This window comes from Rattus norvegicus, chromosome 9, assembly GCF_021556685.1.
Source record: "Rattus norvegicus strain SHRSP/BbbUtx chromosome 9, alternate assembly SHRSP_T2T, whole genome shotgun sequence".
NCBI classification, from domain to species: Eukaryota; Metazoa; Chordata; class Mammalia; order Rodentia; family Muridae; genus Rattus; species Rattus norvegicus.
The window spans coordinates 111,083,014-111,227,192 of NC_141542.1; the positions used below are offsets into that span (position 1 = coordinate 111,083,014).

Below are 144,179 nucleotides of genomic sequence, written 5' to 3' on the forward strand. Positions count from 1 at the left end.
TGCAGCTTATATCTCTAAACTATCCCTAGAGTTGTAAAGCCAACAGACAAATCACTGATAAAAATTGAGTTTGGACAACAGGATAGGAGAAGAGAAATGCTGATTCTGGAATTGAGGTACAATTAACATTCTTTGTTGACCAGATAATGTGCTGTGAGTGGGTATCTGGAAGTGAGTTCTAACTGAAAGAAATTAACCAAAAGCAATAGAAAAATTGTGGCACATTCAAGGCCTTAAAATAGTGAACCAGGGCCAGATGTGATAAAATTCGCAGCATGGTACCATGGAGCATTGAGAAAATATCAGAAGCAGGAAAGTCTCCCCTGGCCTTCCTCCTTGAAGCAGATCATAAAATTATAAGGAGGCCAAATGTTCAGTTCTCTCGAGAAGCAGGCCATGAGATCCTCATTCAGAGGTTACCTTTTCTACTCCCAGAGGAAGACACATCTTCTCTTCAAAAAATTTATGACAAATAAAATAATCTGGGAAAGTGGTCTATATTAAGTTTCTCCTGGGCTCTTCATACTTACTGGTCAAGGCTTCCCTGTGATGGAATACTGGTCACCAAAACTAAGCATGAAATTGGTTTTTCTCTATTTCTCTGAGTCATCATTTCTAAAGGCTACTGTGTTGCATGTCACATATATTAAACTTATTTGTGCCTTTGTTGCAAGGTTCTTAGTTATACACTCATGGGCAACAAAAAGTAGTTATTACCTTATAGTTTATAAAATTTAAGCACCGTGAAACACAAAGAGACCAAAAGAAGTCTCTGAAAAAAGTGATGGGCACAGAGTATCATGAAACCACATTTAGATCTATAATAGCTATCATTTAATACAGTCAGGGTCCTTGTCACCTGCATGCATTTTCTCCTTAAGATAGCCTGTTTCCTTTGGAGCAAATACATTTAAATGCTTGCAGTGAGGAAAAATGCTTACCTTAGAGAACCAACCTATAATTAACAGAGCGTTTTTTACTCAAGAGATGCAGGTGTGCATTGGGAGCACATTTTGACCCATGCAGAGAGACTGGTGTCACATCTGGAAAACCGGGAAGAGGATGTCACCAGAGAAGCATTTTCTTTTTCTTCTCAATCTGAGCATTTCAACAGGAACGTGTTTTGAAAATGTTTGTTCACGGGTTAGAATACCAAACAAAAAAATTTAAAATATAAGTATGTGTGGCACTAGCGCCTGCAAGCAAAATGATAAGAGAAATGTACAATAGTAAATGATGAGTCGTGGTTACACTTTTATTCTTGCTAAACCTCGCATAAGCCACACATAATTGAAAAACAAACGTGAGGTAAATTATCAAGTAAAACGAAGGGATCTAAATTCTAAAGTGATTGAATTGCATGACACTATTGCTACATTTTGTGGGATTTGGGCAGCTAGAGTTTTATATTTTTATACCTTGTCCAATCAGTGCATCATAAAACTTTTCTCAACATTATATTCTATCCATTACTGAATTCTAACTGTGTCAAATATTAGAGTCTCTGACAGCAGTATAACTTTCCACAGTGAACAGGTTAGGCAGTTTGAATAAAGAATTCCCACATTGGTCCGGGCATTTGAACACTTGGTCCCCAGTTGTTGCTCTATGGAGGATATGGAACCTTTAGGAAGTAGCCTTGTTGGAGTTAAGTACTCTTTGGAGAGGTTTGGGGAGTTTCTAGCTTTGATGTGCTTCTAGTTTCCTCTCTCAGCTTCTAGCCTGTCAATGAGTCTTCTTCTCTGGCTGCCTGAGGCAATCTCATCTTTGACATGAACCGTCTGGTAGAACTGTAATCCCAAATCAATACTTCTTTCTATAGGTAGCATTTATTGGGCCATTTTTATCATAAGGAGAGAGGCAATTGACACAACAGGAAAGGTTTTGTAAAAACCTAGAATTTTTTAGCAAATGAGTGAAAAAGACAAATCCATGTCAGATCTGTGGCTTTCCCTCTATCTCTTGTTTATACCCATTCTGGTTATGGATTATTCAAGTCCCCACATGTTAACAAAGAAGGCATTAGCAGTCCTTAAAATGTGCTGCTGCAATCAACTGACATGAATGCACTCCAGAAAAAGTCAGAAATATTTGGGAAGAGATTTCCTTATGTATCGATAGTGATGTTTTTCCCTTCAGGGATTTGATGAAGTGATCTCCAAGTTAGAAAGTTTTGCCATTTTAAAGGACTGTTGCACATCCGGTTCCTGTCAGCCTGCACTTCTCTGGAGGTTCCTCAGAAAATTGGACATTGAACTACCTGAGGACCCAGCAAATATCCACTTATCAATGAGTGCATACCATGTGTGTTTTTCTGTGATTGGGTTACCTCACTCAGGATGATATTTTCCAGTTCCATCCATTTACCTATGAATTTCATAAAGTCATTGTTTTTGATAGCTGAGTAGTATTCCATTGTGTAGATGTACCACATTTTCTGTATCCATTCCTCTGTTGAAGGGCATCTGGGTTCTTTCCAGCTTCTGGCTATTATAAATAAGGCTGCTATGGACATAGTGGAGTACGTGTCTTTGTTATATGTTGGGGCATCTTTTGGGTATTTGCCCAAATGCTTGAATTACCCTAGATGCACAGAACACATGAAACTCAAGAAGGATGACCAAAATGCGAATGCTTCACTCCTTCTTTAAAAGGGGAACAAGAATACCCTTGGGAGAAAATAGGGAGGCAAAGTTTAGAACAGAGGCAGAAGGAACACCCATTCAGAGCCTGCCCCACATGTGGCCCACATGTACAGCCACCAAACTAGATAGTAGATCTCTCCTGAGAGACACAGCCAGAATACAGCAAATACATAGGCGAATGCCATCATTAAACCGCTGAACTGAGAATGGGACCCCCAGTGAAGGAATTAGAGAAAGGACTGAAAGAGCTTGAAGGGGCTCGTGACCCCATATGAACAAAAATGTCAACCAACCAGAGCTTCCAGGGACCAAGCCACTACCTAAAGACTATACATGGACTGACCCTGGACTCTGACCTCATAGGTAGCAATGAATATCCTAGTAAGAGCACCAGTGGAAGGGGAAGCCCTGGGTCCTGCCAAGACTGAACCACCAGCGAAGGCGGTAATGGGAGGAGGATGGGGAGGGGAACACCCATAGAGAAGGGGAAGGGGAAGGGTTAGGGGGAATGTTGGCCTGGAAACCAGGAAAGGGAATAACAATCAAATTGTAAATAAATACCCAAGTTAATAAAGATGAAAAAAAAAAAAAAGGACTGTTCTAGCCTGCTCTCTTGATTTGTAGCTGATTAGCCTGATCCATGCCTTTCTTGCCTTCTCTGTACAGAAGTAGAAGAGTGAGGACTATGTGGATGTACTAATATCTCCCTTCCTACTTTTGGTCACATATTAGCTAGCAATACATTTTAATTAACTTTCTGAACCTATCACATATTTACTTAGCAGTGACGTTTGACCTCCTTATAACTATTTCCTCTGTATTTGTCTCCCTGGGCCATCTGATTCCAGCTAGTTAGTGATGAGGGAATGATGGTATTCATTCTTTCTTCTTTTTTTTTTATTAACTTGAGTATTTCTTATATACATTTCGAGTGTTATTCCCTTTCCCGGTTTCTGGGCAAACATCCCCCTCCCCCCTCCCCTTCTTTATGGGTGTTCCCCTCCCCACCCTCCCCCATTGTCCCCCTCCCCCCAACAGTCTAGTTCACTGGGGGTTCAGTCTTGGCAGGACCAAGGGCTTCCCCTTCCACTGGTGTTCTTACTAGGAAATTCATTGCTACCTATGAGGTCAGAGTCCAGGGTCAGTCCATGTATATTCTTTAGGTAGTGGCTTAGTCCCTGGAAGCTCTGGTTGCTTGGCATTGTTGTACATATGGGGTCTCGAGCCCCTTCAAGCTTTCTTTTTGTAATTATAAGGTACACACGCACACACACACAGCCTGTTCTGTTTATGAGTACTTGTATGTATATTTTCATAGCTGTCTATTTGCCAGATAACAAATTGGTATGCTCTTCCCCAAGGAAGACTATTTCTTCCACTCTTGGATTTCCATAGCTGTCCATGGCTCTTTGTGGAGGATTGAGGCTTTGGGGCTTTACCCAATCTACTGTAGTATGTTTCATATTGTTATTTTTGTTCAACTCAAGTTAGGCAGTCATATTGGTGGGCCTTTATGGGATGTACCTTCTAAAGTTACCAGGAGACATTATCTCACAGCAAACACCCCAATTCTCTCTGGGTCGCTCTTCCAATACTTTTACTCCATCTTGAAGAATTATCTTCAAGCCTTAGGTGCAAGATCTGTTTTGTAGATGTACCCACTGGGACTAGGCTTCACAGCTCGGCATTTTGATTGGTTGTGATTTTTGTAATGATCTCCATCTGTTGAAATGAGAAGTTGCCCTGATGAGGGATGAGGACCACACTAATCCCTGGGTATAGGAACAAATACTTAGAATGTAACGAGGGATGACACGGGTTCATAAAGTGACAGTCATGGGTTCCCCTACATGATCTACAACGTCACTATTTCTGAATAGCTGGCTAGGGTTCCAGTACCAAGAACAGTTATCTTCTTGTTGTGTGGGCCTTATGTTCAATGAGAGTGCAATTTGTTCCCACTAAGGAATGCATGCAGTCCATACTCATAGGGATAATGTACCATGCTCTTTGTTGTGATGATTCATAGTGAAAGACCCCCTCCCAGAAAGGGAATTGTACAAGCCCAAGGCCCTCAACTATAGAAGTAAAAAGTAAGTTTTTAGATATGTGGGACAAGCTGACCCATCATTTAGACGAAACAGACCATAAAAGAAAACAAAATGCAGAAACCAGACTAAATTATGGGCACTACTCCATGGGCCACCTGACAGGAAAAAGAAAAAGTCCCTGACCCCCCGGAAGCCCTGACCACCATGTACTTTTTGCTAACTCACTGTTATGATTATAGCCAAAATAGGTAACATACACGTATGCCTCATTTACTCCACCAATCACATCCCTGTAACCATAGATCTGCTTCTGTAAGCCTGCTTCTGCTCCCCAAAATACTATAAAAAGCCCACCCTGGCTCTGCTAGGGCGCCAGTCTTCCGAATTGACTGGGACGTCCACAGATACCTGTGTATCCTGATCAATAAAAATCCTCTTGCTGATTGCAGCCTGTGGACTCGGTCTGGTCATTGGGCTTGAGGATCTCCCTCCTGAGGGAAGATTCTCTCTGAGAGTCTTACATATGGGGGCTCGTCCGGGATCGGAGATCCTCTGCCTAGAGACCACCGACCACCCTCCGGGAGGTAAGCTGGCCAGTGTTAGTCTTGTCCTGTCTTGTCTTGCTTTGTGACTTGTTCTGTAAATGCTTAGTTACTTGGCTTGGGTCTAGACCGTTTGTATTTGGGCGGGCCAGAGAAGGAGCTGACGAGCTCGGACTTCTCCCCCGCAGCCCTGGAAGACGTTCCAAGGGTGTTTAGAGCCCGGTTTTTTGGGGGCTCAGCCTGTATCGGAAGGATACGTGGTTTTGGGTTGGAGGAGAGAGGAGAGAGCCGGATCCACTGAAGGATCCGGACCCTCGGTGCCTCTGTCTGAATTTTTGGTTTCAGTTTGTCACCGAAGCCGCGCGGTGCGTCTGTCTGTCTGACTGTTGGAATTGTTTGTCTTCTTTGTGTCCTAATTTTCGTTGAACACCTGTGGAAATTGGTTATAGGATTCTTTGTCTTGGTCTTGTTTGTCTGGGTTGTTTTCTGTGGTATTGTCGAGTGTCTTTTTGGCTTTTGTTTCGTTTTTGGACTTTGGACAGACGACTGTGTTTAAAATCTTGGAATGACACTGTGTTTGAAATCATGAAACTGTTTGCTTTGTTTGTCAAGGAGTTTTACTTGATCCTCTTGGTGCTTAACTTGGAAATAATTTGCTTGAGAAAAATTGTTTTCTGCTAGGGAGTTTTATCTTTCTCTCTTAGCCTCCTCCCCAAGGAGAGATGCCCCTCCCTTTGCTCCCCTTGTCCAGTCTAGCTGCTGTTAACAGTTGTGTATGAAGAACTCCAGGTTAGTGAGTGACCCTGTCTGAAGCAGGTATTAACAAGAGCCTGAAAGCTTTACCTTAGATCCTGAAGAAAAATTCTCCCTGTTGCTTAAACATTCACAGCTTCTAAGGAAGGGACAGCACAGAGTAGGACAATATAGGGGCTGAGGGTGACAAGCATGCAGGCCTGCTAGCAAGCTGCAGGCTGCGCGTGGGCAGTGGCGCAGCTCAGGCCAAGTCAGCGTAAGAGGAGTTTCAAGGTGATGAGGCCGGCCGGGGTTGACGCTTTGACAACAATAAGATAATATAGAGTTAGTGGTTGTTTTTATGAGACTTTTGGCCCTGAGAAAAAAAATAATAATTCCAGTTGCTGCTTTCAGTGGCCAGACCTTCAACACTTGCTCACAGAAGGAGAGTGTTCATTAAGAGAAGTTCTTTAAGAGAGCCTGCCTTATCTGCTGGCCCTATTCCAAAAGAGGAGTTGATCTCCAACATTAAGTAACCTTCCCTGTTAGTCATCATTGACATGGAGAGTGCCTTTGATCCTATCCCCACAGCAGCCAGTTCCTACCCCTGTGGTCAAAATGCCCCAGGTTTGGGGGCAGAGAAGCCCCTAAAATAGTTTCAAAAAGAATCTGCAACAAACTGTGAAGAACTTTGTTTTGCCAGTCAAAATTTAGAATTCGGGCTTTGGCTGTGGCCAAGGTCAGGATTAATGTTTTCTTTTCCATGGGCCTTTAGCCCACTGAGACAGTTTGGTAAAGGGCTGCTACTGAGGTCCTGAAAGTCCCAGGTGAACTGGTTACAATTCTTTTGTCAGCCACTTGGCATCTAGCACCCAGGTCCTAACCATCTCTCCATCCTTTTGTTATTAGTTCTTAAGTCCAGAGAGATAGTCGGTAACAGATCAGCTCCCTCTCTGCTTGCCGTTCTGTTTCACAGACACAAAGCTTGTGCTTATTTTTACAACAGCCTTTTTGTCCCAAAAAGTCCTCCTGGTTTAGCTGTGTGACTAAATGCTATTTGTCCTCTTCAGTGGACCTCTATTCTCTAGATTCTCTTCTTGTTTTCTCACCATCCCACTTGAGATGCTTGTTAGTAACTATTATAGGTCTTCTTTACCACCGAGGAAAGACGAAATCCTACTAGAGGCCAGAAAATAAATGTTCCAGACATGGATGGAAGGCCCTCACTCCTGACTGTTGACTTGAATACCCCTGAAGGTAGGGAGTGCTCAGGGTCTGCCGCCAGACTCCAAGGGTGGGTCTCCGAGGGGCTGGAAAATGCCCCACCAATCTGGCTAAGATAAGAAAAAGATATAAAGAGAGAAAGTTACAAAAATTTAAAGGGTTAAGCTAAGTTGCTGAGAGTTAGTGTAAGTTGCAGAGAAAGTAAAGTTGAAGTGTAGTTACATAAGTGGACAGCATCTAATAGCTGTAGAGGAAGATGCAGAAGATATGAGAGAGAGACTGAGGAAGAGAAAGAGGAAAGAAGGTAAAAAGAGCAGGAAGCTAAGGAAGAAAAGAGACAAAAGGAAAAAGAAGCTAGAGAGCTAAAGAGGGATAAAAGACAGGAGAGGAATATATACTGGCCACAGTAGTTAGGGAACCTAGGAAGACAGTACCTGGCAACAGAAGAGAATTCCTAGCTAAAGATCAGTGTGCCTATCGCAAGGAAAAAGGACACTGGGTCAGGGACTGCCCCAGGAAGAACAAGAAGGGCCTCTCCAGCAACCCGGAAGGCAAGCCTCTTGGTCCTAGAGTGCTGGCTATGCGCTAAGATAGAAGGGAAGCCTGCCCAGTTGTTTTGTGAATACGGGGGCCCAACACTCTGTGCTCCTATGCCTAAATGGGCTAGTGTCCAGCAAAAGACCTTGAGTACAGGGGACTACCGACAACAAATGATACTCATGGACTACCCGAAGAACAGTGGACCTTGGCGTGGTCCGGGTATCCCACTTGTTCCTTGTGATCCCAGACTGCCCCTACGAGTCTAAACCCTGCAACCCTGCTCCCGGACCCCGACCTAGACACCCCCCTTCATGACTGTCAACAGGAGCTCACTAAAGCACAGGAGTGGCATAAAGATCGGACTGATCAGCCAACAGAGGGGGTAGATGCCATCTGGTTCATAGATGAGAACAGCTTCTTACAGAAGAAAAAAGATGGGCTGGGACAACAGTGGTAGATAGAAACAGAGTCATTTGGGTTCAGGCCCTACCAGAAGACACCACTACTCAGGGGGTAGAGCTCGCTCCCCTCACCAAAGCCCTTGAGCTGGGAAAGAGACTTAACATTTATGTGGACAACAGGTATGCCTTTGCTACAGCCCATCAGCAGAGGGGCCTGCTGACATCTGAGGGCAAAAAAAGAGATTCTGGCTCTGTTAAGGGCCCTACATGACCCAGCCAGGCCGAGGAAGAGACTCTGGTACACCTCAACGAGAAAGAAGATCCTGCTACAATTTTTACAGGCAGAGGCCATGGTAAAACAAATACATCAATGGACTCACTTAGGGGTAAGCAAACTCATCCAGACGTTTTCAAAAACTAAATATTATGTTACAGGTCTCAAGTATCTCGTGGAACAGATAGTACAGTGATGTATACCATGCCAAAAGGTAACTGTTTTCAGGAAAGTTGACTGTGGTAGGAGGCTCCGTGGGGAACGGCCTGGATACTACTGAGAAGTGGACTTCACAGAGATAAAACCAGGAAAATATGGTTATAAATGTCTCCTAGTGTTTATAGATATCTTTTCAGGAATAGGTAGAAGCTTTCCCCACCAAGCAAGAGACGGCCTCAATAGTCATCAAGAAGATACTGGAAGAAATCTTCCCCCGATTTAGAATGCCCAAGGTAATCTGGTCAGACAACAGCCCTACTTTCATTGCCAAGGTAAGCCAGGGTGTGGCCAAGTATTTAGAGGTCAATTGAAAATTACGTTATATTTACAGACCTCAAAGTTCAGGACAGGTAGAATAAATAAATAAAATTTTAAAAGAGACCCTGACCAAATTAACCATGGAGACTGGCGTAGACTGGGTGACACTCCTTCCCTCTTGTTCTCTTCAGAGCAAGAAATACCCCTTCCAGATTCAGCCTTACCCCTTTGAGATCTTATATGGGGCCTCAGCTCCCCTGACTGTATTAGATGATGTTACTGAACCAACATGTCATAGTAATAATGATTTATATGCCAGGCTAAAAGACCTACAGGTGATACAGAAAGAAATCTGCTCACAGCTGACAGCAGCCTATGCCCCGGGGACCCCTGAGACATGTCATCAGTTCCAGGTTAGAGACTACAGCTACACTGAGCCCAGACACTCGAGCCTCGCTGGAAAGGACCATACCTGGTGCTGCTGACCACCCTGACAGCCATCAAGTCTCAGCCCTCACCAGCAGCGTACTAGCTGTTGGGGCTGAGAGCTGGGACCTAGAGGGACACTCAGATCTTCAAAAAGCTCCCTAGACTTAAGTGATTGGGAGGTTGCTATAATGCTCACTTGAAGAGTGTGTTTTAGAAACAAGAATTTCATATTTGCCTGTTTGCCCTGGGTTCCCTCGGAATAGGTGTAAGGATAGGCTTGATTTTTCTTGCAAATGATGTAACATTACATATGTTAGTACTCCTAACACTTCTTGGGACTGTGCCTCAGGGATCACAACCTATATAAGTTTAGAAGTTCTAAAAGACCTTGGTGTATAGGTTCAGATAGTGTCCAGATTAGAATCCTGATGCTAAAGACTTAATAAGACACAAAAGAGAGTTGAGAATTATTTAAGGCTATCCAGGTGCTACAAGGGCAGCACAAGGACATCTGCTGTTGCCTTACAATGCAAGGCTTATAGAGAATTCAGAACTGCCATTGACTCAGATATAAAAAGAGTAAAAAAGACTTTTTAGCTGACCTCCAAGAATACCTAACCTCCCTCTCAGAGGTAGTCCTTCAAAATAGGAAAAGATTAGACCTGATATTCCTTAAAGAAAGAGTCTGTGTGCTACACTAAAAGAAGAATGTTGTTTCTATGCAGATCAGACAGGAATAATAAGAGATACAGACTTTCAGTCATTCAAACTTTTGTGCTGAGACAACAGTATCAGATGGTGAAACAACAAAAAACAGAGGTACCTTAACCAAGTTGAGTGGAAGATTCCACTCAAGGACAAAAAGAAAATGGGGGAATGAAAGACCCCCTCCCAGAAAGGGAATTGTACAAGCCCAAGGCCCTCAACTATAGAAGTAAAAAGTAAGTTTTTAGATATGTGGGACAAGCTGACCCATCATTTAGACGAAACAGACCATAAAAGAAAACAAAATGCAGAAACCAGACTAAATTATGGGCACTACTCCATGGGCCACCTGACAGGAAAAAGAAAAAGTCCCTGACCCCCCGGAAGCCCTGACCACCATGTACTTTTTGCTAACTCACTGTTATGATTATAGCCAAAATAGGTAACATACACGTATGCCTCATTTACTCCACCAATCACATCCCTGTAACCATGCATCTGCTTCTGTAAGCCTGCTTCTGCTCCCCAAAATACTATAAAAAGCCCACCCTGGCTCTGCTAGGTGCGCCAGTCTTCCGAATTGACTGGGACGCCCACAGATACCTGTGTATCCTGATCAATAAAAATCCTCTTGCTGATTGCAGCCTGTGGACTCGGACTGGTCATTGGGCTTGAGGATCTCCCTCCTGAGGGAAGATTCTCTCTGAGAGTCTTACAATAGGCTTCATGCCTCGGTAGGGCTGTTGGTCAATTCCCCTTTTTGGAACTGTGCACGGTGCCTTCTGATAGGATGAAAGATACTGCTCAGGGATGAAGAATTCATGACTCTTGTTTGCTGTTTATCAGTGACCTCTTGTTCCTGTGCCTGAAGTCCACGGTGCCTTTAGCAGTAGAACCTTACGGTCCACGTCGTATGAGATGGTAAGTAAAGGCAATAGTAATAGTTGTATGCTTTAGTAGTCTTGACAGTTTTGACAGAATAACTTTAAGATGACTTCTGTGTGTTTTGAATCTTGTTAGGTGGTTTGTCTCCTGGAGAGGGTGCTGTTTGGCTGGATGAGAAGATTTCATTTAAACTCTCTATGTATATTTATACGAAGGGTCTAGTGTATTAGAGGATAATTTTAAGGTAGATCATTAGTAGTGGGATTCTTTGAGATGTTTTCCAACATCTTTACTGTCATTTTAGCTCCTTTTCTTCGGAACTGATCTTGATCTTCCCCCATTTCCCTAAAGACCCCAACTTTCCTCATTGCCCAATCAGATCATTTGCACCCCGCTTTCCCCACTCTGTCTCTTTCCCTGCAAACCCTATTCCTGCAAGGGTCTCTCTTAGCCTTCCTGCTTTCTGTTATTACACAAGAATTCGTACTCACATCTGAAGATTTTGAGGCAGGAACCTCCAGTGGGAGAGAGAGCAGGGTACACTGGAGTTTCTGGTCTCTGTTAAAGTGATCAATATTATCTATCCTAGTTCTATCTATTTACCTAAAAATTCATGATAGCATTTTTCCTTATATTTGAATAGTTCTCTAAATCATATGTGTATGTTATACATTCATTGGTGGTGGAACATTTAGGTTATACAATCTATCTATTGTGAATATAGCATCAATGAACATGACTGGGCAAAAAACATTGGAGTAGGATTCCCAGACCTTTGAGTATCCATACATGTATCTATATATCTATATCTATATATCTATATCTATATATCTATATCTATATCTATCTATCTATATTTATATGTTGTATGACCCTGTATACACACACACACACACACACACACACACACACACAGACACACTTCACACTTTTGTTTCTTGGCCATCACGCAGACCTTTACTCTCCTTAAATTTGTTCTCCTTAATTTCATTGAGATATGTGTGTGTGTGTGTGTGTGTGTGTGTGTGTGTGTGTGTGTGTGTGCGCACGTGTATTTTCTTTAAACTCCTTAATTTCTTTTATGAGCAGGTGAATGGAAAGGGTTTTAGACAGACTGACCTGACTTGACCTAAAAGGATAGATAGTATTTGTGTGGATGGAGAGGTTGAATGTGGGAGGGATTTATTATTGATTTGATCAGGCAGGATGAGTTCTTGGGGAAGTCTAGAAGTTCATTTCAGGAGAGGAAAGGGTGAACAAACTAGGCAAAGTGCCCGTGCTAGATCTAGTGAGTTGAGCAGGGTTGTAGACAGCAGGGTTAGGGCACACTCACCAGACTAAGCCTTGGAGAATCAGTGCAGAACTTGGCCACATGGGGACATTTGAATAGGCCATCAGAGGAGCCCATGGATGCGACCTTTTAACAATTCAATTCTAGTTTATATCTAGAGATATTTTTTGCTATACTTATAAAGAGCAATGAAACATATCATCTTCCCTGCCAAATAACACTTATGAATTTTATTTCTCATTTATCTTCAACAGAAACCAAAATCTAGATTCTCTTGAAACATGCACTTTAATAGCAGGGTTAGTTTTATTAGACAATGATGCCAGTGATCTACAAAAGGAACTACAATGACTAGAAAGAAAGACCACTCTTGGTCTGCACCCTGAGCTCTCTGTGCCACAGATCTCTGTACCCAGATCCTGCCAGGAGAGAACTGGTCTCTCAGGAGTGCTGACATACCTGCGAACAAAGGTGAGACAATGATTACTTCTGCTCAGAGGGACCCAGCTGAAGCCATAAAGAAACAGGAACTGGGGAGCAGTTTGGAACAGGACCCTTTCAGTTTGCATCTGTACCCAGAGATGACCCAGAGCCACAGCTCACCAAATCCTGCTGGGAAAGAGCAGGTTTCCCAGGAGAGCTGACACACAGGCTTAGAGAAGAGTCAGTCCACTATCAGACAGCAAGCCAAGCTAACACCAGAGATAAGCAGAGGGCAAAAGGCAAGTGCAAGAGCCTAAGAAACAGAAACCAAGGACACTTGTAATCATCAGTACCCAGTTCTCCCACCAGAGCAAGTCCTGGATACTCCAACACACCAGAAAAGCAAGAATCAGATTTAAAATCACATCTCATGATGATGATAGAGGACTTTAAGAAGGATGTAAATAGCTCCTTTATAGAAATACAGGAGAACACAGGTAAACAAGTAGAAGCCTTTAAAGAGGAAACACAAACATTCCTTAAAGAATTACAGGAAAACATAACCAAACAGGAGAAGGAACTGAACAAAACCATCCAGAATCTAAAAGTTGAAATAGAAACTATAAGGAAACCATGAAGGAAGACAACCCTGGAGATAGAAAACCTAGGAAAGAGATCAGGAGTCAAAGATGCAAGCATCACCAACAGAATACAAGAGATTGAAGAGAGAATCTTAGGGGCAGAAGATATCACAGAAAACATTGACAAAACAGTCAAAGAAAATGCAAAATAGAGAAAGCTCCTAAAATATCCAGGAAATCAGAAAACAATGAGAAGTTCAAACCTATGGATAACAGGTATAGAAGCAAATGAAGATTCCCAAATTACAGGGCCAGTAAATATCTTCAACAAAATTATAGAAGAAAACTTCCTTCACCTAAGATGCCCATAAACATAAAAGAAGCCTACAGAACTCCAAATAGATTGGACCAGAAAAGAAATTCCCACTCTCTCATAATAGTCAAAATACCAAATGCACAAAACAAAGCATATTAAAAACAGTAAGGGGAAAAGGTCAAGTAACATATAAAGGCAGACCTATAGAATTACACCAAACTTCTCAACAGAGACTACAGAAGCTGGATGATCTTGGGCAGATGTCATCCAGACCCGAAGAGAACACAAATGCCAGCCCAAACTACTATATCCAGCCAAACTCACAATTAGTGTAGATGAAGAAACCAAGATATTCAATAACAAAACCAAATTTACACACTATCTTTCCACAAATTCAGCCCTACAAAGGATAATAGAAAATTCCAACACAAGGAAGGAAACTACATCCTACAACAATCAAGAAAGCAACAAACCCAAAAAAGATATCCACACTAACATAATTCCAACTCTAAGAACAAAAGTAATAGGAAATAGCAATCATGGGTCCCTAATATCTCTCGACATCAATGGACTCGATTCCCCAAACTGGATATATAAACAGAACCCAGCATTTGCTGCATACAGGAAACACCTCAGTGAAAAAGACACTTCATCAGAGTAAAAGGCTGGGAAAACTTTTCCAAGCAAATGGTCCCAAGAAACAAGCTGGAGTAGGCATTCTAATATGGGATAAAATAGACTTTTAACCAAAAGTTATTAAAAAAGATAAAGAAGGACACTTCATACTCATCAAAGGAAAAATCCACCAAGATGAACTCTCAATTCTGAATAATTATGCTCCAAATGCAAGGGCACCTACATTCATAAAAGAAACCTTAGTAAAGCTCAAAGCACACATTGCACCTCACACAATAGTGGGAGACTTCACCACCCCACTCTCACCAATGGACAGATCATGGAAACAGAAACTAAACAGAGACACAGAGAAACTAACAGAAGTCATGAACCAAATGGATTAAACAGATACTTAGAGAACATTTCATCCTAAAACGAAAGAATAAGCCTTCTTCTCAACACCTCATTGTACCTTCTCCAAAACTGACCATATAATCTGACAAAAAACAGACCTCAGCAGATACAAGAAGTCAGATCAGATCACCTATCAGATCACCAAGGACTAAGGCTGGTCTTCAATAACAACAAAAATTTCAGAAACCTCACATACACATGGAAGTTGGACAATGCTCTACTCAATGATAACTTGGCCAAGGAAGAAATAAAGAAATTAAAGCCTTTTTTGAATTTAATGAAGGAACACCATACCCACACTTATGGGACACAATGAAAGCAGTGCTAAGAGGAAAACTCATAGCTCTGAGTGCCTCCAAAAAGAAACTGGAAAGAGCATATGCTAGCAGCTTGACAATACACTAGAATGCTCTAGAATAAAAAGAAGCAAGTGCACCCAAGAGGAGTAGATGGGCTGAAATCAACCAGGTAGAAACAAAAATACTGTACAAAAATTCAACAAAACCAGGAGATGGTTCTTTGAGAAAATCAACAAGATAAATAAACCCTTAGCCAGACTAACCAGAGGTCACAGAGGATGTATCCAAATTAACAAACTCAGAAATGAAAAGAGAGACATAACAACAGAATCTGAGGAAATTAAAAAAAAAGTCATCAGATCCTACTATAAATGCCTATATTCAACAAAACTGGAAAATCTGGAGGGAATGGACAAATTTCTGGACAGATACCAGGTACCAATTTCTAGGCTTACCATGTAGGTTGAAGGTACTTACAGATTTATAGATCATTAGAAAAGTGTTCTATATGTCATTTTTTTCCTGAGACAGGTGGACAGTTTCTTAAAAACTAAGAAGAGGCAAGGGGTATGTTAGTGTTACTCTGGGATACATTTCTTCCGCTGTGTACTTCCTCAGCAAAAAGTGTGGTAGCCTAATTAATAGAATAGCATGAAATCTTACCGACTCAGCAGAATGTCAGGTCATGGTCAAAACATTATGCATATTTACAAGGATGTGCTTTTCAGTTTAAATAAGCATTGAATAACAGCCTCCGTGTCTAGCTTCAGTCCTCACAAACAGGACATTCGAGCACCATTAACTCCCCTTCTTGTTACTTTAAATCATTTATTTAGGGAATTTTGTTTCTATTCTGCGTGATCCAAACTCTATTAAATTCGATACCCTGATTTCTTCCCGGGTACACAATAAATATCTCGCTGAAGTTAAAGCTAACACCGCAGCTTCATAAACTGGGTTTTCTCAGGACACTGGGTCAATAGTCAAGGAAGAAGAATTCTCATTCCGGCAGAAGTAACTGACGCTGATGTTAACAAGAAGGTGGTTTATGTGCACAATACATAGAAGGGAGAGAAAGTCTGAAGTGCAGAAGATTCATTGAGTATCTCCTAGTGATTCATTTCTGGAATAAATATTAATCCACAACAGTGCCTGTCAGTGTCTGGGAAATAAAATCCCGGTAAATGCTCAGACTCTTGAAAAACTGTGAGGTCTAACGTGAGTGAGGAAATAAGGATTTGCACAGCAACAGACGAGGTAATTTACAGGGAATGGGATCTTGAGTTTTAACGGACCATCTTTAGCCTTCTGTACTTTGGCAGGCTTGTACCAAATTATAAAACTGGTCTTGGATTAAATTTGGTAGAGAGAACAATCCTAATTAAAAAAATAGACCTTGCATTTATCATCCATGTTCCCAAATACAGCTTCCTTCCCCCTGAAAGATCTGAGATTCAGAAACTGTCCTAACAAACACTAAAAAATGATGGCATATCTTAAGATATACATTTGTGTACCCACAAGTAGGATGTTTAGGGATTTATTTTAAAAAAAAGCCAGGAGAGGTCAGGGTCTGATGAACAATTTATCTATTGTTTTATTTCTCGAATCAGGATCTTCTCACAAAGCCCCTCAATTATTCAGTAAGACTGTACAGAGTCAGTCGATTTATAACACGTCCTTGTATGAACTTTATCTCCCATCCTGTCCTACTTTGCCTGGTTCCTCCCTTCACATTGCAAGGAATATTTGCCAATTAAGCCATCTCCTATCAAAACCCTTTATCCTATGTATTAACTGAAACCTAAAAAATATAATTTGAAAATGGTGGATTTTCAGGTCTTGGTTTTCAGGTCATGGGTCTTAGACAATACTTTAAAGATCAGACTAAAGTGACCAGAAAAATTCATTACATTTTTGTTACTTAGAACCCAGATATTTTCTTTTATGTTGCACTGCTTCAAGTTGCTAACCTAAAATATGTACTAAAATAGTCAAATTGAAACCTCTATAAAGGATAATTTCACAAATATTAATTCATTTTGATGGTAACTCCTTATTTTAAGTTGGACTTTGATTTTTTCATTATTTTTAACTATTTTTATTATTTATTTTATTTATTTACAGTATAAATATTGCTCTCAGTCCCCCCTCTCAGAGTTCTTCACCCAAGTTCCACTCCCCTTTGCCTCTGAGAGGAAGCCCCACCACCTTCTCTCCACCCCTGGCATCCTCCTTTCCTGGGGCCTCAAGTCTCCACAGGTTGGACTGCATCCTCTCCCACTGAGACCAGACAAGGCAGTCCTCTGCTACATATGTACCAGGGAACTCAGATCAGCCTTTGTACGCTCAAAATGATCTTTGGTTGGTAGCTTAGCCTTGGGGAGCTCACAGGTGTCTGAATTAGTTGAAGCTGTTGGCCATTCTAAGGGGTTGCCATCCCCTTCAGCTCCTTCAGTCCTTCCCCTAACTCTTCCACAGGGTCTCTGACCTCAGTCCAATGATTAGCTGTACGTATCTGCATCTGTTTCAGTCAGCTGCTGGTAGAGCCTCTCAGAAGATAGTCAAGCTAGGCTCCTGTCTGCAAGCACAACATACTATCAGTAATAGTGTCAGGGTTTGGGGCTCTCCCATGGGATGGATACCAGATTGAGCCATTCTCTAGACGGCTTTTGATTCGGTCTCTGCTCCATTGTTGTCCCAACATTACTTTTAGACAGGAATGATTATAGATAAAAAATTTTGAAGGTGGAGTGGTGAGCCCATTCCTCTACTGGGGGCCTTCTCTATCAACTAGAGGTTCTCTTCAGGTTTCCCCTCCCCACTGTTGGGTATTTCAGCTAAAGTCACTGCCATTGATTCCTGGGAGCTTCTCACATCCTAGGTCTCTGGGACTTTTTTAGAGGTTCCCCTCACCCTCACCTCCAAGAAACTGCATATTTCTATTCATTCTCCTGGCCCCCTGGGATTCTCTCCTGGCTCCTCACCCCCAATTCCTGTTCTGGCCTCCTTTTCCCTCCCTGTGCCTCTCCCACCCAGATCCCTCCCTTTCTCTAACTTTTATTTTACTTAAAGATAAAATTCAAAAAATGAATCAAGGAAAGTAATGTGAAGATGTAATCTATAATTTTTATAAAGAAGGATTTGAAAGAATTCTAATTCTCTAGGCTAATAGCTATTTCTTTTTATAATTCTACCATTTATAATAATGCAAGAACAATAAAGGGAATAACTATCCCTTGTCTTCTGTGATTTTGTTTTCTTTCTGTCTTTAGGATCTTGAATGGGCACCTCAAACTTCAGAGAACATGTCCTGTTCTATTAATCTTAGCTCACTTCTGAAGGTTCTTTGTTTCATGTCCTGTCAAGCCAACTAAAGATGATCAGCAGTCTATGTTCCTTGTTATTATAACAACTAAAACACAGCTACACACATAAAACTATTACTTACATTTTTATTGTCGTAATCAACAGTTAATGAATGCTTGTGAAATTGACTTAGCAGGAAAGCAGTCACTAGTCAGAAGATATACCTCATGCTTAACAAACTATCTTTCTGATTTATTATCATATGCATGCTGAATAAATAGAACCATTTTATAGATGAAGTGTTTTTAAATTTTTATATCAAATCAAGATTTGCATACATATACATTGAAAACAAGTTGATAAGCTGAGAAGAAATATATGTAAACATAATCTGTAGAATGAATTTATGCCAAGAAAAATACATAGCTCTTTTATATTCTAGGAAAAACAAAAATTAGAGTTATGGATGCAGACAATTGTTAAGACTATCACTGAAAAACGCCAACTTGAACTATACTGCTAACGTAGATATTTTTCTTTCTGTTCTCTCTTTCTAGGATTTATAGTTTCAAAAATGTATCTAAATGAGTTCTTAAAGTTAGCAGAAAGGTTTATTCAAACAATACAGGAACAAAAGACCTCAATCTACCGGGGCACTCTTTATTCATATTCCCACATACCTGTGCCTGACAAAATCTGGTAAATGAACTTACATCAACTCTGTTACTGCTCTGGAAGAGAGAGGCAAGCCATCTATTTGGACAGAAGGACCTATGGCCAAGCATGAAGCTTTAACTAACATAGAAGCCAGAGCTGAGAAGCTCTGATGGTAGTGACCTTTCTTAGAAAACATCTGCTCCCAGCTGAGTGTGTTTACATCTTGGCAACAGCGGCAGATGTGCTTAGATCCAACCCATCTGTGTGGTGTTGGGAGCCTGGGGCAGAGAAGGCAGCGCTGGACAGAAGGTGGGGAGTGAAAGAGCTGCACAGCAGTAAGTTGTAGAGAATGCAAATGAGCGCCTAACCTTCCTGCAATACTGGATGCTTGGTGCACGTGAGGAAGCATGAGGAGTCCTTGAGCACCGTTGCTTAATGCTGGGATTCCTCATACACAGCATTAAGTCGAAGTCAGTTTTTTTCTTTTATTGAAAATAGCTTTTCTCCCCCTCATACAATAAATCCCATTTGTCATTTCCTCCACTTCTACTCCCCCTAGATCCTCCCCTAAACACTCTTCTCCAGATGCATACCTTTTCTCGTTCTCATTAGGAAAGAACAGGCTTCTAAGAGATAACGACTAAATAGGGCAGTCTAAAATATAATACAATGAAAAAGCTACCACGTCAATCGTTGGGCATCGCCACCAAAGTGGAGGAGAGGAGCTCAAGGAGAGTCAGAGAGCAACTTGTTCTCACAGTCAGAAGTAAAAGTACTAAGTGGATAGCTATGAAACATATGCCAAGAACCTGGTGCGGTCAGTCCTGTTTGGGCTTAGAGTCCGTGCTTCAGTCTCGGTGAGTTATATGCACTGTGCTTAGCTGATTCAGAGGGCTGTGTTCTCCATCACCTCTGGATCGTAGACTCGTTCTGTCTCCTCTTCCATGGGATTCCCTAAGTTCTGGGTGGAGGGAATTGGCGAAGACCTCCTACTTAGTCTATCTCTCAGAAAATGTCTCGTTGTGGGTCTCTACATCTGTCCTCATCTGTTGCCGACAGAGGCCCCTCTGATGATGACTGCATAAGACACTGATACAGAAGTATATCATTAGGAATAATATTATTGTTAGACTTTGATTTTTTTTTTAGACCAGTAAAGTTTAATTTCACCCTAAGTTTCTGGGCTATTTAGTCTCTGGTTCTTGGTTACACAAGCAGTGTCAGGCTGGGGTTCCTTCTCATGGAGCGTGCCTTAAGTCAAATTAGACATTAGTTGGATTCTCCCACAAATTATGTGTCACCATTGAACTAATCTATTTTGCAGGCAAGACAGTTTGTACGTCAAAAATGTAGTAGTTTGGTTGGTACCCATATTACAAGATTAGGGTTGATTTTTGGGGACAAGGGGGATTGTTTGTTTGTTCCCAGCTTCTGGGTCTAGCTTGTGAATAGTTAGAACAGAGAAGGAAACTCTAGGCTTATCCCAATTCACATATTCCCACAGCTTGTATTTGGCTCTTATCACTTCACCTGAGGAAATAAAAGCAACATTTACAGGAGACTCTATCTCAAAGGAAGGACATAGTACATGAGAAATCACACCAGGAGTTGTCCTTTGGACCCTACATACATGTGCACACACTAGTACATTAACATGCTGTTAAGGTGTTAAAGCCTGAGAAACTGGGGCCTGTCTAGGCAGGAATTTTGAGCCGTTACTAAAGCTACAAGGAACGTTTCTTTTATTCCGTTACTAGGAAACTTTCTCATGCCCTAGTTGGTGGCATATTCTGTTATGTTCTGTGCTTTGGTGTTCTTGGAAACCAATTACAATAAAGTCAGTTAGAAGTGCTTTCTGTAGTTAGCCACACTAAGCGTGAACCCAAACTTCTCACCCAGCAGCACTTCTCACACCTATGTATAAAGTTTTATGGTTTCTTGCCTTTGAAAGCTGCTCCTGAGAGGGACCCCAACATAGCGAAGACACCCGTGCCAATCTAAAAAGCCATTGGGAGTAACACTTCCATTTTGAGTGTGGGTGGAATAAAGTTTAAATTCCCAAGACCTCTTTGGGAATTGACATCCTACTTGACAAAACGGGACATATACATCTTGGTTGGTAGGTTAAGCCATGACTTTTAGGCAAGGCAAGTCCCAGCCACTGTTGAATACCCCAACCAATGAAAACAGGATAAATGTACAATGACATGTTTCTAAGGAAATCCTCTCTCCCTAAGTCCTGACTGGTGGAGAAGCTTGTCATAGATGTTTGTGTATTTCAGGCTTAACAGCTCTATAGGATTCTAGCTGGGTGACGCAGTTCAGCTCCCAAGTCTGCACTGCCTTCCAGATCAACCAGGCTTGGAGTGTGCAGTGAATAAACCATACCCTTTGTCTGAGATCAGTGTTTGAGTGGTTTGTACAGCAATTACCAGACCCCTACACATACATATAACTGTACACAAAGGAAAACAGGTGCACACATATTTTTGTCTATTTCTCAAATTATAAGAGTGGAACTTATTTATTCTCTGGTTGTATTTTTCTTCTTAAAATTACTTTCAGAGTGTGATGCTACAAAAAGTAATATAAACGTTAATTCAACTTATTTAAAATTATCTGACTTCTGAAATTAGAGAAAAAGCTTCCTATATTGCCAGATATCAGCTCCTTCATTGTGTTAATAAATTTTCTGAATTTTTTTGAGAACTATAATATTGTCATTCATAGAATAGAATTTGGGGAAAATTCATTGATTGTTATACTTCCATATCTTCTTTGGAAATTCAGCATTGGTGATTGTATCAAAAATCAGTAAGCTATAAAAAAAATCTGTAATCTGGAAGTAAAATAAACAACCAACTGTACATATACTGGTATTCAACACTTTCATTGAATTTTCCTTTTGGAATTTCAGGTATTGAACATTTAACCGATTGCTATTGGAAATTTCTAAGAAGTGAAAATAGCCTAGATATCCATCAACTGATGAATGAAAAATCAAATTGATATATTTGCATAATTAAATATTATTAAAGTATTAGTGAAAATAAAATTATGAAATTCAGAGTTAAAGGGATCAAAGTGGAAAGAATGATTCTGAGGGAGGTAGCCCAGAACCAAAGGGATGCATATATATATGTGTATATATATATATATATATATATATTTCTCACTTGTTGATGTCAGCTTTGAGTCTTCAGATATGCTCTCTCATATGGAATCCCCAGAGATATCGGGAAATTAGTAACGAGTCATAGAAGCAAGTGTTTTTCAAGGGATGGAAGATAGAATTCCCTGGTATAAACAAAGCAAAGTATGGAAGGGAAGGTTGAACTGGAATCAGGGAGGGAAGGCAAGCTTACACAGAAAGACAGCATGAGTCGCCTTTCAAAATAGTCAGGGATTAACCTCCTACTGTAGACTCTCCAAAAATATTTATTCAAGGATGGTGTTAGCTCAACTGTTGCTTCCTCTATTGGGGTGATGTGTTCTAAGTATTACAAGCTAGCCAATAAGAACCCAGCACACATGAAGAGGCTCAGTGCCACACACAGGTTACCTCCTCTGAGCTGCTGTCCACTGAGGTCCCATGGACTACGAACATCATGGATTATAGACTTTTGGTCAAATTGTCAGAACTTGACAGTAAGGCCATAACTGTTAAAATTTCTAAATATTTGAGTCATGGAACGGGGAGAGACAAAGCTTGTACTGATATGAGAGCTTCATATGAACCCTCTACTTCCCCATCAACCATAATGTGCTATAATATATAATAAACTAATACTATTATAATATGTAATATTCAGAAATTTATTTGTCTAAAGTGTAGACAATTTAAGCACTGCTAATACAAGATAGGTGAAACACAAGTTAGCTTAATGAATATTGAGGTACTATAAGCATTCGTTCAGTCTGCTTTTACTATAAATATAGTCCCCTGGTATATTAGCTTATTTTCTGCTTAATTTCACCATTCCTCCAAGTCTGTAACATATTATAATGCTTAATTTTTTTTCCTGAGTGAACATCAGAACTGTTTGAGGACATGTCATTTTAGTCCCTTGCAAAGTAATTTAACTGTATTCTAGAAAATGTGATGACACATTCCAGTCACAATTTAGACACGAAATATATTTTAAATTAAAGCACACGTTAAGATGCGTGTATTTGACAGTAAACATAGTTCTTTTTAGCATGAAGTTTCATAGACTGGATTCAACGTCACCAATGCTTACACAAGGTTTTGTGAGCTGCTGCTCACCATCAGGGCTGGGGTACAGCCTGTGAACCGACTATTCCAACAGAAAGAGATAGAATGGACATTATTTCTAGATGCTGAAAAGTAAATGTAGGTACAAAAGCTTAAAGAATAAATTAAAATGGCATATAAGCTCATCAACCATCCCTAATAGTCCCATGATGGTGTCTAGTAGCATTTGACTGAAAATCGTAGAATGTCGAAAGGTACCTCATAAAATTGCTTTTAAAGTGTTTTCCAGAGGTTATGACTGAAAACACAGATCTGTAAGTTATTGAAAGGTCTGGGAAATGATTTAGTAAATAGTCCTCCTAAGTCATCTTCCAGAAGGCAAACAGAAAATGGCAGCAATTTGCAGATGCAGTCTCGTGTTAACAGGCAGCGCTAGGAAATGCTGTGTGTAAAATGTCAGCTGCGCTCTAGCCACAGAGGACAAGTGACTCAGCTTCAGTACTTATTGGAAGCATGAATTAGAAATAAATTGCAGTAACCTTTGTGGTGTATGCCCTAAACTCCAAAGCACAGAGAGAATGTTCCACCCCCGAACTGTGGAGTGCTTCTTGATATTCATGCTGGGGTTGAAATTACTCATACATCAACGAGTGTGTTCAAAATAAATGTTTAGACCAATTGTCAGTCGGCAAGGCCGAAGTTGGAAAAGATTCAAGCCGTAATAGATGCTTCGTAAATGCAGTCACCCAATATGGACAGGTGCCGTGACGTCGGAGGCGTCGGTAGAGAAGATAGGAGAAAAATTGAAAAACAAGGAATTTAATTTATTTTACAATTGTACAAATGATAAAGCAGGAATAGCTCATTGCTATGCACAAACAACAGAAGACATTGTTGACCAGAAAGAACCTACAGAGTGAGCTTCATCCTTCCTTTCTACGGATGGTAGAAGAAAGACACAGCAATTATCCTATGCAGCAAAGCGATCTGTAAACTCTGTTTTGCTTTTCTTCTCCTGGCTATGTACATCTAAAACTCTTGTGCTTTCACCAACACAAACAAAACAGTATTCTGTAAAAGGCGCTACATAAAGGAGAAACACACAGCCTAGACCCACAGTCAGAAAACCGCAATTTAAATACATCGCCAGCTTGAAGGTAATTTTTTTCCCTTTACTTTTGTTTTGAAAGGCTTGAACAGACTAGTTGCTGACTATTTCTCTAGGAAAGAACATATAATTCAGCTACGAAGTGGGTCTTTCTTAAAGCAGAGTAGTAAGTGAAGTTTCAAAAGAACTTCTGTTTTTAAAGTGGTCACGATCTCCAGGGAAGTCCACAGTGCAGACCCTGAAGATGTCAATATCACGCACATCTAGTTGTGCACATATTACAGAATCAGAGTGTACACACAGATATACATATATAACATGGTATATATGCATCACACATGTCTATTTGTACTATATAGATATATTTATAGCACATATATAATATCTATTTCTAGATGGGTTGTATTTGGAGTTTGTTTTTCAAATACAAATAATTACCCTTACTTGTTTTTTTTTTAAATTAAAACCTCTGTATACTGATAACATTTAATGGGGAAACTCTCAAACTTGTAGAGATACCAGCTAACTATACACAACGTTTTCCAGCCCCCTTCCACAACTATAGATAGTCCTTATAATAATCACATGAAGACAACTCTGTGAACCAAATATCACGTAATATGTATCATGACTAATTGGCACAACTATAAATAAATTACTTTGCTTGCCCTTCCTTGAGTAGTAACTGGGTAACTCACTTGGCTGTACACTACTCTTAGTATTTCTTAAATAAAGCATTTCTGTAAGGATATATGTGGAGATTTTCATTAACGATCGATGTGCAGTTCATGTGGTATACATTACATGAGGACATTCGAATGCCCAGCGCCTTCTCCCAGCGAGAAAAACTTCCACAGTGCTTCCATTGTTCCTGTGAGCGCAATCACTAGATTTGCCCTGAAAACCTAGTATTGATTCATATTTTCTTTCAACGACTTGTTGTTGGGTGTCGTTTATGCTGAGTAACAATATTCCCATGAGAATATTCCCATGGTCGGCTCCTGTCAAAAGCACAGTGGCAATCACGTTACCTCAGTGACTGGGATATTTCACAGTCATCTGCCTGGGCACCCCCCAGGTCCATGATTAAATCGTAAAAAAAAAAGAAATAAAACAAGTAAAGTTGCGAGCATACCGTATTAAGGAAAACACAGATAGTTCAAGTATGTACTTGTAATTTGATTTTGTTGTGATCCCTTCATGTTATGCCATCATGCGTGTCAAGTCGTAACTCTGTTCCCTGCTGTCACTCCTCAATTCTCTCCTTGCCTTCTTCCTGTGGGAAGGCCATGACAGGGATTGAGCTCTGATGGCAAATGAAAGCGTGTATGTGTGTGAGAGAGAAAGAAATGGCCTCACACAAGGTTTCTTCTTGGAGCACTAAATGTCTTTAATGGAATTCATTCTTATGTACTCAAAGATCCCTGAGATGAACAAAAGTAGTTGTCTCTCAAATCTGAAGCCCTTAGGATACTGAGCATTTCCCTAACTGGGCAAGTATTTAGAAAACGCAAAGCAGAGGGTGAAGAATCCATGCAGCGATGTTAAAAGGCACTACCCAATGCGTGTAAGAGTTAGACACCAATGCATGAAACAGTGGACGGCTGAGCTGTGCTGGCTGCGGGCAAAGTGTGGTTTTAAACACATTTTTTCCCCTTAAAATTTCAGTCAAAACGGTATGCTGCTGCTTTCAAATACATACTGTGAATGAGTGCCAAGGTAGTATTTACTTATAATAATTTACTTGTGGCTTCTGGATTTCTGTGGAATTCATGTTAGCTGTTGGTGGGAACACTGATCTGCATAGAGTTCAAAATAAGTTTCATATATTACCCAATGTTCACATATCCAGTATATTAGACTCTCAATTAAACATTTATATAACATGTATTTAACACTTTCAATTTTTCAAATAGAAAAGGAATTTGATGGTAAAGGTAGAGTGAGATAATAATTCATTGCCAGTTAGGAAACTCCCATAGGCATTCTCTTTTCCTTTCTGATGGATACATGGATTCTCAGAAAAAAATGTTATTTTTATCCTGAGGTTCAGTCAATTTTTCTAAAAAAATATTGCAACTGTTATTAAAAATTTGGTAACTGTACTGTATGACTATCCTTGTCCATAATGTGAGTACATATATAACATATATGTGTAACTATGCTGTGCTCTTTCTTCATTTTAGATTGCCTGACTTTGAAAAACAAAACGTACACATTTTTCATGCTGTTTCTGCTTTCCTCTGACTTCTCTGAGAAACAGGAAGTCATGTTAAGCTGCTGCAGACAAAAGCAGAAGTGAGAATGTAGTTCTGCTTTCAAAAGAAACAGAAAGCCGGGCCACCAGTCAGTCCAGTCACATAAGTAAGTTAGCAAGTCACTCTATGAGTAAGTTCATGTTCCTTTAAAAATGCTGTAATAACAGAACTGTACTCAACTACCGAAAGATCCATGTCCATTGAATTCATCTGAAACGCACAATGCTGATGTGGTATTGTTAAACTGCTTTGAATCACTCGTCTGTTATGAAAACAAGGCTCCGTTAATCGTGTTATTTGTAGGGAGAAATTTTAAAATAACACTACGAGCGCCATATTGATCTCTGCACCCGGATAGCTGAGATGATTTTACTGAATGGGAAGTCTCATTTCAGCTGCATCAAGCCAACATTAGCTCTTCACAAATATGTGTCTCCACAAAATTATCATGAAATTTCAAAGAAATAAATTAAAACCAGTGTTTGATTTTGAAAATGTTTAACTATGTAGAGCTAAGTTTCATATTAGCAGCATATAGAATCATTCATGCTAAGAATATATTCTTTAAGGACAGTGGCTTACTGTGTAGGAACATGATATAATCTTTGGTACCAAGAGTGAAGTTTTTCTGCTAATTTTACCGTGTTTCAAATCTCACTCCTTCATTAATAGTTTATTACTACCGGGTGGTATAGTTTGGCTGGTACCTGCTACATACACCATTGATCTGTAATCCAGAGATTTAAAGTTGTGCAAAGGAAAACAAACAAGCAAGCAAAAATTTGGTGTGATTGTTGTTTTAAAAAACATAAGAACTTTAAAAAGGACCATTTGATGTTTATTTTTCTCATTCATATGTGTTTCCCATTTCTGTTTCTCAAATGAATTTTTAAGCACCCCAAACCCAAACCCAAACTAAACGTCAGAAGACAAACAAGAATATAAACAAAACGTAAACACGGCCATTCTCGGCGTCCTGACTGAAAGCATTCCCTCACGCTGCTTCCTGTCCTGGATTTCACTGCTTGAACTCTCTTCTTCTTCATTTCTGCTATCAAGGACGTTTTTACTTCCCAAGGGCCGAGTGGTGCTCTTGGGTTCCTCTTCCAGTGTGCTTGGTATTACAGTGGCTGCCCCACAGTGACGAACACGTTTGCTCTGCTAACTGACGATGAGTGCACTGTTGGATCTTGTAAACACGACGGATAATACATTCAAACTGTATTCTTCATGGAAGTGGCACTTGCTAGGACCCTTGAAGTCAGGATATTTTATGGTTAGAGCACTTTGCAGGTTTTTCATCAGCTGGTGGTGGACTCGCACAGACTTCCATTTCAGCGACTCAGTCAAGTGGTGGGTGCTGAAACCCAGCCTCGTTTTGGATCCTGTTTCTAAATCTCCAGAAGCATCTTTAGAAAAAGTTTGTGTTCAGTTTTTATCCTTCCCGCTGCGCCTTATTGCTTCATGCACTTCCCTGTGGTCAGTTTTAGAGCTCCTCTATTGTGCAGCACATTCAATGTTTTGAATTCCAGTGGCATTCTGTGAGGACTTGCGTTGGAAAAGTATCTATATTTCAAGTCATCATAGTAATGATATTTGACAGCTTTTCCGTTCAGATCCTTAGGAAATGGCCAGAATCCATACAGGTGAATTTCGTCACAGAATCTGGTGGCAAGGGTGTACATGAGGAGACCAGTGCTGGGTCTTTTGATAGGAACTTTGTTGGTCAGCCAGTAACTAGAAGAAACGAAAACAAAATTAAAATGGAGAAAGGTCATACTACTATACAACAATACATTCTATAGAAATCATATCACATAGCAAACGCAATGCATAATAATGAAAAAAACTCTTCAGTGAAGACTGGAAATTACATTTATGTAGATGGAAATTTTTATACTTCCACATTTCCTTTAATATTTATTTCCTTATGTATTCATGGTCCCATGAAAACAGTCAGAGAACTTAAAAGCGTAGTTTAATCCTATTCTAGAATAGGCAATTCCAAATTAATTAGGAATAAACATGTGTCTGATATTCAGAGTGGAATCTTCGTATAACGGTGTCATGAAACGTCAGGTAAATGTCACTGAAAATTCACATCGAAGACCCAGATTTGATTATCAGAACTCACTTAACAGCCTTGGTCAGGTATGCAGAGGCAGGGGAATTCTTGATTGTTTCTGGTCACCTTCCCTATAGTAGTAGCATCCAACATTGACCTCCAGCTTCATACCCAGAAACATCCTCAAACACACAAGAAGAGCCCAAGGAAAGCTTAACTCAGATTATGCCAACTGACCTTTTCAACTCCAATCATGAAACCATACTTTAATGGGGAAAATTTAAAGCATTACCTCAACAAAGACAAAAGCAATAACAAAACAAATAAAATCTAATTTTGTGAGTAATGAATTAACGAGTTCACTTTTCACATACTTTGACATTTTAAAGATCTTTATTGGTACCATGTTTCCTGGCAATTTCACACATCTACACTACTTTCTGTTTTCTCTTACTCCACCTTCTTTGCTTCATCCCTCCTATGTCACCTAGTAATCCTCCAATCAGATCCTTTCCCCACATTCCTGCCTTTCCCTTTGATTTGCAACCCTTTCTTTTTTTAACCAGGACCATCTATTGAGACCATGGGTGTCTATTTAAGCGCATAAGATGGATTTCTATTTAAGTATGTATGCTGCAGTCACATGGTGAAACGTATTTCATATTATTAACTTGTAACAATAAAAAAAAACCTTCAAAATGCACAGATCCATCTTACTTGCCAAATTTTGCTGGCCTGAATAGTATAGAAACCCACAGACAATAATCACCTTAGGAAGAAAAAGAGTTCCCAACACCTTTGGGCACATGACATCACATGAAAACAACTAAAAGAGGAAGAGTGTGAATTTCCTGTGACTCTAAATGTGTGTTGTTCAAAAACAGTATACTTAATACTTGTAATTTTAAAATTATTTTTATTGCTTTCACAATCATCTCCAACATCTAGAAATATGCCCTGCCTTCCAAATATGAAGAGGTCATTTTAGGTAGCATACATTGTTTCTTTTAACGTGTTACCTTGTATTTTATGTATGGTTTTCTATTTCTACTTTTTAAATTTTTATTTAATTAAAAATGTTTTATTTTCTGCTTACATGCATATCTAGATGGTAAGCCTCTGTCAGATGTGTAAGTGGTGATTTTTTCCCATTCACTTAATCAATGGTGTCCAGAAAGAATTAATAGAAAAGAAAGGGTTGAAGTGTATGTGGACTTGGAGGTAAAGCCAGTTGAGGAAATATGGGATGGATAAACTAATGCTAAAGGCTTAAGTGGTATGAAAATCCGATATTGCAGAAGATCACTAAAATAAAACATGAAACACATAAAAAAGAGATAACATCCATCATTTTATAATGTGGTGTCATCAACTCCAACAAGACAGAACAGGCTAAGAAATAAAATGCCCAGTGCAAGGAGCCAGTTACACTTTGTTGTTACTGGGGTACTGTGGTCCCTTCAACTCCTAAACCCTACAGGCCGTTGCTATTGCTCTTGATTACCCTCCATAAGTTTACAATAAAATGCTGTTTCCGAAGAGGAGCGATAGAGCATGGAGAAACCAACCTGGTACTACCTTGAAGCTTAGCCCCGCAGGCCAGCATCCATAGTGCTGCACTGAAAGGCGGTCTGCACACTACCAGAAGATAACACTAATGTTCGCCCTACTTAGCTGTCAGCCTTGTGAATCACAATAAGGTCTGCCCTTGGAAGACATGACCAACAGGGCTGTAGTGACACACTTGTCATGGGGTAAAAATCCACACATGGGATCCAGAACGCAAGAGTAGACAGATGGTAGGCCATAGGAAGGAAATTACTATTATTATCCTTCAATGTAGAAATAGTATTAACTATGAGGTGATAAAATGAGACACGCTTGGCAGCTGATAGCACAAATCAGACTCACCTGATTGTTGTCAGTTTGTTTTTTAAAATTTATTTTTTATTTTTTTAGGGTTATTTTTATTGGATAGTTTACATATTTACATTTCAAATGTTATCTCCTTTTTCAGTTACCCCCTCCCCCATCCCCCCTTCCAGTGCTTCTATGAAGATGCTCCCCCTCCTACCCCACCCACTCCCACTTCAACATCCTGGCATTCCTCTACATTGGGGGAAACAAGCCTTCACAGGACTAAGGGCTTTTCTTCCTACTGATGTTGGAAAATGCCATCCTCTGCTACATATGTGGCTGGAGTCATGGGTCCCTCCATGTGTACTCTTTGGTTGCTGGTTTAGTCCCTGGAAGCTCTGGGGGTCTGATTGGTTGATACTGTTTTTCTTCCTATGGGGTTTCAAAGCCCTTCAGCTCCTTCAGTCCTTTAACTCCTCCATTGGGGCCCCTATGCTCAGATGACGAGAGCATCTTAATCTGTATCAGTAAGGCTCTGGCAGAGTGTCTCAAATGGTAAGTGGCTATGAAAAGAGGACATAGAAATAGAGGATTGGAGGAGAGTGATTGAGTAGGCTCAAAACTAAAGGTATAACAACTCAAGGAATAAGAATATCTTTCAACTTTAAACCAGGAGAAACATTTGTATGTTCCTGCATACATAGTTGTTAAGAGTGTAAAATTTGTCAGAAGATTCCACCAACCAGTTATCAAAGTGACTTCAGGCATCTTTCAAAACCAATTTTCTTTCTTTTCCTATCACAAATGGTTGGATGGTCCCTGCCCCTTCAAGACTACAGTCATTCTCTAGCTGTATCAATTCAGAAACCCAAAGAAATCAGTCCATTACCTCTAGTATCACTTTGGGTAGAGAACGGCCACCAGCGATGTTTTACATCCCTAATTTATATCCCTACTCAGTGCCTAGCTCCTCTGTGCTTGTTGCCATACAGGTGATCCTTTTGAATAAGTCACACTGTATGGAACTTCCCACTCCATCATGAATTTAAAGGCTACATAGTATTTTGGTGAATTTCTTAAGATTCACTTGTGGACCACTGTAGTCATCCAGTCCATGATGGCTAAGTCTCTTATTTTTACTGTTTGCTCTCTCTCCGGAAGAAGCCCTTCCTCAGGACTGAACGGATGCCCCCCCAATCCTTTATGGCATTATTCCTGTCTCGGATGTAAAGAACTGTAACTTTCTAATGATCTCCTACGTCAAAGGTGTTTATATATAAAGCTCATTACCTGAGGATCGAGCTTTCTAGAAACAACCAATATGTTGTTCTGCTCCATATCTAGATGCAAAAAGGACTTACGAATGGAATTGTAAAACTCTTTCAGTTTGTTAGGAAAAACAACAACAACAAAAAAGAATAACAACAACCACAAAAAGGAACTCAAAGTTTCTCATTTAAGCATCCCCGAAAAAAATAAACAACAAACAGTAAAACTTAATACGATCATTTACGCTTGCATATGTATTTGTCATTTTTCTAGAATAGTGGACCATGAGGTATTTCCTTTGTGTTATATTTGTTCCTTACCTGAACATAAAATCTTATTTCTTTTAGCTAAGGAATTGTAGCTGAAAAGACATATATTTTAAATTGATCATTAGTATACCTTTATTATTATGCTCTTCTATATAGACATCAACCTTTATCAAGCCTTCTGAACTCCTACAAAACTTCTAACAATCCTGGTATTAAAACTACCTAAATAAATAGCAACAAAAGTCTATGTAATTCAAAAAATCAAAAATCTTTAGATAAACATGTTTTGGAAGTACTGTAGAAATCTGGTGGAGTGCTTGAAACTATATTTGCCAATCAAAATCACTCATTCGGTACTTCACCAGAAGCAAAATTGTGATCTAAAAGGACAAGAAGGGATATTCTTCAATTCTGTTTGCATAAACAGCTAGATGATATCTGCCAATTTTTCAAGCCATACTCATAGTATAGTTTTTAAAATCACTGCAGGGAGGTGGTGGTATTCACCTTTAATCCCAGTGCTCAGAAGGCAGAGACAGAGGCAGAGAGGGCTACAAGGCAATTCCAGGATGGCCAAGGCTACACAGAGAAACCCAATCATAAACAAACAAACAAAAATGAAATCACTCCTGAACCTATATACAAACATGCATGGTGGCATCTGAAAACAACTTCCCCCCTCCCTCCCTTACTCCTTCCCTCCTTCCTTCACTTTTGGTTGAATATTACAATGTAAAGACATTATCCTTTAATATCGCTATTCCAAAAGTTTACTTAGAAACTTATGTATTACTTAGAAACTTTTTGTCAATGGGAAGAAAGTTGTAGGTCCCATAGATCTCAATGCTCCAAGTATGAAATGTCAGTTCTTACTAATCAAAAGATCTTACTACTCTTCCTCCAATAAAATTTCCATGTTCTTCGAGTAAACTAAAATCTGGAGTGCTGCAAAGGGCTCGATTTATAGCCAGATTCTGTCAATTCAGTTTGCTGCTTCACCTGTTTGAAACCAAATTAATAATATTTAGCATAGCTTATGTTAGTTATGTTGATGTCAAAGACAGGGTAAATGTGAAGGAGCACAGCACAGATCTTGCCACATAGTGAACGGGCGATATTTGTTGGCTCTCAAAAAGTCACAAAGGATGCTATTCTTCAATCCTATGTACAAATCCAACTTTCTGCTTAGAAATCATCTCTTAAAATTACATATTGACCTGTTAAGGTCTAGGGACAATTTTGAGGTGTAGATGAAATATTTAGGTCTGTGTAAAATGTTAAGGCCTAGATGGAGCATTAAGACCTAGGCGACTGTTATCTATCTAGCCTGAAATTTTGTGGTATTATTCATGTTACAAGCAAACTTTCTCATGTGTTGTTTCTGCTATTACTAGGAAATTTTCTCATGCACAAGTTGATCACATATTCTGTTATGTCTGTGTCCTTGGAAAGCAGTCAAGATAGAACTGCTCTGTGTAGTTACCCACAATAAATGTTGCTTTTAATCATGTGTCTCATATTTTATTACAGAATTACTTTATCTACTGGAATTTAATCCCAGATTCAAACTACTACATGATGTTCATAATATCTCATGGTGAATTCTAGTGTGTGAAAGACTGTCACTTGTGGTTACATTGATGAATCCAAAAGAAAAATATTCTGCCTAATTTCCTCAGCCCACAAGCTGTCTATTGTTATTCTGTTAAAGATTTAAGAATATCTGCTTAATAGGGAAGAAGAAACTACTGCTTTCTAACATGAGGTCGGTGTCTATGGCAGAAATATTTTTCAGATTATTGATGTCAAGATAATACCATGATATAAATATATATTTAATTTGGAAGACATGGTACAACCAGTTCTGAAGAAACATCCAATCCAGTTTCAGTATATGTTTGTAATATAAGAGAGATATAAAATACTTCTCCATGTTCACAGTACCATTAAGCATGGAAAATTATATTTCAATATTAAATAAACATTGCATAAACATTTCTAAAAGTAAACTGTATCCTACTTCTAAAGAAGGAAGTGGATGGAGTTCTATGTTTATAAAGGAGAAGTAAGTATGCCACGTTGTTCAACTAGAATAACCCTAGCTGCATTCTACATACTTCTTCTTATGCCCACAGTTAGTGTAGCTTTCACCTCTCATATATGAAACTTCTGTTACAGCATACGGACTATTAGAGAAAACCACAGCTGGAAAATTCAAAGAACAACTGAGCAGGGCTACCCAGCCACATGGTTACATCTACAATAGAGTATCCATATTTAAGACACAGGTAAAAATCACAGCTAGAGGGTGGAAAGATCGCAAGAGTCAGGCGAACAAGTTTGCTGGAAACTTCTGTCTTCTATAAATGACAGAGGAGTTACAAGCATGAAATCTCAGTGTATGGTTAATCTAAACAAGACCCAACGTTCACACCAGTTTGTATGCCAGTGTGGATGGGAGGAATCTCTCAGGGCTCCATCCATTGATGAATGCTAGTAGACAGTTAGCAACTGCTTTGGGGAGGAGAATTAGTCTCCCACAGGGATGAGACTTCTTGGTTATCTAATGACAAGTGCTTAGCACTAAAAACAAATTTATATCTACACAATAGCATCTATGAACTTGATAAAGTGTGATTAGAGGAGACTGAGGAGGGGTTTATAATATAAAGTTACATATGTATGGAACTTAATTATTAACCTGATACAGTAAACACAGTAAAATTTTGCTGAAAAGTGAGCGAAATTTACACAAAATATTAAGAAGGACTATCTGGTTTTATCTATATCATCTCTCTCTCTCTCTCTCTCCATATATATATATATATATATATATATATATACACACACACACACACACGTGTATATATATATGTATATATATATATATTCTGAGAGGGATTAAAATGATGATATAAGGAAGAAAATGGATGGCTCAGATCATCACTTGGGTAGAAAGATGCTAAGCCATTATCTATAGACAGTTTCTAATTGTACTTAACAAAATGTGTTGGGCATTTTAAAAATACTTCAAACTTGAAACTAGCAAATGGAATCAACAGTGATATTTATAAAGATGTCATATCATACCACAAGCTCTGTGAGCTCTTTAACTCAATTTACATCGGGAAGAAAACAGTGCGTAACTGAAACTGTACAATGGGGAAGTACTAACGTAAGCAAACAATCTTCAGATTCAATTCGATCCCCATCAAAATTTCAACACAATTTCTCAAAGATATGAAAAGAGCAATTCTCAATTTCATATTGAAGAGTAAAAAACCCAGGATAGAGAAAACATTCTTAACAATAAAAGAACAGCTGGGGAAATCACAATCCCTGACCTCAAGTAGTACTACAGAGTAATACTGATAAAAAATGCATGGTATTGGTACAGAGATAGAAAGGTTGATCAATGGAATAGACTTAAAGACCTAGAAATAAAACTACACGCTTATGAACACTTGATCTTTGACCAAGAAGTTAAAAATATACAATGGAAAAAATGAAAGCATTTTCTATAAATTGTGATGGTCTAACTGGCAGTCAGTATGTAGAAAAATGAACATAGATTTGTATTTTCACCTTGCATAAAGCTCAAGTGTAAGTGGATCAAGGACCTCAGCATAAAACCAGATACACTGAATCTAATAGAAGAGAAAATAGCAAATAGCACAGGGGAGGAAATTCCCTAAACTGAACTCCAATGGTTTATGCTCTAAGATCAAGAAGTGGCAAATGGGACCTCATGAAACTGCAAAGCTTCTCTAAGGCAAAGGACACTGTCAATAGGACAAAACGGCAATCTACAGATTGGGGGGAAAAACTTCACTAACCCCAAATCGGAGGGAGGGCTAACATCCAAATTATAAAAACAACTCAAGGAGCTAACCTTCAAAAATCTAGACAACCCAATAAAAATGGAAAATCAAGCTAAACAGAGAATACACAACAGAAGAATCTTGAATGGCTGAGAAGAACTTAAAGAAATGTTCAAAGTTCTTAAGAATCTCGATTGGCAGAGAAGCACGTAAAGAAATGTTCACAATCCTTAGTCACCAGGGAAATGAGAATCAAAATGATGCTGACATCCCACCTCATACCAGAAAGCATGGCTAAGATCAGAAGCTCAAGGGAAGGCACGTGTTGGTGAGCACGTGAAGAAAGAAGAGCACTCCTTCATTCCCGGTGGGATTTTCAACTGGTACAGCTACTCTGGAAATCAATCTGAAGGTTTCTCAGAACATTGGAAATACATCTACCTGAAGACCCCAGCTATACCACTCTTGGGCATATACCCAAAAGATGCCCCATCATACCACAGGGCACATGCTCCACTATGTTCATAGCAACCTTACCTGTGTTAACCAGCAGCTGTAAACAACCCAGAGATCCTACCACAGAAGGATGAATACAGAAAATGTGGTTCATTTAGACAATGACCGGTAATCCTGAGTTTTGCAGGCAAATGGAAATATCCTGAGTGAGGAAACTCAGACCCAAAAGGACATGCATGGTATATACTCACTAATAAGAGGATATTAGCCAAAAATTACAGAATACCCATGATAATTCCACAGAACTCAAAAACTCAAAAAGGTTAACATGCTGAAGGGCCCAAGTGAGGATGCTTCAGTCCCACTTGGGAGGAAGAAGAATGCAATCACAGGAGGCAGAGGGCAGAGGAGAAAGTGATCTGGATGGGTGAGAGAGCAGGAGAGAAAATGAGGAACATGATCAGGTATTGGGGTGCAGAGAGAAGCTCTGAGGGCCACTAATGAATAGAAACATGTAACCTGGAGGGGGGACCCTCTAGAATATACTGAAGACCTAGGAGGTGAGAGACTCTTAGGACTCAAAGGGAGGGACCTTAGATGAAATACCCAACAGAATGGAGACAGAACTTTTAGAGTCTTCCTCCAGCAGAAAGACAGGGCATCAAGTGGAGGGATGGGGCTGAAATCATACAGTCAAAAAATCTGATGCAGGATTGTTCTTGTCTAAAAGAACTGCAGTGGCAAAAATGGAGAAGAGCCTGAGGAAAAGGAGGTCCAGTGACCAGTCCAGCTTGGGATTCATTTCAAGGGGAGGCTCCAAGGCCTGACTCTATTACTGATGCTATGGTTTGCTTATAGAGAGGAACAGCATGGCAGTCCTCCAAGAGGACCAACAAGCAGCTGACTGAGGCAGATGCAGATGCTTATAACCAACCAATGAACTGAAGCCAGGACCCCTGCAGCTGAATTAAGGAAAGTCTGGAAGAAGCTGAGAAGGGCCACCCCATAGGAAGGCCAGCAGTCTCAACTAACCTGGACCCTTGAGATCTCTCAGACACCGAGCCACCATTCAGGCAGCATCCAAGAACTGATCTGAGGAGTGCTTAGTCTGACCTCAGTGAGAGAAGAGGCAGCTAATCTTCATGAGACTTGAGGTCCCAGGAAGTGTGGAGGCCTGGCAGGGTGGATACAGAAGGCAGAGGGAATGAGATCACCAACTGAGGAAAGGAGAACCAGTAGGGGGGGAAATGCCTGAACTGTAAAATGTAAAGGTTAAAAAAAAGAGAGAAAAGTGAAATACCGGACCCATCATTTGAGGTAAATGAGGTTAAGTGTAAAGTATCTCTTCAGTGACATTTACAGAATGTCTTTTTGATACACACACACACACACACACACACACACACATACACACACACACACACACAATCATGAAATACATGATAATCCATGATAATCCATGCATTTTCCTCTCAAGACTAAAAGGAAGTAAAACCCAACCCCTTATGATGAGACATGGGTTAGTTTTGGGGGAAAGGACAAAGTACTTATCCATGGAAATGTTTCTTTCTCATAAACATTTGGTCCAAGAAGCCACTTTGAGGTCATACTCACAGCCATCAGAAGGAGGCTTTCCCCACAAGAGTCAACCTTACTCTGGAAACAGCATGTAAGTGACTTTTAAAGGCTGATGGTTTCATTTTGATGCCTAAGGGTTGTTTACAAAGGACAGAGCACAGTTCCCTTTAGTAGGTCTGGTTACCTTAAGCTCAAAGACCCTGGAGCTGGGTTGAAATCTATTTCAAGAGGAAGTGGGACCAACAAAAGTGATCCTTATACCTTTCACATTCTTACCAGCAACATCCACAGGTTCTGCAAACTTTGCTCAACTTTAAAGGTTCCTGTCTGATGGGGCTCATTGTAGGCAGAAAGAATTAGAAGATGACAAAAATGCTCACTTAGGCCACTCCGCTGTCCTTTGAATTAATTTATTACCTCAATAAAGGACCACTCACGAGGATGCAAGTGGAGAAAAGCACTTTGGTGGAATGAAAGTCCCAAGTACTTTGCAAAGATGCGTTAAGTCCCCGAGCTGGCGACTACTGCGTATTCTATTCCACAACGTAACTGGAGAGAATCATGTAGTTGTGTTTGACTACTGAAATTTGCAAGGCTCTAAGGCAGCATATAAGAGTTTGTTATATTGTCTGTTAATTAAATGACTTTTTATGTTACTTCCACCTCTTTATTGCCCAGATGCCAGTCTCGTGGTTTCAATGTAAGTCTCCCTCTCATTTTACCTTTTCACACGGAGTCACTGAATACATAAGCCACATCTATAAAATAGCTGTGAGTAGTCAAACATTGCCATGCATTTGAAAAGGAAAACAGTGTTCCCATGAAGAAAGGAAACAATAAGAATTACAGTTGAAAAGATAAGTGCATCTTAGCATATGCGTCTTTTTGTTATGGGAAGCTACAAAGTGAAAACAGTACTGTAAAATCAGGCACTTGTGTGACAGACTGTTCACTCCACGTATTCTCATCAGTAGGCTTGTCATCCCAGTTGACTGAAGTATATGGTTGAGCCCATGGTAGGCTGTTGTCACCCGTCTTCTTAGGTAAGCCCTCACTTCAGATTCCCTGTCCAACTGCACAGTCCAATTTCACCATGTATCCCAACAAACCAACATTATGTTTCCCTCAGTAATTTTTCATTGTTCAATTTGCCCCTTTGATATTAATCCCCATTTGTCCCTTGCTATATTCAGAAGTTGGTTTGACTATGTTCAGATTTAGTCTTCATCTATTATAGAACATTCCGAATGAAGTCCTATTTGCCATTATTTTTAATCTTCTCTTTACATGACCCCAAGAACTGAAAAGCTGTGTGTCCCACATACAAATTTTATTCCAAAAATGGAAGCAATTTATATTCTTATGAATAGATGACATAAAGAATATACCACAAGAGAATGCTCTCTGCCATTTAAAATTTAAAAAAAAATGATGACTCATACCATGGCACACACCATTTCTTATAAACATGGTAAGTGAAAGATCAAAGTTACAACAAAATACACTGAGTATGATTTCTATGAAATGTGCAGGGTGCTTTAGTTTCTTTAAACAAAAAATTAATTACTCTTGGCCAGGAACTGCAGTTGAAGGCACAGGGAAATTTTGGGAATGACTGATGACGTACGAACTTCCTTTAGGATAATAAAAACAACCCTAAATTGACTGTGATGATGGTTAATGGATTATCAATAAATGAAAATTATCTGATTTCTAACTTAAATGAGTGAGTAAAATAAATCCAGAAAAAGATGTTGTAGTGAAAAGGTAGCCTTGAGTGCTCATACCTAAATTTCTGTATTGAACACAGTACTTTCTCAAAATTTCACAAAATAGTCTGCAATACTCGAGAACAACTTGGGAAGGAAATATAACCCTAAGCTTACAGAGCAGTAATATTTTTATAATTGCTATCAATCGCTCATCCATGTATCTGTCCATAAATCATACTCCTAGTTCTACGAGTCCTATTTTTCAAAGTGAGAGTTAAAAAACAAATACCTTAAAAAGCACACACCTAGCATCCTAGTCCTGGGGAGGTGACATTTAGAGGATCTTAAGTTCAAGGCCAGCTTGCAGTACAAAGAAATACTTTCTTACAAGAGAGAGGAGATGCAGGAAAGGTAGATGTTTAGGAGGTGAGCAGTGAAGGAATATTTATTTCCTTAATTAAGTGGAACTTTTTTTTTATTTTTGCACTTGAATGGTATCTCACTATGCATCCCTGACCAGCCTAGAACTTGTGGTCTTCCTGTCTACCCACTCCTGTTATAATAAGTCTGCTTCACATTGGATTTTGGCAACTGTGTTGCCATGAAAATCAACCTACATGAACCCTTAGAGTGAGGGCCTCATCACTGTGCTCCAGAGTCCTGACTGTATCAGGGGTAAACATCTTACTTCAGCAATGTGGAAGGAACTGAATCACAGAATAAAAACAATAGTTGACTGAATTATAAACTACAGATGAGCAAATTTCAGTTTACTACGCTGTGTTGCACCCATTGCATTATGAAGGTCTAACCACACTATTAAGGACACATGTGCATACAGAACACATGAGCGTAAGTTGAGTTTAGCTCCTGCTTTTTGTTTAGAATATTTAAGAGATTCTTGCCTATACAACTAGAGCTTGGATATCATCTGGCAAAATGAAACAAAACTAATGAGCAAATGAAAAATAAATCCAACACTTGCTTCTCTGGGATTTGGGAAAAATCTAACAAGCCGGAAAAACAATCATGACATATCCATCCATCTTCACTGTGAACTCTGCAGTTCAACTTAAGATACCAATCATGAAGTTCATGGGAATTTAAAGTACGAGGACAACTGCAATCTTCCTACAATTTGATTTCTTTTAGCTATACAGATAGAGTAAAAACTCAGCAGTGAGAGCCACAAACTTGTATTGAATAGACGCTTTGGAAAAGAATATAACCTGATAGAGAAAATTAGCTCAGATTTCATAACAATAGAACTTGAAAGGAGTGAAACTAAGCTCTATTCACAAAGACAATGGGATGGAAATGGCTTTTTGTTGTGATTACTCAAGAGGAATATTTCCATGATAAAACATCTCTACTCCTTTGTTTGATGATTGGTTTACATGGGAAAATATCTGGAGAGAGGCAATATGGGGGTGTTGCTTTACAAAGAATGTGTACAATATTTGAGAGCATCTTTCTGTTGGTGGATTCATACACTATTGTTTTATAATTTCATCATAAATTCTTTGCATAAAATCCCTAATCACAGAATATGCGTAATATATAAAAAACAATAGATGAGTCTGGCTTGCACAAGGGGTCAAAAAGTCGTATTGTAGTACCCTTTAAATATTAAAACAAAACAGAAGTTTAAAATATTGTTAAACCAGTCATTGAAACTTTAATACTGTTACCTAACAAATACCTCTGAAATGTCTCGGTGGTTATTGTAATATTTGTTCTCTGAAAGAAATGATAAGTTAAACTCAATACTAATGAAAAGCTTTACAATGTGTGGGGGCATCAAGAATAGTCCAGAGCTTTTGTGTTATGAATGGATAACACAGGTATGGCTCTGGTTAAACTCAGTGGGTCACAGTATACATAAAAATAATATGACTTAAAAAAAGCAGAAAGGGTCCTGGCAGGAAAGATAAGAAAAGGCATAGGGAAGAGTCAGGGAGAAGATGGGATAAAGAGTAACCAAAGGCATGGATGAAATCCTGAAATCATTTTAATCATTTTAAAATCATTTTGATGATTTTAAAGGCATTTTCCACTTCCGATATAACTACTGTGGGTTAGATCAAACACGAGAGCTCAGTTTGAAAACTGTTTAGGCTATATATAAGTACAGAATTTAAGAGATAAAAGACCACAAGAGAAACAATTTCGTTGTCTGAAATAAATGGGAAGAAACACACAAAAATGTATTTCTTAAAGTGGCTGTATTCACAGACATAGTGTTGAAGTAGACAATATGTCTAACGCATTCAAGACCCTGAGCTCAACCCTTAGTCCAAAGACAAAAGGACACACGGGTTTTCTCATGTCATACTCTTATTTCTCTTATACGCTATCCTCAAAACTGCCTGAGCTTTCAGAGTTGCAGTATCTCTGAAGGGCACTCTGGCTAGAGAAAATAAAGTTGGCATTTTGGTGGGTCTAGAAAAATCCAAAATTTGTATTCTACTTATAGAAGGTAAAGAGTAGGGGCACTACATTGCAATACTACATGACACTCTGTCAGCCTTGTCCATGGAAGGCAACCCTAGCCAGTATTCCTGGCCTTTGACTCTGGTGTGCATTTAAGAATTGATTATGGATCCCAGTGTTGGAAAACAAGAGCTCTGTTTTGTTTCAATCTCTAGTTGATTCATCAAAACAAAGCTGGCATATAAAGAAAACTTATAAATTGCATAGATCTGTTTAACATAAAATATGATTCGTGATCTCCTGGGTTGATGGCTATGTCTTCTGGGGAATATGTGCATGCCTAAGCAAGGTCAGTCATGGTGCAATAAGGAAAGTTTCCAGGCTGTTTCATAGTTGGATGGCAGTTTTAACCTATTTTGAGATACAGGATTTCTATGTTTGTATATATACAAAATGTAAGAACTTATCTCTGAACATAGTTGATGGCAAAGTCGAATGGTCTCTTAAATCGATTAATCAGTGGTTGACTTCAATAGTTTCTGGGATAGATAAGAAGATAAACCTTTATAATTTAACATGTAACAAGACATGTCATCCTAATTAATAAAATTATTAAAAACAAAATGCATATTTTAAACAGTGTCTTCTAGATGCAACAGGACTGATGCACACTGAGACTGTGGTAACATGAGCAGAGCCTGTGCAGGTCTAAGACAAATAGGATCCCAGCACTGAGAAGGGAAGTGGACATAAGTCCCCATCCCTAACGAAGAAGGTATTTCAAATTTTCAACTGCTCTTAAAGGAAGAACAAAATTTTCCAATGGAGTTCACTGGGTAGAAGGATTTTAATCTAACAACACGTTTACTTTGATCACAACCAAAGACCTAGGTCTTTGTGATCTGGCTGATAAGCAGACGTGACATTAGTACAGTCCTTTAATACTTCTGAGTTGATCCCTTTAGTATACACCTTTAATCCCAAGCGATGATATCTTATTGAGGGTCAGACAAAATGATGAATTAGAGAAAGATCTGACAGAATGAGTCAGAGATAGTCTACACCCAACTCTCATGAGGACATCACAGGCAAGAGAAGCTCTTTAAGAGCAGTATGAGGAGAGAAGCTTAGTCAGTTGAGAGTCAGGGCAGTGAGTGCAGTGCAGAGGAGTTGGGTTCATTTCTGACTTTATGCATGTCAGTAGAGGTCAGCAGGGGCAGTTGAAGGCAGAGAATAAGAGAGAGCCAGAAGATCAGAAAAAATTGCAAGAATTAGTTTGAGGTCAAGTGGAGCAATTCAGTGAGAAACTGAGAGCAACCAGGTTGAATCAGTCAGCTTGAAGAGGAGTTTGAGTCAGAATAGCTGAGGTGAGCTTATTTGGCAGTGAGCCTTTGAGACAACAATTACATCTGGCAAATTAAGGATACTTTTATAGTGCTAAGGCGAGGACCTGGTTCAGCAGTAAATGACCAACACACACACACACACACACACACACACACACACACACACACACACACACACACACACACCACGGAGTTGGGAGGGAAAAGAGAGAGATGAATAAACAAATACAAACAAAAAAACTGAGTAGATACATTCAACACTGGGGAAGAAATACAAAGTCTTCCTCTAACATCTACATAGATGGAGATAAAATTCAGAAGTTAAAAACATGGTCTACTCTTCTGAGGACCCAAGTTTGATTCTTAGCACCTACATGGTAGCTCACAATTATCTGTCACTTTAGCCCAAGGCATCCAACACTCTCTTCTAGCATCCATGGGAAATGTATGTGCATGGTACAGACATACATGCAGACAAAATTTCTATACACATTTAAAATATTAAATCCAAAGAGTAAAACCATCTCTCTTTCAAATGTTCCACAGAAATGCATACATTCTATATCTATTTTGCCTACATTAATGAAAGAAATGGTGACTTCAGAGCTTAAATATGAACAACATCCCTCTTCCTCTCAAATGAGGACTAAGAGGAATCTGCTCCCGTAAAGTACTTGGCAGTCAACAAGCAGAAAATGTCCTGGGGTCAGCTCCACTATTCTGCATGTCTAATAAACACCATGCTGTAGGAAATAATGTCACAGTCAAATTGTCCTGCTCTGCACAGTTGTATTCATCTCATGGTGGCAACAGTTTGAGTGTTTTTCCCGGGAGACATATGTATCTCTGTGACAGCTGCATTGCCACAATATGCTGCGGAGGCTCGCGTTGACAGGTCACATCCTGGATCTCACATTCTAAATGGCAGCTGGGAGATGCCTGAAGTACTTTCTCACAGTGGGTCAGCTCAGCATCCAGTATCCGTCTCTTCCAGCTCTCTTGGCCTCAGAAACGAAATGTGCTTGTACACATGACTGTCAGAAGCTCAGGTCATATCCTCATCACTCTGGTTCTGCTCTAAATAGCAGTGACATTCCAGAACCAAATATCTACAACTCTTCAAGAACAGCCCGGTGTCTTTCAGGATCACTGTGTCCAGTGCTTTATTGACTTTTTATGTCATCAACTTTGACTGACGCACTATGAACATGACAGGTACAGTAGATAAATGCTACTTAGTTGCGCAAGTTTCAGACTAAAATTTCTGAGTGCAGTCATGAATGTGTGTGTGTGTGTGTGTGTGTGTGTGTGTGTGCGTGTGTGCGCGCGCGCGCAAAACTAAGACACTTAACAGTCCTAGAATATTACTGTGGCTACAACTGAAAAACATGGGCCTACTTCCACCAGCAGAAAATAATTCCCCATGTTAGTCTTGTCTCTCTTGTATAATACTGACTGAGGCCACATACACCAACCACCTTACAAACTATAATTGGTCAATGGATCATAAGTTGGTATGTATTAACACAAGGGTCACTTCTCTCAGCTCTTTGGGGTTCCTCTTTTTGCCAGAAATGCAGTGTTTTAGGACTTTCAGAGTACCTACAAGAAAGGTCTCTGCTATTCCTCACTGTCAGTGTGATTTTTGCAGGATCCAAGGCCCTACTTTTCTTTAATAAAACCTTAAATGACAGTATTTTTTTTAAGGATTTCTCTAAATGTTGTTCTTCACAGAACAAAATATCTTAGCGATAGTTGTAAAAAATAGGTTGAGTTTAGAATTCCCAGCAAAAGTTTGCAAAATTATTCCCTCTGGAAAAAGCCCTAGATTAATTCCTAAACTCTATCACTTGCAGGATTCTAGAGGTCTAGAGCCATTTCACTTGGATAATTATGAACTCGGTCTCTTGAGACTTGAGGTACATCAGTCACAGAATTAGTGAGATGAACCAACAGATTGCAAAAGTGCATGGCAGATTCATTGCCTACAACTGTAGTTTCAGATCTAGAGAAGTCTGACTTTGCTGTCTGTTGTCGAGTTTCAGAGCAGAGGTAGAGTTCTTAGTGAGAATTCCTCATCAGGAAATTATGGAGACATTCAATTAGCTTAACTTTAATAGAACCAGAGCAAGGTCCTGGCTTAGATTCCTAAACAACTATGAATGCTGATGCAGGTAAAATCTACATAAAACAGAATAAAGCTTTGGACAGCGGAGTGCTATTTATAGGTACAAGATACTTCTGCACTGTGTCTTTGTCTACGCCATCTGACTAACATCCTTCACACAAGAATCTGTGTCCTGAGTACTTAGTCTCACTCCACCGCTACGCTCTGACATCTGGCCAATCACTCAAAAGTCTCAGGACCCTGAGGAGCCCAGAAAGATCTTTGTGAACCAGGAACTGTTTTTCAGCCTTCTTCTTCCTCCTCATTTAAAATAGTTTTCTTTGACCTTGATAACCTAGCATTTGCACTGCCCCTCCCACATAGATTATAAACATAAACTCAATCATTTCCCTATTATAAACACATATATCTTCTTATCAATTTTTTCCTTGGCTCTGCCCAGCTAAATGCATCAAAATTACTCTTAATCAGAAATCTCTTGGTTGAATTCTATTTTAGCAAAATAATGAAAAGGCAGAAAAACAAAGATGGATAATAGTGGAGCATCTATATTGGAAAAATGAAAATTCCTAAGTGAATAAGAAAGTAGGTATTGATTTCCTAATCCTTAAAACCCTCGGCATACTAGTATATCCTTTAGAATGGCTACATTTCTACCTAAGTACTTTTTTGTTCTTTAAGGAGACCTGGCATTTCTAATGCACAGCTCGATAATATGAACCTACAGAGCCTCATTATTTCTTGTTGGTTTCATGTTACTGAGAGCATAGGCATGATATTTTTCCAGGTATCTGTCACAGACATGCGACAGTGAAGTGAAATGTTTATATGGTCCAGCTTTGAAGCTCAGTCCTACCATTCCTAAAATTATAATACAACAATCCTTGGAGGACACTGTCAAAGGTGTTAGAATTTAGCCTGGCCCACTGTTTTGCCCATGACGAGCACTATCAGGCTAAGGGTGTTGAAAGACCAGATACATTTGTCATGCCAGCATTTACAAGATATCTACGCTGATTCTTCATTCCAAAATCTTTGTAATTAGAATGGTATTTATTTTATTAACTGTTATGATGATTAAATTTACCATCTGGACAGTATTTTTAATACTACCTGAAATGGAGTTAGCATGAAACTGGGTATGTTTGCACACATCTGTAATCTTAGCTTTTAAGAGCCTGAGGCAGGAAGGAAGAGAATTTTAAATTAACCCATACCTCAGGGTGAGACCCTGGATAAGAGACACCAAAGATGTGATGCTCAGTACAGTGACATTCAGACACATGTCCTTCGATATCTGTACTGTAGGTGTCTTTGGGTGTACAAGGATATTCATAAAAACACAGATATGACAGAAACACACATGGAAAAGCATATAATAGTTAAAAGGCAAGAGGATCATTTCTGCAGACAATTCCATACCTAAATTAGCTGAACATTGCATGTTTTCTAATATAACTATTCTTGAGTCTGTTTACCAAGGTCATCACTATATGCAATGTTTGTAAAAGTGCTTATCAAGTAAGGCATGAGGATAGATTTATCTTAACATTTAAATTTATAGTTTTTTTTAAAATAAACCTCTATAGATGTTTACATGTACTTAATATTCACCGACAATTTTCATTATATGTTATCACTAAAACTCATTGCTGAATTAGCCCTGACAAGACACTCAACAGATAGAGGCACCACCTCAGGAGCCTGTCAACCTGAACTGAATGATCAAACACTACCCTGAAGTGGAAAAAAGTCAACTTTATGACGTTCTCCTTTGACATCTACATGTATGCTATGGGCACAAACACAACAATAATAAACATTCATTGTTTAAAATATTACTGATTCGCCACAGAATTTTAGTAACAATATCCTACTTATCTACATAAACTAGTTGTGCAATTCTTTTCGTTTTTACTTATCTATCAACCACTTTGTTTTGAGGATCTGCATTTGCATTTACTCTTCTGGCAAATAAACAAAGAACAGGGCAAATAGAGTTTGTACCCAGCGTGATCTCCTTTCTGTAAGCTGTCAGCCATGAACAGAGGAAGGATTTTATTGAGTGCTTACGTGTGGCAGTCATAACACCTCCAAGAATGTAACAAGGGAAACACTGGGATTGCAGATTAAGGAACAAAGCACTTTTTAAGGCAACCCACTTTCTTGTCTTGAGCCCTCATTCTTGGTCTTAGTCCTAAGTTCTCCTCTTAATGGAGGATTCCTAAAACCTATTGGTTATAACATGTTCATGACAAATGTCTGTTCCATGGTTCAGTCGCAGTCTTATTTATGTGTACAGGTGGCTCTTGGCCATTTCTAATCATGTTGAGCTGAAGCCATCATCCATCCTCACCCCATTCTCCTCCAGTTTTTTCCCTCTGTTCCATATCCTACCACAGCTGCAGTCCAGTCTAGCTAAGTTGGCCCCTGAAAGTCGTGTTTGATAATGACTCAGGAGGGTCCAAATATTTAAAGTATTTGCTCTATGAGACTTGGTTTAAGTTGTTCGCCTTACGTTTTTTGAGAAGTTTGGAACAGATAAACAGGTGATGAAAAATTAGGGAGTGAAGAGCTGATAAGGGTGAGAAGAAGATAAAATAATGTAGGTAAAAGTGTGATTAGAATGTACTGGAAACATTGGTATAAAATTGCCCAATTTAATATGGTTAAACCATCAAAAATGTGGACATGTTATTACATCACTTGTAAAGAAGTCAGGCGCTCTCTCTCTCTCTCTATAAATATATATATATATAATATACTTTTTTCTTAATTGATTACTGATGATAGAAAACATTGTTTGATTTAAATAAATATTCATGATAAAAAGAGCAGATGGAGGATCTATGTATTTACGTCAAAAAATACTTGACTCTTACCAGGATCCAGCATTAAAAATATACACTCTAAAGTATTTTAATGAATGCCAGGACGTTTGTCTGTGAATTCTACAGATAATCTTTCAATATTTAAATATTGAAGTACAGTTTAAATAATGCAAACAAATAGTTGAGTGTTTTGTGCTTATTCATACTTAATGCAGGAGTTGTGACCAAGAAATTCCTCTACAATTTAGGTTTCCTCTATGTTCTTGATTCTCTATGGCCCAGTCTTATTTGGAGGGGCTGGTGAGACATCATAGTCTTTGCAATTATCTCTAAAATATAAAGAGCATTATCTAGGGCATATGCCCAAGGGAAGTCTTCCCAAAACCTACAAAAAAAAAGACTGAAGATATTTCTGTATCACAGTTGCTTCCTATTGAAGATATTTTTGTATCACAGATGTTTCATTTTCAAACATGCTTTAGACAACAGACACTGAAATAAAAATTACAAAGATTTCCTGTTTCCATCCATGACATGAAGGAAATAGTTCTTATTTTCACAATTCTATAATATTTTTCAGTTTTCTAAGTTTGACCCTAAAATACGTTCTGAAATTGTAATTACTCGATATACCATTACCTAACCCTGCTTCTTTCCTTCTCTTTGTGTTTTAACTGTTCAGATCTACATCATTGATGATTTGTAGAATGTTAAACAAATAAATAAATATAAGTAAATATATTTTGTAGGATCCAGTTACCAAATGAAATTGGAATTTTTAACATAAAATTACAGCTTTAATCATGGTATCTCTAGTTCAAAAATGTGAGTTAATACTCCATTCTTAATAAGAGCGATGTTTCCTGATCAGAAAATGGGAATTTTACAGCGGACAAACTTGTAGGACGTTGTCATTGTTGTTGCTAATATCTCTGAATGATTCAATGCTTTTCTTCCTCCTCACCCACATGCCCACGTTCATTCCCTTTATCATCCTGTATTAGGAATTACAACCTGCTCTCCAGGGTCTTAAACGCCACCTTTTAATGAAAAAGTATTGATGTGCCCTAATGAAACAAATTCTTCCCTTCAGATCATTTTGTTGTATTTAGCCAGGCACCTCATTCCTAAGCAGGTTTCAGATTGGTACTGTGAATTCAGGGCAACGATGGCAAAACTCTTGCACCCTTATATACGTATACTGAATACTCTCTGCTTTTGGTAATTTTTATATTTTATTAGTTATGTACATAGCACTGACTATAAAAATTGTCAACAATTTGAAGGCAGAGTTAAAAACAATGTTTCCTTATTTCCTTGGTCTCTAGGCCGATCCTTGCACGTAGAAGACCAGCTTGCTAAAGTCAACTCAATTCTTAGTTTTGTTGCTGATTTCTGGTTTCTGAAAGTGGTACACGGGATTTTACTGATTCTCTTTTTTCTGGTTTAATAATTTTAACTAGTAAAAGCTCGTATCTCTCATAATTTTAAATACTATATTGAAGTAGAAAAGAAAGCCTAGTATAATGAGTTAATTTTGTCCTTTAATGCCTTTCTAGCACTTTCCTACTGACAATTATGACAGTTAGAAAAGTTTAGTATCATGCTACAAAATTATTACAGGTTTTGTATATCCCCTTTTCTCTGCCAAGACATACAGTGTTCAGTTATTAATTATAACATGCCAATATAATTTAGTATGTATTAGGAGATAGCATTTTGTTAAGGTTATGAACAATTTTTCCTTGGGTACTGTTCATCTGTTCCTAATCACTCGCCCACAGAACTATGCCAAAAGCTATTAATACTTTTTTAAATGTTCAAATAAATGTGTTCACTTGAAAAACGAAAACATCCAATGCTGTAAGGTAAATGTTGAGCCATCAGCCTGCTGTGGTACAGCGCTTTTGCAGGTAGCAAAAATTTTGTTTCACTAATGCATATTAAGCCATGGCAGATTTCTCACAGAAAGTTGTGCCTAGCACTCATTTTAAAGGTGAATGCTAAATTTCAAGGTGGAATCAAGATGGTAGAATGTGATTGACAATTAAATTTCAAAGATAACCCGTGGAGGTACAGTCATGACTTCCCACAGGTCCCATGGTTATTGACTCTATCAAACTTAAGCTGGGTGTATTCCTTCAGGAATCATATAATATATATATATTCCCTCATGCAATATATATGTATATATATATATAATTTGCAATCACCAGTGTGGAAAGAGAAAAATCAGCTGTACCTAGTCCCAGTTGAGAAAGTCACAGAGCAGAAAGTGAAAACAAACACAGATATCCATAATTTTTTTCTGAAATCAAGGAAGAACTACCGATCCATCTCATCCCTGGGCCTTCCAACTGCTTTCCAACCAAAACCCCTTTTATTTATTTCAAGGCACTGTGTTAGAAATAACCCATTGGACTTACTGAATCTATTTTAATGACATTTTAATTGGAGCTGGGCCTTCTTTAGCAGTCAGAAATTGTTCCAAGTAACTTGACGTCGTCTGAAGCAAATGCTGATCTCAGCAAGCCCTTGTGGTGGGGACTCTTAATAACTACATACTGGAAATCTGAAAGCTAATGAAAAAGAAGGAGCAGGATTTAAGCTACAGAGCTTAGAAAAACGAGAACTGAAAATCCGAAAGGAACTTGATTCCCAGTCTGTGACCCCAAACATCTATGGAGCTGGAGGGCTGTATTAATCTTAATATGGCCACATTGTTCTAGGTGCATTCCATTATTCCAGAATAAGTATTTAATTCTAAAAATGTGAGATGTGATGTTCTGGGATTACTTATCAAATATATTGGTATACTGATATACAAACATACTAATGAAATAAAGACAGTGATAGATATACTTCTAAAAATAAACTAAAACAACGAAGTATTTCCAAAATAAAATTGGGGAAAAGTTAACACATTTCCAGTTAAGAAAATACTTCTCCTTAGTACATGTAGTCTGGAATCAAGTAAATTTCACATTTCTATGATAAATGTCAAATCTGATATTTACATACTAAAATAGCCCAATCCAAATTTCTTCTTTGTGCATCTTTAATGGGAATGAGTAATAATTATAAATAAAAATAATTTAAGCTATTAGTTTGAAATATACATAATTAGGATAACATTTAAGAAGGTGTCATCATTTCTAAATTGTATTTTTCCTTATATTTGACAGTGTACACAGCTACTCTGAAAAGAATAAAATCTGTCAGAGTAAATTGCTACTGTTACATGCAGTTATTAAAGGGAAAACTTTGGAGGTTCCCTTTAAAAATTACAGGTGAAAATATCTCCATTTTTCTCAGTAGAAACTGTTGACTTTGCTCATAGGAGCAAAGCCTTTTAATATCTCATTAGTGACCACCCCCCCCACACACACAATGGCCTGAGAGAAATCAAGATTCAGAGTATTAATTCCTCTAGACACTTAGATGATGAGAGGAATAAGTAGAAAAATACTTTGCAAAGAAACATGAGGTGCAGAAAGAGGAATGCAGAGGAGGAAGAACAATAAGTCATGGACATTAACCTCACTGCTTCCTTTTATGTATCACATTCATTATAAAAGTGTTCTATAAAATTGAACAAAATATTAGGCTAGTTTATACCTTATTCTTGCTCTCTTAAATCGTTCCAAATTCTGCTTCCTAGACAAATCTAGAACACCAGCACATAGACGCCCACTCTTAAGTAGGAAACGCTTTAGATGTAAGGATTGTGGTGGTCCAGTATTACACAAACGTGAGGATGAGTTTGGTACATGTTAGGTGAAACAGCCAACATTATTGTTATTGTACCCATGGAAAACCATAATTTGGACAAAAATCAATCAATCAATCACATTTTTTTTGATTTAGGATAGATAACAACAAATTTAAAGGGGCGGAGGTCATTGTCGGAGTTAGAGAATTGAGAGGAGAAATCAGCTATACAACATATCAATGATAAAATTCTCCAAATCTTACATTACATGGATGATAGAATAGGAATGAAGAGTAAAGGAAGAAGAGGAAAGGAGAGGTCTGTTTAATTTTAAATATTTGAGGAACAATATGATTCTGATTCATTCGCATTGTGAATGATTTCATTGTAAAATGAAGAAAAATGTTATTTACAGTATATCCCAAAGGATCCATAAGCAAATGGGAGCCATATTTAAATAGAGCAGTCAAACTGTTTTCTCCTAAAACTATTTAACAACTGCACTGGGCATAAATGCCACCACCTTCTGAAAATTAATCTCCTAAAATTATTGTTAGAGCTCTTGAAGTGAAAGTAGTCTTAGATGAATATTTACTAATATGTAGCCAAACTGTAATGTCTATGTCCAAGATATAAATATGGGCACCAGTGAAAGCTACTTTATGCTACGCACTAGATATTTGCCACGTTTATATGGATTACCATTAATTAAAATAGATACTTCTTTGTACAGAAATATATCACAGATTATTTCCCTTCTACCAGACTTAGGTCTAATAAAGAAAACAGTAATTGTATTTTCTCAATCTTGAACTGTATTTACAACTGTATTTGATTTCAGGCTAAATCCTTAAGAACTTAAAATTTTTAATTTTGTAGGTAAATATACATCTTATAAAGGTTGGCAATATCCAACAATCATGTTTCTAGAGAAAAATAAAAAAATCATTTCAAGTGTTTGTAATATAATAATTAAAATGTCTGAAATCTGTGTTTAAGGATGATTATGAGTCCTTGATTTTATAGCTTAGAGTAAAAATATAGATAATAGGACTACCCTTTCCTAGAAACACTATAAAATTTAAAGGCTATTCAAGAGAATGTACCTGAGACAAATTCACTAGCAGAAGGAAACGTTTAAGTGCTTCTTTAGTCTATAGCATTCAAACACTCCTTATTCAGGATTAGTATATAAATTTACCATTATGAATCTTATATTTGATTAACATAGCAAACCAAAGACAGGGATTAAATAAAAGTGACTGACTTTTCATTCTCAGACATCAGTTGGTCATGGCTTTTCTGCTAGCCCATCTAAGCTATGATAACAGATGTAATAAAAAAAAACAATTCTAATAAGTGGAATAAATATTTCTGATAGAGTGCCAAGCATTAGAAATAGTTTATTCAATAATGATACATTAGTGACTTCATTTTGGCTTCACTAACCCCAGTCAAGTCCCTGTTTGACACTGACATCTATTCTGGTCCTGGTACTTGCCCTCAGTCATTCACAAATGTCAAATTTTCTGGAAACTTGCAGACTATTTTGTATTTTGTATTTAATGTGAAATCAGACACACTAGGAGCATCGGAAGTATGAATATGAGCTAATATTATAAGCCCAGATTTTTCTTTTTCTCCGTAGAGCTCATTGGCAAACACTCAGTGTCCCACATTGTCTCAAGGAAAGTCCCACTGACGATGTGGATGTTGTCCAACTTTCTCTAGCCCATTAACATCATGCTTTCTACATTTCTCTCAAAATGGGTGTACAGAAGACAAAGATCCTGCACTTATTACTTCATAGTTAACTAACCATCCCAGGACTATGTGATGCCATTAAATAAAAAAGTACCCCCCAAAAAAGACACCCCACAGGATAAATGAATGCATGTTTACAGAACTTGGAAATACAGAGCCTGGAAAAGTGACTCATCAGGCGTAATGACGGATCAGGAAGGTGTATCCACCAACATGTAAGACTGTGTATTTTAACTTTGCCTCATTTCTGTCATGAAGATTTTCTGATTTCATCAGAGTAATTAGAAAAACGACGTTTCTATTAAAAACAATGGGATTCTCTAATGTCAATTAATTCACTTAGAGGTATCTGTGTTGTTAAATATGCTAGCGGACTGAAATTAAATTCCAAATGATTGACAGGTCACTCTTGTTCTGTAAGTAGAAAAAGAAGAACCTCGAAAGTAAAGAGAGGGCTTCTGGGGAATCAACCAGGGAGATCATTGACATCAGCACTACATGCTTCAAATTGCTACCAAGTAAATACAAGTGTTGAGCCGAAGTTGAATACTAACACTTTAAATTCTTTCTTGATCATGAATAATACCTAGAGATTACTTTGACCCTTCAAGTTCAAACACCATTTCTTTATACATCTGGATTACTGACGAGAACAAAAACATTCAAATCAAGCACTGAGCTAAAAGGCACAGCACTATACCTGTGGCTGAAACTCAGCTGAGCATCGCCAACTTAGAAACTCAGATTGAAGGTATTTAGGATACATTATCTAGAAATTTCCTCAGCCATTAAAACATCAGTATTTGTTTCTGACATAATTCTATTTATTTCCAAGAGAAAACATGATTGCCACTAAGCCATTTCGACAAATCCAACAAAAATCTGTGATTTTTTTTCTTACACTGTATCATAACTATTAAACTTCCTAGACACAAAATCAATCACTAAGAAAATCATTTAAATCATATTAAGGTATATTCCATAAACAGGAAAATTTACTTATTTTGATAAATTTTGACTCACTTACAAAGTGTAAGAATGGCTGTTTAGTTATTATATAAAATTTATTTGCTATCTGACCAAATACACACTGTAAACTTCTTACTTTGTTTTTAATTTCATTTACAGAAAATTACTTCAAACGAGGGTGGGTTGAGTGCTGTGAATAGCACAGTACCATATCCATCAGTTCTGCAAAAGAGAGCTTGATTTTGTTCTGCAGACGTCAGCTGAATGTCTACACAGATAAATGAACTTGGATTTAATGAAATGCTTCTGAACGCAGTGATCAAAGTGGTGCTATTTCTTTTCCAGTTCGAAAAAATAACCATTTAAATTCTATTTTTGAATTATTTGAAAACTTGTAGTTTGGGTTATAAATCCTTAGTGAGAAAGACAGCTCTTTAAGAAGTTACTTCTTAGGCCAGGGGGTGGTGGCCTACACATTTAATCCCAGCAGTTGGGGGACAGATGCAGTTAGATCTCTGATAGTATGGTATGCAGATTAAGCTGGAGGATAGCCAGGGCTACACAGAGAAACCCTCTCTCTAACCCACCCCAGTCCTAAAATGAAAACATTTTATCTTTGTCCGAGAAACAAACACAAGCCAGAAACAGATCAAGATCGGGTAAAACTCCAAAACTAGAGATCTATTCACTTTTAAATATTACTTTGACATGATACAAAGATATTTGATTCAATAGTATTATATAGAAAACTTAAAAAGAAATAATAGAATGGACAAAGATCAACGAGAAGTTGTATTGTTCTGTAAAGGGATTGGTAAATATAGACCTGATCCTTAAATCAGTAACTCTGTATATCCCACTAAACGAGGATTTATTGCTGGTAATTCAGGCTTCAAAATACCTGGTATATAATAAAAGATCTAGTTAGAGTATCTCATAACTTATTAAAAAGTTCTCTATATATTCATTGGGTATGCCTAAGGTATTTACAAAACAATTATATGTTAATATTTTCAACATTTCTATATTTTAAAAGCTCTCCATTTCTTACCCTGAACTTTTCTATCATTCACAGTTTATATTCACTCTTAGCAATGGTAATAATGACTCATGTAATGACTAAAATAAAATATTGTATTTGAATGCTCTCAGACAGTTCAAGGATTTATACATTTTTCTCACCCGATTTAACACTTCAAGATGCTTTATACTTATTTTGTAGGGAACAGTGGTTACCACAGAGTCCTTATAATGTAAGTCTGAGGTACATAGTATGACCACATCCCCACCCGCACTCACACATGTGATCGATTCTTGAGGTTTCCTAAGGTAAATGATAGGGGACTTTGGAAGATTACAGACCTAGTTTCTAATGGGTGTCCATAAAAACTATGTTATTGTTCCCTAATACCATCAACGGTCAGCCTAGGAAGTCCCGTCACGAAAGGCTGAGATCATTCAGGTGGTAGCAAAATTCCCCAGGCAACTTGTGTTGCTCAGTCATGACCATCACGCCTGGTGGATGTAGATAGCATCCTAATGCAAATTGCTGGGGAAGGTTCTGAATGCCAGCGTCATACACGCCCAGCTCCAGGTGGCAACAACTACAAATTTTTGTCTAAATAAATGCTTTTTTTTTTTCCATTCAGCTCGATTGGAAACTCTCAGAACATTGCGATCCCTGTATTTCTTCAGGATGTAAAACTCTAATCGTCATAAATGATTTCATTGTACAGATCCCAGAGAATACAATAATGGAAAATAGGTTGTCTAATTTTCCTCTTTACAATGGCGTTTGCATGCTCTATTGTGTAAGTACCCCTCCCCTGGCAACGGCAGCATGCGTTCTTATTATCAGACTCTGTCACAGTGAGTTGTCCAAGGACGCATTTCCTGTGTACACGAAGTTAAATGAGAAAACCAGAAAGGGGAAATACCAAACCCACCATACATCACAGTTGAGAGACAAGAGGGATTCATAAATCTATCTTGGTCATACTTACCAGCTAGATGTATTTCAAAAGATGTTCCTCATTTCAGTGGTTGTGGGTTGGTTTTTTGGGGGGGGGGCTCGGGGGTCTTATTATTCTTTGAAGCATAAATGTCAGCGTGTAGAATTAAATACACGCGGATGTTGGAATTTTAGTATTCGGTGCATTTTGTACTAATTTCAGAAGGGCTAGCATTCAGTTCGCTGTTGTGACCCAGCATCAGAAATGGAATTACTGCAAATGTTGGTCTGTATTCCTATCTCACTTTTAATCCTGCTTGGAAAATCCTCTGTGACTCCCTGACCAGTGAGAGCTCACATATCCCAAAGGATGTAACTCAAGTCCTTGCCAAGTTCCTTAGGCTAGCAGTCCCAAATTGCCCTCTCCACTCCTTCCTCGCATAAGCAGCTGCTCTGTCAATCTGAGAATTCTGTCACTTGTGAAAGCACATAAATGGGTTCTCCTCCTTGAAGCTTCAGACCAGTCGCAGCTCCTGACCAAAGAAGCTAGCTACACTTCCTAGTGAAGAAATTGCTGTGTTATATAGCAGTGGTGCGCCCTTTCATAATATATGAATGTTTGAGAATCAAGAATTTTTTCCACTGCAGTAAATCTAAAAGAAAAAATATCTTTTCATCATTTTGTACATAAAAAAACATTCTAGAAGCATAATCTACGTCAAATATTTCCTGTAAAATAAGTGCCTTAACATTTTGGTTATGGGCATATTTTTCAGAAAAAAAGAATAAAAATATCAGTCATCTCAGTAATTAAAAAATGTTAGCAGTGCTGATCTTTGGTAATGGGAACTTATCTTATGTGATGGGCTGGGTGGCAATGAGACACACCAGGAAACTCCTTAAATTTATAAGAAAATGTGTACTCTTAACGAAAAGATTTTAAAGATTAAGAGATTTTCCTCAAACATTTATGAATTCTGTATAATGGTTTCAAGCTCGTCTAAGAAACATAGTCTGTATGCAAAAATAAGTGTGCTGTATGCAAATATTTTACACAGGACAATGAGATTTCAGTGACCTTATGGAATTCTATTGAGAGTAGTACGATCACCCACGCAATAAGGGGATAAATTAGAAATTACATGCAATAAATCACCTCGCTTCTAGTAAAATGCATCTGAGAAAAGAAAAATATATTATTTTCTATTAAACCAAACTTTGAAAATATTAATAGTGTAGCATTGATTCTCTAGTTGCAAATGCTGAAGTATAACTAGTTACCCCATAATAATTGCAGCAATTCAAATTTGCAGTTTGCACAAGTATATTTTGAATCTCTAATAAGGCAACTTGAGAACTAACTAAAGATAATGTTTACATAGTTCTGCCAAGTGCCACTGAAATTTACTGCCTAGATGTGAGCTAAACAAGAAGATACCAATGATCACCGCAAACTGAATGGGGAAAAAAAAAATCCCAGGAGGCCTGAACTCCACACAAAGAACTATGGGTAACTGAGCAGAGTTGGAAACAGAGTAGGTGGCCCTTGCATCTATAGAGCACACTAATTATTGTCCAGTGAAAATGGTTGACTCTATAAATATTGGTAACCTTATATGGACTCAATATGTTTTCTTATGACTATACATACATATATACATACATGCATTCATACATGCATACATATCTATACAAATACATTATTATGGTAATGAAAGGTGCAGTGAATTTTAGAGAGTGCAGAGAAGGGTACTCGGGAAGCCTTAAAGGAAGCAAAGGGAAGAGACAAACGGGATTAAAAAAACAATCTCCAAAACAATAGAAAAATTGTGATAAAGACAAAGGAGCCATTGTCCACATAACTAAAGAAACTTTTATTGTGACATGTTCCAACAAATTCTTAATTGTTTTGTCACATGCCACTTCCCACCTTTATGCTCTGCAGAGGAGTGAGTGGATCGCACTGCTGATGCTATCATCTCTTCAGTGATGACAGAGAACAGTATTTCTCCACAAGAGTGTACTTCAAGAGACACAGTCCACTGTCACTTTGGAAACAATCTCCTATTGACAGTGAAAGCCTACACTGTCTGAAACAAAAGCTGTGACACTTTCTAAGAACTGACCAGCAAGGGAGGGACATTTATCCCAGACATTCTTCCATTTGACTCACCCACATGGCCATTCTGTGATGACTGGGAGGACAGAAGTAAGGCAGGGTGTGGGCTTTGTAACTGACAGTTTAGGCCGCTGGCATTTGACTGAAACTCTCATTAAAAGTAAAATTCTTAGCAAGGGAATATAATTAGTCAGTGCGACTGCTGGGTGGAGACCTATGAAAGCAAAATGCACCAAGTGTCTGCCCATCTTCTTAGAACAGGAGAGTGACCTGTCACCTACGTGCTCCTGGAACCGAGTCCCACCACAATGCCTTTGAAACAGTTGTGTGAAGGTGGACATTGTCGGAACTGATAAAAGAAATGAGAATCTGAAGGGCTGGGACCTCCGTGTACTTTCAACATTGGACACCCAGAGCACACAAATACATCAATAAGGCCTTTGAGCTTATTTTTCTTTTACCCCAACAACTTAGTTACCATCTACTAGGACTGTTTAATAAGTAATTTACATTTCTCGGTATAAAGCACATGCTTTCTCACAGCTCATATATACGAAGGTCAGGTAGTAGTTCCATAGTAGAGACTAAAAGCCTTCCTAGTACTCTCTCACTGAACCCCTGCTAAACTGCTACTTAGACTCGTTGGATGTTTGACCACAGTCCTTTTACATAAGGCACTGCTTACTTACACTCACTGCGTAAGTCATTGGGTACATCTTGGTGTTTGATCGAGGTCCATAACTGACAATTTACTGTGAACATGAATGATGCAAAGAAGCTAAACACCCATTTTTTTCTGTACAAATTAGACTGGCTTCGTGCAGATTAATTCAGTGTTCAATCTGCAAATTATTGTTCCTCCTTCTTCCCAAGAATTCAGAGAAACAAGGGGTTGTGTGTCAACTTTACCATTATAAGAAGAGTGACTTTTACAAGTAGAAAGATGGCGTTGTTTGCTTTCTGAGGACAGAGAAACAAGGGACATGTAGAAAGGATCTTGAAGTCATGGGAGAGAAAGTATGATTAAAATATATTTATGAAAAAATCTTTTCCGTAGGAAAAGAAAAACAGGTGAAAAACAGTACAAAGACAGCATTAAAAACAAAATCATGTGATGAATAAGATTTATGAACCAAATTCATTTGTTTCCTGTATCTCTTTCAAAATATATGGTAGAACCTTTGCTCAGATCACTACACTGCAGTCTTGGAATTTGAGAAAAGATTACATCAAAGCCTCTGTGTGTGTGTGTGTGTGTGTGTGTGTGTGTGTGTGTGTACCTGTACACACGTGCTCACGGGTGTTCTTCAATGTGTAAGCACAAGCTATACAAGCTATTCTGTTGCTGAAGTTTGATTTGCATTCTTGTATGTATTGTTTTCAGGGAAGACCTTTTGGTATTGGATAGCTGGTTGTGTTAGTTACTGAAGAACACTGTTTCTCCCTCTCTCCATCTTCCTTAGACACTTCTAGTTATCTGTCTGAGATGGAGGACTTATAACCTTTGGCTTTCCATGTTAGCACTTAATGCTGTCATCATTGCCCAGGGCATGTTTAAGGATCATATTTGTGAGTCGTCACAGTAAAGTTTCCATTATTCCTAAGAGATTTTGTGAAGCCCAATCCTCAATATATCCACTAACTTTTTAATTGTGATTTGCTCTTAAATTTTACCACAATATTACCTTAGAGAGGTAAAATTTAATAAACATCAATTTTACACATGAGTATATACTTGGAACAAACTGGTACATATCAGATTTATTAATTGAATTATTGACAGAATATGATATTTGGTTCTCGTTATTTCAATTTGAGCCTTTGAGGGAAAGGTTTCCTCTTCTTCAGTGTGATTTTCCAAGGAGAAAATGAAGGCTAATTCTATGCAGATTAAAAAGTAAATCATCCCCTCGCTTTTATTAGTTTCGGTGTAGCCTTAATTGCTCTAGAGACAACTCCCAGCCAAATTTCAAAGTGCTGCTTTTGTATGTTTGTATGTATTTTTCAAGACAACATCCTTGTCTCTACCTGGGTGTCCCACATCCAATGAAACATACGTGCAGACAACTTAAGGTTTCTATAAGTATTTAGAAATATGAGTCAACTGATCCCTGCTCTTAAAAAAAGTAGAAACCCATTTTAATGGCTTAAATTATAAAAGAGAAGAAAAGAAAAGAAAAGAAAAGAAAAGCAAAGAAGAGAAAAAGAAAAAGACAAGTACAGCTCCTGAGAAGAACATAGAGAAACAGGACTCAGGCCAGGCTTGGGAAAGGAAACAGAGACACAATGTGTTCAACTGGAATTAATAAACTGAGATTAAGAAAGAAACTCAAAACTGGGCATAGAGCAGAGGGACAGTGAATATCCCAGGATATCCTCATGACAAAGATGTACATTGACGGTTTCTCTGTCTCTAAATAAATTTTATATGTACAGTTTTCTTTTTCCAAATAAAATAAGATTAAGTCTTACAGTCCCAGTGGGAAATGAGTAAGTTTTAAGTACATGCCACTAACATTTTGTTCACATTGACTCCACCCACTAGGAACGTCTTTTCAGATATAAGGCACCCGCACTCTCATATTTCCTAGTATACTGTAAATTTTGGTAGCTGCAAAGGAATAATATTGTGCCTAGGGTATAAGTAGATTAAATCACTGGGAAAGGTTGTTACCCATGTATGCATACTGAATATTCAGAGAGAAATGGAGATATTCATCCATGAAAACTGCCTTAAATTTAAACCACCTACTATCATTGCCTTACTAATCAAAAAATATTAAGCTATGACACATGGTTTGTGAAGAAATATTACAGCTGTGCTCTACATAGGTCAAAACAGAAGCCATATGGGAATGTTTAAGACAAGCTAAAGTTAAAAGTAGGATGCCATTTTAAGAAATTACGTGGAGTGAATATTTTCATTTTCCAAGTTTTTTTTCCTGTATGTGACTTTGAATTTATTGAACACTCTGAAACAATCTGTTTTGAATGACTACAATGAATTCCTCATGTGTACCTAGGAGATATTTCTGCCTATGCTTGATTGGGCACTCTGCTGGGATCTGGCCTGATTCAAACTTCTGAATTGATGCCACATTTTCCAGAGAAAAGTGCCTTATTTTCACACAGTATTTCATCTATCTTTGTACACATTTATGAGGGCAGATTGCCACACCTGAAAGACAAACTCAATAACAGAAATTTGAAATAGGTTGTCAGTAGTAAAACTGGAACAAAGTTTGTTTATGTGAGGGATGTGTGGACATGTTCTTCTTCTTGTTAAGATCTATACCTCCTCTCATGAACTCCAGAACAGGAAGTACTGATCACTTTTTTCTCCTTTAACCTACAGCACAGGGATAACCCCTGTATGGATGTGGGGTCATAAATGGTCCATGTTTTCTTTCGTCTAATTTAATTTTTCTTGCCTACTTTAGCTAAGAACTATGTTCCTGCAACATGTATAAATTAACAATATGGGCACTTTTAAGAGTAGGTGACAAAGGAATACATCAACTGTCAAGTAGAATTCCTGAAAACGTTAAAACAAGACTGTTCTCTTCGACATAATTTTATATGAAGAAACACGTAAAGCAAGAGGCAAGAGGCGCCAATGCTATTGAGTTTGAGCACTGTGTTCTATGCTGAGTGAGAAAAATAACGAAAAATTTAGTCACGTGAAGTAACTAATGTAAAAGAGTATGTTTTAAACACAAGATGAAATTACCAGAAATAGTTTCAAGTAAACGAATACAATAAAAACTCCATAATTATGAAGTGTGGGAGGGATTTTTGTTTCGTATCTGACACAGACAAAATGAATTTCTGAGAACTGGGAGAAATTCCAGTTCACATTTGAGTTGACCATGTATCATGACTAAGGGAATTTACTGATCATTGATCCTGAGTTTCGTAACTCTGTTTAGGTAGAATCTCATTTTGCATACTGTACTGCCTTGTTGTATAGCAAATCTTTCCTCTATTGAACACTCTATTTCAGCATTCCCTGTACTATTATTATATTATGTAAAATATAATTAATACATGAAATATATTAGCATATTACCTACCCTATGTTGTATTATTAAAGATATACTCATATGCAAGATTTATCTATCTATCTATTATTACTTATGGAAAGAATGTATATTTAATTTTAAAACCATGTTTACTGATTTTTAATATTTATCTAATATTTTTAATATTTAGAAATAAATAAATAGGCTTCGTGAATTGATTTTTCTCTACAAATTTACGTTTATTCATAGAGATATGATCTTTAAAATCTTAATTTTACAGATTCCCACAGGAGAACTAAATTCAGGGACAACATATCTATCTGCCTAGCATCTCATTGGTCTATCATAAATATAAATATATATTTATATACATATATTGACTTCTATATGTGTATGCATGCACAAGTTTGTATATATGTGTGTGTGAATAAGTACATCTCATTAACCATGAGAGAAGACATTTAGCCGAGTCCTTTGACTTGGTAGTGGTTGTGAAGTGTATGGACCGTCCTTGTGAGGCAGGGGCACTGAGAAGGCCCAAAACAGACCTTAAAAGAGAATACTTAAGAAAGCTGCATACGGTCTCATAATGAACAACAACAAAAATTTCAATTAGCCTTTCCTAAGAGGCCAAAGACAAGAGATCCCTGAGAATATTTAAGAAAAATAGCACAAAAGTAAGCATCACATGACATTTCTATGTATCCTCTGTACACATGTTTACAGTTTACAATCGGTAAAAACTAGAAAACAAAGGAATCTCATTATCATTCATGTGGATACTCATCGTTTAATGGTAATTAATCTGAGACTTAAAGTCATCAACAGTTTTCTCCCCAAACAGCAGAGCTGTGTTACACAATCCTAAAGAATAAAATTCCTAAAAAAAAAAAATCTAAAATATTCTCTCTAAAAGACCTTATTTGAAAAAAATCACAATGACTCTTAGAGACACTAGTTAAATTTTATCTGGTTCTCCCCCCACGGGTACACATAAACTTCCATTTATAAAATGCCGCCGTGAGTTAACAAATGATGGTAGAGCCTTTAAAATAAAAATTCTGCATTCAGTGAAATGGGAGAAATCACATGGTTGATTTTCCCTATTCCTGCCCAGTATTCTAACAGCCATTAGACTTTAATTCAGATTTGGGCCTCCCTTAGATTATCCTTCCACTTCTTTTGCACGAATCTGCTATATTTTCCTTTGATGTCACTTCCTACGATATTCAAAATCGTCATGCATTGCAACGGATTCTAAGCCTATCCTTGTGTTTTCGTAGCCAATACTTTCCAGCAATGCAGAAATTAAGCGAGTGTGTAAAGTTAGCGGCTTCATGACTGTCATAGGGTAAAGACTAAACACTGAAATCTGACTGTGAGATGATTTCCAAGTTATCCATATCTTCTGGAATCTTGATGTCTACCTCTGTGTACACATTTTTATGCTAAACAACAGCACGTAGAAAAGCCTTCACACGTCAGAGTCCTAGTCATGTTCTAAAAATGTGTGCTCTGGTCCCTTAACCTTTCACTAATAGTTCAACCCCAATAAGCAACAGAGGATCTGAAACTATTTTTTTAAAGCTTTTAATCATGGGTTTTTCAGATTACCAAGCCAGTAGGACTTCATGCTCAGAAATAGGCTCAGTAAATAGGCTTCACGCTCAGTAAGGCTGAAAAAGTGTTTTGGAGTTTGATCTTGTTAATCCAAGATGGCATGGTCTTTTATCAATGATTTTTATTTCTGCCTTGTCAGTGTTTATGGTTTACTCTTCTTTTCCTGGGTTCTAGCTTCATAAAAATATGTCGAAATGATTAACTACCAGTAATAATAGTTTTATAATTCCAGAAATGAATTTGCTTTTGACAAACCACGAGTATAAGTTTCCGTCCTATTTAATAGGGGATTGGATACCCAAGCACTAGTTTATATGCTTGCCACCTTTCAGGAGTCCATCTCTTTACCTCACAGGGAGACATGTTGTTATATGATTAAGAGCACAGTGACACACCTTCTAGTACATCAAGAAGCCCACTAGTCAGCCACATAAGACATGGTAATCGCAATTTAACATGTCATATATTGTCTTTATGAGTTTTACCTTGAAGTCCTTTGGATTACAGAGCTTAACTACTTATGAAATTAATTTTCCAAGCCATTATGTGACTAAAGTAAATAACAATGACATGTGACATAGTTATAACCGAGAGGTCAGCGTCGGAGGTAGCAGATGGTTTCCGACACAAAGAAAACAAAACAATACCCAAAAGACTCTGTGAATGCTTTCATTGGTATCTTTAAGTACATGTGTCCGTAACTGGCTAGTAACGTCAACTGTGACTCCTCTTTCATAATCTGCTTTTTCGGTACTGGGTTAAAAACATTAGTCAGACTTTAGTGATTGTATTTTAGTTTAGTGGTTTTATTAAATTTGCTTTATTCTTTCTCTAATAAGGGAGTTGAGTATATGCTTTTTAGCCCTACTCATTTATCACTGGAGAATATGTATCTAAACTTAGAAGGAGATCTCTATGATGATATGGGTTTATAACACGGTATATTTTTATTCTACCCATGATTGACCATATGCCATTCTTTTGGGTCAACTGTTTAAACCAAAGAATATTTACACATTTAGAAGTAAATGTTACCTTAGTTACAATCTAAGTGCATATATAGCATATATATATATGTATGTATGCTTTTATCATATATGTATGTACACTTCTCAGTGAATACAGTGGTGACTTGGATAACGTGATCCAATCATGACATTGTGAACAGAAGAGAACAGTGTATGAAACTCTTGAGTTTTAAACAAGAACTGGTAAACCTGTGCAGGGGAATGTTAGAGTAAAGAAACAAAACTGAACAAAACAAAAGAAAACAAAACCCACTTGAACGTGGTTTCTATTCTACAAAGAAGGCTATTTTTAACTCTGGACTTGGATCGTTTTTTTTCTTCCTTTAGATATTCTGTCAACTTATTTATTTGTTATCCTAAACTTAGGGTTCTTGTTGTTTTCCATATCCACCATGTCCACCCTACGTCTTTGTTTTTCTATGAGTAAATTAAATTATTTGTTAAATTGAAGAATGTGTCATCTCAAAGTCAGAAATGTCACTGCACTTGATACAGAACAAAACTGTCTCCCTCCCAAGCCGTCTCCAACTTGCCTTGCAGCCTGGGCGTCAGTGCTCACACTGGGCTCTGTGAGTGCTCATCTCCTCTCTCCTGTGCTCCCTCTTTACCTCTCCCTCCTTCCCCCTCCCTCTCTCTTCTTTCCCTGCCTCCCAGGCTTCTCCTCCATCTCCTTCTCTGGTTCCCTTCCCCTCCCTCTAATTCTCCAATTACTTATCACTCCAGTCTGTCTTTTCTCCAGTTTTATCCCATCTCTTCTTTTATTAATGATTACAATTTGTTATTCCAACCTAGATTTATTCTAAGTCTAGTCTAATAACAAGCCTCCCTTTGCAGCCTTGTGAACACGAGGAGGAAATTACATATCCCTACCAATGTGTTCTGCTACAAGGTCATTGGAATGTCATATGCCCATGCGCTCACCATCAAGTCCCCCGCATAGTTTTTTGTGTTTACAGTCTGTGATGATTAAAGCACATTCATAAGCCTACAGAAATATCTATCTTTGATCTACCTATTTAAAACACTGTGTTCATAATTACCCTTGGCTCCATTGCCATTTTTCATACTTAAGCATTGATTATTCCTTATATAATTTTAATTATGAAATTTTTCTTATTAAAAGGGGAACGGTGCCCTGAGTTTTACCTCACCTACTCATTGGACTCTTAGCTACAGATGGTCCCTAATTGCTTGTTAAACAAGGCTAGTGCTTGCGTGTCCGTCACATTTCTGCCTAGACGCTTAGAATTTCTGTTGCAGCCTGTCACTCTAAAGTCATCAATTTTACTGTGCAGTCTTATTACCTTTTGTTGCAGGAAAAAAAAAAAACAAAATCAGTAGTCTGTTCATGAGCAGGTATAAATGTCAAATTGACCAACTTGCTTTTCCAAAGTGGTTGAGCAGAAAGACTGAGTAACATAAAACGTGTATTTGAAAATATAGAAAGCCTTGTGATGAAAACATGTTTATTTCGGAGGATTTATTGGTGTCCCTTTCCTGAGAGATGCTCTTTAATTACGCATTCTATTGTGTCAAGGACAGACTGGTCCTTTCCAGCCACTTACCCTCTGACCGCATGAATGAGTCTCAGTGATGGATAGGCAGTCCTCACTTTCAGTTTATTCTTAAGGATTAATGCATTAACCCATTCCACGTGCTTCTCTCCTCCTTTGACCATGAAGGCAGGAATCCAAAGGACGCTGTCATTCAGCATGGAGAGTCTGTGCACAAATTTTTCTCTGTCACTCTCGTTCCGAAAGCCTCCGAATGCTCTTTGCACAACTGATGGATTCATGGTAATGAAATCTGACTTAGTCCCCACATCCGCAGCGAACTCCACCACGGGAGCTAGATTACACCTAAGGAAAGATTAATGGAAACATGGAAAATAAATGTGAAAATCCACCCATAAAACGACACATATGAGGAGAATTGGGAACCAGCAGGGTTTTATCAATAGGCATCAGAAAGACAAAACCAAATCTCCCCAATTAATCTGCCTCATAAATTGACATGTACAGAGTAAGTAGATGAAACGTTAGAAATATTTACTTTCAATAAAGACATTAACTCCCAGTAGGGCTCCAATCATCCAAACTGTTATTTTTGTGTATCTTCACAAACCCATACATAAGCAGTTCATAATAAGTGAATTTATAACGATGAATCTGCAAAGGCTTTCTAGTTATGCAGCAGGAAATCTTAACCGTCTGCTGTATAGTAAAGAAAACGCAATGTACTTGCTGGTCAAATCTGTCTTGTCTGTTTGCCAGATTTGAGTTTTTTCAATATTCCTTGACATTCCTGAATAAGTTTGATGTTTTATTACTCCGAGATAAAGGAGGATATTTTTGCAGTACTGTCCACACATAGATTTACAGTTGCCTTTGATAAGCCTATACATTGAACAAAATGAGAAAATGGAATTGATCAGAGACTTTAAGGTGTGTAGGAAAAATATCCTTGCTATTCTATGAATGCTATCCTGTAGACTCCTGCATCCCAGGGCCATCTGCATCCCTGTGTGCATATGGAGAAAAGGCATAGAATCTGTGTTTCTGATTTTTACTATAGGATGATAAATGATGCTATAAAAACATCCTACACCTAATGTTATTCATGCAATATGATCTTATCTGTGTATTGACAAATAACTTTGGAAAACTTCTTGAATATAGAATATAGCATTGCTGATTTGTGATACTCTATTAACTCATATTAATCATGTAGATATCTTTAAACATGCCTATTTTAGCTTGCTTGAATGTATGTTTTAATTAGTTTGCAAATGAAAACTTAGATGTTCTTCAAACAACACTTACCTATCTATACAAGAAAAAGGTCTTTCAAATTTATTCACTCTATGCATTCAGGAAAACAAACCTACACAAACATAAAATACAGTTTCCCCCTCCTTATCAATCTCACAAAAGAATGAGTATTGGGTATTGGAGCTCATTAGTTTTGGGAAATTCTTGATATTTCTTTCCATGTATTTTGTGGCATTAATGAAATTTTCAAACTTACACTTTAATTAAAGAAGAAAGTATGTGTATTATTGTAAAAATATCATCTTGTATATCCTGCCATATATCTCTTAATATATATTTATTTCATAGATATCTAACAACTATAATAATAAATCTTTTCCACATCATCATATTATTAAGTAAAATCTTTATTATCCAGCATTATCTATTAAGAGGGCAAAGGAATGACAATATCAACCAACCAGACCCCCCCCAAGAGCTCCCAGGGACTAAACCACCAACCAAAGAGTACACATGGAGGGACCCATGGCTCCAGCTGTATAGGTAGCAGAAGATGGGCCTTGTTGGACATCAATGGGAGGAGAGGCCCTTGGACTTGGGGAGGCTCAATGCTCCAGTGTAGGGGAATGCCAGGGCAGGGAGGCAGGAGTGGGTGGGTGGGTGGGGGAACACCCTCATAGAAGCAGGGGGAGGGAGGATGAGATAGGGGGTTTCTGGAGGGGAAACCAGGAAAGGAGATAACATTTGAAATGTAAATAAATAACATACCCAATTAAAAACGGGCAAAGGAAAACATTAAGTTTTTATTTGCATAGTAGAGATTTAAGTTTATGTTTTAATGTATTTTGCACACTATATCAGATAATAGAAATTTTAGGTTTTCCAACTCCGTGTCACTAGTTGAGAACAAATAGAAACCATTTCCCTGATAACAAGGACAGTAGGAATAGTATAGTACTGAAAATCTATTGGAACTCAGGTGAGCAGACATCTTCAGGATGGCGTACAAAGGAACAGAAAATATATTTTCTGATATATCCTAATGTGAACCACTCTGAAATGAACACCCTAGAATGGCGTCCGCGGGGTACTGAGCATCTAATTGCTATTCCTTTGGATTAACTGACTCCGCAGAAGCTCAACCCGCACATTGTCCGTAAACACTGATATATACACTTGAGCTTTTAGCATCTCTATCGCAGAGGCTAACCACTCCAGATCCTTCTGCCCAGACCACTCAAAAGCTGAGATATCAAATGTCCACAGAAGTGTCTGAAGTTCTAACGTTGGCATCACACCAATATGAAAAAAATAAGCTAATCTTAATCAACCTGGTTATAATATGTATTTGGGTTCTATAGGGGAAGGGTTATCCTAAATATCGTTATTATAGTTACTACCTCATGTAACATCAAAGAATATACATTAAGAATAAAACCGACATGATCTTGTCATGAGAAATGACAACGTACTTGTGTCACTGCTAAAAAATATAAAGAAATGGGAAAAATCCACAAAATCAAAGCACATGCTTTCTCATTGTAAGGAGCATATTTTTCACAAATATTAATAATATAAATATAATCAGAACCAATTGGGCTGAAGAGAGTAAAAGATCTAAACTGTTAAATCATCAATTAGGAAAAAACTAATGATTTACTCTATGTTTATATTGCCTTGTAGGTTATAATTCCCTCATCCCATCTGATATCCCCCCAACATCCACTATTTTAACATAAGTTAAAAATGGTTTACATACATGACTGTCTTGGCATGTGTGCGATAAATGGGCCAACTTGTACAATCTAACCATTATAACATATTACTCTATGGGTACATAGATTAATGCATCTCTCAACTCTCATCGGAGAAGCAACTCTTTGAAGTAGATTGTTATTACCCCAGAGATCCACAACTGGACAAGATGCCCAGAATAAGGGACTGTGGTGCGCTCAGTCCTAAATGCAACATTTGTATCACATCTCCTCCTTCTAGTAATCAGGATCAAGGCAGAAGAAGAAAAGAAAAGGTGATAAGACCTAGAGATGATGGATGAATAAAAGCAAATATTGTCCTTCTGACACAGTGGGGCAGCAGCACTCTGAACTCAGCAGTTAGAAGAGCATGAACAAACCCTGTGAAAGCTCACCCCAGACAAAGTCTCAGAAGGGAGAGAGACAGTTAGAATAAATTCCTACCCAGAAGCTATTGTCAATGGATAGCTTCTTAGAGAACAAGTAACAGCTCCTTTAAGCATATTGCACTTGGTAAGTCTACCACCATTCAGTGGAAGACCACATACCCAAGAATATCTGAGTTGCGCAAAATGAAATTGATAGATGGGGAAAGGGCACAAGGCTGGGTGGCCACTGAAGAGAAAGCATATCTGAGAAGAGTGGAGAGAGGGTCAGGAAGATCAAAATCTCTTGTTCTAAATTCCCCCCCCCCAAAAAAAAACTAAGATGGATTAGAAACTTAAAAAAATAGAAGTGTTAAAAAGAAATTCAACAATTAGAGCTGGTACTAACTGAAAACACTTTCTACTTTGAAAAAAAGAAGAATCCTATGTTGTTTTTGTTTGTTTAGTTGTTTGTTTGTTTGTTTGAGAAGAGGATTGATCTCAGAGGAAAAAGATAATGCTGACTTAAAGGACATTGTGTCTCCTAGCAATGTCAACAGATACACTCGTGAGTTCTCACCTGCATGACTGCATAAACATGAGCTGAAGAAGGAAAATAGCAATAGAAATGCTAAAGTGGATGGCAGCAGCCTCTTCCACATAAAGAACTATAGGAATGCAGACAGCGGGGTTATCATCATCTCTAGAAAAGAGCACACCGATCTTATTCCAATTCCCAACGGTCAGCTCTGAAAGCAGACATTAAGAGTAGCATGATACAGACTTAGCATGTTATATCTAGGAATATATGCATACTTACATATATAGATGTAATGAAAATTAATAGACTGAGGTAGTAATGGCATGAAAGGCAAGGAGAGGTGTATAGGAGGATTTGGATGGTGGAAAGGAAAGAAAGAATGATGACATTTTATCAAAATGTCAAAAATAAAACAACAAAGAATAACTAAAGATGGCAGAATAAATGATAATTTCACACATGGTATTTTGACAACATGAGTATTGTCCCATCAGACTTCAAGAAGAATGACAGTAAATGTTCTGAAAATGAGACAGAAAGATATATCATAATAATGTAGCTTGTGTTGGCTTGGGAAAGGCCAATTTGTCACTCTTCTGAGAGTGAGTAGCATGCTTTTATTCCCCTGGAAATGAAGAATAGAAACAAGTTTACATGGAACAGACAAAGGACTATGTGGATAAACCAGATATCTAGCTATAGTATTAGCGGCATGTGACACACTCATAGAAAAGTTAAATAAGCGATCATAACGAACCAGCAGTGTTTCTTGGCAGCATTTCAAGTTGGTGAGCAGCTCGTTTGCTGATAAAGAGTATAACTATTTTCTCAGTAAAAAGTTTCCTTCTTTCTAAATATCTTCCCTGAAACTGGAGCTTTCAGAATTGAGCAGGTGACTCAAAAGTTTATGAGCAGCTGTGTGAGGTTACTCAGACTGTTCCTAAACGTCCTTAACGTTGGCCAATTTCAAAACCAAACTCTCTCTTTCGGTGCTGTTCTTTTCAGTCAAACTACTGTGCACGTATGAGAAGCTAATAGCTGTGAGCTCCTTTGTCTTTAATCAAATCGATTTTTTTACTTCCCACTTATTCTTGACAAGTAAAAAATTATAGCAGATATATACCGAAAAATTATGCCTTGGTAAACTAACTTTTAATTCCTAAGTCCTCTTGGGGCCAATTCTAAATTATTCTTATGGCATTTGAAGGAGTGAGGATGACTCCAGCTTTAAGAATTTGTCTTTTTTTCTGTGATCTCGCACTTATATGATTGTTTTTCTAGATACCTCATGTTGACTGAAAATGTTTCCATTTTTCAAGGAGGTATAATCTATCACATAATCCATGAAGAAAGCTATGCTTGCTGCCTGTTTGAATTCTGAAGGATCACGGATTTCCTTAACATTAAAGCACATTGCAGATTGGTCAGTCTCAGCATTTCCCTTATATTCTATTTCTACAATCTAACTAACTAGGATATCTGTCATTTATCCATTCATCGAGAGCTCAGTATTCAAAGTCATCACTTTGTTCAAAATGCCTCCCTAGTTGTTTTGATGATCCTGGATATGATAGATCCTAAATATAGCTGAAATTATCAATATCTATGGATAGATGCTGGTTAGATATTAACAATACTCTCAGCAGAATATGGGCCGTTCATTTAGTCATTTATTTACTCACTCCAGTGGTTATATTTTCAAGTTTATATTATGTACAGAATTAATCACTGAAGACATTTAGGTAAAGGAGGGTGCTCTGTGTAATTAGTGGGTATTAGTGAAATACTTTACAAAATCCACTCGATTTAAAGAAACAGCATTGAGTGTGTAGTAGATAGTATTTTTCCACTCCTGCAGTTAACATTCAAAGAAGCTGCTAGACATATTTCTTTTATCTTTTGTTGCTAAAGCAACCTAACTTTCTTTAATTAACACTAATATCTCAGCCCAAACTAGTGTTACCATTTGTGGAACCAGTGGAACTTCTCTACTCTTTCCCTCAAAGGAAGCACATGAGCCTGTCTGGAACCTTCTACGTAGCTTGAAGTGTCAAGCAGAGTGTCAGAGAAATTCTTCTACCTGTCTTATGTTATACATTACATTTACCCTCTCCATATTGGTTATGTAACTGGAATATATTCTCTGTCAGTCTGTCTGTACTTCCTGCATTGATCATAGGAGTGTCTGAATAGACTTAAAGCCAGTTAAATCAATGGCTCAAAAATTTTGAAAAAAAATTCTTTTCATGCTTTAGTAAAATTTCAAATGACCACCTAAGAAGACTTTTTATGTTTAAATCACATATCTGCTTACAGGCAGGTACTGTTTTACCTGAACAAGGTGTAGTTAAAAATAAAACCTGAAAACTCACTTTGAATATGTGTATTTTTAAGTACGGTTGGGGATACACAAACATACAAACACACAGAGCTATCTACCACTGTGAAGGTAACGATTAATACTACAATTGAGTAACCCTCAACTGGGTAGAAATGAAGACAAACGTGACACTTCATGAAAAGAATGGTGATGATGAAGACGGACAGGACCATTTTCAGAAATTCAGGTATTCTTTACATTCCTGAAGAGAGCGTTGAAAAGAATGGTCTCCAATGTCCCGAGAAGTCCCGGAGTGAAAATACAAACTCCTTCTACCATCAAAGTTCTGCACACTAAGAAACATATTAGACTGTCCTTTCAATACTTCAGTCAAACAAAAATGGGGATTCAGAAGTGCAGGAAATCACAAGGATGGTGGAGAGTAGTTTCATTTGACAGACCGGAGGGGACAGCCACATGGGAGTGTGCAGAGGAACCAATGGACACACTGCACTGAAATAAAACAAAACACTAAATGTCATCTGATATCTCCAGGTCTGCCATTAACTTGAAGGATTATCAGGAAGCCACTTCATTCTTCCTTCCTCAGTGTCACCACAGTACAATTCCAACCTGGGGCAAATGCAGGTGTTTTACTTTAAGACTCCAAGATTTTAACGGTTCTTTTTTTAAAAATTTCCTCTCTTTGTAGAAGTACAGTATAGGAAAAAAACAATCTGTGAAACGATATGCTCCTCATCTATTATATGATGTATACACGTATTATAATTAGAGTGGTTCATTAAGCAATAATAGACGTTTAAAAGTTTGTTCTCGTGCTGAACTATACTTAAAAATATAACTATACATTTGAAATTTATATAATTAGGAAAGTAGAGCTGTCACATTGAGACATGCTAACTTGTGAATGCAGACAGCATTTTAGTGCGATTATATGACCAGTACACATGCAGATGCTCGCAGGACTGAGCACAGGGACACAATGGAGGAGTTAGGTGAAGGACTGAAGGAGCTGAAAGGGTTTGCAACCCCATAGGAAGAACAACAATATCAACCAACCAGACCCTACCCCAGAGCTCCCAGGGAGTAAACCAACAACCAAAGGTTACACATGGAGGGATCCACAGCTCCAGCTGCATATGCAGCAGCGATGGCCTTGTTGGGCATCAGTGGGAGGGGAAGCCCTGTCAAGGTTGATGCCCCAGCTAGGGGTATGCTAAGGCAGTGAAGCAGGACTAGATAGATGGGTGGGGGAGGACCCCCTCATAGAGACAGGGGAGGGCAGATGGGATGGGATGTTTGTGGAAGGGAAAACGGGAAGGGGGACAACATTTGAAATGTAATTAAATAAAATAACTGATAAAAATCTATTTATGGTGGCCTTATCATGTTCCAGACACCTTTCTATTGGCTTTGTGCATAGCGTGTTGTGATTCTCGATTAATAACCTAATAAAGACACTGTCATTATATATTTCTACTGATATAAAAATGAATGAATGAAAATCTGTCCAAATGCCATGGCTTGCCTATAGGACAGGCACGTATTTAAACTTACTTTCTTACTATTCTGCTCTGTGCAAGGGGAAACACCAAAGCAAGAGAAAGAACTCCATAACAAGTTCCTTTGCACCTGATGGTGAGAATGGCTGAGATTTTCATCACATTGCTGACTTCACTAAGTGTTGACCAAAACTGAGGTCTATTTTTCCTAACCCTCTGTTATACTTTTCCCCAAAATCAGGAGATTTCACAATGCAGGTTGGCTTTCTTTGGTGAGAGGGATAAGGAAATCTTATTTATAGAGATTAACTTAAAAACATTTATAATAAATATTTGAGATTCTATTCCTCTCTTGCAAAAGTTTATCGTATTAAAAACATGGATATTATTTTTAAAGTGCATGCAATGTAATGATGAAAGGATAATTAACATTGTAATGCATCTATTTATTAGATAACCAATAATAAAAATGCCAAAATATTCTGTAAGATGTACGTAGTGATATGTGTATAATATTAAATGTATACTTCTTCTAGGACTTCAAGGAAAGCACTTAAGTAAGACAGTCTATTCCAAGATTTCAGATAAGGTCAAAATGGGACTGCTTACATTAGCATTTTTAACAGACAAGATCTGGGAGATCAGGTAGTCATTATAAAATGTTTCATTGCACATCCACAGTTTTAATCAAAGTCAAGCTTCATTTTCATCAGATTTCTCTTTGAGGGCCTCTTTAATTTTGAGTGGTATGGCTAATTCAATTACCATTTGTTTTCATTTGTTTTTTGAAGAAAGATTGAAAGAATAAAAAACCAATGGGATTGGGGGAGATTGAAACATAGAAGTAAATAGAAAGGGGGAGGAGAGACACAACATGGAGAGTGATTGGCAAAGATTATGCTCTTCAAATGAAATCTAACAGCAGGTCATTTAGCAACGGAAGATTGTGTAGTAAGCAGTATTGGAGATGAAGGGTAATTTCCAATCTCTCCGTGTGTATCAGCAATGTAAGGAAATGCTAACAGACGTCAGGTCTCCTGGTGTAGGTGCTGATTGTCTGGCTCACTCCCTTGGACTCATTGCCTGAGAGTGGCATGGTCTGAACTCAGGAAATAGTCTTCTCTCACTCATCAGTAGTTATGAGCACAATGACTGCAAGAAAATCTGTAATAATCGAATACCAGAGTGTTACAATGGTATTCCTAGAAAGCATGGACTAGAAAGAAAGCGTTCCTTAGTAAAGCTCTCTTCCTCGGAGGTCTGTGTTCTCTGAGAATGGTTTTGCTGTTTTGTTTCAGTTTTTGTTTTTGTTTTATTTTCTCCTTCTACTCTCACTTTTCCTGTTTGGGGGAAACAGCTAGAAACCATCTCTGAATAACTCAGAAGGAGAGTGCTCTCTCAGAAGGATGGTAAAAATGCCGTAACCGCCACACATCAGTTCAGTGCTCAATGGTATCCTCAAGTGTTCTTGTCAGAGCACTCCTAGACTTTGGAAATCTCAGTGTCGTCAAAGCTTCCTCTTATTGTTTAAAGCTGCAATCAGGAACATCTCTTTATATCACTTTGGTCACAGAGCCATCTAAAGAATTAAACTAACCACCTCGTTCTCGTTTCCCAGTTGACACCATGCATGCAAGTGTATTTTATCCCAAGATAACAAGACTGGTCAGCCAGCCTTCAAGCAGTTCCAGAGACCAAACGTTCAGTAACTCACTACTTAGCTTACATTAATAGTCAGGGCCATTTTCTACAGATTGTGTCCGGCATCCTTGTTGTCAGTATGCACTCTTGCAGTTTTATTTAGTTATTTTTTTTCATCTTTATTAACTTGGGTATTTCTTATTTACATTTCGATTGTCATTCCCTTTCCTGGTTTCTGGGCCGACATCCCCCTAACCCCTCCCCCTCCTCTTCTATATGAGTGTTCCCCTCCCCATCCTCCCCCCATTACTGCCCTCCCCCCAACAATCACGTTCACTGGGGGTTCAATCTTGGCAGGACCAAGGGCTTCCCCTTCCACTGGTGCTCTTACTAGGCTATTCATTGCTAAGTATGCAGTTGGAGCCCAGGGTCAGTCTTACGTTTTAAGTGAGCTGTGATCCAGCCAAGCCCTTCAACTAGCAGGGTGAGAAAAACCTCCACCTCTAAGAAACTTGAGGTCCAGTCAGCTTCTGAACTCCTCTTGTGTAGCCCCGGAAACCCTTCATGAGCTGGTACACAGGAAAGCACTATCTGTTGAGTGTTCTTTCCTCTTATCAGCCTGTTTCCCTAGACTGTAACTATCGCCTCTGTTGCCCCCATCTATGGGAGCATCCAATAGGCTTCTTAGAGTCTTCTCTCTTCTTACTCTCCCTGCCCCAGATAGAGCTCTGTTAACTCTCCTTGGTACCTCCCCTTTCACTCCCCGCTGAATCATCTGAGGTCCATCTCGCCTAGACTTTTGCTCATTATAACTTTAGTGATTTTGTAATCGACTCTTCTCATCTGTCTACATTTGCTACTTGTGAGCATTCTCATTCACAAGCCTTCAAATAAGTGAGATTTGCATTACGTGTGTTCCAGAGTTTATCTCGGAGTTCTTTATAAATGCCAAACTACTTGTTAGGCTTGAGAATTTACTGGAAAGAGGGGACTTTCTGAAGTAAGTCTCAAATCCTAGACTAAGTAAATTAACAAGAACAATCCAGGGCAGATGTCTTCTTCCTTTCTTCTTTGCTTGCTTTTATTTGAGACAATGGTAACAGAGTCTCAATCAGTCTCTCTCTCTCTCTCTCTCTCTCTCTCTCTCTCTCTCTCTCTCTCTCTCTCTTCCTCTCCCTACTTTCCCTCTCCCTTTCCCTCTCTGTCTCTCTTCCTTCCTCTCTTCCTCCCTCCTTTTCTCCCCATTCATTCTATTCCTGTAGTGTGTGTGTGTGTGTGTGTGTGTGTGTGTTTATTTGCATGAACATATGTATACCTTTCTCTATCTCTTTTTCTCTCTCACTGTTATTACACTGTGGGTTATGTAAGTTTCTACCTTTAGACTATATATCCCTCAGATTATATCTAATCTTATCTTTGTATCTTTCATGACTACGAATTCAAGTTATAACACATACTAGTAATAAGGGGACCAATCTGGTAAGATGGAGAGGTAGTGCAGGTGCTTGCCTTGGAAGTATGAGAATCTGAGTTTCAAACTCCCAAATATCATAAAAATACCAAATAATAGCACACATATATTGAGGCAAAAATGTAGAATCCCCGGAGCTTACACGCCAACCAATCTAACTAAATCAGTGCACCTGACGCCAATGAATAGTGATGGTGTTTCTAGAAGGGCATCTGAGTGTGTACTCTGATTTTCATATAAACTTACACACACACACACACACACACACACACACACACACACACAAGCATGCGTATACATACACACACTCACATTTGATTAAGTAGATGGAAACATTTGGAATCCATGAATGCTAACAAAAGAATCAGATACACTCAGAACACAAAGACAAGTGCACAGAACTATAAACATTAAATCTTCTCACCAACCCAACAAAGTAATAAACACTATCATCACTACACACACTTCACAGAGGAGTCACCCGAGACACACAGAGTATTTGACCGGCCTTTGATCACTTACCTTGCAGGGGAGAGTCACAGAGCTATGTAAGTACTGCATACTCAAACATGTTTACGATTTTGAAATAAATAGATAAACACATAGAGAGAAATACATGCTCAGTTTTTACATCGGAAATGTTGTACTCCCCATCGTCATTGTAGAAACCTATCACTATGCAATGTGAATGTCACATATGCTAAGGATGACCCATTTATTTCACCATTTATCATAGATCCATAAAAATGATCATGACTGATTTTCTTTTGTTGCTGTCTTTTCACAAACATGAACATGGACATATACTGAGGCCTTATTTTACTTCAATTATAAATATCGTGTTTTCATAAATTACATATATTCTTAAAACCAAATATATCTGCTAAAACTCATCCTTTTTTAACTAAAATGTTCATCTTGTTTCTTTTTTTAAAAGGGTATAAAAGAAAATTCTAATAGTTCACTGGCTTTGCCATTAAAGTTGAGCAAGTGTCTTTATGAAATGGTGGGGCATCTTTTGAGTATATGCCTAGGAATGGTATAGCTGGGTCTTGACGTAGACCTATTCCCAGTTTTCTGAGAAACCACCAAATGGATTTCCAAAGTGATGGTACAAGTTTGCACTCCCACCAGCCATGGAGGAGTGTTCCCCTTGCTCCACATCCTTGCCAGCATCTGCTGTCGCTTGAGATTTTTATATTAGCCATTCTGACCAGTGTCAGATGAAATCCCAGAGTTGTTTAAACAATAATAATAAGAAATAAATTATACTTGGGGAAAAGGTCATGACGAGTTTAGAGTAGAATGTTGCATATGAACTTTAGGCAGATTCTCAAACTCTGGGGCTCCTGCAGATATGTAAACTAGTCCACTTAAGGTCACCTTACTGAACAAATGAAACTCAAGACAGATGATCAAAATGTGAATGGTTCACTCCTTCTTTAAAAGGGGAACAAGAATACCCTTGGCAGGGAAGAGAGAGGCAAAGATTAAAACAGACACAGAAGGAACACCCATTCAGAGCCTGCCCCACCTGTGGCCCATACATATACAGCCACCCAATTAGACAAGATGGATGAAGCAAAGAAGTGCAGACCGACAGGAGCCAGATGTAGATCGCTCCTGAGAGACACAGCCAGAATACAGCAAATACAGAGGCGAATACCAGCAGCAAACCACTGAACTCAGAATAGGATCCCCGTTGAAGGAATCAGAGAAAGAACTGGAAGAGCTTGAAGGGGCTCGAGACCCCATATGAACAACAATGTCAAGCAACCAGAGCTTCCAGGGACTAAGCCACTACCTAAAGACTATACATGGACTGACCCTGGACTCTGACCCCATAGGTAGCAATGAATATCCTAGTAAGAGCACCAGTGGAAGGGGAAGCCCTGGGTCCTGCTAAGACTGAACCCCCAGTGAACTAGTCTATGGGGGGAGGGCGGCAATGGGGGGAGGATGGGGAGGGGAACACCGATAAGGAAGGGGAGGGGGGAGGGGGATGTTTGCCCGGAAACCGGGAAAGGGAATAACACTCGAAATGTATATAAGAAATGCTCAAGTTAATAATAATAATAAAAAAAAAAAAGGTCACCTTACTCCCTGACACTGCAATGTTTAAAACAGTACAAAGGCCTAGGCATTTCATTCAGGCTTCTATTACATATCGCCATCATATCATACTCTATAATATTCATTTATGCCTGCATATATTTACTTTAAAAATAATGTGTGGCATTCATGTATAGGTGTACAACCTTGATACTTTTTACATGATAAAAACCAAAATTATACTGGTTTGGAACTTTTCGGGTCATGAGTGATGGATCTCATTCCGGGGTCTGGAAACGGGCAGTGGATTTTCCGGAAGTGTTACTGTATACTCTGTCCGTCAGTGTCTGAGGCCTGAAGTCCTCCATTGAGCACAGCAGCTGAGAAGTCACTATTCCTTCATAGGACTGAGGTCGGATTCAGCATGAAATTTATGACATTAAAAATATTCCCTATGCTAAAAAGAGAAAAAGAACATTTGTGGGCTATTTCTGTTGCTACTCTAATTACCCATACCAAAAATTTTATAATATATCCTTTGCAGTTGTGTGTTAATATACTGTGTTCCATGAGGTCAGTAGAAAGCTTGTAGGAAGTGTATCTCCAAAATCTTTGGCTTTGGGCGAATATAGTGTAAAACCTGTCAAAATCGCACTGCTTTGACATTTAAGTGGCGCATTTAAGAAAACTTTGAAACCGAAAAATGTTGTATAATCTGTTATTTTTTTAAACATACCTTTTCCTCTGTATGTATGTGTATGCATGTCTCAATGTGTGTGTGTGTGTGTGCGTGCATGCGTGTGTGTGTGTGTGTGTGTGTGTGTGTGTGTGTTGAACGTACAATAGAAAATGCTCTCTGTGATTTATTTAACAATGGGTCCCAGGAAGACAGCGTAATTCTTAGAATATTCAGATATTCTCATACTATCTAAACCTCCAAGAAAATATGAGATCATGAGTGTGGAGGTAAGGGCATTTCTATTTCTAATGTCACAAGAACTTCGTATCCATTACATCGTATTTATTCCCTCAGCGTGTTGCTTAGACACTTTAAACCGTTGTAAACAGGACTGAAAGGCCTTGATCCCTCCCCATAAATGGTTTTGCTCCTTCTCTTTCATCCCTCACAAACATCTGAAAATACCTTGCAGGAAAAATAAATTCCCTAAATTCATTCTGTCTCCTTTAGTCCTACTGATATTTTCTAGGATGAGGCACCCTTGCATTTCTTTGAACTATTATTGCAATTCATTTCTAATTAATTTCGTTAACTAAGCTAGATCCATTGTTAGTTCATGAATTAATCTGGGGTCATGAATGAACAAGTCTGGAGATGGATGAATACAGTAGACTAGAATAGAAAAACGACAGTTTTCCCTTCCCAGACCTTATGAAAATTTTGTGTAATCATTTTAATTACTGTACGTGTGTCCTAATACAGTAATTGCAGTAGTGGGAGAGACGGCGGGAGTAGATAGCAATGTACAATACATTATTTATAATTCTCCATTTTAAAATTATATTCCAAGTCCTGGCTCGAAAGAACTCTCTGTATTAAGACTTCTGACTTGGCGGCAGCGTCCAGCTAGTGAAATGCACATTTGATCATGCAGTTCTCCTAACTCAAATTGTCAGTGGCTGCAGCCAAGACTCTAACGATGGATTTCATCACAGACCTCATATTTCCCAGGGTTTTCTCTGCATATGCACTTTCATGTCTGATATTCTAATGCCGTTAGCTTGCTCCATGTGAGGTACAATTTATATCCCTCTGTGCGTATCCGTGCGTACATTATCTGTTAACATGAAAATAAAATGTCCCATGCATTTTAAAAAGTAAGCATTAATACCTGTTTTAGAATTTATGATGATTCAGGAAAACCTGATTGCGCTCATTTCTTGGCCTATTCTCAGGTACTATACATTTATTTACATGTGAAAAGGACCAGTATAGCAAGTTGTGTAGAAAAAATATATTTAATGAATTAGGTAAACAAAACAGAATGATGACCATTGTCCGATGTATTTTGTACGTGGACATATTCATTGAGCAACCCACAAACACTTCTCTTGAATTTTTAGAAGCACTATTTTTATTCCCATCCAGATGTTGAAATGCCTATTTCACCCAGATGTTAATGTAGCTCTTATAAAATGGCTAACTTTCCATAGACTCACTATCTAAGAAAAAGACATATCCTTGACCCCGTGTTGAGAATGACCAAAATGCTACCACATGGCTGGGGCCCTAGAATTTCAGTGTGTAAACCTGCAGCAATTCTTCGCACTCTATGAACAACCTCTTCAAGATTTTATGATTATTTTATTTCTTTAAATCCCATGTAGATGTATATGTCTGCATGTGTGTATATACAGATAAGTGCAGGGGACCACAGAGGCCACGAAGCTCAGAATTATGGGGACTGCAGCTACAAATGGCTGTCAGCTACCTGATATGTGTGCTGTGACTTGAACTCAAGTCCTCTAGAAGAGAAACAAGTGCTGTCCAGCACAAAGCTATGTCTCCAGCCTGGGCTTCAGGCTTCGTGTTATTTTCACAGTGCAAGCCTGTACTGTGCACAGTGAAGGGATGAGTCCACTTTAGTCTGAAAAGTAGTTTCTAATGGTCTCAGACGTGAGATTAATGTAGACCATGATAGTTTAAAAAGAACCTTACATCTGGAATTGGTTAAGTTAAAACAAAAACTATGGCCTGTCACACCAATGTACCTATTGTAGCTAAGAAGTTGATTCTATAGGTGTGTGCAGGATCACTTAAAGCCAGTCAAGGAAACTCAAGAGTGTGAAGAACTGTTCAAGGCTTCCCCTCAAAACAAAACAAGTGAATCTGAGGTGAAAAAACCCTCTAAATCAAAGTACATTCTTAAGAAGAGTTGACATGTAAGGATTACCAAGCACTGTCTAGGTGTGATGATAAGTAGAAAATAAGTTACGGCTTTTAGAGTGATTCTAATATTCAGGATTTCCATTTTATTAAATTGTGGCAGTTAAAATATGTGCTTTTTGCTGCTTTTTGAAGAAACTAGTTAATTCCAGGGAAACTGGACATTTAGTAAAACATCAAGCCTCGTCCTTTGGTTGCTTTGACTTTCTGCCTCATCCTGTGATCTCTTCAACACTTATTCACATCCCTGTGATATCATCAGCTATTGGACTCTCTATAGACATCGCATATGAGCAATGTTTTCAGAAGATCTATGGACAAATTTCTATTTATTCCAGAAAAACCACCAGTGATAGGCTTGAATCAATAATTCCACTGTCTTCCACGGGAAACCAAGGAGCTTAGTGGGGTTTCTTATGGGAACATGGATGGAAGGTTAAAGGAACATGGGGAACCTCAAAAGAGCCATATTACCAAAAATTTTAACCCATAAAATTTTATGACATCCACAATTGCATAGATGAAATCTCCTTTAATTAAAACTACATCCTCTAGATACTCCATCATTTCCAGAGATTGTATGAACCTGGAGAAGAAGTATATGAAGGTATGGTAGGCAGGAGATACAGAGGAAAACTAGGGCAGAAATCATCTGTCCTGGTTAGTGTTTTTGTCAACCTGACAAAAACTAGAGTTCTGTGGGAGACAGAATCCAGTTGAAAAAATGACTGTCAGATTAGACTGCAGGCAGATCTATAGGACTTTGTTTTTGTTTAGTGATTGATGTGGCAGTGCCCAGGCCACTGTGGGTCGTGCCATAGATGAGCAGGTGGTCCTGAGGTTTACAAGAAAGTGGACTGATCAAACAATGAAGACCAAGCCACTTAACCGTGTTCCTTCAGGCGCTCTGCTCCACCTCCTGCCTCCAGGTTCTGGGTTTCATGGGCTCTGCCTGGAGTTCCTTCCTTGACTTCCATCAGTGATAGACTATAGCTTGCAAGCTGAAGTGATCTCAGTTTTTCTCAAGTTGCTTTGGGTCAGTATATGTCACAGGAGCAGAAGTAACACCGCAGAGACCTATCAAACTTAACAGAGCCCAACCTCTGTATATCCCCACCTTGAAAACCAATCAACCAGCATATGACACTCATACAAACACTATTCAAATATAACAATTCCCAACTAGGCAAAGATTAAGTCTCCTTGACTATCTCTCAAGATTTGAGTTATCTCTCTGCCCAATAACCTTGGTTCATTGCTAAGGACAATAAAGGTTACAATTCACATTTTAAACAAAAGTGTGCTTTTTAAAGGCAAAACTCCAAATACTCATTTACTCAATAAAGAACTCTGCTGTGCCAAACTTCACATATAAACATACAATATTGAGCTATGGTAAAAATCTATTACATTAAAAACAATTGCCCAAGACTTGGATATCTTAGCAGATAATTAAAGAAACGAGAAACAGCTTCAATATAATGGGTACCAAATTAAGCATTCCAAATACGGACATATTCCTAACTACATATAAAAAAATTGAATCTGAGGAATCTAAGAAAATAAAAAAGATCAAAGGATGTATTCACAAACTTAAAATTATATCAGTTTCATGATGTTAATGATTAGTAATCAAAACTAAAAATGATTTTTAAAAACAGTTATGTTCCTGCACAATATTCCATTAACATGGCATGTATAAAGCACAGCTAGCAAGGGACACTGTTGATTTGTAAAATTAATATTAATTATAAAATGAAAGCAAGTAGATGAGGAAATGTGCTGTTTTGAAGTTCTGTTCCTTTTGCATTCCCTACCAGAATCACGATCATATACAGAAATCTCCTTTTTATAAGGGATTGCTCTGTCTTGTTTTGAATTAGGTCCTATTCTATTTCAATTAAAGCTGTCAGGGTATTACTGCTATGTTATTTCTCTTTACATATATGACTCCTCCTATAAGATTGAAACTCCAAATAACATGCATCTTTGTTTTTATACCTGCAATACTCAAAAAGCCTCCTAAAGCTGGGTAGTCAGGGATATTTTTAACAGCTCATTGAGTGAATAAAACACTAGCTGTGTAAACGTGACAAAGTAATGGAATAATTGCTTACATTTTAATCTTGAATAGGTATCATACTATGATTCCATTTGTGAATCTTTGTGCAAAATTTAACTGCAATCTTTTATGAGCTATCCATGGTTTGACTCATGACTTCGTTGTTTGTCTGATCATTTATGTAAATCACTAAACATAAAGGAATCAGTTGCTACCTTGTACCAGATGGTACATGTATGAATTAATGAGCTCTTAAAATCACATATTTGATGAACAATTAGTGATCATGTTTTATTAATGCAAAAAGATGTCCCATTGATTTGCAAACCTTGGAAAGTGGGGCTTAAACTATGGCCTAGATCAAACACTTTGAACCCCAAACTTATCTCCCAACTTAAAATTGGAAATGGTTTTCTGTACTTAAATAATATATTCTACCTTACAAAAACAAACACAAACAATCAATACAGTATCCACAAGAGGGCTATAGTCCAGGAATGAATACATAAAACTATGGTTCATGAAATCTCAAAAATCCAATACTTAATTAAAAAGCAGTTCTTTGGGCTGGATAGATGGCTCAGCAGTTAAGAACTTTGCTATTCTTGGCAGGAACCCAAGTTCAGTTCCCAGCATCCATGCTAAGTGGCTCACAAGCACTTGTAATTCCAGTCTCAGAAGGACCCAAGGCCTCTGATGTCTGTGGGCAGACACATATGTGTATACCTCTACCACTGTCATGTAGACATATTTAAATAGAAAATAAGTCATAGCAGAAAAGCAGTGCTCAATCTCTTTGTGTGGAAACTCCTATGTAAATGCAGTCCTTCTTACCCTTTATACCTTTATGTACAGTGTTCATAGTTTAAAATGAACTTTTTCAATTACAGTTAGTATTTTTACATTCTTAAAGAACTGGATTCATATTCAGTGCACACAGGCTAATCTATTTACTTTACAGGCACATGTGTGTGCGCGCGCGCACACACACACACACACACACACACACACACAGACAAACACACACACAGACACACACACGAGACCATAAAACACTGAAAACATTCTAATAATCAGAATTTTTCTCAAAAACATGATCCTTGTCAGTCCTCTTCAAGGTAATTACTTTGAATTATCTGACATTTTGCTGACTGTTATTTCATATTTTTACATTTCTAGTAATAGATGAGTCAAGTGGTATTTCACAACTATGTTTTATACTTCCAGGAATTTTAATGGTTGTCGGTAAAGTAGCAGATACAGGAACCAGGTTGTACCCCCAAGAAAAGTGTCAGCCAGGGTCTTTTCCCTAAAGCTACCCTGAGTGATGAGGCTGTGCAACTACTTCTCTTTCTTCAGGTAATTCTTGTAGTTACTGGGTTTTCTTTACACCTCTCATATAATTTATGAACTCCCTAGAACCTGATCTCATCACATTGACATCACATCTCTAAGAATCATTGAATACTGGGATTGTTTTTCCCGATCTAAACAGATGTGATCATATCCTGATTTTACATCTTAGGCAGCTGTCAGGCATTCATCAGAAGGAAGGCGACATTTCTGAGCCAACAGAAACAAAAACCAGATTAGGGACTGTAGCAATATGTGTTGTTTCCACAACTTCACTGACAGGGGGAAAATTGGCTAAAAATGGTGGTAACAAGAAGGCAAAATTTCTAAACAATGTAAGCCCACAGGCCTTGTTCCAAAGATATCCGTGAATCATAGAAACTATAGTCACAGGGTTTAAGAGTCAGAAATGAGTTCAGAAGGCCATTGAGTTCAACTTCCTCATTAGTTGAGTCAAGAAAATGAATCCCAACGTGCATTGTCTCGTTTGTTCATGGTTACACTACATTTAACTACTGTGCCAAAGGTAGAATCCAGAGTTCTTTGTTCTCAAATGACTATCCTTTCAACTGTTATTTCCTGCTAGTGGTTGTCCAGCATAGTACAATGGGACAGCTAATTATAAATACTGGAATCTCCTGTGGGCACGTAGGATGACCACAACACAAATGTACTGTGTAATAATCAGAAGTAATGCAAAGGATACGATCTGCTTATTGAACGCCCATGCTGAATAATCACTTTATGATATATTGTACTGGAAGCCTTCATTAGACTCCTAAACACAGACAGAATTAGCAGACACAATTTATTTTCCTTATAATTATTTGAAAATATCTGAATCCATGTTAAATCAGAGAGGTAATACACAAGTACTTGACTTAAATTGTTGTCTAATTTTGATTAAGATGTTAAGACACTTAAAGTCCATGGGTTTCCTGGTCACTCGTTTTTAACATATTTAAATGTATCTTTTGTTCACAGTAAGAACTTAACAGAAAGACAAGTCTTATGGTTAGAACACATACCACAACAGAAAAAAAAATCTATTCAACCATATACATATCACCTTGGTGGTTTTAACTTCGGGTTTCATTGATTAAAAATAAAGTTTTATAGTTTCAGTCCACACTTTGTGGAATTACTGCTGCCATTGAAAGTATCAGACATAAAAGTAGTATTCTTCCTTCTGTCCATCATGGTGTCACCAATATATATATATAATTTAGAAATGTCCTTACTTTCATAGTAAGCACACAATTAATGTTTCTCAATGTAGAGCAATCCTGACTTATCTTTACCACTTAAAGTTCCAAGCATTTTTAGTCTGTGTTTTAGTCAAAAATACTGTTGGGATTTGATTAGAAAGATGGCTATGTTGTTCTTTGGTCAATATACTATATACAAGGAAGCCCTAAACTTTTGGTTCTGTGAAGAAGTGTACAAGATTGACCTGTGTGTAGTGTACCTTAAGGCTCATGTAGTACACATTCAAATTCCCCATGAACAACCTATATTTAATATTTGTCATAAAATCATCTAACCTTTCCTTAGTTTCATACTCCTCCTGCCAATTATATTTTTCTTATTTTCTCTCCCCAAATCTGTCCCTCTGTCCTTCCCTCATCTTGGTACCTGTTTTCATCATTGGCTTTTGAACAACCCTCAAAAACAAAGCCAAAATTTTCTAAACTCTGCAAGCCATTTGATATCCTCATGATGTTATAAACGATGCATCACAGTCAAGTGCTATGCTCTGCTAATTTACTAGAAATACCTTCAGGCGATATCTAAAAGGTGTTATGGAATATGTAAGTGTCTATGCTTATGCAAGGATCCAATCCTGAAAACATCCCCTTGCATATATGCAAATATTCTTAAATTTGAGAGAAATCAAATCAATTTGCTATCCCAATACCAATGATTACCATATGATAATTCATTCTCAGCCCGAATCAATTGTATTTCCTTTAAGTGAATTGAGTTATTGGCTCAAACATCTTCATGACCTCCACATTTTCTCCTACAATTGTTTTGATGAATGTCTTCCCAGAGCATCTACAAAATAAAGGTTAATCTTCGTAGGGCTTTTTGCTCTGTATTTCTAGTCCTGCCATCTTTTATTGGTCTTAAGAGGTCTCATTAATCAACATACTCTTGCATGGACACACACTAAAACCACTCTTCCTGTCCATGGATATTGACAAAGACTGCATCATTCTGCTTGTTGTCCCTTTTTTCTTTATCAGCTGTTCTTCACAATTCAACTCAGACATAGCCCCCTTAAATACACCTGTCCTCTTTCTCTACTTTATCTGTGCTGTGTCCTGTGAGTACTGTTTTACACAACAACTTACATATGATTACTTCATGAGATTCTGCCCTTGCCCTAGATTCTGATCTCTTTGAAAGTAGAGATTTGTTTCTGTCAATAAATCTACTTCTGCATAACTTTTCATGCTTTGGCAGAAACTTATTTAAAAATCCAAAGCTAATATGTACTGAAAATTTTTGTTTGAATTTGGATCAAAACTTTTAAATATAGTATCCATGTATAATAGGTGAATCTTTTAGCTTTAAATAAAAACCAAAACCATATTTTTAAAGCTATGAAAGAACTAGTAAACTGGGCATTTGGTAGTACTTTGTGTCCAAGAAGAAATTTTGTGCCATGGTGAATCATGCTGTCAAGCTCAGTTTTCTTTGTTCTTCTCAACTCTGACCTAAAATTCAAACTTGCTTCCTCTAGTCACCCTTATTGAAGGGCTCTTTTATAAACCACTTTAATAGTGTTGTCTTTCCATTTATATATGCTTATTTCTAGCATTCTGATTCTACTCCTTTGTGTTAACAGCAATTACAAATATAATAAAAAAATTAAACCCAAATTCCAAGGAACTACATGGATTTTTCTTGGGATATTTCAAAAGGTCATGTAAGTAATTAGTATCACATAATTTTTCTTCAGCATCTACTTCTAAATTTGCAACTTTTTTCATGTAATCTTCATCATGAACCAAAAGAAAAGTAACCCCAAGTTCACATGATATCTCTTGGCCCTGGAAAACATTGGTATTCTTGGTTCTTCTACTTCATAATTTTTTCTCTACATGTGGAACAACAGTCATGTCCAGTGATTTCTTAATTCCTTTTCATACACTGTAACAATTCTTTTCTGCTCAAACAGAATGGAATCTATATAACTAAAAGTGTCAAATATGAATAATTTTATGGTTCTTAGAAGACATTATTAACTTGATTTTGGGAAAATTCTATCTATTTACATATCTGAATGTGTTTTCCTGAGATATGAATAATAGTGAATCTTTTACTACATATATTAATTTTTAAAATCACTACTAATATATGTGTATGTAATCTTTGTTTTTAGAAATTATTAAGCATGTTTTAAATAGTGTTCGTATTTTCCATTTTCATTACTATTTCTTGTTGAAAATCATTTTCTCTTAGGACTGACATAATTACAAAGATTAACCATTTCATACCACACAGCAATGCACAGTAGACTTCTTTTTGACCAATGTTAAAATGTAAAATGGTTGGTCATAATAAAATTAAATTCTGATTCACACATAAAGCACAAATTTTATAATTAAACTCAGTAGATAAAACCTGAGATAATTATTTTGAAGCTGTACAATTCCATTGAGCAAAAAGATTATGAAAATTATATTAAGCCAAAAATAACGTGTGTGTGTGTGCGCGCGCGCGCGCGTGTGTGTGTGTGTGTGTGTGTGTGTGTGTAAAAATTGTGTGAGACACCATCATCTCTAAAATGCAAGTTGTTGCTAGAATTTATACATATCCTTGTCATTTTCTGGGGCCACCTCTGGGTTGCACACTTCGCTCTTTCCTATTTGCCATTAAGAGAGGTGTGCACATGCGTGAAAGAATTAAAGAGATTCTTTGCAATTACAAGGAAATTTTGTTCTGTATTTCCTACATAGCAGTCTATTTTTTCTCTATAAACAGTAGCATGCAGTGAAGGAAGGGCAATAGTGTGATTTGAAATTGTCATACATTATCCACCAGTGGAAAATCAAAACTTGTGAATCATCCCCCTTCTTAGAAAGAAAGATCATCGTTACCATGCTTCTTCAGATTACCCAGGACACATATCCCTTTAGCCATTTAAATCTACACTTACACGTTCATATTCTATTGATTCGTCTCCACTGAAGCATCATTCATGTCTCCTCTCAGATAACATTCTTCATTTCTTTTTCAGTCTCACTCAGATTTGCATTTCAGGGTCAACTTTATACACGTTTGATAAACTTGGCTAACGTGTCTGCGGTTTATATTGGACAATAAGAATACACATGTAGTCACTGAGCTTCCCTTTGCCATCATTGTTGGGCACGGTTCTTGCAGTTTAATTATATACATGGGGTGGAGAGAGAGCTCAAGGGATAAGAACACAACTGGATGCTCATTCAGGAGGCACATGCTTGATTCTCAGCTCTCCTGGGGCCGCTCACAGCGCACTGAAACCCAAGTCTGTGGTATCTGAAGCCCTCTTCTGGCCTTCAAGGATACTACAGGCAGAGGTGCATAAATACAAATGCAGGCAAAACACACATAGACCTAAAAGAACTATAATAACTTTGTAAAAATGATATATATCTATATACTACTTTCACATTCATCTTTATACTTGACTTTAGAACTCATCACTCTTTTGGTGAATATTATGGAGGATAATATACAATACCGAGACCCTCTCTGACTAATTTTGAAACTCGGTATTGTATAAATTGTATGTAAACCGATTTAGTCCAAGCTAAATTTGATCAGGTTTACTTTTATCCTAGTGATCTACTCGATCCTCTAGTATGATTCAGTGTACCCGTCTTACTACCAAATCCTCAATACCCAGGTCAGAGAAACTAGATCTGATGAGATGTTCCAGCTTGGGAACAGTATGCTGTGAGTCAGTCTCAAGAACCACACGAAAACAGTAATACACACATGCTAACTCAGCAGTCTGGCTCTGGTTCTGAGACTGCACATGGGTAACAAGCCTCCAGTTGTTCCTGGAGCTCTGAACTACAATTTAAGGTCAAGCGTTTTGTTACATCTTCAAGCTGGTTTTTGTTTTTTTTGTTTGTTTGTTTGTTTTTTTAAAGTGAACTCTGCCTTACTGTGCCATTGGGTAGGTAACATCAGAAAGAGTGTCATGGCATGAGGTGTGGGCAGGGGCTACTAAAGAAAAGTGAGTAAATAAAAAGAAAGTGACTTAGGGTAAAGATAAGAAAAAGGTAGATTGGATAAAGAAAGGTAGTAAGGAATAAATTCGCAAAAAGTGGAAATCTATACTTATCACTCAGAACCTACAGAAAGCGTGTGTCAGCATGCAGTTAGCAATTGTTTTTGTGTTCACATCAGTTGTTTTTAAATTTAGAAAATTTTAAATCACTTTAAGGCTTTATTTATTAAGTTCAATTCACTACTCAAATTATTATTTGAACATATTGTTTGAACAGAAATGTTTAAATGTATTATTTAAATTCAGATCTCTTATTTACTAGGAAATTTTTATGAAAACCCCAAAATAAGTTCCATCGCTCACTTTATCTTTCTGAATGTAGGAAACACATGGTTGGAAAGTGAAAAGAAGGAATTGAAAGTGTACTGTAAATATATGGCAAAGGTTAATTTCTAACCCTATTTTACATAGAGTAAAATATAAACAATTAGTTTTGCTGTAAACTCTAGATTGACAAAATTGTAAAACATTTATTTACATACATAAAGATTGGGAGGGAGGGTTAAACAGCATTTTTGTCTTTGGGAAGGGAAGATAATTTTATAATTCTCTGTTTCCTGTGACTAGTCAGGTTATAGCATTCTTCATAGAGATAAATAATACCACACTAATCTCAGGCTCTGACATGGAAACTCAAGTCCAGGAAGGCTGAAAACTGATTTGAGTATGAAACACATATCTATAACCTGAACACTTAAGTCCAGGAAGACGCAGGACCAACAGGTCAAGGGTTTCCTCAGCTTCAGAACATGTCTAAGGCCAGCCTAGCTAACCAAGAGCTTGTCTCATGAAGACACAAAATAAAAATGAAAAGACTAGGCACTTTATTCAGTATCATCAAGATTAAACTTGGATCACACCATAGGAGTCATTGTATCTACCTATAATATCTTAAAAATTGGATAATACAAGCTTTGAAACAACTATATATTTTAACCTAATGAGAGGCTTCTGTTGTCATAAACATTTGTGTGGTGCGGAAATTACATTTAGCTGAATTAGATTTGGCTATAAAACACTGAAATCTACATCCGAGTTCATATGGAGTAGCTAAAAATATGTTCCACTGCTATACTTTAAGCATAGCAGGAACCACGCTATTTGGATTCTGTTAGTGTACAGCACTTTGAAAAAGCAAATGACTTTCAGTAGTATGAGTAATTCTGTAGCTGAATGTATGTCTGCTGTGTTCTGGTTGGTTTGACCTAGGTCGTTTGATGGCACTCTGTTAATATAGAGCGTTATTATTTGATACCTTAGGGTATCGAAAGGCTGATGATCCAGCTCCTCTTCTAAACTGATCCTGTAGTATCTCATAGACGAGGTAAAATTCTGAGGTTGTATAGCCATATTGAGTAATAGAATTACACCTTATTTCTCTAGAACATTTTATAAGCCTTTCTTTGTCCTTTGAAACAATAGAAAAGAGATGCGAGAACACACTTCGAATTTGCCATGTGTTTTCAGAGATTATGTTTTGGTGATTACCCCTGACCTTACACAGTCTCAGTCTCCTGGAAAATGGAACGTGGACTCTCAGTTCTGTAATGAGATCTGCTTTTGACTGAACCACATACCAAGTATTATTTTGTGACTAAGAAGCATTGTGTTATACCTGCTATATTAGTGTTTTTGCTAAAATAAACTAGTGTTTTCCTGTCTAACAGATTCTTCTGAATGGCTACAAGAATAATATAAAATTGATGGGTTCTAGTCAATGTAATTTTAAGAAATGTCAAGAATGGTTTAAAACAAAATTTTAAACATAATTTCTAGTCACATAAACTTTATTAATACTTTAAATATTAAAAGAAAAATATTTCAATATTTTAAAATCTCGGTGTTAGATATCCCTTATTTCTGTTTGCACAACGTTCTACTATTGATGTTAGCACTCTAGGTAACCTTACCAAACCCAATGTTTGTGATGTTTCTTTTATTAGATAATAAAAAAGCTATAAAGGATCAAATTAAGCCTCACTGTACTTGACAGTATTAGAGCCACAAATGCTTCTTGAACAACAGAAGTACTTATCCTCAAGAGGAAAAGAAAACATTAGAGATGAAATCATACTAAGAACTGAATTCTTTTGTATAGGTCACGGCAAGTACCTACAATACAGAACATCATAGACATCAAGCCTAGCTTACAGTAGTTTTAATAAAGTGAGCAGAATCTCTATGAATCTTTCAGGAGTCTGTTTCGAGAAGTAAAGCTGAAACAATATTTCATCTCACTCTTTCAGTTGCTTTTATCAACAAGGACGGGGAATGTAGATTCAGCACATAACTGGTATATCAGTGTCTGATTCAAATAATTAGTTCTTCCTACTGCTCAAAATGACAGAATAGATGTTGCCACAGGGCCTTTATTCCTTCATTGGACATCTCTCTCAGAGGAGCTGTCAGGCCGAGATATTTCCAAATTGTAGCAGAGACTGACTTCTTTTTTGCCCTAATCAAGATTTCTTTGCTGAAATGTAAGATGTGTTTACTAAGGCATCATGGACCAAGTATCATGAGTTTTGCTCATGAAGGAATATTAATCAGAGTGCACTGAACAGTTTTGTTAGATTTGTGGGTATATATATATATATATTTATTACTTATTTTCTCCTTCCTTTCACTGTAAACATACATGATTATGAAACTTCTAGTATAGGGATAGGTTGAACATTCAGTTGCTCCATAAGAATGAAAGGTTATTGGGTCAAGAACCTCTGGCTAGACTTGTCACAAACTTTAGGGGAGAACTTACAGATATTTTCCTACTAAATGGACATAGTATTAAACAGAATCTTAATGAATTATTGTTGTACCCATAGATTCCTAGATACATACATTTCTCAGCCCTCATCTCAAACACTTATATGTGTAGTAGTGTGTGATTAAATACGGTAACCCACAACTGGCCAAGGACATGAGAATAAGAGACTTGAGAAGGCTCAATCCATTAGGGAGCACAGGTAACATACCACCCTACCATCTATCATGGACCATTGTGGATGAAGGAGTATACTGTAAAATCCAGAGGAGGTGGGTGAGTATGGTGACACTTTATCTTCTGTGTTCAGGAAGGAAGCCGAATACATGGATTTATTATGCATGCAGGAGCATGCAAAAGACTTGTGTGAGCTCAAGACAGAAGTAATTCATCTCAGAAAAAAGCTACACTCACAGTCCCGTAGCAGTAAGGTTGTTGACATTTGCTAAGTGCTAAGAGAGGCAAAGGCAGTTTTCTCTAAGAGTGTAGTCACTGACATCAGACAAGCTTTAGAATAAGGACACACATCAATATTTGTCTTATATTAGTCCTAAAGAATAAAAAGAGACGTGCAGAGTTGTGTGGGTCTGGGAAGAGATTGGGAGTGCTAGATATGACCAAAACACAGAGGAAAACTCTCAAACAACTAATGAAAATGGCACTCAGAAGAACATCAAAGTCTGTCATTAATTTTTAATTTATTTTTCTACTCTCATGTTTTACTTTTTATACCTCAAACATCATGTAATGGTTTGATCATAGGTTCCTTTGTCCAAAATTTATCTGAAATTACCATTAAAGCAATGGATTAATTAATTGTAGAGATCAGTACTGTGAGTTCTGTTTTCATAAAAATAAAATTATGTGCTCTGATGCATTCTATTGCTTATCAGAAAATTTGTGGAGATATTCAGATAGTCAGCTCACAATAAAGACACATATACCATTTACTTTCCCCTTTTTACCACTCCGGCAGAAAACTACTTGAAGCAGAATATTACTCTATGCTATACACTATAATGCATAGCTAAGGAAGATGTCAATTGATTTCTTAATACAAATGTAAAGATTTATCTTTAAAATGTGCTATTATTTTTAAAGTCAGGGTCAAGCTAAACCTGATACTTAGGCAAATTCAATATTAAGAATTCACTAAATTAACTAGTGTCCTATGCAAGCAAAGTAGACATAATTCACCTCTCTCTCAACAAACTTATTACCCACTAGGGATACCTGGAAACAAGTTAAGAAATTGGAACCACAGGCTGGCCTATTCAAAGAAACCACTCAACTAACTTTGGGCAGCTCAGCAGGTATACAAGGCATCAACATGTGGGCCATTTGTCTGAAACAGTCTAAAAATCCTACCCATCTGAATATAGACAGGGAAGTCTTTTATTGAAGAGTGAAATTTTCAATAAACTTTAAACAAATAATTTTCTGGACATTTAAGGAAAAGAATGTCACTATTGTCTAATGACACTACAGCAAAGGTCCAGAGGGATTTGTGGAGTGCCCCTGAATCATAATATACAGAGAGGACAATAACTCAGCAGCAGGAAGTCAGAGAGGTATATAAGACATTATCAAATGATTGTTCTTGTTCAAGAAACAAATGAGAATTTACTATTCCAAGGATTATGACCAGAATCAGGATATCTAAGAGTAATCATAATGTATCTGTTAAAAAGTAAAAGAAATATACTAAGTGAAAGATAGAAATGCAAAATGTAAACAAATTTAAAAGTGTAGAGAAGTTCCTTCTTTTCCATTAAGATTGTCATTATCTCAATCTCTGCCTGTGTGCCATGCTGTGTATTTTAAATTCTCATGCCCATATCTCTCACTTATCAAGCACACATCAGTGTCTTTGGGGTGAATTCAATTTACTTTCACGTTCTATGGGAAAATATGATTACATTTGATCATTTACCTTCTGACATAATTCCTTATTTTCATTTTCCTAGGTATTTCAAATAAAATCAAAGCAGAACTAGTGTGGCAACTAGAAGAGCCTACTTCTTCAGCCATAGGGGCAGACACAAGAGCAGGGCACTAGTTTGAATGAATTCTCATTCTTATTGTGCAGGATACAGCATGACATACCCACTGGTTACTGTCTTTATTCACAAGTGATAACGATTTTTTCTTCTCATCTATTAGTCTTTCTTTTCTTTTCTTTATTCTTATTCAGAATAATGGATTTTAACTGATATATGATTGTGAGCAAAACCAGCTGGTATTTTATGGTAAACAATTGCTAATGTTTTCCTTATTGTTTCATTTAATAAATTACTACTTTCCTTCCCCAAGTACTGAGATCAGGTTCCAAATATGTCCCTTCAAATATTCTGTAGAGTATAACAAATGGCTTCCCTGTAAATTCCTAACACAATAAAGACCAAAAGGAATGAACTGAACTGCTATTAAATTAACTGCCCTCTTCATCCAATGCAGATATTTCCAAAATGAGGACTTTTAAAACTGTTTCTAGAATAGTCGTGTAATTTTTTTCCCTTGGGAAATCAGAAAAATCTTAATGTTTTCATAGTATACCCTGAATTGGAGTGCACTGACTTCTATTCTTTAAATTAATAAAAATGTGCACAACAGGAGAGGAAGTCAATAAGATGCTTCTTTTATTTCCTTTTAAAATATGTCTTATTTTCTAAGTAATACAAATAAAGCTTTATCATTATTAAATTCCTACTAAATACTAAGTAAGTCTAACTTGACAAAGAATAGAAATGTTTCTAAAGGACTAAAGCTAAGGGTCTTGACCAACTTAAATACCCAAGGAGCAGTCAATTATTTGTATGTTGAAAGGCTGTTTAAAACCCTTGTTCAATGTTAACTTAATATATAGGTGACTTGTACCTCCCAATAGAATTTCCCCAGTTTTATTATCATCTTTAAAAATTCTGTCACCTTAAGGGAATATTAAAACAGAGATGAGAGCAACTTAGAAAAATAAATCAGCTATGAAAAGACTTCAAATATTCACATATATATTAGCCTTTTTTTCTGCAGACTAGCTCTAGGCCAAAGAACACTAAATTTATGTAAATTCAACTTTATAAAATTATTTCATAACTTACATTTTACAAATTTATACTATAATACTGTGAGAAACTATAATACTGTGAGTTTGAAAATGTTTTCATGAGAAGGAAGAGTCAGTCAACAGAATTCTTCATATTTTTTGTGAAAAAGAGCAAGTTGCAATAAAGACAAGAGATACCAGTTCTGTGATCTTTTGCCCTAGAAAGGCGTCTATGTATATAGAGCTTCTCCCTTATACTCTTAAAGCTCCTAACCCAAAACATCCAGGAAATCCAGGACTCAATGAGAAGATCAAACCTAAGGATAATAGGTATAGAAGAGAGAGAAGACTCCCAACTTTAAGGGCCAGTAAATATCTTCAACAAAATTATAGAAAACTTCCCTAACCCAAAGAGATGCCCACAAACATACAAGAAGCCTACAGAACTCCAAATAGATTGGACCAGAAAAGAAATTCCTTCTATCACATAATAGTCAAAACACCAAATGCACAAAACAAAGAAAGAATATTAAAAGCAGTAAGAAAAAAGGGTCAAGTAACGTATGAAGGCAGACCTATCAGAATTACACCAGAAGATTGTGAAAGCCAGAAGACCCTGGCAGATGTCCTACAGACCCTAGGAGAACACAAATGCCAGCCCAGGCTACTATATTCAGCAATTAACATAGATGGGGAAACCAAGATATTCCATGACAAAGCCAAATTTGCATAATATCTAGTTGTGAATAAAGGCATAGATTTGCTTGACATGGGGTTTTGTTAGTCAATGGCTTTTATAAAGAGAATTATCAGACCAAGTCGTATAGCTTCCTGTAATTTTAGGTTGTGCATATGTCTGTAATTGAATACAATATATATATATATGTATATATATATATATATAAACACACATTCACACACACACACACACACACACACACAGACTATTTCTCTTCTCTTGTCTTTGATTGTCTCTCAGAGGTTGTAGGACCATTTGCTATGGACACCCCATATTTAGAACACAAGATTCGAAAGATTTGGCTGTATGTACCATGAAAGCCTCCTTCTTGGAGTCTAGCTTTTATTGTACCAGAATTTACTATGCAAGCTGCCAAAGAGGTATGAGTAGCCCTGCCCATAGGCACCACAATAATGACCAGGGTATCACTATATCCCAAAAGGTGCAGTAGTGATATTCATATGTTGATGGTAACCAATGATTTTCTAATTGAACTTATGGCCCATCAACAGTAGGAAAATCAAGCCTTATACTAGACACTAGAAAACCACCTGGAGCTATCAAAGTCATGGATCTTAAGAGAGAACCTACTAGCACCACCTTGCGAGAGCAGCAGAATTCCTTACTGTACTTGAAAGCCTATCTGTTTATCCACAGAAAAGTGCAGCTCCCATCCTTCATCAAAGAGGTCCACCTGGAGTTTTCCGTATCACAGATGCAGATCTTGGATATAATAGAGACCAACAAATTCTGGGTAGCCCAGCCCCAATGACTACATCTACCATATTGCTCTTGCCTCTAAGGCTCAATAAACCTAAAGAAGAGGGAGGTGAAAGAATATAAAGGTCAGTCAGAAGAGAAAAGGGATGGTTGTGATTTTGTCTCCTAGAAATGGCAGGGATGTTAGCCCCAACAATGCATCTAACTAGGTAAGACCTGAACACGGACAGTATTATTCAACATGGTAACATGGAAAGTAGAAATCTCACTGGGTCTCCCCCTTAGAAAAAGGCTACAGGCGACTTAGGACTGCTGAGAAAATTGGGCTCACAGAGATAAGGTCCCTAATTGGTTATCCAGTGCAAAGTGTTCAGTCCTGACAACACACACATTCAAGCAACACAGTCCCACTCACGAGGTAGTATTTATATATTTAAGCCTATATGTCTGACAATATTAACAAGAGGCCATTGATTTGAGACGGAGGGGGAGGCATGGAAAGAGGTGTTTAGAGTGAATGTTGCCGGGTTTAGAGGGAACAAAGGGAAGATAGAGGTAACATTATTATATTTTCATTACAAAATAATAAACTCAGCATGGTAGCACATGTCTTTAACCCCAGTACTTGAGAGGCAAAGGCACACAGATTTCTGAGTCCAAGGGTAACCTGGCTTACAAAATGAGTCCATGTCAGCCAATGGTACACAGAGAAACCCTGTCTTGAAATACAGCAACAACAACTAAAACAGCAGCAGCAAAAGAAGCTTCAAAAAATGAATAGAATAAAATGGAAATTAGCGAAAACGAAGATGTATGGATGGATATACGTACATAAACATATTAATATTTGTTTAGAGGCAGAGACAAACATACAGAGACAGATTTGAATAGCAGTAGTGTTTCAGATGCTGGAATTAAGGTGGAGCCTATTGTCAGAATAAGGGAGTGAGCCTGCAACTAGAGAGACCAGTTAAGGACCAGGTCCTAAATGGTCTTGGGGGTGACGGCAGAGGGATGTGCCTGGCAAAGGAAAGAAGAAGCTACTGGTTGATGTCCACCAGTGGTAGTCCACATTGTGTCTGGGGTCTCGTTTGGCTCTTTCATGAGCTGACTGTGGAGTCTATACCAAATCTTTCAATTTGGATTTATCTATTGTTTATAGAAATTACTGACGTGTTGACAGTGAAACAGTGACGTGCAGACAGTGAAAGCCATGGCCACTTTATGGTAACTGTAATCTTTCCCATTGTCGTTTGCTATGAAAAAGAATTTGAAGCTTAAATAACAATATGTGGGTTTTATTTACAATAATAATAATAGTAATAATAATAATAATAATAATAATAATAATAATAATAATAAAAACATCAGTAAGAATGAGCAGCAAAGCCAGGAAAGAAAGCGACCTCCATGAATTGATATAAATGTAATCAATACTGATGACAGGCATTTATCACATAGAAAACAGTCTTCTTATCAGCATCCAAAATAGGCTAAGTCTGCCAGCTTAGTTACTATGCAATCCATATGCTCAGACTCCCTCAATAAGAGAGGCCTGTTTGGAGCAACTGTCAGGATTAATCACCATTGAAATCTACCTCTTGATATCACCTGCTGACCCCTGTACTGACTTATTTTTGCTGCCCTGTGACCTTACAAGTATGAGAAAGTTTGAAATCCTTATGTATTCTTCACAATGGTATTTCACCAAGAAATTGGTGTTTAAAGCTCTCTGTGGTCACTGTCTTCACGCTATGTATCCATTCTTCACATATTAACTCTACTGTTTCATTCATTCACCATTTTCCCGAAAGATATAAGACATAAGAAAAACTCTACAGGTACTAGAAATAGACATTAAAAATTGCTTAATGTCCTTAGACATGATCTGTTGCTTACTTCTTTAAGTTAATAAAACATGTCAGATACCAAATGAGCATGGTCAGTTATGTGAGAAAACTAAACTTGTGAACATATAATTACACTAGAACAAATAAGGAGTAATAAAGCCAATTTGATCCAGGGGAGTAGATACGAACTCACAGACTTAGCACCCTTGCAGCTGCGAAGTGATTAATAATGAATAGTAAAGTTTATTTATGTCCGTGACCACACTACACAGTTATCATCAGTCAACAAATTAAGTTGCTCAAAACTAAATGGTAGGTTATTTCTCAGTCGCAGGCGAAATGAGCCAACTAAAGCCCGATTAAATTATAGAGTTAGAGTATAGTAAAGGCAAGGTTATTGGGAAGCTGCAACAATGGGCAGGGTCAGTTCACTGGCCCTGTAGACCAAGACCAGGAAAGTTGCCTTCAGGAAAGATGTCAGAGTTAGGGGAAAGAGAAGAGAAAGAGAGAACGGGACCTGAGAGATGAGGGAGACAGAGAGAGAGAGAAAGAGAGAGAGAGAGAGAGAGAGAGAGAGAGAGAGAGAGAGACAGAGACAGAGACAGAGAGACAGAGACAGAGAGACAGAGAGACAGAGACAGAGAGAGGCAGAGACAGAGACAAACAAAGAGAGGGAGGGAGAGCAAGAGAGACAGAGAAGGAGGGAGAGAGAAGAGGGGGAGTGGAAGGGGCGAGGAGGGGAAGAGAGGAGAGAGGAAAGAGGAGAAGGGGAGAGAGAAAGAGAGAAAAATGTTGGATTACATAAGGAAGAGCCTCTATGGAAGGGGAGTAGAGCCCCTTGGCTGGAAAGTTCAGGTTTGAGGGCCTGGTAAGCCAGGTAGGGACCGAAGGATGTTGCTAGGACCTGGAGGCCAGGTCTGCTTTGATATGTAAAACATGTACCTCAGTCCCTAATCTGAGATCTGAAACCAAACATTAAAGATTAAAAGAAGTATGAGGAATTATTGACTGTCTCTGTAAGTACTAATGTAATTAACTTATTCTTGCCCATATCTTTAAAATCTTTTATGAAGTGTGACAAGGTATTCGACTTCTTTCAATGATACAGTAATGAAATTTCTAATCCAAAATTACGAGCTGTTTGGATACCCCACCGTAAAGGAGATCCCACATGAACAGTAGCTTTCCCAATAAGTCTTAATGCTGATATGAAATCTGAGCACTTCTTACAGTATTCTAGGTAAAATGATGTTGAAGAACACGTAGTCTGAAAGGGCAGCAGGACGCTCACCTTATGACAAAGTTGTGGCTGTCGATCTCCTTTCCACATCCACTGTCTAGTAGAATGCCGGAATTTCCAACAACAGCACAGGTCTTAAACCTGCGGTTTTTCATTGGTGAAACTTCAGGCAGGAGGCTATGCAGATCGTGGGAAATATTTAGTGTCCGGCGTCTGTCCAGCACATAGTGTATGACATCACCAGGCTTGAAACTGCTCTTGACCACCGACACGTCACGTTCTGCGTCTAGGAAACGGAGAATATTCTTCCTGTATTTGAAATACAAGCAAAGCTTTAGATTAGGGGGCCGAGTATCTAAGAACCTGCCTCCTTATTTGCACCACAATGCGTGCTTTACAAACTGGCGACTACTGCTCTTAAACTGTCAGCTGGCACATCAACCAGGTAAACGCTATGGAAAATATATTCGTGTTAAATCCTGTGTGAGGAATTTAGAATATTTCATGAATATACATAGTATATACATCTACTGCTAAAGTGAGGAAGTCACTCCATTTGTGAAAGTAAACCTAAACATATTTCACTAGGTAAAATACTGCTCATAGGAACAGCATTGGTACCAATCCTTGTCTAGCATTCTCAGTTTTCTACAGTCATTGCCTTTATTAATAGTACAACGAGATGAGTAGTAACCTGAATTACTTTGAATTAGACCATTGACAGAAATATTAATTTTTTATTGCAAATCCTTCCCAAAATACGTTTATCCAAATGGTACATTAAAAATGTCTGAAGGGGGTTGGGGATTTAGCTCAGTGGTAGAGCGCTTGCCTAGGAAGCGCAAGGCCCTGGGTTCAGTCCCCAGCTCCGGAAAAAAAAAAAAAAAAAAAAAGAAAAAAGAACCAAAAAAAATGTCTGAAGTTTTCGTTCATGCTTACAAGTCCAAGATGTAAGGTGGATTCGGTCTGAGAAGACCTGGTCAGACAGAGCATCCGTTGTATATATGAGAGATAGTTAATGATTCTTAGAGTCCTTTCTCACCGTCTTCTTTGTCTTTAGACATTCACTGTCACTGTTGTTGCTGTTTGGGTTGTTTGTTTGTGTTTGCCTGTGGGCCCCGAGTTTAGAATGTTTCCACATTTTTAAACAAGTCTAGTTGTTCATGTTGTTGGGTTGATTTCTTTAAATTGGAGGCAAAAGCTCCTGTGTATGACCGTGTGAGGGGAACGAAATTCGAACTGATCATTGCATTTTATACCCATCTTTTTAAAAATTTAACCCTTCCTGTATCTATTGTGCAGATTAATCATAGGATATAAGATGCTAAGCTGATACAACTGTGTGCATATTCTAAATAGATGACAGACTACGAGAAAATTGTCATAGCTGGCTGGAGGTCAGGGGAAATGTGGCCTTAGAGAAAATGCACCTGATAATGTGGTTTGTCTTTTAAACGTCGGAAGCTTAATATTGTACACAATAAACTGACTGGTCGTGGAAAAGTGGTTTAAGGGTGTTTAACTGTTGCTTTTCTAAGGTGCTAAAATAGGAGAATCGGACATGAACTCGCTGGGTGGTAGGCAGTGAGAAAAGCAATCTGTGTCCTGACAGGCTTGTGATTCACACTGTGAGGTTATGCAATTTGTAGCTATCGTCTCTCCATGCACCCTGCTTGGTAAGAAAGGTGAGTCTGAATTATAGCTGTCCAAAGAAAAGTGATAAATTACCTTCCCAGGTATATTGAGAGATTTAAATGATCCAAAGGGGCACCTGTGATTGAATTATGGAATGGAGGGTTGATTTAATGCAGTTTTAAAACACTATAAAGAAGCCCGCGTTCATGAGAAATCTTTGGAAAGATTCATTCTTTCGTGTTTATAATGAACATCAGGGAAATACACCAGGATCTAGTAGCGTTTGAGAGAATGATATTGACAAAATCTTAGGAGGTTGCCAGAAGAGTCTAAGATTATTCAATTCCACAGCTAGGAACATACAGCAAGAAGAAGCAATGTGAAAAAAAAAAGACAAATACACATGGCAGAGGTTGGAAAGCAAATGTTATTTACCAGGGTGCTCTTAAGTCAAGCTTCCAGCCTCACGGGGAGAAAAAGTCAGTGCCTGATAGTAGTATGTTGGATAAAAGAGACATCTTTTCCTTTTGTGCTAATATGGTGTATGCTATATGACTCTGAGTAAGTTCCATTACTAAGAACAAAACATCGCAAGGATCTAGTTATTCTCCACCAATAGTGACATCTACTATCAAGATGGTACCATAGTCTTCCATACTCATTAATTAACTACCGTTTAATTACCTGGGTGGGGGAGGGGAAGTGAGACGAGCTTGACACCTATATCTTAACACAGCTTTCTGTTTGCGCGAATATGACAAGGTTGTCTTGAAGATAAAAAGCTGCAAGGATGTGGTTAGATCATCAAAGAGGGTGACGTTACCGTTTCCCTTTGAACAAAACTGAAATAGGCTGACATAGATGCATTTAGAGATTGGACTCAAAAGCAGTAGCATGTTTGAGAGGAGTAGATCAGAGCCGCAGGTATTAAAGGAGGTTCTGTAGCTTAGAAATCCAAAAGGGAAACTCCCTTTCACGCCATCAGAATGTTACATTTGCTCGCCTGTGAACTGACAAGTGGGACTTTCCTACAGAGATGTCTTTTCTAGGTAACAGAAACTTAGAAGCAAAATCATTTCAAAATGTGATGTACAAGTAAGCAGTCCATACTTTACACACCCTTAGGGGGAAAGTCTGAGCGCTACTTAGAACGTTAAACAGACTGGTAAATGAGTAGGCTCACTAACCTTTGGAGAAAATAGTAGTCAAGGAGATAAACAGTTATTAAGTCCATATGCCAATGCTATGAATCCTTCTAATTCCAGGTTATGGGGTTAGTAGCAATTTATTTTTACAAAGCATCATTAAAAAAATAAAGTACCTTTTAAAGCAATGAAAATCCAAATATTATAGACTAATTAAAACTAAAAATAAAAAAGCATTTAAATAATTTCTAAAACATTTTTTAATGTAGAATGGGCGGTTTTAAATTGGGAACTGAAAAGAAAGAGACTTTGGAGTATTTTAAATGATTTTTGAATGTTTTGATCCTTATGCTTAAAAAACATTTTATTCTCAGTTTAGGGCTGAAATTTACACGTGAAAATTTATTGAAAGTAAGGTTGTTGATGGGGAAGGTGATGATAATTATTATGAATGAACAATACTGTGACTTTAGAAGCACAAGCACTTTTGAAACCAGTAAGGAATGGTTAGATTCTTCTCACTTTAGAAGGCTATAATAATTTTATTATCTTATGTATGCAATGGAACATAAGAAATTCTATGAATCTCCTGAACAGTCATCACTTAATCGATAAAAGTATGGAGGGAGAAAAATGTTACATAAATGTAATTATCTAAATGCCACAGGAAAACACTCTTCTTCTTAGAGTAAATTGAGAAACTTTTAGGTTTCATCAGAAAGACATGAATGGTTTACTTTAAAACACAGTAAGAATTTAACATTGTTTCAAAGCAGAGTCAGCAAAATTGCTTGGGAAATAAAGCAAATCCCAGCTGAAACTTCCGAGCTCACAGAGTCAAAGTTCACCAAAAGTGTATTTAGTATTTAAGCTGTAACTTTCCAAGCTTTCTCGATATGTGGCCAAGCCACTAACAGATATTTAAAGTCAGGGTTTGTGTCTGATACTAAAAATAAATAAATGAATAAAAGACACGAGATTTCTTAGATCTTCAACTGTCATTTCATCACTCCAGTTTAGACCTTCTTGCCTTCTTAGTGAAGCCAACACTAATTTACAGCTGCTGCTTTAAAATTAATGGCAAACGCAGAAGTTTGAGTGTTTCGTTTTCAATGAGACTGAAAATATTAGTCACGAAACCGTTTTGTTTTTTGTTTTTTAAACAGACAAAGTTCACTCAAACCAAAAGGGTTGTGAACTGTTAAACTGACAGGAAAGATTCTATCCAGACTTTGCTCAACTGAATCTTCAGCCTGAACTTCCCTTTCAATACCAAACATTGGTCGCAACAGCAGCTGCAGGGGCTTAGAGGCTTAATTTACTACTTACTGCTTTCATTTGTGAAATGTTAAATAAAGCTAACCCCCATCACAGGCCACCCTTCCTGGATATTTTGTACCAACGATCTGTGTTGTAGCAACCGAAATTTCACTGATTGTGCACTTGTCTGTCTCACCAGAAGCACTGAGTGGCACATTGGACAGCAGAAACACATTAAAAGCTGAAAGTCAAATTAGGTTCTATGTACAAACATATGTATCATAATGTAAGTCGTTTCAGCTTATTAGAGAGAGGAGAGAATCAGTGTGTCTAAATTTCATGGTATAAATAAAAGTATCATACTGATTGACGATGACACAGTTCACTGAAAGGAAAGGGAAAGAACTTAGAAATTCCCAAATGCTTTACTGTGCCTATGAAAGGAAAGAAAATACCTACATAACTTTTTTCCTAAATGAGATTTTTTATTATTACATAGTAATTCAGGACTTAGAAAAAGGTTATGGGAAAGATATTTTAGTTTGAAAAAGAGAAATCCTAAACATTCACATCACATGAAAACTAAAATTATATCAAAATATATGAAGAATATTTTTTTAACTTTACTATTTCACACTTGGCTATGAATTTGGTAGGATTGGATGACAAAAATTTGTACTTTTATCTTTAAGGCAAAAACATATCATGCACTTCATAAAGAAGCAAGCTATGTTTAGTACTAAAATATAATCTTCAACAACTTGCTCTATCAAAAGACAGGCTTAATAAAGCACTGGGTGGGAATGTTTGGTCCTGCTGAATAAGCCTCTTCAGCTACGAATAACATTACTGTCCTTTACAGTAGGTAGAAGACGGTGCAAAGTTGCTTTGCCATTTTCCATGAAAGAAATCTATAAATGGGACGGTATGCTCTTTTTTAAAGATGAAACATGTATAAATGGGCACTCTTATTTAATTATCCAGTTTTACACGTTTAAGAAATATTACACTAAGAATTAAAATAGTTTACTAATTATTGGCTAGACTGTGTGGAAGAGAAAAAAAAGCTGCCTTCGTATGTTTCGACACCCTTATTTGGCATCGTATTTTCTTAGGGTTTTGTTAATACATGAAAGCTGAGAAACTAAAGAACCAAAATACGGGAGCTAGGTTGAGCCAGATGGTAGACGGAAGCTGACAGCGTTCACAGATTTAGTCACAAGTGACGAAGCTTAAATGTGTCATCTCTAAAGAAAATAATATTAACAAGATCTTCCCAGCAGCACAACGAAGCCTTGAGAACAAGGTAATGACTTTGATCGTGGATACGCTTGGGAAGAGCTTTAACTTTTTCAACGTGGTGGCTACTTCAAATTACAACGGACTCAAACCGCCTGAGACAATGCTCTTCACCTTGCAATGGCTTCCCAACTCACCAGCTGATGTGTTCATGAAAGCTGCAGACCAAACAGCAGACGGGCTGAAGCGCACAGCAAACCTCACAGCTAAAAATAGAACGAAGTAACCTATCCACACGACTATCACATATGCTAATGTAAATTAACAAATCATTTACTAGGAATACCACCAGGACATTATAAATATAATGGTAATTTAAAAATAAACAAGGTCTTCAAGTGGGATTCAACTGTTTAAAACAAAGAAACAAACAAACAAAAAAATCAATTACAAGCCACGGTCCCAATCAAAAGGTTCAAAGTAGAATTTTGTAAAGCTTGAACATGATCCAGCCACCCCCTCGCACTCAGGCTCGCTAACCACAGACTTGTAAAACCTGAGCCGAACAACAAGATATTTTCATATCCTCAATCTTTTATTACAGGTGTCAAACTGATTCATCCTCAATAGTCCCTGCTGCCAGAGGCAATTGTAATTTTTATGAACTGTTTGCACATCGCACAATAATGAACTTACAAATTATTCTTTCCTTGCAAATGACAACTTTGTATACATTATTCAATATTTGTTCACTGTAGCGTTGTTTACCTCTTTGCCAGTTAAGAGGAACCATGCAAACATAGCCAGGACTAACATTCCGTTGGTATGAACAGCTCTTAGCTGGAAAAGCTCACCTTCAGAATGACAACCGCGGCCTTCATTAGCTTTGTACAAGTTGCATCAGAGGAAGCACTGAAGTGAGTTTATATTTACATGGGATTCCTTATTGTAAAGTAAAGTGTAAGTTTAATGTCCCACGAGTACACACATCATTTGTATTTGGAAAGATATTAGGAATGCATGGACTGATATTAATTATGAAGGTGTACTATTCGAGAAATACGCTTTTTACATTTTCGCATACACAAAGCGTTTTAAGGTTGGCTGGACGGGCTAATCAAACTATTATAATTTTGTTTTATATACGCTTTACATCATCCATGCAGCCTCACCTTAAGTGACTCCCTTCTTGCCTGACCACAGTTTCTTTTAAGTCATGACTGTAAATAACTTCTTTTCTATCAAGCACTTTTTTTCTTCTTTCATCAACTCCTGAGATTTAATGTTATGCCTGCCTATCATCTCATTCCTAATAATTTGTTCATGGCTAAGGTATTTTAGATTTAAATGAAAAGCTGGATGTGGGAGCCAGAGAGAGAGAGAGAGAGAGGGAGAGAGAGAGAGAGAGAGAGAGAGAGAGAGAGAGAGAGAGGATATAGGAATCGTGTGAGGCCAAAAATATCAGAGAAGTAAATGAGACACTCACTTTTTAATCAGTCAGATACCATTACAAAATTTCTATGTTAATATCACATCTATGAATATTTAGTATTTTGTAAACACTAAAAAAAGCAATGATTTTATACATAAGGGACATGCTCCCCCAAACTTCTCAAGTTCTGAATTACAGAAATACTCTAATTTAAGCATACTAACCAAATCAGTGATGGAGTGAAAGTATAAGAAAAATAAGATTCTTTCTCCCTCCATGTTAGGGAATGGATAGCCCATATTCTTATTAATTTTAGAACTGAAACAGCAGAACTCACTGGGTTTATTTCAATAATTCATTTTAGCTTAAAATGTCTGTCTGCCTAAAAACAAGACAGAACTATGGCAAGTTTATTTTCTGACTTTCTCTTCACTTCTTCACATAAGCTTACACCGCCATAACCATTTAATAAATCAAATCAATCTACATGTAAAATACAATAGGAGTCGAGGAACCTCTGTTCTATGTAGCCGAGTGTCAGATCACATTGGAGTCTCAATAAGGGAAAGGAAGAAAATGATTCCTGAGACGAATGTTTATTCTATGCCATACCATAAAATCGTGTCAAAGGTTAGTACTTAACTCAGTACTTTGCTCTATTGATAATGGGCTAGTATATTAAAAATTCCATCATCCTTGAAAAAGTGACTGTTCAATGACTTTGTTTTTTTTTTTTTTTTTATGGTTCTACATTTTTCCACGAGGGACATTAAATATAGCTGATTCACTTTTCCATTAAATATTTACATGTAAGCCATAAATCAAGTGTTCGGTATAAGTTTGCCAAACCCAACTTCGTTAAGGACATGATGTGACGGTTTTCGACTTATTGACGAAACTCACCTTATCTCCAGGACTAAAGAAGAATTGATTTTCCAGCCTTGTACGGAATGTTGGAAGATGGTGGAACCAGCCTTCCGAGTGATTTTATCAGAGTTGTTGACAAGTGATCTGCTCAAGCATAATTCACCATCTCTGAAAAGACAGATAGGCCAGCTGTGTGAAAATCAGAAGCATTTTGCTTAAGTGGCATCATGAACACAATTATATTTACATTATGGATTAAACGTGGGATATTATTTTCATAAGTTAGTAGAAAAAAGAAGCAAGTCTCTCTAGGAGTCATGTGACTGACATCAAAGCAAACCTCCAACCTCCCTCCCCCTTCTTGAAAAGTAATCTTTCATATAAGACAGACCTCCTGATATTTAAGAAAATATAACTCTCATCAAAGTTATAATACCAGTTGCTCCCACTGCTACTTAGACAACCAGAGGCAGGATGTTTGGCCAGTTACTTCTTCTACAAGCCTGTAACTTTTGCTGCCATGATTAATTTTGTTTCAAAGAAGACATAGAAAAAGAACTGGAAATATACTTTGCTGAGGACTACTAAGAAAATGTTGTGTATATCAGATCTGCTTATGTGCTTGATTTCATGCTCCATTTGCATTGTGCTCTTGGGCACTACTTCCCTAGGTCACTGTGGGCTTCACAAACAGCAAAAGCATTATTTAATATGCAGTGACCATGGTGGTTATGGGCTTTTCCTGTATAACAAAGTAACTTGGAAAGCATTGTTGAAGTGCCAATTAAAAAGGAACTAGCTTCTAATGTTGCTAAAGATGAGATTCCCAGGAAACAGAGAAGAAAATTCTTTCAGTTCATATGTCCGTTGCCTTTGTATTGGAGTAAAAGCAACTGACTCTTACAGTCAGTCATCTTTAATATACATACATACATATATATATATATATATATATATATATATATATATATATATATACCATCTTTAATATGGCCAGTACAGCATGTGAACCTGTAATGTTAGGAGTTTGGTCCACGTTATGTTGGAGAGAAACATCTATAGTTGTCATTTATATAATGAGGACCTGTAGCGCTAAGCAGGTCACTATCGACTAGATGTCTGCCTTTGTGATTTACAGTTAAAAAATGATTCAAATAATTAGTAGAAAGCAATCAACTATGACAGAGGAAGAAAAAGTTTAGTCTTTTCAATATTTGTACTGGTTTTAATTATTCCATTTGAATAGCATTGCTAAAAAGTAACATGGTTGTTCAAGCATCACCACATGTGAATGTGTGTGTATTACCTAGAATATTCTCTCTACTAATAGAAACTTTGCCTTTTAACAGGTGCTGATTCTAAAACTGGAAGCGTATTGCTGGGTACTTGTTTTGCATTATTTTTAATACGTAATTTTAATTTGCAGCACCTCCCTGTGCGACTTATGAAATCATATGAAACCACTCCCTGTGAAATTTGAAACTCTGTAAAAATTAATATTTTGCACAGTTCTACTGATGAAAATTACACATTTGCGTGTCTGTGCAAGGCTAATAATAGTCATTTTACAGAGGGCATTCAGGATGTTAGGAAACAGTACAATTCACTATGCAGTGACACAGTTATCAATCTTCACATTACACTCCTGATGACAATAATTGCATATGAGTAAGAATGTGAATGTGCCCGGAAGTTAACCTTCAGATTTTAGTGTACACCTTTAAGCAGGTATAAATTATCATCATTTTTATGGGAAGAGGCAAAGATCTTTCCAATCATCACTCCATCGATGACTGCCAATATCATTTTTTTCTACCATAGGTGGCTAAGGTTAGAATAATAATTATGAGACCTCGTATATTTTTATAGAAGTAAAACTATTCATGCCATTGAATTTTTTAAATTTATATCGTATTGTGGCACTTAATTACGGGTATAATTTCTACCTGTACAATGTTTTTTATGATGATAGGCTTAGTCTTAGAGGACCTTAACCGTACAAACACATATTCTGAGAACACTACTTCCTCACAGAGCAGCTTCTATTAAATTGGTGGCTGGCCATAGGCCAGGCTTTTATCTTTGGAAAGAACCTTGAATGAAAGTGGGTACCAGTAGTCAGACTTCTCTTTTACACTCAAAGGGATCATCTGACCCTATAAAGCCTACTTTATTTTTGTTCCCGCAAACATAAACAGCTCCCAAAAGATATTTTTTTGCCCACGATCTTGGTTTTACTCTGTCTGGAGAAAGATTCCCTTCTCATGAATTCAAGACATGAAGAATATTGCCACCCACTGCTTGCTTCTCATGCTAGTTTGTACAATGACCTCCAAACAGCTGCACTGAAAACATTATTTTCTTTTTGCACAGAGATTTCTACAAACCCTTCGACATGCTACTTTTAAAGGGAAGAAACAAAAGGCATCAAAGATATCACTCGGCACTAAAGAAAGTGAATTTACAGTATTCCTGATCGTGTGGTGTTGTGAAAATTCAACAAAGACGACCATGCATACGATGCCACTCTCAGGAATACCTGTGTCTGTTAATATCTACCAAATCGTTCCTTATTGTTTTTTTCTTTGGTATGAGTTTCTAGCCTTTGCAACAATGTATTTTGTCAGGTCTGATATATATGACAAAGGTGATTAAATACATTTTTGGATATTAGGTATCAGTGTCCTAGTATCTTAGAACACTGATTACTTAGCTTCAGAATGAATGTGAGTAGACTAAGCTCCTTCATTAATTTAAACTTTTAAAAACCACATCAACAAAAGGCCTGAAGACAACTAAGTCTGAACTCAAGCAGGGGTTAATTCTATATTTTATTCCCATAGGATCAAATGATATAGTATAGTGTGATTATAAAGTTCATCTGGGAAGTAAAGAGCAAACCATGGGATACTGCTTTCCAAAGCCGCCTTCTACTTTGAAACAGTTCAAGAGGCGTCCTGTGCAGCTATAATCTAAGCACTGGTTTTTAGCTTCACTGTCATCTTCACACATCACACAATCCAAAACTGTTGATTGTTTAGTAATAGGATGTAAGCAGCCTTGAGGGGTAAAAGGCACGGATAAGTATACTGAAGTCTCATTTTAGGTCTGCCCAGCAACTTCGGGCTAATCTAAAAGATTAAAAGAGGCGTTTATATATCATTTAACTTTGTCACACTTCCAAATGCTTTCCTCACTATATACGTAATGCATATGGGAATCTTAAAACCCGTCTCCAGCCTATTTTGGCGAGCACACCACAAGTGAAAAAGTAGGACAAACGTGGGAAAGCACGTGGGAAAACAGGAACTCTAGAATGACCCACTTAGTACTACCAGTGGTCCGAGGTAAATCTGCTAACAAAATCCTTCTATCAGGAAAGTTTATCCAGAAGGAAGTGGCAGCCTCAGTTGGTCAGTGATTATCTCTCAAACCGTTGGGAGTAACCCCTCACTCTTGTTGAACACACTGCTGGTGCTTCTCTGGAAATAGAAGGTGGATGGACAGACACCTTTCTCAGCTACTGCTTTCCTTTCTGCATAACACTGAGTCCTTGGTGCTGAAGCGGGAGCAATGCTTCATTGGTTGTGCATGGGTACTCTGCTAAAGACACGGTTGGGTGAAGAAGCCTCCTACCTAGTGAGAAATATTCATTGTGGTGGGGATGTTGACTCCGAACCCAGAGGCATCTAAAATTAAAGGACTTGGTTGGAACTACTGCCAACCTGTAAGGCACGCAGTGCCCCCCAAAGGCTGTAGACCGCCTCTATGATCTCACTTTTAAATGAAGCTTTGATCTTGCCTCCAGGGCCCCTTTACTCTCTAAGTCATTTCAAAACTGTCTTCTCCTTAAGCCTACGCTGAGAGGAGATGGTGAATTAGCTGGTGAGTCAAATGCTCCACCAGAGGCACTGTTGAGGAGTTGAAAGAAAATCATATGCTCAGGTCACAAGCTTCTCCCCGAAGGTTTCATTCTGGCAAAAAAGGGAATGAACGTCCAGAGAGATAACCAGCTACCTTGCACTGCTCCAGGCAACACTTGCTCCACCCCGTGCCTGTGTCTGGAGGCCCAGAGAAGTCAGGATTTCTCCAGCACGTGTGCGAGGACTGTCTCTACAACCAGGTCCCAGCCTTGTTCGAAAAAAGCTGCAGTTGTGGGCTTTAATTAAAGAGAAGGAGCTTTGAACGTGAATTTGTTTGTTTGTTTGTTTGTTTGTTTGTTTGACTGTCACAAATGAAGGCAGGCTGACTTCTTTCAGAAATCACACACACACACACACACACACACACACACACACACACACACACACAGGTCTTCTCTTTATCCTGCTCTGACTACAAGTTCTCTTAGAAAAAAGGATAGACAGAGACACCTGGCACCACACCTCTCTTCCTGTTTTGAGAACTCAAGTGCTGACCTCAAGCCTTCTCATAGAAACTGGGAAGAAAGAACTGCAGCTTAGCTTGCAAAAGGTGCGGAAAGCTTAGCTCAGTAGAGCTAACCAGCCACTGTATGGCTGCAGGCAGCAGTTCTGCTGCTGCCAGGGCTGTTCCCACCCTCCATAGGTTTCCAGAAAAAGGCCACAGAAGAAATGTCACTGTGAAACGTGGAGTGTCCTGAATCTGTTATTTTCCTTTAGGGAACCCGGGGTACATGCCTCTTTTCTGGAGGCAGTTTATCCAAGCAAGGAATTGATTCTTAAGCAGCGTTTGGACGGAGTGTTCATTGCCACGCCCACTCCTGCTCGCTAGGGTCCCAAACCACTGGGGTCCTATGGACGCTTGGCGGCTTTGTCTAGGCGCCCGCTCCCCGGAACCCATCAGTTCGGAAGGGAACAAAGAGCCTCTGCCTCTCCTAGGAATTCTCACACTCGCGGGTTCACCACCTTCAAGACCCCTTTGTCTGCCTGGCAAAAGCAGGTCTACTGGGGATGCCCGCTCCCCTCCCAGTTTTTCTTTTTGACCATTGATGTGGATTTTCAAACCATCCACTTCTATGTAAACGACTTCACATGATTATTTATCTATCTATCTATCTATCTATCTATCTATCTATCTATCTATCTATCTATCTATCTATCTCTGATACAGACCTTGAATAGGTTTGTTGAAGCACGAGGACCATGCAACCCACTCCTTTTTAGCTTTCCTTTCTCCTACAGTCCCCTTTGAGCCTCCTACTGTTAGGCTAGCTTTTTACTGAATAGTAAGTCCTTCCGGGAGGATACACCTGCGTCTTACTCACTTAATTGTGACGGATTACTCAGAGAGGAGCAGGGATATTAAGAAAAGAGCTGCGTAAAGTTTCATAGTGTGTGTTTTCAAAGCTCTATGCCCCGCCCCCACACAAAACGGCGCACACAAAAATGGCCAAAGCATCCTTCGTCGTTTTAGAAATGTCAGAGACAATTTAAAAACAGAAGGAAATCTCAGCCAGTGCAGTTTCCGACTGCGGAAACCTCTGGACTTGGAAGGATTTCCGAAACAGGACTTTTAACAGAGTTGACACGCAGGTCCACAACCTCAGAAAAAGCGCTTCCAAGCCTTGTCAGAGACACGAAGTTACAAGGCGCTCTGCTCTGGATAGACTTCAAAGGCAGAGAGGCCAGGGGAGAGAGGAAGGAAGTGAGATATTTACAGAACTTAATAGGGTGGAGATTGTGAACACATCTTGACAAACTCAAGAAAGAGCAGATTATAGTCTGTAAGGGAGCAGCTTCCAGTTCCCTTCTAAAACTGTAACCATGAAACCCAGGAGTTTTATCCGTGGAGGAATGAATAAGGAATTTTCCTTATTGATACTGAAATGTCTAACTTAAAGAAAGAAAGAGAGAGAGAGAAAGCAAAAAAAGAAAGAAAGAAAGAAAGAAAATAGATCTTACAGGCGTCCCCTCCCCCAACAAAACAAACAAACAAACAAAAATGAATAAGGAAGACCCATTTCAGTCAGTGAACATAAACTTTGGGAAAAACCCACTTTTTATGGTGTCTTCATAGACTGGCAGGATACAGAAGGCAGGAAGGAGAAAGCTTGGAGAGTAAAGACATCTCTGAATTCTGCTCAACCATTAAAATGACAAGGGCACACGTTCTTTGTTGACACTTCTGCAGTGACTTCTTTGGTGAGCAGCACCCTGTGCCAATACATCTGTCACCACCACCACCAACAGCAGCAGCAGCAGCACCACCACCACCACCATAACCACCATCATGGCACAGGACAAGTTAAACTCCTCCTGGAAACAGCCAGAGAAACGCGCACACACACACCTCCAAAGAGCCTCTGTCATTTAATTCATGACACTCGGCACAAGCACGCCCAAACCAACACACACAGCACCCCAAACGTCACTCTCCCGGCTCTAAGCACACTTCACTACGGCTTTATTTTGTGTCATATCCTGAACATGCATTTACCCGATGAGTTGCGTCTCTTGGTGCTCCTCAGTCCTGGCTATTTCTTTTGTCTTATAAAAGATCAGGAGTAGACTTATAGTGCAGATGGTCCACCGTTTTCTAATGGAGCGCATCTTGGGTGCCCGGGAAAGTCCAGGTTGTCCCAGCTCAGGCACCTTCTCCTGGTATAAAGGCTCCGTTTTGGGGAAATAATCAAGGGGGAGAAATCTGAAATTTGCGAAGGGAGCGTGGAGCCGAGATCCCAGAATCAGGTCGCTAGGACGTTCAGCGGTGGAGCTCTCCCGGTTCTCCAGCGCTGCCCAGCGCCCTGCCGCGCAGTTTGCGCTAGCCGGGCTGGGGTCGCTCTGTGCCGCCTCCCTGGGGCTCGGGTTTCTTTTCAAATGTGACACCTTGTGCATCGGAGGTGGCGGTTGCTTCTGCAGCTGGGCTCGGGGGCGTCACTGGCCCTTTCCTCGCCGTAGCAGGGAAATGATAAGCAAGGCCAGCCAATCACAGTGCTGAGGGGGCGGAGGCTGCTGTTGCCTTGCCTTGCTGGCGGCTGCTAGGAGAGTAACGTCGCGAGCTCCGTCTGCACTATTGCCTGGGGAGGAAGCTCACAGTCGCACGCGGACGCGTTCTCGGGCACAACCCCCCAAACCACAGACACACACAGGATCACACCGTCTCCTAGGACGCCCAAACGTCAAGGCTCCAGATCCGCTAGCTTCGACACCAGCTGACTACACGGATGTAAAGAGTGCATCTCAGCTAAGAAAGAGACTCATCCCACCAGAGGAATGCAATGGCTACGGCTAGAGAGGGCTCGAGAAAGGAGCCTATTATTCAAAGCATGTTTGCTAAACACACATAAACGCACGAGCGAATAAACCCGTCCGAGGTAAAGCGAAATCCAACAGGGAAGTGGAAGGGGAACGTTCCTTATTCAGTGCACAACTCTGTCTGGAAAATACAATTATTCACAGGAGCCAATGAGCTGATCTCGCCCTCTGAGTGGATGGGGATTGAGGAACCCAGCTTGAAGCTTGCGGTAAGCAAGTGAAGTCAGAGGTGTCTTTACAAACATTACGGATACTTAAGTGACCCACGCTTTGTCATTTGGAAACTCCTCACGAAGTGAAGGCAAGTCCAGTGCCATTTAAACTTCACCGCTGAGAATCAGAATTCTGAGAAAAGGCAGCTTCCTCCTCCGGCACACCCACAAACACATTCGCAGTCCTAGGGAAGAAGGAACGCCGGGTAAAAAGGCAGGAAAGGCAGGCTCCTCCTGAAAATCTGGCTGAAGTGTATTGGGCTCTGATTTTCACCCCTCCTCCCGCCTACCATTTTCCTTACTCCTATTGTATTGTGCAGCTGGCGCGCTTTCTGAGTATTCTAGCTGAGCACCTCTCCATCCCTAGTTTCCGGCACATCCAAGACTGCTCAGGCTTATCACACATAACATCTACACTCTTCCTCAGCAGGAGACAGAGCCTGGAAGCCAGATTCCTTCCTATCTGTGTGCCTTTGCCCCAGGATCTCAGAGGCTCTGAAGTCTGACTTCCTGCTCCTTCACCCTGAGCAGTGCCTTTAGTAGTTCTTCGCACTTGCCATTTAAGTTTGCACTTTCCACATCAGGAAATGATAAGGCCCAACCCCAGGACTTGGGTATCCTTGGATTTGGAGGAATTCTGAATGCCTCAAGGAACAGCATTACGTAAAAAAAGACATCTCTCTTGCTTAAAACTCGAGGTTTGAGAACCTTTGCCCAAACCTTTGCTGAGGTCTCTAACAGGAAACCAACAGGACTTAATGTAAGACCCCTGTCCCTTACTTATGCGTGTCAGTCTCAGTTTGAGGTTTCAGAAGTTAAGTATCCTAAGTTTTGAGAGACCGATCTCTGCAGGACAGCCAAGCAAAGGGCCAAGTCTAAAATGCCCCAAGGAGCAAATAATTATGCGTCTTTATTGACACTACAAGTGGCCTGCTGAGAGCCTTTCCAGTTTATTGATGTCCAGGCAAATCCGGCTTACCTTAATGCATTTTTGTTACACAGACTTCTCAACTAGCAGTGGGGAGAAGAATAAAACAGTCTCTCATATGAGTTAAAGGGAAGAGGTATTGGCCGGGGTGTGTAAAAATGCTGTTCGTTGCAAGGAAAGTCTTATTCACAAGCAGAAAATATCATTTTCATTTTTCCTATATTAGTTCATTTTTTCCCTCACATAAGTGCCCAACTTAAAAGAAAAAAAACTTTTGTTTTTATATATTGCCCTTTGCTTGTTTCCGGACATAGAATCACATATAATAAGTGCCCAATCACAGAAGACCTTGACTTTAGCTAGAATGCACAGTCATAAATAGTGCAATCTCACCCAAATCAGGAAGTCTGTCATCATTATTCTCAATTCTTCGGCGTCAGCTGGCTTGGGTAATTGGCCATGGTACTCTTTTGCATACAGTATAATGGTTTGTAAGCAGGCATGAACCTTTTACAATGGACTACCGATTACAGCCCGTCAATTAAATAATCTTCAATGTGTAATAGTCAATTTAAATGTCTTGTGAGATATGTCTTTTTCACTTGTGCTGCTCTGAATCACCTCAGTCTGTAAGAAGCACTCTAATTGCTTAAGGCTCACATGTTAACTGTCTGTAGACTCTTGTTTCAGCCCATGGGTTTTGTTGTTCTATTTCTATTTCTTATCACACAGCCTTTTGAAATGTTAGAAACACACAGAATATGTGTGTATAAGATTTTCACACACACACACACACACACACACACACACACACACACTGCACTTATGTAGCACTTTTTTCTTTCTCAAAAATATGCTAAGAAATTTATAAACCAGATTCAGGCCAGTGAGAAGACTTTGCTGCTAAATTTACTCACTACCAGTCATAACAAAGGAGTTGAATACTTAGATCTACTTGGTAGAAACATAGAATGGACATCTGCAAACAGTCCTTGGATCTCCACAACAGAATACATGTGTGCACGTGCGAACACACACACACACACACACACACACACACAAAACAAACAAAAACAGAAACAACCTAGAGCCCCCTATTCTTAGAGGGACAATTCTGTGGGGTTGAGTAGCAACTGGCTTGTCTCATTTTTTTATAACTTTATTTTCATTTTTATTTTCTGCTTTTTTAAAGGCTTTAGACTGTATGCCTTGACTGTTACTATGCTATGATTGTACCCATCTCAGTGTTTGGAAAGTGAGTACTAGACAAACGAATAAATGTAGTACTTACAAGAGAAAGTTCGAATTCCAAGCATACATGCCTAATCCATTAGCAGGGACTGCTACTGGGGAGAGTGGATCAATAAACATTTATTGGAGTGAGCCGTTGGGAATAAGAGAAAAATAATGAGTCTATTTCACATCTGACCTGTAACTCCCCAACATAAAATAAATAATTGATCTTCCTCTCTATTACCACAATCATAATTCCCTATATCCCACTTGAAAATTGGTCAATAGTGATAGATATCATACGCATTGTGGTTAAGCACACGTTCTCACATCTATCACTCAGGCAATTATGATGACTTATATTAGCTGCAATTACAATCCTGTCATTAAGCAAGCACTGCAAAAATGGAGTCAGTATACAAGATAAAAAAAATAAGGATATTTAATGTCATGACCTAAGTGTAGAATCATTTGTTTCTTCAAAACATACTTTAGAATAGGAAGAACATATAATGGATTTATCCACTTTTAATCTTCTTGACAGGAGACTGCATCTACAGTGGGATATCAGAAATGAATGCTTATTGTAGCATTATATGTAGAATCCTGTAGAAGTTGTCCTGGAATTGATGGAAATTTCAGAGCAGGTATGCTCCATGCCATGGAACCTTCATGTTTGTTCCATGTTTTGCAAATGAAGGATGAAGTCTCCTTGAAGGTGGAAGGTCAAAAGTATCAGCAAGCTACACAGTATCGTCAGCTGAAAGAAATACAGTAGCTTGTATGAGAAGGGAATCTTACAAGAAATGAAATTCTGAGATAAGTCTGTAAAATCTGAGAGAAGGAAAATTCAATTATGACATGTAGTACTTCTACTGTGTCTTTGGGACCTAACATTGATTTTAAGAAGAGCTACCGCTATGGGCATACACAAACATGTTCAATAGTAATCAGTGTAACAGGTTCTAGTCACAGGAAACATGTATCCCTGTGATCAAGCAGTGCTGATGCTCTACTAGCCAACCTCAAAAGGGAGTGAATGTGCTCCTTAATAGTGCAATAAAAACCTTAATATTAGAAGACAAACTACTGTGTTTAAGAGACAAATCCAGAAGACAGATACTTTGGCTTGTGATTTCTAAACTTCAGTGCGGTAACACCTCCATTTTAGAAGGAGATAGAGAAAGTAAGATGCTACAGGTGAGAAGTACGGCAGCATAGCATGGCGAGATTGCAGGTCACCAGAATGGCGGGTAAGTACAGACAGCACCAACGACAGTTAATCATTAAGAGTAGGAAAGCAGGTGGTAGAGCGCTTACCTAGGAAGCGCAAGGCCCTGGGTTCGGTCCCCAGCTCCGAAAAAAAAGAACCAAAAAAAAAAAGAGTAGGAAAGCAGGTTGAGGAGGAGCAAATCAATAAGGAGCACCCCCTCCACGGCCTCTGTATCATTTCTCACTCCAGATTCCTGCCTTGAGTTCATGCTCTAGTCTTCCTTGGATGATGGACTACAAACTATATGATGAAATAAACCCCATCTTCCCCAACAGAAGCTATCTAGGAAAGGCTATGCCAAGTCAGTGGATTTTCAGGACATGGCTCACTGTTTTGCACAGCTTGGATGGGTGAGCTCTGAGAAGCAAAGACTACAGAGACGTTGTCCCAGAATTGCTTCTCACTTCTGATATGCCTTTCCTGCCTATAGTAGCTTAATGATTTCCAAGGTATTTATCCACCCTATTGTGCAAATTTCCTACACAATCAATATGAAGATATACTTTCATGTAGGAATGCTGTTTAGACAAATTGATGATTTCATAATTCCTAATAATGGTTTTAGAGAACTCCTAAAGTGATACAAGTATTCTCAAGCCCCCTATAGAATAAAAGCTGCAAATAGAGTTCTGTAAACCTTCATGGGTCATAGACTAATTGCACTAGGAAATAAAAACGGGGTTGGAACACATTAATGATCAAGAAAAACATTCATTCTAGGCCAGGTCCAAGGATAAAGCCACAGGTGTACACTATGATAAAACAATGCCGTGTAAAATTATTGCTTTGAACTTATAATGAGCTTATAGAACGAAGCAGTGCTTTGAATTTATAATCTACATTCTGCTGTAACTTCCATTTGTGCCACATTATATCTATGAGATAATCTTTTTCTTGCATAGAAGACTTTTGGGTAAAAAAAATTCATAAAAAGCTGAAAGCAAAAAAATAAAGGCTTCATGTAGCCCTTTTCCTGCTTTCTCCAGAGTGCATAGAAAAAAAAACCAAGAGTAAATGGGTAGGAAATTGAGAGGCTCTCAGAGAGATGGAAAGGGGGAACAGCTGATGGTAGTACTGTCATGGAAAAGGAAGAAGGTTCTTGTTTATATGCCTGGCTATAACCTGCCTAATACAGCTAACAAAGCCAGAATTAGGGGGCATGCTGGAGAGGGAAAGAGCTCTTCAAATGTCTGTTGATAGGAGTAGTTGCTTGATCTTCAATTTCACAACCAAGGGACAAAGATATTCACTTAGTAACTGGATTGTATAGTGTATAGTATGCCTTCCTTCTCTTGCCTTACTGTAAAACTTAAGTGATTTTATTATTTTTACTTTTGTTTATGCAGCATGGTTGTCACCAACAGACTGGTTCAAGATTAGTTCAAACTTTAGATTTTTACACAGCATTAAAATATTCTATGCTGATTATTTTTCTAAGATCAAATGTGAACTTTATTAGTTGGTTTTCACTTAACTGACAAACCACCTCCCCTGACCCTGAGGGCAACGACATATACTAAACAATACTAATTTCTTATGGATAATGTGTCACCTGTTTTGTCCCCCCTTCCACCCCCCATGGCTCTGCAATACGTGGCTCCACTTCCCAGAGGGAAACTCTACCTGAAACCTTGGCAAAAGTCAAAGTAGAAACTTCTCGTGCAACCCTCAGTTTGTGTTCTGTTTGCAGAAGTTTGGCATAGGATCAAGCAAAATGTCAGTAAAATAGTAAAACATTATCTCCTTCAAGGGTTTCTTGATTTCCCACATGTTAGTGAATGGGTCAGTAGAATTGTTTTTACTAGGAGAAGAGAGCAAATCCTTAGCAGAAAAGGGTGGGGGAAGAAAACTGAAAGAGGGAGAAACAAAGGGAACCCAGATTAAGCCTGGAAAGCATAATACAATAATTTTTCCACATTACACAGAAATATATATTCAAAACTGAAAAGCCGCAATGAAATAAAAGCCACATGGTCTGAGTGGTACTCATGCTAGGGGAAGGAGTCAAGTAGCACAGTCTGTAATGCCCATTGGGATTTAAGAAGACACAACTCTTTCATAAGCTCTCTAGACAATAAAAAACCAAGTACAGTAGGAACCGAAGACCATGATGGAATAAAAGAGAAGCTGTTATTTATTTAAATATTTATTTATTTATTTATTTATTTATTTATTTATTTAACTTCTCCTGGCCAGAAAACCAGACAAATACAGACGGGGGCAAATCCAGAGTCTTGCCATTTCAAGCACTAATTCAATTATACCATTTTATTATCATTTACGAGTATTCTACATATCCAAGGAGAAGCTCCTATTATTTAACACTTACAGCGGTGGCTTTTCTGATTCATCTCAGCGTGTGGGCACAGACTCAAGTCAGATCACTGTGCTGAGGGCTACAGTCTATGTCCCCTTCCACAAAGAGAGCTGCATTGGCAGTGAACACAATTTTTGTGTTTCCTTGCTCTACAGTTTTGGGCTTACTTTTAAGCCATTCTTGTTAGCATATTTATTCCATAGAACAATTTGTGTGTACAGTTTATAGGCAGCTATCATGACTCATTCACATGTCAAGATGTTTTTGCTCTTACTTTTAAAGTGTTTCTTTGAGGAAACAAATATTACAGACACTGCTTTCTAAGCACAGAGGGTTTCCTTCCTTAGACTTCTAGAGAACGAAGACAAAGTAGGCACAGTCCTGGAGACTTTTACTTTGTAAGATATTCTCATTAAATTAATAATATTTTATTTGAAAAAATATTCATCAGAAGGCCCTGAATATAAAATTAAGAACCCCAAATATTTCACATATTAAGGAAAAAGATTTGGAGAGAAATTAGCTGCAGGCCCTCGGATGTTCAAAAGGCAGAAGAAACCAATCTACTCTTATTGTCTTCACAGAACAGTAACTAATAATTTTTACTGTCTTACATAACTTATACTTAGTCAACATTTGCATTTATTAATCTCCCAATGTGTTTTGAGATTTAGGTAGTTTAGGTGTGTCCTTGTTGGAAGAGTCATGGCCCTCTAGGCAGGCTTTGGGGTTACAAGAGACTCACACATTTCTTGTGCTCCCTTTCTGCCTTGTGGTTGTGGATCATGATATCATTCTCAATTTCTTCTTCATTCAGTGATCATGAATCTGTAACCAAAAGCCGAATTTAACACTTTCTTCTGTAAGTTGACTTCGACATGGTATTTTAATCTCAGCAACAAAAGAGTAACTCAGGCAGAATCTTTTCTTTGCATGTATATGTGTGCATTACCTGAGTGCCAGAAACATGCAGAAGCCTGCAGAAGGCTACAGAGCTCCTGCAACTGGAACTACACTGTCTTAAGGGTATGACAAAGAGCGACTAAAACATGTCTGAATCCCAGAAACTTATGAAATAGTAGATTTACTAATAATTTGTTAGGTGATTTTTTAGCCTGTACGACTTTTTAAGAGAATTTTCAGTTTTATATTTTCTAAAATAGTTGCTATGTTTAGATGTTGTATTTAAGTAGAATCATGAAATAAGTTGCAAAATACCTCTCTGGTTTTAAGAAAAGATTTTGACAAGGATATTCTTTTTTTTTAATTCACCAGTTATAGAGATGTCTCAAATTAATCATTTAATAGTACAGAGGCACAGCCACTGTTTGTTGACTTTTGCATATATTTTATTTTGCAAGAAATTTTTAATTTCACATATAGAGTTACATTCTTATTACAAAGTTTGTTGTAGTTGTTGACATCCTAATTAATTTATTGGCTAGTTGTAGAATACAGGCATCCAACCCTTAAATCTCTTATTAGGCATTGCATTTTATATGGTACACATTTTGAAGTTATCTGCTTTTGCTTTGCTTTACTTGGTTTATTTTTGAGATAAGATATTGCTGTGTAACCCAAGCTTAATTTTCTTTAAATTATAAACATCTATCACAATATCTCACTAACATTCTGATTTGGTTCTAATTTTCCTAGTAATCCAGTCACAGACATACAGTTTTTCCTACAATATATTAATATGGTAAATATATTATGACACTTGGATGATGTCAGTGTGTAATGTGCTGTGATTAGGGTTTAATCATGCACTTGAAAAAGTCGTGCATCCTTTAGTCATATGAAACTTGACTATGTTCTCTCTGACATGTAGGTTATGTAGAGAGATTGCAGGGATCCGTTTGTTCTGTTTGTCTTGTTCTGCAGTGTTTGAGATAGAACTGGCATTGGTCTGCACACCTATAAAGTCAGGCCTGACAGACTGAAGCAGGAAGATCATAATTGGAATACTGCCTGGGATGTATGGTAAGAACTGTACTAAAGCAATCCATCAATCAATGAACCAAACGATCAACCCAATAGGCTAATGCCAAGAAAGACAATTATTGCTCATAACTTGGTTCCTCTTCCTGTATTCTCTTAAGCTTTATTTTTTCCTAACCATATTTTAAAGTCCAATTTGAAAGACATTAGAATAAAATTGCCCACATGTGGTGTGTGCATGCATGCGTGCATGCGTGTGTATGTATGTGTATGTGTGTGTGTGTGTGTGTGTGTGTGTGTGTGTGCGCGCGCATGTGCACGTGTGTGTTTGTATCAGGTATCTCATTATTACTGCGATTTTTTTCTTTCATCTCATAATAGCCCCATTTCAAAAGCTATTCATTTTATTTTAAGTGTGTGAGTGTTTTCCCACCAAGTATGTGTGTTCAGAAGACAGATGAGAGTTTAGAAGCTAGGACAAGGAATGAAGGAAATGAAGAGGACTGCAACCCCATAGGAAGGACAACAATGTCAACCAACCAGACCCCCCCCCCAGAGCTCCCAGGGACTAAATCATCAACCAAAGAGTACACATGAAGGGATCCATGGCTCCAGCTGCATATGTAGAAGAGGATGGCATTGTCTGGAATCAATAGGAGGGGTGTCCCTTGGTCCTGTGAAGGCTCAATGTTTCAGTGTAGGGAAATGCTAGGGCACTGAGGTGGGAGTAGGTGGGCAGGTAGGGGAGAGGGGATGGGAGGGGATAGGGATTTGTGGAGGGGAAACTGGGAAGGGGAAAACATTTGATCTTTTCCAGTCATCATTTAGATGCTAAATCTTGAGTTCTTGTCCTCTGGAAGAACAGTAAGTGTTCATCCCACTGAGCATCCTTACAGCCCCCCCAAACATTCCCCTCTGTGATGTCTGATTTATGATAGGGGTTCACAATGCCAAGATTTCATAAAAATGTTCTGCTTTTACTTCCAACTTGTCTTTGCTTGTATGTTTACTGGGAAATATTTTTGACAGCATATTATTGAGTCTTGATTTATTTGTTAAAGTCAAATATTCTTTTTTATCATCCCATTGAGTAAAGCTTACCTTAAAGAATTTCCTTTTTCTTGCAGCTCATGTGTTTTCTATTTTCTTTGAGAAGAAGGCATCACCAAAACAGGATTAAACGTAGGAAAATAGTATTGGAAGAAATGAGAGGGAGGAGCAATGGTAGGCAACCTGCAGGAACGAGAGAACCATTGGATGCCTAGGTCTTACTGCTGTGAAAGTCAAGGAAGCTGACTATAAGAATGCTAATCTGAACCTTTTGTGCTGTACTTTGAGTGTTTATGTCAAGCACGTGAAAAGTTTTAAAATCAAGGTGCCCATCAGACAGGATAAGTATTCAAGCTACAGTCAGTAACAGCTGGCAGTACCTGATGTTTGACACAGATGGAAACATGGACTCAGAGAACGACCTTGGGTCTTCCCACCTTGCATTCTTTTTGCAACAGACTTCTCTAAGGGGATGGTCTGGTGCTGTGTTTACCTGATGGTATATTCTGATCGCCAACATCTGGTTGCTCCCAGAAAAGTGAATTTTCATGTGCACCGGTCTTCATTGTGTGAACTTTACTCTGGGATGCAATTTAAAGCTATTGGCTAAGTAAAAGTGGTGATAGACAATCACTGGGGAGGATACCAGTAAGTGGGGCTTTTATTACAGGACTGGAGGTCACAGGTAGGGACCCCAAGAAGAAGGAAAGAAGAGAGGAGGAAAGAGAAGGGGAAAGGAGTCAACAAGAACAGGAGGTCTCCATTAGACATGATGGACTGAATGAAATGCCCCTGAGGACAGACTGATGGAGCAGAAATAACCTGAGAGAGTCTCAAACAGTAAGTATTTGGGAGCATGGTCTTCTGTATAGAAAAATATAATAAGCGTAATATGCCCAGTAATTGGACTAAAGCTGATTTTAAAAGTCCATAGGACTCTGCCTTTATTATTGGAGGTCTGGCTGGGTTATACTAATAACTAATAGAGTTATTAAATTGGATTATAAAATATCATTTACAGACAACTGAGGTGTATGTATCATATCCTGATATTTATACCTTCCAAAGAAACCTACTTTTTACCACATGTGTTCAGGGAAACAACTCTTCTAATATTCTCATGGCCTTTAATATATGAGGGCACACTTTGGAGGTAGTCAGTTGATTGAAAATAGTCTTCTTAAAATTCCATCTCTAATATCTGTTATTCAAATGTATCATCATAATTGTTATTTTAAATGTATTCTTTTATATTGCATAGCATTTAATAGTGGTCTTTGAAACAGGATCCGGCATTCTGTTGTGATACATTCTATTTGCATATTATAAGATAAATGTTAGCTGCAAATGGTTATCTTGATATCTTTTAATTTGGACAAAGCTTAGTACCACTTATACTAGTTCAGATGGTGTAAGAGTGAGAAAACAAAGCAAGATCAGATTTTAAAAATGTGTATTGGAGAAAAAGATCCATGAAAAAAAGGTAGAAAGATAAAAACAGACAGACAGGAGAGATAGAAGAACCCTAAAGGAGAAAAGGGAAATATAGAAAATTTAGAAATATGGGATTCAGGCAAAGCTGTTCTATTAAGATTTTTTTCAGTATCTAATGTGAACTCTTTGAGTGACAGTTGGCCTTCTCTGTCTTACTGTGAATGTCTAGTCATTTGCTGAAAACAGCTTGTGAGAAGGAAGGCCTCAGCATGGACTGGGCATTGAATTCTGCCCGTAGCCTCCAGGGTTGTCAATCTTTCATAGTCCCTGAAGAAGGATATCTGATAGCTACCGTGGTTATATTTTTCTGTTTGTAATGCTTGCACACAATTGCTTGATGTTTTATTATAAATTTTACTGTTATTAATTTGGGACAGTAAGTTTGACACTTTTATTATGGCTAGGAATTGTAGCCTGCCAGTGTCTGTGTTTTCACTTACTATTTTTCATGACTTTGAATATATATGCCATGTTGTGATTTTGACAAGTAAGCATGACAATGGACATAAGGGGGAATTGTGTGATTAATGTTGTGAACCATCATACCACACTACCTGTCTTTTTAGCTGAGTTTTCTGATAAATGTCTCATTCATCTAATCTTATCTTGATATTTTGCTGTAAGACAGTGGTAACAATGAGATCCTACCAAGTTTAACGCATCACCCATATGACAAGCACAAGACAGTCTATTTCACCCCAAACTAATGACATAGCAAGATGAATGCTGGAGTGTCAGGACTTTACTGGAAATCTTTCTGTGGTTTGAATGAACATGCACTTCTTCAACAACATTCTGCCCCTCACATGGTGAAAGCTTAATCTGGGATTATGATAAAATTAGAGATGGCAGCCTCTGGAAGCAATGGTATCAGTGTCCTAAGGAAAACAGTCACATGGAGCTGACCTACTTCTTCCACTGTATGTGCCTGTGAGGTTATAGGAGAGGACTACATGGGACAGTCAGTGTGTCCTCAGTAGACGTGACTTTTGTCAGCACCTTGATCTTGAAATCACTAAGCCTCAGAACGATCAGAAATAAATATTTGTTATTTATTCTAGGCCCATTTTTAGAATAACACACATAGACTAAGATTACTTAAAATGTTTATGCATGTTCCAAGATAGTTATGAATGCATGAACGATATTGGTGAAAACATGTCAGCTGTGATGATACTGAAAGAGAAATGGCATGGCCCAGAATTATACATACTTACCAGGGATTTTATTATAATTATTTTTGTTTTGAGATTATAATATAACATGATCTTTCCCCTTTACTTTCCTCCCTCTAATTCCACTTATGTTCTCTTTCAAATTCATAGCCATCTTTTCTTTGTTTTATATACATATTAAGTATATCTATACATATATACTATAGTCATGTATGTATGCATATATGTATGTATATGCTTAGTCCAATTAATGCTATTTGCCATTATATGCTTTGTGGATTAACCATTTTGTAATGGATAACCAGTTGATGTGTTCTTTCCTGGGAAAGACCATTTCTCCTGCTCTCAGCATTCCTTAGTTGTCTATAATCCTTTGTCTCAGGTTGAAGACTCCTGAGCTTTTTCCCTTCCCCCTTAGCATGTTTATTGGTGTTGTCATTGTTCAGGTCATGGGTAGAAAGGTGAGACTCCATGAGTGTAGCTTCTCTGGCATACTAGGAGACACAATGTCAAAGAAAATTCTTGTTCCTCTGAGTTTTACCGTCATTTTCTCCCCTCTTCTGAAAGGATCCTTAAGCTTTAAGTGCAGAAGTTGCGTTATAAAACTATCAGTGAGGGTTGGGTTTCATAATTCTGTATTTAGATAAGATGTGATTTTTCTGCAATTATGTCTGTTGCAAAGAGAACTTCTACTGATGCTGGGGGAAGAACTGAACATATCTGTGGACATAAGGAGAAATATTTGAAATATAAATTAGTCATTATACTGGTTTAGTAAAGTGATAGTTACAGGTTCTCTTCCAAGATCCATGACTTCTCTAGCCCTGAGTAGTTGGCTGGATTTCCGGTAGCAGGCAGGAATTCCCTCTTATTGAATGGGCCTTAACTATAATTAAAGAGCTGCCTTTGGGGCATAGCCTTTCATCTTCATTTGCATGCAAATCACAAATCTAGGAAGGGAGCTGTGTTTAAATATTAAGAACTATTTATGATGCCTTTGAGAGAGAGAACACTACATCATCTTTTTATAAATTTGGCAAGCTTGTCTTTATTAGGAATGATGAGTATTGTTTTTAAACCCATGGTAGTAAACAGAGTTTAGAGATAAAGTTTTTAGTTCATCAACACAAGATTCACCAACTCTACGACCAAGGTCCTAGATGTTTTCTTTCTAGATCTCAAAGCTGCCATAACCTTTTGCAGAAAATATGAAAATGTAAAGTTCTCTAGAAACCAATTCCTGTACTGAAATCTCACTTTCCCCCTGGAATTTTAGTCCATGATCATTGTAATATACCATTGATGGTGTTTGAATTTTGTACTTTAACTCCATCAATGAGTCATCACATACAACACTTTTTGATGCCTTTCTCTGATGCTACTCAGTAATAATACATAATCTGATTTCCATTAGTTCTTAAAGATATTGAAAATATGAATTTGGAGTTCTTTCACTTGTACCAGTGTACCATTCCAACTCAGAACAAATGAGAGTGTTGATAATTACCCACCTACAAATTCAATGTTTTTCCATCTGCTAACTACAACATTCTCCTGTTTGCAAACTATGATTCTCATTCCATGTATATAACCTGTTTACGTTAACTGTCACTCATGCCAATTGTGGTGGATTGAATATGCTTGGGCCAAGAAGTGGTATTATTAGGAGGTGTGGCCTTGTTGGAGTAGGCATGGCCTTGTTGGAGTATATGTCTCACTCCTAATCACATTGGTGCCAGTCTTCTACTAGAGGCTTTCAGATGAAGATGTAGAACTATAAGATCCTCCTGCACCATGCCTGCCTGGATGCTGCCATGTTCCTACCTTGATGATAATGGACTGAACCTCTGAACCTGTAAGCCAGCCCCAACTAAATGCTATCCTTATAAGAGTTGCCTTGGTCATGGTGTCTGTTCACAGCAGCAAAACCCTAACTAACACAGAGGTTGGTACCGGGGACTGGGGTATTGCTATGATAGACCTGATCATGTTTTTCTTTGGAAGAATGTGGTTTGGGGAACTTTGATTTGGAAAATGGTAGAATGCTTAAAGTGGGGATGAATTGGCTAATCTAGTAGGAATATGGAAGACTTTGTTTCTGAGTGTGATTTGAGCTGTGCAGATCTGATCCAAGAGGTTTCAGTGGAGAAGAATTTCAGTATATGGCCTAGAATCTTTGTTTTGTGGTATTTTGGCGAAGAATGTGGCTGCTTTTTGCCCTTGTCTAAAGAATTTACCTGAGGGAAGGGTAAAGACATTTGTATTAATTGCACTGATAAAAGAAGACTCAAAAAAGCCCAGCAGAAACCTTGGTTCTCTGGTTTAGTCTCATGAGCAAAACTCCGATCAAGCATAGCGAACTTAAAAAGAAAAAAATAAAAATAAAATGTATGGTTCAAATGATAAGAAAGGGTCACTGGGAAATGAGATGGAGCCAAATCCTGTGTTCAATGAGATAAAGAAATTAAGGGAGTGGTGATCTCAGGGCCAGATCCCAATTACTTTTTGTGGTCACAGATCAACAAGGAATAGTTTGGACTTTTAATCCTGACAATGCCTATGAGCGAGCAAAGGGGTTTCTTGATAGAAATGCATTGGTTCACCTCTCTCTTGTCTATCACATAGAGCTACTGTGACTGACACAATATTGCTTATGCCTTGAGATCATGCTTATACCAATTTTAGGGTCTTTTATTTCATGTTCTCCATATAACTGTTGGAAGTGTGTGGACTGAGCTATTCCTTACATTTAGTCTCCACTGTCAATGACGGTAATATATATATATATATATATATATATATATATATATATATATATATATGATGGTTATTTTCAGGATTCTGTTATCTGCATTTCTCTGAGAGGTGCATTATTTTAAGAAATCACATTTCTATGGCAAAAGGAATTCCCATTATGCTTCCAACACCTAACTTCAGCATATTGAATATCATTGAAGGATCAGGAAAATAGGGGTGTTAAATTGAAACTTGGAGGCTTATAGAAAAATAAAATGAAGTAGAAGAAAAGTAAAACCCACTAGGAAATTTTATTGAACAAGTTATGATCATACAATATATTCTGATCACAGTTTTCCCTACTTTAACTCCTCCCTGCTTTACTACCTATAGAACTACATACTCTTATTTTTTTTCTCTCTCCCCCTAGAAATTAAACAGGCAAAATGCTCTGAAAACAAACAAGAATAAAATTAAGCAAAATACCAAACATGTACGCATGTACCTGTGTATACATATGTGTGAGTGCGCGTGCATGCGTGCGCTCACACACACACACACACCATGGAGTCATGCAATTGTAAAAAAATAATATATAAGCAAGAGATCAGTTAGATTAAAAATGCCCAAACATAACAATATAAGGTCAAAAAGATCTCTACAAAAATCCCATTGATTTCATTTAGAGTTGGTCATCTACTGCTGGTCATAGGGCCTACCCTTATAGAGTAGGTTACCATTCTCAGTGGCATTTCATTGAAAAACCAATTATTTTCTTTGCAGACAGATGTTAACTGGAGATAGTTAGTTGGGCAAGTCATGGAAGTCGGTGACTATTTCCCCTTCTCAGTGCTGTAACAAGAGGCTCGAACCCGGGCAGGCCCTATGTGCACTGCCAGAGTGAGGTTAAATGTGCCCTGTGTGCTTATGTCAGTCCTGTGTTTTCAGGAATACACTGTTTCCTTAATGCCATCCATCCTCTCTGAATCTTCCAGTATTTATGTATGCACTTCTACATAATTCCCTGGACTCTGAAGGGCATATTTCGTGGAGACATACCATTTATGACTGAGTTTCCCAAGGTCTCTCACTCTCTCTTCATTTTCCAACTGTGGGTCTCAGTGTTAGCTCCCACCTCCTGCAAGAGGAAACTTCTCTGACGATGGCTGAGCGAGGCAGTCGATGGGTACAGAAGAATGTCACTAGGAATTATTTTATATCTTTTAGCACAATAACAGTATTTGGTTTTTCCTAGGTCACTATCTAGTTATAGGTTCTTGGCCACTCGAGCAGTATCAGGCATGGGGTGAGCCTTAAACCCAATCAGAGAGTGACTGGTACCTCCTATCCTTTGTGACATTAGTTCATCAGCAGATCGCCCAGGAAGGCTGTAGACCACAGGATCTGAAACTGAGCTGGTGGCTATCTTTTCCTGTCACCTGTAGCACCTACAGAGTTTCGTCCAGGCTCATGAACACCAGTCCTTTGAGGTGGGGGCTTCAGGTAGGAATCAGTTCAGTTTCTCCACACTCAGTGGTTTGCATAAGTGTTGTCGTCAGTAATATGGCCTTACCATTAGTTTGTGGACAGGGGATTATAGCCTGAGATGTTCAAGGGCTTTCATGCATTTCTTTGTCCAGTGACTCAACTCTATGTAAGCCATTCCCAGCAGTGGACGTCTCATTTAGTGATGAAAGATCTCTTGTTTGTGTGTGCCTTTTACATTGTTTGTGGCTCTATTTAAATTTCTTTGATATGTGTTTACATTTTAAGAGTCTTCTATAACAGTAGGTTTGCATATAATCCTTCAGATACATTTTACTGTCAGATTTCTCTCCAATATATTCCCTACTTGCTCTCCCCTTCCATGTGCCCCCCACACAGTCCTTCTGCTCCACTATCCCCTATGTCTCCCCATTACTGTCTTATTTCCCATCCCTTGTATTTCATCACTGTATCTATATATATTGTAAACATATATACTGATGACTTGGAAGCTAAGGTTCACATGTAAAAGAATGCACATCTTGCATATTTTTGGTTCTGGTAATCTCTCTTGGGATCATCTTTTTTCTAATGCCATACACTTACCTACAAATTCCATGATTCCATTTTTCAACATCTGAATAGTATTTCATTGTATAAATTTTTCACAGTTTCCTTATCCATTGGCTACAGTTAGGTGTCAGTTTTATGAAGCATGATACATTTGAATTCTTCTACATGAAGTATGTAGTTTGACAAGCCCTGTTTGTTGAGGGTCCTTGTTTCTCCAGTGTGTACGCTTTACTTCTTTGTCAAAAAAAAAGTAACCTTAGGTATATTAAATTCTATTGATGTCTTTCACTCCATCCCAATGCGTAATATGTCTGATTTATGGTGATACCATGCTGTTTTATTACTATAGCTCTCTAGTCCAACCTGAGCGTGGGATGGGGATCCCTCCAGAAGTTCATTATTAAAGATTATTTCATCTCTTCTCTCCTAGCAATATTAAGTGAATTTTGCTTATCTTGCCGTTTGAAACATGTTAGTGTTCACTTTGGACATTTTATAGAATTTAGCTCTAAGATCCCTTTGAATGCCAGGCCAGTGATATTTGCTGTCTGGATTGAACAGTAGTAACAGTTGTCTTTGCGGCAAGCGTATCTGTTCTGCTAATGTCTACGCGATGGGGAATGAAGCTCAGCTCCACTGCTCAAAGAGCATCAGCGTAGAAGGGCATCCCATGGCTTATAGCACAATATCCTGATGACTATGTGCAGAATCTCATGGTAGTAGAAATATTTAATAGCTCCCCCACAGTAAGTTAGTGTAAAACATTATGATTGGAAAAGGGAATACTTTCAGTGAGAGATTGCGCATGGAGACGTATTGAATGCGCAATATGGCACTTATAATGAGAAGTTCATATAAATGTTCACAAACATGGGTGCACATAACAGCGTGCAGTGGCATTACCTGAATGCTTCCATATTGCTCTGACGGAGTCAGACGGCATGCCCGAAAGCACACATTAGAGTTTATGATAAATGTAAATAGGTCCCGTTTATAGCTTTCAGGGATCATCTACCTGTGTAATTTTTGGTTGGTCTCTGCATCACTTTTTTTTTTCTAGAAAAAGCAAAGTGTGAAATGAGAATTACTTTAAAGGTCTTTTCTAAAGATTTATGGCACAAAAGTACAAAGGATTCAGTAGTCATCTTAGTATATTTTTATAGTTTAATAAACTGTAATGATAGACTTTCACAGAGTGGTTTAGACATTTGCAAAAACAGATATGACCCATTTGCCTTGAAGGATGTGCAGTGTTTGGCATGAAACACAAGTTCTGCCTCTTGGGTTCCTTCATGTCCACCCAGGTAGCCTCCTATCTGGACTAAACTGTCCCTGTCTCTGAATTAAGCACGAAGGTGCTTTCAGGAGGATGGCTTAGAGCCAAGTGAGCACAGGCATCCACAAACTTTATGGATCCTGCTGGGAGGAGAGAATTCCTCAAAAAGTATATTTTTCTTTGTCGTTTTTCTTTTTCTTCCAGCTTCCTCTATTTTTTTTTCAGTTTGTAATTTATCAAGTTAACAAGTTTACCATCTTGTGTAATTATCGTTTGTGTATGTGAAATGCATCTAAGAACAAGTATGTTAGCAAATTCCGAGGGTTAAATACAGTCACCTGCCAGTACAAGGCTTTCTATCTTACCCCAAGGCCACATTCTTCAGCAGCTAAAACAGTTTACCTCTTAACCGCAGCTACCATCCAACTCAGGTTTAAATTTGAAATTTCACACAGACTTGAAATTATACTGCTTTCTTTGTGTACTTTATTTTATTTATTATAGTGTTTCCTGTGTCCATACAAATAATTGCATGACATCTTCCGAACCTGAAAAGTGTTTCATTGTGTTTAGACAGGCAAACACACATGTGCATGCACATGCATCCACACATGCACACATACACACACATATTTACACTTATTTCACATATCAAATTTTCTTCATTCACTTCAATTATGAATAAATGGACAAATTGTGTTGCACCTTGAGAATAAATCTATACTCTGGGAATCATTATTTATCTCTTGGCCTACGTCAGATACTCATCTGGAGGAAGGTTTTGAATCATCTGCAAATATAAGAAATCTTCACTTTTTTCTGTGGGGGAGTATCAATTTATATTTCCACCAATTGCACACAAGGATTCATTTTTGTTCTTGTCCTCACCAACATTTATTATTTCTTCTCAGTTTCTATTATAAAGCCACTATAAAGGTGTGAGGTGATATCTCATCTCGTTTTAACTTTTATTTCTCTGATGATACTAACGTTTTCCCATATGCTTTGCATTTTGTGTGTTTTCTCTTAATACAATCATAACAGTAGAGTGATGTCAATTAAACACATGAAGGATTAGATTGATGAATAATCAGTTAAGAACACTTGCTGCTCAGACAGAGAACCTGGACTTGACACGAATATACGGAGGATTCAGTGGTCATTCTAGGATGTTTTTATAGTTTAATAAACAATAATGATAGACTTTTGCATAATTTTTTGGACATTTGTGACAACAGAAATGACCTGGATTCAGTTCCCAGCACCCACATGGTGACTTATAATTTTAATGTCAGACGATCTGATGGCTTCTTCTGACTGCAGTAGTCACCGGGCAAACATGTGATGCACATACTATAGGTAGGCAAAATTCTCGTGAACATGAGAGAAAATAAAACTTAAAATTTTAACAGATACATAAAGGAATGAAACAAATTCGAGTCCACAAATAAATCCTCGTTTTTATCTTCACCTGGTATTGTTACAGCTACTAAGACCAGACTTGGGATAAAGAGGATGTGTTCAAGAAAGCTGAAGAAATTTCAATAGCAGGAAGAAAATGATATGCTTAGATTTTACCATAATCAGAAATCAACACAAAGCAGATTAGAGCCTCATGTATATGATTTTTAAACTATCAAAACGTCAAGTTAATACAAAAGGAAATTAATTTTTTTTACAAAATAGTACTAAAAACACTAGCAGTGAAAGCAAAAATAGGCTAGGGAGTTTCCCTTTAGGCTAAAAGTCTTCTGCATAGCATAAAGAATAAATATAGTATGAAGCTATGTATAGAATGGAAATGAATTTTTGAATTACACATCTGAGAAATGATTACCTTTCTACATATATATATATTATACACACACACACACACACACACACACACACACACACACACATATATATATATATGCATCATACACCATAGGAATGAAAAACAATATATATATGTACAAATATATGTGCATATATATTGTAAAAGACACTGATTCATGAGTCCTTACTCTAAGACTGGGTGGGGGAGAGGAGATGGGCTGGGTAGCAGCATCTGCTGACGTCATGGAGGTTTTTGGTTCCCTTCCCAGTACTCACCTTCTGCAGTTCAGTGTCTATAACTCCAGCCCCAGGGATTCTGATTCCATCTTCCTGCCTCTATGATTAACCGCATACTTTAATTACATAGCGTAGGTTCAAGCATTCACATTACACGCACAGTTTTAGAAATTTAAAAATTTAAAAATTTATAAATGAATAAAAGGGTCATGATTAAATAAATGAATAAATAAGCAAATTAAATGTATGCAGCTTTGGGCAGTAGAGTGTGCTTTTGTTTAGGAAAGTACAACTATTTAATTTATTTAGTTACTGTATAGTGTTATTTTCTTTTGCATGATATTTACATCAAAGTGTGCCTTTTTTATCCCTTATATGATTATATCTGTTAGTTAAGACATGCTTTGTAGTGATTTAAACCACTTTTCTTTTCTATTTATTTATTTATTTATTTATTTATTTATACACTTCAGATTTTATTCCCTTCCAGTCCAACCCCCTACCCCGACAGTTTCACATCCCATACCTCCCCCCCCCCACCCTGTGTCACCACAAGGATGTCCCTACTCCACCAACCCTACCACACCTCTAAACTTCCTGGGCCTCCAGTCTCTTGAGAGTGCATCTTCTCTGACTAAACTGAGACCCATGAGTCCTCTGAGAGGTCTCAGGGTCCAGGTTAATTGAGACTGCTGGCCCTCCTACAGGGTGCCCTCCACCTCCGCTTCCTCCAGCTTTTCCCTAATTCAGCCAGAGGGGTCAGCGCTTCTGTTCATTGGTTGTGTGCACACATCTGCATCTGACCCTTTCAGCTGTTCCTTGGTTCTTTCAGAGTGCAGTCATGAGAGGTCCCTATTTTTGAATGCCTCCATAACTTCAGTACTGGTGTCAAGTCTTGGGGCCTCCCCTTGACCTGGATCCCACTTTGGGCCTGTCACTGGATCTTCTTTTCCTCAAGCTCTTCTCCATTTCCATCCCTGCATTTCTTTCCGACAGGAAGAATTATGGGTCAGAGCTTTGACTGTGGGATAGCAACTCTGTCCCTCACTTGATGCTGTTTTTTCTGCTGGAGGTATGTTTAATAAGTTCCCTTTCCCCACTGTAGAGCATTTCCTCTGGGGTCCCTCCCCCCATTTGAGTCCTCAGAGTCTTTTACTTCCCAGTTCTCTAGTACATTCTAGAGTGTCCCCCACCTACTACCTACAGAAGTCGTCTGTTTCTATTCTTTTTTGCTGGCACCCAGGACATCAGTCCTTTTCCTGACCCAATACCCACCCATCCCCGTCCCCTTTCCCTCTCCTGTTCCTCCCTCCACCCTTGTAGTTGCTTTCTTCTCCCTCCCAAGTGGAACTGAGACGTCATTACTTTGGCCCTTCAGTTTGTTGACCTTTTTGAGTTCTGTAGACTATACCTTGGGTATTCTGGGTATTATGTACTTTGGGGGGGTGATATCCACTTATTAGTGAGGACAACATACTCTGCATGTCCCTTTGGGTCTGAGTTACCTCACTCAGAATGGTATTTTCTAGTTCCATTCCTTTGCCTGCAAAACTCAGGATGTCCTCGTTCTTAATAGCTGAGAAGTATAATACTCCATTATGTAAATGGACCACATTTTCTGTATCCATTCTTCTCTCATGGAACATCTGGGTTGTTTCCAGCTTCTGGCTATCACAAATAAGGCTGCTATGAACATAGTGGAAGATGTGCCCTTGTGGCATGGTGGGGCATTATATGTGTAGAATTCCAAGAGTGGTATTGCTGGGTCTTTAAGTAGGTCAACCATTTTTTTTTGAAATATCAGGAGTCAGACTATACGCCTGACTCTTATGGTGTCACTGATACAACTCCTCAGGGACACCAGCAAGCTCTCTAGAGCTTTACCAAGGCACAGGAATTACCATGCTGTTTCCTTTATCTCCGTCTCTTCAGTATTTTCTGTTTCAATGAATTCCATGTAGTATTTACTCCCTCCTCACCACTACCACTTATTCATTTAATGAAAATAAAATATCGGTTTGGGTTTCCCTGTCTTGTTGCTCATAATTTTTCAATATTCTTTTAATGTTGTAGTTATCCACAAAGGAATACAAATGTTTTTGTTAATAATTTAACATGCCAATAATTTAAATGTGTCCGTTTAAAAGGTGACTTTTGCTGAGAATAACATTGAAGGCACTTCCTTGGAGGAGCATAGAATTTGCTTGCTACCACAGTGGACTTCATCAGGAGATCTGAATAAGAAAACATAATTTAGTCTAGCCACTGTGAGCAGAAGGAACTCTGCAGCCAGTGCTACTATACAGTAGCCCAGTCCTGAATCTCAAGGGTTTCTCTCTTGCTGACCTTTGACTGAAGCGATGTTTTTGTTCTGTTCAGGTCTCAAATCTCCCAGTTCACATTTTAACATTTTGACTTGTCGGTTTCAATAGTAACCACATGAACCAATTCCTTATGGTACTACATGCAATTATTTTATTGGTTCTTTTTATCTGTAAATTATTAAGAGCTATCATTTAAAACTTACATGTCTACATTACACCAGCTACTTATCTTTGATCTGATTGCTATCTTGTCTCCTCTGTTTCCCATGCCTTTGCATGTGGCAGGTATTTCCTTTTTTATATATTGTCATACATTTTAAAATTTTTTTATTTTACTTATTATTTATTCACTATATCCCTCTAATTGCTCCCCACCTTTCACCCCCTCCCACAGTCCTTCCCACATCTCTCCTTCCCTTTTCCTCTGAGTTAGTGGGCTCCCTACCCTCTTGGTATTCTTCAAGTCTCTGTAAGACTAGGTCCTTCCCACTGAGGCCAGACAAGGCAGTCCAGCTAATAGAACATATCCCACATATAAGGAACAGATTTTGGGTAGCCCATACTCCAATTGTTTGGGCCCCACATGAAGACAAAGCTTCACATCTGCTACATGTGTGCAAGGAGGCCTAGGTCCATCCTGTTTATGTTCTTTGGTTGGTGGTTCAGACTCTGAGAGTCCCAAGAGTCCATGTTAGTTTACACTGTTTGTTTTTCTGTGGCGTTCCTATCCCCTTCAAGGCTCACAATCTTTTTCTCCTATTCTTCCATAAGAGTCCCCAAGTTCCACCCACTGTTTGTTGGTGTCTGCATGTCTGAGTCAGCTGCAGGGTGGTACCTCTCAGAGGACTGCTTGCTCCTGTCTATAAGCATAGACGAATCTCATTAGTAGTGTCAGGATTGGTGCTTGCCCATTGGACAGGTCTCAGGTTGGGCTGGTTATTGGTTCCCTCAGTCTCTGCTCCATCCTCCATATTTCTTGTAGACAGGATGAATTTTGGGTTGAAACTTTTGTGGGTGGATTGGTATCTCTATCTCTCTACTGGGGTTCTAATCTAGCTACAGGAAGTGGCCTCTTCAGGTTCTATATCCCCAAAGTATTGAGTCACAGCTAAAGTCACCTTCGTTGATTCTTGAGCACCTTCCTCATCTCAGGTCTCTGTCTCATCCTGGGGATGTTCCCCTCCCACCTCCTCACTCCTGCCAGTTGTAGATTTTCATTCATTTTCATGGCCATCTGGCCATCTCTCTTGTCCTTCCTGGCCTCTCCATTCCCATCCTCATTCTCCCTCCCTCCCAGTTCCCTCCCTCCATCTGTTTTTCATGACTATTTTATTCCCCCTTTTAAGTGCTGTTTAAGCATCCTCCCTTGTGCCTTCCTTGAGCAGAAATTTCTTAATGGAAAGAATAAGGCCGTACTTGCCTTGCCAGGAGATGGTTCTGAGTATCATAGACTATACAGTTCTCAGAGAAAAGTGATAGTGAAATCAATTTGTCTTATATTTGAAATCCATTAATGCTAAGTTATCAACTTGAAAACAGAAGTAAATAGATGATTTAAATGATTGGTAATATTATTTTTTAGGAAGATTCAAACATATGTGATTATAGAATGTCTAAGTAAGGCCAAACCTTACGAAGTCACTGTTCAAACTTGATCCTCCTTTCCCCCTAAATCTACCTAACACCATTCATCTGGACAATTAGGTATGAAACACAGTTTTGAATTTAGTAACTTTTTATTACGACTTAAATCTCTGGCCAGTAAACACAAACAATAGGTAAGAATATTTATTCTTTAACAATTATTCTTCAGAGTACTTCAAAAGTCAAACACTGGAATCTTTAAGTTTTTGTGTAGAATTAGAACTTTGTAAAGGTACAAGTAATGAGGATATAAATATGTTAATGTTTTAACTGTATCTAAAAGTTTTCCTCAGGAAAAAATTGTATTTTTAATTAGCTTTATGAGAAAATGTTTCATCTTTAAAGTTACATAAGAGGTTCTGACTTTTAGATAGTCTCATTTCATTTCAGTATCAATTAGAAATTCTGAAAAAAAAATTCTTTAAGTTCTGGCCAATGGCAGATTATGTAATGAGGGAAGTAAAAATCTGCAGGAATGCCATGCATCTGAGAGCAGGAATGACCAGTGCACAAGAACTGTGATAAATATTTGATTGTCGATGATGGAATTTGCCATATGAAAATACTGTACTGGACCGGGTATCTGAGGGCCTGTCTCCAATGAGGGATGCAAAAGAAAGATCAGCAAATCTTCACAGGGATACTAGTTGAATGTAAACTTTTCACATCAAAGTAGAATTTTCTGAAGACCATGCAAAGAAAAAATAATTAGAAGAAAGGAATAATTTTCTACTACACATAAGCCAAACAATGACTGCATCTCATACTGCTGTGGGCATTTCCATGTTCCGGCAAACAATACAGAACAACTTTATTACACATATGACCATTAGAAGAGAGATAAGAAACACCACACAGTAACTAGAACATGCCTTAATCCAGTGAAAAGCAAAGCAAGGCCATTTAAAAATGGATGGATATTACCCAATTGCCTGTGGCCTTAAAATTTTGAGGAGTTGAATATTTATGAAATACCACATTAAAAACAATATTCAATCCTTAAAAACCTGAAACAAAACACTTTCAGCCTCGGTATAAATTCTAATATAATTTTAGTTCACACATTGCCATAGTAACAGGTAAGATATTATACTTGGCTCTCTATATGTACAGGATCTACATCAGGGTTTTAAAGTATCTTGAGTAACAAAACTGCATCTATGCTACATGTGTAGAGAAAACGTCTAGTTTCATCACTCACCTTCAGCCCCACGATATAGCATCATACCTGTTTTCATCTTGGTATATCCGTTATGTATAAATGGTTGAAAGAGACTGCTTGAGTTCATGTAAATACCATACATTTTATCAAAGGTATTTGAGCAGTTGTAGTTATCGGCATATGTGGGTGTTTTAGAACCAATCCTCTATGGATTTCTACATTCTTTGGAGTAATATAAGACAACAACATTGGACTAGAAGATTTTGTTTTAGGATTCTGTGATGTTTTTGATGACGATGGCTTTCATTGTCTCGAATAGTTAAATATGTTTCCCACGATTGGTAGAGCTATTTGGGTTGGACTAGAAACACTGGTTCTGTTGGAGGAGATATGTCACTAGTGGTGTGTTTTGAGACTCCAAAAACTCAGATGATTTTTCTCTCTGTCCCCCTTCATCCTCCTCTCCTTTCCCTCTCCCTCTCCTGCCTCATTGTTGCTGTATCCTGAGATGTAAGCTCTCATCTATTGCTCCAGTACCATCCATGCCTCCTGATGATATGTTCATCTTCATAATGACCATGGTCTCATCTAGAGCCCTAAGACCCCAATAACCTCACTCTATAAATTGTCATGGTCGCAGTGTCCCCACAGCAGTAAAAATGTAACTAAGACAATGTATGTGCTATTGATAGTTTTATGTGCTTATATGCACTCTACGATCAAGCTACAGTCTAAAATATTTGCTTATTATGATTTAGAACTGGCTTATTCTTCTTATAGTTCTACTTAACTTCTTTTCCATACAGCAGTCATAAATTATACAAAGTCCAATAGGTTGTGTTTCAGGATAAATATTCGGTATCATACTGTTTAGAGAATAATTTCTTTTAGGTGAACATTCTGGCTGCCCTTGAGAAAATTTATCCTTGGAAAGTTTGGAGATTATTAGTGTGTATATTCCTTAGTGCAACTAATATTTCTCCCTAGGACTACTACAAAAAAGTCATATGGCCTACCAAAAAGCCAAGAGTCTCCATTATACCCATGGAGATGAGTTTTATGTATATAAACAACAGAAAAGTATCACGATGAGTAGGTTATCAGTTATTGGGATTTGAAGACAAAATGTGTAACATACTCATTTCATCAGAATCTAAGGAGGGATGAGGAAGCAGCTAGTCTGTTCTTACAAGGCTAATAGTCACGTGTTGGCAGTCCGCATCTAAAGGATCATTATCTAACACATTTCTTTTTGTTTCACGTTGCCAACATCAGTCCTTAAAATTTGCAAGTGAAGAGTTCTAAGCAATCAAAACCTAGCAGAAAAAAAAACCAAAAAACAAACAATAAATAAATAAATTGAATTTGCTATGGAGAGGTGGGAAGCCTCTGTGTGAGATCTAGGTTCAAAACAGAACATCTCTCTACAATCTTTGTCGAAGTTCTGTGCTTCCTACATAGCAATGCAGAGCTCTACAAATACTGGTTCTCAATCTGGAACTTTAAAATAGGTGTGTTGGGGTCCCGTTGTGGTTCCACATCCTTTGCCTCCTCCCTCTCAGGGTATCCAGAAGACACTAGACACTGAGACAGAAGGATGAAGCTGAGTTTGACATGAGTTGGGTCTGAAGTATCCTAGTCTATCTGGGAGTGAGTGTCACAGCAGGGATTGGGGGATTGGAGTTTCTCCTAAGATCTTAGTGTTTCAGCTCTTTTAGACAAATGCATGTGCACATACCTCCATTGAAGCAGGCTTCTGTGAATAGACTTTATTTGGAGTAGGAAAGGGCTATATATAAACTTGGCAGTGTGGGAGTAAATGAAAATTATTGTTGAGAGTTTAATGTACAGTGAACACCTCATTTGTATGGAGAGGCATTTCAGGAATCCCAAGTATTTACTGGGCTGGTTCTTATTGAGAAAAGAGGAAGTTGAACTTGTGGGTCTGCCAAGGACTACTTGACCTTCCCCAGGAAGAAGGTGTTGTGGGTAAGGTTACTTTGTCAAGGTTAGAGAAAGCGAAGCCCTGCTGGTAAAGGAGTTGCACCAAGCTCAGAGGAGCTATCCAGTCTTGGTAGATGGTGACCTTAAGTAGCAGGGTTTCCCCTATAGAATGTTAGCTGAGTCTTAACAGTAGGCATTCATTTATTTTTAGACTGCTTGCTATTTGAGTATATTTTACTTTCTCCTTAAGGACGAACTATTCCATATGTTCTATTTCTGCCATCAGTTTTCTACTTATTTAACTTTTACTTTCCCAAAGACTGTGACCTCTGCCTATCAATAAAAAAATAAGCAAACTGGAGTTGGGCTGGTGACCAATAAACAGCTTTACTGTTACAAGCTGCTCTTCATGGTGCTGGCACACAATTTACTCACTACTAGGGGAGAAAAGTAATAATCTACTTTATCCAGCCATAAAACCTGTGACATATAAAAGAAACCTGCATGTCAGATATTCTGGTTCTGGTGGCACAAATGTTATGGGATTAATCAATTAGTTCCTAAAAATTAGATTTAAGCCTTACTCCATGGGATGGAACCCATGTATCATACTGCTAAAGTAGCCTAGAACCTGACTGAGACTAGAAAGCTCATGGACTGAGGGAAAAAGCTTCTATTTTTTTTCTTTTTTATTTTTCTTATATTGGACATTTTTCTTTATATACATTTCAAAATTTTTTCCATTTCCTGTTTTCCCTCCAGAAACCCACTTTCCCATACCCGTTGCTTCTATGAGGG

At 38.1% G+C, this 144,179-nt stretch overlaps 1 protein-coding gene and 1 long non-coding RNA gene across 3 annotated transcripts; one reads left to right on the forward strand and one right to left on the reverse strand.

Moving 5' to 3' along the window:
* The first annotated feature begins 5,189 nt into the window (after window positions 1-5,189).
* Window positions 5,190-14,787, forward strand: LOC148003863 (uncharacterized). 2 transcript variants are annotated; one of them, XR_015629264.1, is made up of 3 exons: window positions 5,190-5,280; window positions 10,867-10,941; window positions 12,451-14,787. It is a non-coding gene; the product is annotated as an uncharacterized LOC148003863 (long non-coding RNA). The 2 variants fall into 2 exon arrangements; XR_015629265.1 differs by lacking the exons at window positions 10,867-10,941; window positions 12,451-14,787 and adding an exon at window positions 9,206-10,663.
* Window positions 14,788-23,829: 9,042 nt separating this feature from the next.
* St8sia4 (ST8 alpha-N-acetyl-neuraminide alpha-2,8-sialyltransferase 4) lies at window positions 23,830-116,183 on the reverse strand. The gene is given in 5 exon segments (NM_053914.2): window positions 23,830-28,129; window positions 66,908-67,201; window positions 101,798-102,055; window positions 109,361-109,492; window positions 115,742-116,183. Coding segments are annotated over 5 exon segments (1,080 nt in total). The 5' UTR covers window positions 115,855-116,183; the 3' UTR covers window positions 23,830-27,846.
* Between the last annotated feature and the right edge of the window lie 27,996 nt (window positions 116,184-144,179).